Source organism: Sylvia atricapilla, chromosome 4 (genome assembly GCF_009819655.1).
Source record: "Sylvia atricapilla isolate bSylAtr1 chromosome 4, bSylAtr1.pri, whole genome shotgun sequence".
Lineage (NCBI taxonomy): Eukaryota > Metazoa > Chordata > Aves > Passeriformes > Sylviidae > Sylvia > Sylvia atricapilla.
Window position 1 is genome coordinate 28,223,488 of NC_089143.1, and position 144,179 is coordinate 28,367,666.

General features: G+C 42.6%; 2 protein-coding genes across 3 annotated transcripts; both read left to right on the forward strand.

Annotated features, from left to right (window-relative positions):
* Window positions 1–21,617: 21,617 nt before the first annotated feature.
* Window positions 21,618–31,405, forward strand: LOC136360263 (NELL2-interacting cell ontogeny regulator 1-like). Of its 2 annotated transcripts, none has more exons than XM_066317369.1 (4): window positions 21,618–21,700; window positions 23,789–23,931; window positions 25,704–25,792; window positions 30,882–31,405. In XM_066317369.1, the coding sequence occupies exons 2-4, from the start codon at window positions 23,808–23,810 to the stop codon at window positions 30,951–30,953; spliced, it is 285 nt and encodes a 94-aa protein (XP_066173466.1). In that variant the 5' UTR covers window positions 21,618–21,700; window positions 23,789–23,807; the 3' UTR covers window positions 30,954–31,405. The 2 variants fall into 2 exon arrangements, with proteins under 2 accessions (XP_066173466.1, XP_066173467.1); XM_066317370.1 differs by having other exon boundaries at window positions 21,619–21,700; window positions 23,786–23,931.
* A 10,528-nt stretch (window positions 31,406–41,933) lies between these two features.
* On the forward strand, window positions 41,934–56,426 carry LOC136360264 (NELL2-interacting cell ontogeny regulator 1-like). Its single transcript, XM_066317371.1, has 4 exons — window positions 41,934–42,115; window positions 42,290–42,447; window positions 50,287–50,375; window positions 54,180–56,426. Exons 2-4 carry the CDS (start codon window positions 42,315–42,317, stop codon window positions 54,243–54,245), a joined length of 288 nt encoding a protein of 95 aa, XP_066173468.1. The 5' UTR covers window positions 41,934–42,115; window positions 42,290–42,314; the 3' UTR covers window positions 54,246–56,426.
* The last annotated feature ends 87,753 nt before the right edge of the window (window positions 56,427–144,179 follow it).

A 144,179-nucleotide genomic window follows, 5' to 3' on the forward strand; every position in this document is an offset into this window, starting at 1 on the left:
ATGTGCATTAAACACAGTGCTGGCATGAGCAGTGGCACTAAGTTCTTACTGGCACCTCATCCTGCAATGGCAAGTATGGCAGTGTCTGAGCCAACAAGGCTTTAGGCTGTGATTCATGCCATGCTGACAGGGGGCAGCCCAGGAAGGCAGACAAAACAGTAGATTGTGTATTATCATATAATTTATACTCCTGCTTCCCCAACATTGCCATCAGGACTGAATAACAGCTTTTCTGTGAACTTTTGTGTTTGTATCTTGAGTTCTAAATACCACATATTTTCAATATTCTTTTAAAGAGCATCTTCCTAGGTTTTCAAAGCAGAAAAGATAAATTTTATCCTTTGATATCAGGCTGTCATATAAGTTTTCTGTGGGGTTAAGGGTTTAGAGCTGTCAGGGGCACTAATGGAATAACTGGTAGTAGTACAAGTCTAATATCCTTTATGGTAAATGACAACAGAGGTTTGTCTGGGTCTAAGGTGCACATTAAATGTTATTAAGCCATAGTTGATTTTATAAAATAGTATTTAATGTCAGTTTGAAGACCCGTAAATACATTGTACATTTTTATAGTAATTCAGCTTGTAAAATGCTGCTTATTATGGGTTAATGCAATTGTGTGGGTCCATCAATTTGTGTGGGGGTTTTATTTGACCCGTTTTAATACTGCTGTAGCAGTGTGGTCTGAAAGGACACACTGGCTGAGAATTTACTCAAATAAAGCTAGATTATCTGACTTCCTCAAGTCTAAGGCAAAGCTTCTTTGTGGGAACCTCCTGTGTCAGCTGTGACATAGCCAGCTCCCTTCCCTGGCAGGCAAAGCCTCTGGCAAAAATAAGATAAATAAAGATAAAAGCTATGAAAAATGTCCTGATACATCTTGTCCTGTGAATTGGCATGGCGTGATAGGCAGTAATTGTTTCAATGGTGCTCCATCCAGCTGCCTGTGTCCAGGATTATGCTTACATTGCTGTCATACCCTCTTGCAACTTCAGCCACATGATTTTCTGATTATTTTCCCTCTCAAATAAACTTCAAAATGATGCAGTGATTTAAGACCTATGATGAAAAAGGCCCATGGAGAGGGAGAAGTTGACAGTAATTTCTCTTCTATCTTGCTCTAGAGGAGTTTAACTTGATACACTCCCACTCTGGGCTCTGATATGTGGCTAATGGGGCCTGAACACTGGAGGTCAGCAGTGGTGAAACAATTTCGTTGAGGTCTCTGTAGAGCAGCACATCTACCTGAAAAGTCCCATCCTTGAGGAAACATCCATCTGTTTGGAAACAGATCTGTTTGGTTGCGTTTGCCACCTCTTCTATTGTCTTTCTTTTATTCTTGATTTCAGTAAGATTTTTAATATATTAATGTAACAAAAGGAAGAATTAAAATTGTTGTTTAAAACATGAAACTATGAATGCAGAGTTCAATTGACTTCTCAATTTCTTCTAAGAACATCATCACTATGAGCAGTCCAAATACCATTAATCAGACCTAACAATGTGCAAAATTAAAATTAAAGACCATTAAAGGTTTTGAAAAACCCCTAGGACCTAAAACAAAGTGTTGCACACAAATAAATTTCTTGTTTTAAAGTCATGTATTTGCCCATGCACTGTGCTTCAAATTGTCTCTACTTATGATGATATGGCCAAATGGTAGAAAGGCCTTCCATTGGATCATCTGTTACTTGACATCTTGTGGCATACAGTGTATAAAACATCCTATTGTTATTTTGCTGGAGACATAATGCTTTCAGCAGCTGTCACAATGAAATTGTGCTGTGAAGTGAGAGGTATTAAAGGTTGTGACATCAGGGCACGTTGAGACAATGTTTTGATCTTCCACAAGGTAGTAATGAAGTTTTCAAGGAAGAATGCTTCCCTCTTCATTACCCCCTGGGACCTTGTTTGCCAACACCCATAAGTTTCTTTCCTTTATTCTCTCCCTTTTTATTATGTTTCAGAAACTTTTCTTTATCGGATTTCAATTTTTATCACTCTCCATGCATGTAGAATTCAGGAATGTAGGACTGGATGAGATGTCCTACATGACCACTTGCTGTCATGTGCCACATTATTATATCTTTTTATCAGCTATTAAACTCCATGTTGCAACTGGCTTGACTGTTTTATCCTGCTGCTGAAGGCAGAAGAGTGAAACTCACTGCTCTGGCAAGGATTGCTATATTCTCATTTCTAAGCTAGACTACACTCATTTTTATGAACAGCTTCTTCTTTCTTTGCAAAGCGGATGAACTTTGAATTAAAGTAGAATTTTTCAGCATCTGTAACAATTTTTTGCTCCTTATTTCTCTGTTTTAATGACTATGGGGTAACACTTTTCTTGCCACACCTCTCAATGGAGTCCAGGTGCAGTTTGCATTATTTGCAGTGAGAATGCACTTTTGGCCTAAATGGGCTTACGCTCAGCCTGGCATGAGTGTGATTCCTTGGTCCTTCTCCTGGGCTCATGCTCAGCCAGTTTCCCACCTGTCCTCATGCCTGGGTTTTTCCATCCAGCCTGAGGTCTCTTGGCCTAGTCCTCAAATTTATCAAGATCTCTCTGGATTAAGTTCTGCAAGTCCTCATGTCAGCACTCCTTAATTTGGTGTCCATAAATTTGCTGGGGGTGCATTCTGTGTCATCATCTGACACACACTGTATTCTTCACTAGCTGCATGTCAGCCATTCCTTGAGCCTGGCCATCCAGCCAGTTTTCAAACCAAACTGGCTCCCCAGCCCTTGCTTTCTCAAAAAAGACTATTTTTTGTGTGTGTCACTGTATAAAGTAGAAGATAAATTATCTGATTTTGGTGGTGGTTTCTTTTTGTTCTGTTGTTTGTTTGAGTTTTTAATAGGTTTTGTTGGTTTGGGTTTTTTGGTTGCTGTTTGTTTGTTGAGGGTTTTTTTTTTGGTCATAGATCCCACACTGAACACATGAAGAGAGTTTAAAAGCTCAGGGGGCACAGAAAAGACACACCAAAATATCTGGATAGGAGTTACAGCATCTAAGTCTTAACCAGACAGCACTGTGTTACATGTGCCCTTTTCCACTGTTTGAGATATTCCATGTGTGCTACAGCTGGATGTTCCAGGGGTGATTTGGGAGATGTAGGTATCTGGGCCTGAAACTCTATGAGTCAGTGGAGAACTTGGATTTCACAGCCCATCTCTGCCTGCTCTGAATCCTGGTCAACAGTGATAGCAACACAAGATAGAAGTACTCAAATTTAAAAGTTGATAACTCTCACAGACAAAATTTCCTGCTTTTAGTGGTAGCTGCTGATCCAGTGAGCTTTCCAGAGTTACTGCTGATGTATTTTTTACTCTTATAATTATCAGAGAGATTCCTTAATGCAGTATTGCCTTGAGTTCCAAGCATAAAGTCAAAGAATTCTCTCTCTCTCATGCACACAATACACACAAAATTTGATGAAAATCATTAATTAAAAAATTATAAAAATTCACCCATCTCTCCAGCTTGCCTGAATAAACCATAAACACCAGTTAGTGCCTGACAGTAAAGATCTCTGGTTTTAGTTCAGATTCTGGTATGAGAAGTGGAATCTTTTTTGAAAAACACAGATAACAGTAGCAAAAAAAATGCACACACCTCCAAATACCACGACAAGATAAACACATCTGAGGAATCCAGCTGAAATGAAAACATCTCTCATAGTTTAAGGGATGCTATGATCTTGAACTATAGTCCTTTAAAGATAAAATGAACTGAAAGCCTTTCAAGGATTTTTATGCCAGTGAATTTTCTCCACCTATTTTTGTTTTTGAAATAACACTTAAAAGTGTTTTATTTTTGCTCTTCTCATTGCTATGAGAAAAATTCAAAATAGAAGGGGAAGATTACTAGCTGACTCCACAACTTTAGAGCTATGTATAGAACAATATAAATTATTACAAATCTTTTAATATTTTCTCACTTGTAAGTTATCTTAAGCTTTATTTGCTTTATTGTACAAGTGTTTCTTGCAAATGCTTTACTTTTAAAGTAGTACTTCTGTAATCTGTAAGAAAGGCTAGGTTTGTAGCAAAACATAATTATATTTTATCAGATATAGTTGGAAAAATAAACAACCTTTCAGGCTTACAATCCTGGTCTGATTTCATCCAATAAAATATACAGCCTCTTCTTCCAAACTCTTTTTTAGCACAGAATTTCTCAGCATGGCTGGATTTCCTCCAGAACTGTAATAATAGATTACAAAGTTGCAGCTTTTGCAGGCAGACTTAGAATATTTGTATGTGATTGTTCATTAATTATATATTAATGACATATCTATTCTCAGAACAAATTGATATTGCATATCCATTATAGAACCAGTAAATTAACGCAGACTAGTATAATGTGCTGAGAATTTTCTTGCTTTTCAAAAAAAGTTGTTATTATTATGATTTCAGCAAGGCTTTTGTTATATTCTAGTAACTGAGGTGATATCCTTGTGAACACATTCACAGGGAGCTTCAGATGGCATAAATCTGGTTTACATGTACTATTGGTACCTATTGGTGTGGTTCTGCTTGCCAGTGGATTGTACTGATTCAATCCCTGCTAAAAAGAATTCTCACCATTTTACGAGATTTGTACATATGTTAGTTACCCTGTTTACAAAGAGGCAGCAAAGGACTGGGATAGATGCAATTCTATGCTTAGGGCCAGATAAGAAAACTAGATGAGGCAGGTCTTTAATAATTTCTCCAGCATCTCATTGGTTTTTACTGGATGTTTTTCCCCCTTGAAGAATCACAGAATGGTCTGGGTTGGAAGGGACATTCCAGATCATCTTGTTCCAACCCACTGCCATGGGCAGCCTTCCACTAGACCAGGGTGATCAGGGCCCCATCCAGCCTGGCCTTGAACAATGACAGGGACAGGACATCCCCAAATTCCCGGGAAAACCTGTCCCAGTGCCTCATCACCCTCTGGAATTTAACTCATCTGAAAGAGAGAGATAAACTGGGTAAACCAAGGAGAAAGCTGGAGATAAAAATAATGTTGCACTCTTCCCAATTTACAGTTTTGTTAGTGAGGAGGATGTTTAAATCGAGCTTAGTCTGTTAATCCATTTTTTAGTGTTGGGTGATGTGAAGTAGCTTGCAGGAAAGTGTTCTGGCAGCTCTTAACACCCTTTTCAAAGGCAAAATCATGGACTTGACTTTTCAAACCGATGGAGGAGGGAAGTGAGAAGAGCAAAAGAGGAAAGAGAAAATGAGAAAAAATAAAATCCTTAGTAATTAAAAAAATCAGTAAATATTTTGGAAAAAATAATGATATAAATTTTTCATATTATTTCTTAAAGTGTCTTCAAATCCTACTCAGGAGACCCTCATTAGGAGGTCAGGCATAATAGGGAGACACTAAACAGCAATCTAATTGTCAGGTACAACAGACTCACTGGCACTGAGCTGTGTCATAGGGTGACAAAAATAATATGAAAGCTTTTAAGACTGAAAAGTCAAGCATTCTGCAGCTAAAGAATGCCAGGATTTGTGTTGTTTTCAGAACTTTGATTTACCTTCTGTTGTATTTGATTGCAAGGCAGTCATTAATGACAGGAGCTCATTAGTGGCCAGAGAGGACAGTGGTCACTTAAGGAGCCACTGTTCAATATTTTGTTCTCTTTTTGGTGCTTGATATGGGACTCCATGCTTTACTACTTACTGTTCAAATTCTGCTGTGAAGGCAGAGTTACCAGTTTTGTTATGCATTTTTCAGTTATATACAGCAGGATAGGAGCTGAGAGCTTCACAAATGGAATTCAGTGTATTTTGATAACATCCTCATAAATTAAGGAGAAAATAGCATTACAGCTAATTACATTACATTGCAGCTACATTTTTAGCCATAAAAGCACAAGATTAGAATTTAGACTTTCAGCAAAACCCTGTACCCAGTTCATGGCCAGCCATGAAAAATGGGTTTTTAAGTGGCTAATTCAGTAGTCTGTGAGAAGGACAAAAATAGAACCCAGTCCTTCTGAGCTGCATACAAATGTCTTAGCCTGGAACCACTTTTTTTCCTCCTGCAGTCATTGTGTTCACTCTCTGCAACAAACGAACCAGGATTCTCTGGACAAGATCTGATTCATCACACAATCCTGACTCATCTTCATACCATGGTCCATCCTGTTCACTGAGTTGCTATATACAGCTCTATACCAACAAGCTAGATATGCTTCCCTAAAAATTATGGGAAAGTGGTGGAGGGAGAAAAAAAAAGAAAAGGAAAAAAAAAGGAAAAAAAAAAGAGAAAAAAAAGACCATTTCTTGAAATATTTCTAGCAGGCCCAGTGGTCCTGGTATTCCTCTGCCTCTCTACCATGATATGGCTTCAGTTTATGTTGATGCTGGTGTTGAACAAGTAGGTTAAATGTATAAAAACCCCTTAATTTGAAAGATGGGTGAAAAATGTCTCATGAGGTGTGTGAAAGACAAGTGCTGAGATGGAGAGGAGGAATTCTGGTTGCCAAGAGGCTTACGGGAATTTGCTGGTTGGAAAAGAAGACCCCATTTAGCTCTGGAAGGATGTGTTATGCTGTTTCCCACTACTGGCCCAGATGGTTAATGTGATCCTGACCTGTGAAAGATAACAAGATGCCCCTCACCCTGAGAGATTAAGCACTGTAATTAATTGCACCGCTTCCCTCCTTAAAAAGAGCAAGATAAAATCAGTTCCTCTCATCCTTTTCCTGATGGGTGATGGAGCTAAACCCCTTGAAGAAGTGATAACATGTAGGGGAGGGATTGTTTTGCCTCAAAATTCCTACCAACAGGCTTCTTGTGGGTCTCCTTCAGGTTCTTGATCTCTGTATGACAGTGTCTGGAAGCTGTTAAGTGCTTTTTTGCTGGGACTGTCAGTGAGTGATGAGTGCATAAACAAGATAATTCCTAGTGATTTTCTCATGTCTATAGTCCTCTGGATACTCTTCCAAATGGCAGGAGAGCCTAGAACTCCTCAAGATGATCTTGGAATTCCTCAAGGTGCAGCAGGACAGTGGGGTGTGTGCCACAGACAGTGTAGGGTGGCACCGTTAGTGTACTACAGCTCTGCAGGTCTCTCCTGAGATGGAGACATCTTGCATGAGCACCTGTGTGTGAAGCGTAACAACGGCCTGAGGTGGCAGCAGGGCCAGGTTTGGGTCTGCTGCACAGCTCTGCTCTGCTTGAGTGGCTGCAGCTGCTCCAGGTGGGCATTACAGGCCCAGCAACACAGCTTTGGTAGTGGTTAGAGAAATCCTCTTCCTTCTGCAATATAGGCAGACAGGCTCCACCTTTACATTACCCTTATGTCAGGAGAAGAGATTGAGAACTCAGTGCCAGCATTGAGAATGAAGAAGTCAAGTGTTTGATGGATTTTTGTGCATGAGGATGCAGCATGCTTACTAAATCTGTACGTGCAGTAAATGTAAAAAAAGAGCCTCTGGCTCATGGGAGCAGAAAGTAATAGAACATTCATGGACTTAAACTCACAAGCCCCCATAAGTTTTTACAGGACATTTTAAAACTGAGGCTTTCACTTGGCCTGAATTTGTACAATGATTCATAGGAGCAGTGAGAAGCACATCCCTGATACAGAGAGTTTCTCTCTTAAAGTTTGAGGCTCTGCATCAAATTAGGAGGCACACAAATATTTTAACAGAGAAACCTTGCATTCCTTTTATTAAGATGACCATTCTTCAATGTTTTATTCTTATAAACAGCTGAACCATTCTTTTAATAAACAAGGAAGCAAAATACTCTCCAGGTTCTCAACAGTCAGCCAGCACAGAAAATCTCATTCAAACAGTTAAAGCTGAATTTGTAAAGTACTCATGACAAACCTAGTAATGAAAGTGTCAAAAGTCATGACATACCGTCACTTACTTTTACAAGCTACTAATTCATGAGGTCTTGTACCTTCTATTTCTTGCAGCTGTGTTCCTCAAATCAGTTTAGTGATGCAAACATGATCAGTTAGTTTCAGGTGAGAGAAGTCAAGCCTTCATGTTTTAAATTAGATAAATTATTAATTATTGCTTGACAATTATTAATTAGTTCAAGCAAGACTTTAAAAAATGTGAAATAGCTGAGCTAAGCTTATAGCAACAGTTTAGAACATGAAGGGATGCATCTTGCAGCATCTGGGCTTTCAGGTTGTTTTATTGCAGAAGATAAGCAGAGATGTCTTAATTTCACTTGAGAGATCTGCCCAGATTTGTTCTCATTTCTATAACCAAAAGGTGGCAGCATATTGTCTCCTTTCCCTTTCCATCCTTACCGGCTCTAAGCTCCTGAATAACCTTACTTGCTCAGTTTGTCGGAATGCCAGGAAGTCCAGAACAATCATGCTGACTCAGGAACACTGATGAGATCTTATGTAAAATCAACTCTTTATCACCTTTAAATAGAAACAGGAACAGATCAAGGTCTGGTGATTTTATTCCATTGTTTCAATGACAACCTGATTGACTTTTGGAAATGCGAAGAAGGGTTAAATTTCAGCTCAGTGGCAGTAACTTCAGAAGGGACATCTACCTATAGAGATTAACACTTTTGTTAACATTAATGATTGTTAAAAAGCCCGAGGCAGATAGTATTGGTATCAGCCAGATACTATTGCTGTGCCAGACTTTAACTTGGCTTTGTTCCTACTTAGGTATTTCCTGCTTTGGTAAATAGACAGAAGGTCAGTGGGCATCCAAAGGAGCGGCAAAGGTGAGGCAAATACGTCACATAGTGCAAGTACCAACGTGAAAACGACAAGGTCAATGTACCCATTCAGTTTTGCTGTATGAAGGCATCAGTTCAGAGGCTTCTGGAAAGATGGTCACAGGCACCCATTTCCCATTTGGCTGGTAGAGTGATCTGGAGGTGGAGGAAACCATTCTGAAACACAGGCTGCTCTCAGATCTGCGCTGGTTCTGTGTACTTGGCACAATGCCCAAAGTCCTCAGGAAACAACTGTTACAGAGCACTGCAGTGTCTGTCCTTAACAATTCAAGCATCCACATGCATATCAAACTCACTCCTGCTTTCTGCACTGCTTTCCCGTGCTCAGACTCCAGGTCTCAGTTATTATTTCGCTGCTGCTCTGTGGCATGTCCAGAGAACTGTAAGTGACAATCTCTGGTGGGTGGGGTGGAGTTAACAATGCTGATCCTAAGGCACTGGGAAGCTTTTTACCACAAGGGTAAACAAAGCCCTTCGGCTTGAGAGGGTTTGAACTTCTCTTAGCCCCAGCTGGAGGACAGGTGTGCAGGAAGGATAAGAAAATATCTGGTAATTACAGAAAACTTTAGGGTCACTTTCAATCTCCAAATCTGTAGATGCTATAAAAAAACTCCCATAAATACAAGCCTCAGCAGCCATTCAGTCTGAGCCCAGAAGCTTTTCTGAAGTTATATGATACACTTAGTCCATCAGGTTACTGCAGCTGGCCAGTATGGGTTGTGGTGAACAGCAATCCCACATGGCATTGTTCTTCCTGTCTTTGCTGTCCTCATCTACAGATCAGAGCTGAATGGAGGTTTGAGGAGAATGATGTGGAAGCTGGTGCTGACAAGCAAGATGCAGATGCTGGGAGGGTTGTTTAGGTGGCTGAGAACAAGGGATCTTTTGTCTCAGTCATAACTGCTAGGGCAGATGCATTTTGGGGAGTAGCTCAGAATGAGGGCACTACTCTTGCAGAAGTTAAGGGTCATTTTAAATTATTACTCATTCCTCCAAATGGAACATAGTTTTTGGTCTGATATGCCTGACACAGAAACATCATTTAACTAAAAAAGCTCTCCAAATGTCACATTCTAAGAGTAGAAGAGGAATAACAATGCTTATATGAAAATTTTATGTGATGTTAGCCCAGCACATGAATGCAAAGTACTAAAATATACTTAGCAATGAGGCCATGTAAAAGCACATATGGAGGAGAATTTCCAGGCAGTAGTCTGGCTCTGTCATAGGTAGAGGTGCCTTTGAGGGAGGCTGGATTTTGATGTAGTGGTTATATCCAGGTGCTCCTCAGCAGCACAGCTCTGGGTGGGTGGTTTGGTGTGTGGTATTTCTTGTTGTTGGCATTTGTGTGAGTGGCTGCTCCTGGCTGGACAGTGCCTGGAACTTGCCTTCCTATTTAATCTATCCTCAGTTCAGCCACCTTTCTACAGTGTCAGCATTGACTCTGGAAGGAGATGACAACCAGCAAAAAGTGGGACACATTGTCCTGCCCACAGCAGGGAGGTTGGAACTAAATCATTTCCAAGGTCCCTTCCAACCCAACCCATTCTGTAATTCTGTGGTGAGCCCCAGCCACTGCAAGCCTGTTACTCAGATGAAGGATGCTTCCCACCAGTCACACTTGGTTTTATGTCTATCATCAGAGAGACAGGAAAAGGATAATATAATTAATATTCTTGTATGTATTTAGATATGCACAGGTGGGAAAATCCTCTGTGAATTATCTTGTACTTTACATACTGTCAGCCAGGTGATGTGTTAATACAATTCAGCCATGCCAATACGAGCGGATTTCAAAGCTGCTTGTCCTTTGCTCCTTCATTTCCCACCTCTTGTTGAACAGCTGGTCTCTAGAAACAGAGGAATTATTTCTATTTGGAGGTTTCAAAACCAGCTTGAAAGATAAAGAACAGAGCACCTCAGTATCTTCTCTCTTTCTCTTGTTAGCACAGCTGGAAAATTGTTTGTATGACTGTAAATCTCAGTCCTTTTTGACCTGGAATAGACATTCAGCACAGGTTCTATTTTCTTCTGTCCTGTACTTTAAAAACATCTGTAGTTCATGGCTATGATCAAAAACTGACAAGTTTGCATGTCAAATGGAAATGCCAACGTAGTATGGTGTGACATGAACAGCATCCAAACATTTTCTTATAAGCCATATTTTTGCTCGTGTTATAAATGTATTTTTTAACATTTGTCTGTCTTATGGGTCATAAAATGGTATTTTCTTTATTCTGAAGAGTTACCATTTCTGCTAACTTTATACCCTTCTCCTCTTCTCCAATGACATTTGCAATTTAACACTGGTTAGAAGAGTGTTGGGGAAGATGAATCAGGGAAACCTTATAAATATGATTGCTTAGCAAAAGATTCTGAAAGTATGAAACCTATAATCGAAATAGAAATGAAAGCTTACTTTGAGTTGTAGGATACTGAGTCTTAGTTACTATATAACCTGAAAACAATGGTCTAGCTAGCTGAAGGAGAATCCCTTTTGATTGAACAATACCTTTCTGCTGGCTAAGGGATCCAAAGGTCAATGTAGCAAAACAGAAGTCTAAAGAGTAGTTTTTAGAGTTTAAAATATAACACAGTATGGTAATATAGTAGTTCTTATAGGCTGTATGTAGATTCTATAAGATTCTGTGTCTTGTGTTGGTTGGTCACTGAAAATTAGAATATTCATCACAAAAGGAGATATAATGTATTGTAACAGGGACCTCGCTCTCTCTTACCCTTCCTCTTCCCCCTATTCTTGCTCTCTCCTGCTATCTTCCCCCTGCCACCTTGCTCTCTCTCTCCCTTCTCTCTCAGCTCTCACCCTGCTGTTCTTTCTCCCTCTCTCTTTGGGACTTCCCTTCAGCCGAGGCTGGTGGCTGAAGGCAAGGCCCTTTTACCCACGACCCTTGCAATAAACCCACATGTTCTAGAATATACAGGTCAGCAGAATTCCTTATCCCAGCCGTCCGCGGATTCGCCTACAGAAGAGCCATAATTCATGGGTTGAGAAACATCCTCTACCACAATATCCAGCCTCTTTTTCACCTAGATAGAAAATGCTAGCAAAAAAAGTGCAACCTGCATCAAATTTAAATAGCTGATCTCAAGATAAAAGGTGACTCATGGCATAATCAATCTTCAAGGGCCATTTTTATGGAAAAGGTGACAGTTTAATCCTCTGGTAATTTCGGTGTTTGGAAAGTGGCAATTTTCAACTCCATCTTGGAAGAAATTAATTGCCAATTAAGGCATTCTATAGCATGAAGATGAGATGTCTAAGTACAGTATGTGCCTCTGCTTTCCAATATACTTTTACACTTACATCTAAACCTGGTCTATAAAAATACCCTTGTTTTGGTAGTTGCTATTAGTTAATGAGAAGCAGAAGGCTTTTTGAATAATCTAATGACTCCTGACTTGCTTAATTACAGCCTTTAAAAAACATACATCTGACATTTCCTCCAATAAATAAAATAGTTGACTAAGTAGAAACAACTAATAAAATAATTGATAGTAAAACAGCAAATATTTTCTTCTCTTTCAGAATTTTAAAATTCCAGAATATGCACATGCTTTGATTTTTTTTTTTTTTCTAGCAGACCTGGAGCAGAAAAGCAGCTTGCCAGGTCTAAGTGAGGGGAATGAGGAGAATAATGACAAGAAGCACTCCTGAGGTTCAGAGTAAGGAGGGCTATACTGCTAGTCTGGAAGTGAAAATTTTTTTCTCTCTTTAGAAAGGAAACCTGTCCAGAACCAGGCAGTCCTGCCTCCCAAGGAAGCAAGGTCCTGCAGCTGTTTGTCTGATGGGAGGTACTTTGCCTTTCTGGAAGGCAACAGCTCTTGCTGTGCTCAGAACTCAATTTAAGCCAGGAGCTGACAGCTACAGCCTGTCACAAATGTCTCTGTAAGGGGGCTGTGGCTCCTGGCCCTGCCACAGCCTAACAGCACTCTTGGCTGCTATGGGCCATCCCGGGTGTCCCATGCCACCAATCTGTTTTCTAAACCATGCATAAAGCCCCTCCAGTAGCATCAGTGCAACGGGGCAGTGAATCAAATTGTGCACATCAAGGGGAAAATGTTAAATACTTCTAGCTTTAAAACTGCCAAACAGATGTTCTTTGGTTTTGACTCAAAACCATTCAAATTTAAATACAAAAGCAGCTGAGCTGAGTGGGAGCATTTCAGGCTCAAAAAACCCACTGGAGCCAACAGGGAATGGTAAGCTTGTTTTGTTCTCACACCAGTACATAAATCCTGTTTCAAGTGCTTTCTCTGAATTAATTTCTGTTCCAGGACAGTGTATGAAAAAAATAGCAATTGGAGAGGTTAAACAGGGATCACAATAAAAGTTGTAATTTAGCTTTAACAGTCCAGGACACTGCAGCCACGTTTATCTGCCTGAATAGTGCATGCTTTTTGAAACACTCTAGAAAGCCTTGGTACCTCTTTGTCAAAACGATACTTCATCTAATGTCACTAGAAAGCCTTTCTTTGCCTCAACTATATTGTAAAGATGATACAAATCCATGAGATTTTTTTCTTTTGTAATCTTGAAAAGCTATTTAGTTCAAATTGCGTGTTAAAAAATCTCCTCATATGACAGCCCCATTCCCTAGATGTGAACCCATTGCCCCACAGTGATTCAGGGTCAGTAACTCTGGAGAGGTGACTGCCCATATTAGCAAAATCAGCCTATCACAAGTGCTTTGTTAGCACAGATAAGAACTTATGCTTTGAAAAATTGGGTCTTCTAGCTCTCACATAATCTTCTTTTTCTTCCTCCTGATGCAATTTCCAGAATGTAGTGGGAAATGAACTTAAAGATACTTGTTTTCTGAGGAGAGGACGCTGCTCTCAGGGATAAAAATGCAGGATGGTGGCCCAGAGAAACTTCCTTAGCAAGAGAAAAATATTTATGCAACCAAGAACCAGGAGCTCTCCCTTGCTCTTTCCATTTTTGGGATGTGGACATGAAAAGTAGCTTGTGCATTATCACAAATTCAAACACAGCATCTAAATTAATGTGGGAGGCTACTGTGGACTGCTCACATTCCTGGGGTCTTCCTGTTGCAGACTCCTCACCCAGAAGAAATGAAGAGAAATAGCCAGGTTGTTGCTACCTTGTCTTTCCTATATCCCTAAAATTAAGTTGAAAGTTCTAGAAAAGGCAAGATAGGATTATTTGTGAAACAGATGGAGAACCTCTAGAGAGGGCCTTTCCAGCACTTCCAGCCTCTTGTTCACCTTGGAGCCAGCTGTTATTTTTGGGAGATGGATTGGGCAGGTTTTTCTCTCAGCCCTCCCCTGCCTATAGCATTATTCTTTTAAAAAAATGCATGTTTGTGTCTTGCTGATAGCAAACAGCTGATGTACACTGACTCAGCACAGGCCCAGCACCCATACTGAATTACTGACTGATCTCAGGGAACCTGTGCCACTCACTAGCTCCACAGTCTTTTGAGGGGTTCCCAGGTGTGTTTGGAGTTCTCAGGGTGGTTATGTGACTTTTAAGACTTTGTTCTTTGTTCTACATTCACCTCAGTCCTTGCTGCAGTCTGTTTGGCTGTAGCTGTGTTAGGAGCAGTGAGGCAGCTGAGCTGATGATGTTGGCAGATGGGACAAGGGAAGGGTCATTCTGTGACGCTCCGTGGTGCCCTTTACAATGCACTCTGTGGTCCACTGTGCCAGACTATCCACTACAGGAGTTAATGTGCTTCGTCCAGCCATCTTTCTACAGAACAACAGCATTTTGGCAGAGGGATAAGGCAGGGGAGATGTGCAGAAACAACTGTTTCGTTGGAGGGTTGATAAAATGCACTCAGAAAGCTGAGTGCCCAAACAAGGGTCAGCATTCAAACACTGCAGCTGAGCATTGGAGAATATTAAAAGATGTCAAATGGGGACAAAGAACTAAAAGCTAGAGAGAATGAGTAATTACAGCAGGAGTTATCTGAGAGACAGGAGCAGTACATGAAAGGAACATAGACTAAGCAAGAAAAGGAAGTGCTTAGCTGAGACACTTCTTTTCTCTCAACTGCCACGCTGTCCTGTGCACATCTCTAAGGACCTGGTAAAATATCTTTTGTGAGTTCTCTTCCTCCTCACCTTGAAAATTTAGCTGCACTCTAAATAACCCATTGCTGATTTTAAGCATAAGCACTGTTTCAAACTATTAAAATTGTATAAGCTCCTGTCCAACTCCCACGCAGGCAGTGCTGAATTTTGGAAGAGGTGTTTGGCTGCTTTGGCAGGCAGATTCACCTATCAGACAGACCTGCTTACAGTGTCCTGACAGCTCTGGTTTCCACCACAACAGTAAAAATCACCTTTTTCTTGATTTGCAGACGTCTAAATTTCTAAAACCAGTAATCCACAGAAATCGTGGTAATGGGACATGACAAAGTGAGCAAGACTTTGTAGTTCATGGAATCAAAGAATCCAAGGGTTCAAAGGTACCTTTAAAGGCCATCTAGCTCAATCCCCCTGCAGTGAGCAGGGATGTTTTCCAATAGATCACTCTGCTCAGAGCTCTGTCCAACCTGACCTTGACTGTTAACAGGGATGAGGCATCTACCACCTCCCTGGAAAACTTTTTACAGTGTTTCACCATCCACATAGAAAACGTTCTTCTTTTTTATCTAAGTGAAATCTACCTTTTTTTAGTTTTAAACCATTACCCCTTGTCCTATCACAACAGACCCTGCTAAAAAGTTTGTCCCCCTCTTTCTTTTAAGCCCCCTTTACGTAATGAAATGCCATCTGTTTTAGAGATTTTTAATGCACCTCTCACCATGGCATATTTGTTTTCCTTCTGCATCCTCAACTCCTTAGGATACACTTTTTTCCCCCCCATGGTAGGGACTTCTATTGCTTTTTAAGTGAGCAGATGTGAAGATGAGATATTCAAGAGAAAAAGAAGCATTTCAGTGGAAAATTTCAGCATTTCAACCTGCCAGGAGGTTGCCAAATATTGAAAGGCTTTTATTGAGAGGAAGATTTTGCAGCATTTTCTAATTCTGGTCAGACTCTGCATTCACCATATTTCTTCTGAAGCTACTCGTGCAGACAAATGTCCTGAACAGGATTGATTTGTTCTCAGCTCTCCTAAGTTACATTCTGCATAATCTCACAGCTGCAGGATTGTTTTCTATAAAATGAATTTGATACTGCTGGGGCATGAGATATTTAAGTTCCACTCTTTCTGCATACACTCATGTGCAGTGAAACCCAGTAATAACAAAACCAAGAGCATGAGTCTGGAAGAAAGCTGAGATATTTCCCTGGGTGATAGGAATGAAAGGACACATTGCTTAGAAATTGAGACCGGATGTCAGAGCACAGGAAGCTGTGTGGGACATGCCCTACAGGCCATTCAGACACCATGGGGAATACTAACCCAGGTTGACAGAAGTTGCTACTACAAACTGTAGCTTAGTAAATAAGAAGACTGACATAGGATTCTTCATAGTCTGAGCATAATTTGTTGTTTTGAGGGTTGTAGACCTATACTTTTTTTTTGCCAACAAACAGAGAAACAAAGTTCTCCAAGAAACAAGTAAACCATCCTGCCCTGATGGTCACTGTGTATCCCTGTGGAGTGTAGAGTTTGTGGATTTGGGGATTGTAATGTGTTAGTGAATGTGTGTCAGAACTTGATCCCTGTCTAGATCAAGTTCTGGTCCACCTAAAGATGGGAATCTGTCCCAGCTCTGATCACTGATTCTTGACTTAGTTACTTAGACTCCAACTAGCCGTGTTTTTAACAGTGGTGATTCTCGTCTGTTTTCCTGGATTTCAGCCAACATTATATATCTATATATAATATCAACACTATATCACTATAGTGATACTTATGAAATTTTAATTGCTTATTTGCCTTTGGCCTCAGTCTAAAAATGTCCCACGATCACAAATGAGGAATAAATTTACAAGGTATTTTAAAGGCAGACATGAGTAAGCTTTTAGCTGAAAACTGGGCAGGTCACAGCTAGTGCAACATCAGGATAGTGCTGCACTATCCAGCTCGCAATTTGTAGCACTGTCATTGTAGAAAGGAGAAAAATAATACATGAAGGAGAAACTACATCCATCATCAGCTTGCAAATACCTTGTTAACATAAAATCAAGTTAGAGATGCAGTTTTCAAACATGAATGTGTGAATGTACATCCATCCTTAAACTATTAAATCACAGAGATTGTAATGTCAGAATTATTGACTCTCAATGAGATCCAAGTATTGGTGTCATAAAAATCATCCTGGATTAGTCTCTTGGCTGGGAAGGGACTGATTCATAAAGCTGAGAATGGATCTGGAGCCCCCTGAATGTGAGTCTTCTGATTTCTGTAGTTTGAGAGCCCTAATGCAGACTTTGGATAATAACCATCTTCTTGAAGGAATAAAAGGTCATCACTAAACTTCCAGTTTTAGCAATCTTGCTTTCTTTAGTTTCCTCGGTTGCTCTTTCTCAAAGCAGCCTTTGCAGGGAAACTGGCTAACAGTGCACTGTTTTTCAGCTGAGAGATCTCTCCAGAGTTAGAAGAGGCCCCTGGACTCTGAAGTCTGGTTCCAGACTGCAAAGCTTGGGAGGTAAGAGGTTTGTTCCCCTCTAGTTCAAAGCCCATTCAAGTGCCTGCATATTTAATTGCTGCAGTGTACTCAAGACATCCCTGTGGAATTCACAAACAAGTTAAAGTTGCAACTCTTATGTACCTGAAATAGCTCGAGCACAGCTTTGTTCCCCAGAGATGTGTGCGCAGGAGGGTGCACAGGGAGAATGCAAGCCAAGGATGTCTCAGTTAATGATAATCCTTCCTGAATATTGCCATGGGGTTTTTAGATGCTTCTCAGCTCCCAGGGAGATGCAGGAAGATATGACCCCAATTTAGCATCTCATCCTAAAAGCAGTAAGTAGTTCTGACAATGCAGGTCTCCCTAAGATCTGTATGGAAAAGTCAGACTTGGATGTGAGCCCAGTCTTAGCATTGTGCTGAAACTCAAGATTGTTGGGTCCTAGAATGACTTCAGGTGTACCATACTCTGACAGATAGGGACTGTGGGATTCAGAGTTAGTGACAAGGAAATTGTTCCTAAAATTACTGGTGGGGAGAGTGGAAGGAGGAACAATTGCAATTATTTGCTGTTACCAAAATAGCAAGACCTGTTCAGGCAACAAAGGCAGCTTTGCTTCTTGATCTGGTCACTCTGACACATCCCAAGAGCTTTACATTGAAGGGAAAAAAATAAGAGGCTTGCTCTAGGAATAGCTCATATATCAGAGCGTGGGAGAATGATACCAGCTTTAGGTAGTTTGACTTTATTATATATCACATGTGCCCAGAGCCCTCTATCAACACTCCAGCCTTGTGGTGCTATGCCAGCAAGAGAGCAAACACAGCCCCTGCTCTCAAGATATCACAGCCCAAGATTACAGGGGTGACAGTGGGGACAGCCAGAGGTGGGAGGCAGGGATATACTGGTATGACAAATGCAGTTGCCTGGCATCCACAGCCCCAGCAAGATTCATCCCCAGGCTTTGCTTTGTGGGGTTTGTGGCAGAGGTAAAGCATAAAAGTAGTTGATAGAAGACAAGATGGTACCTTGTGGGGAGATTCTTACCATGATTTAGGGGGCAGGCTATGAGAAAACATAAAAATGTCTCCAGTAGAAATGACAGAATCTGTTATCTTTAGTGAGGGAAGGAAGTTTTCTGTAGTGACAGGATATTAGATTTAAGAGCCAAGGAGAGACCAAGCAGTGAAGAGGCTTAAAGGTAAAGGCTCCAGCTTTTCTTCCAATCCCAAAGAAATATTTATAGTATCAAGACATGTGCTATCAAGATGAATAAATGAAATCTCATAACAGTACTTTGATGTTTCTTAGCTGGTGGGGATCTTGAAAACAAATTCTATTGTGTTTGACTTCATTATAGAAAAGAAGCTATAAATTCTCTCTGCTTTCCTCACAAATGATCCCCAAGGGGAGCTGGGAAGTCAAGTTGTTCAAGCTTTCATGCAAATGTCACTTCTTCACAGTCAGTCCATGGTGCCTCATGAGCACCACTGCAGCTTTGGACACACCAGAGAAATCACCACTGAGGATGTTGTGCTGGTGCTGTATAGTTCCAGCCCTGGTGTGTACTTCCAATTTTCAGGTGCCCTTGAGCTAGCATCTCTGTGACCTGTGCTTTGTGCATGAGGGATATAAGACAAGGAAAGTTTTTGTTGGGGTTGTGCCTCAGTGTCTTTAAATGAGAGCTGTTCCCACTCTGCAATTCCATGAACACGCTATGTAATATATTTTTATTGTGTTAAGCTTAATTTAAAAAAACAAATAATTCTGAATCAGAAACCCAGAAATTATTAAAATTTGAAAAATAGTCAGGATAATATTTTTCAAAATATTTTCCAAATAAAAATTTCAAAACTTTTTAAAGTTCAAAAATTTTCAGTGTGTCCTGGCAGCCAGGAGAGCTAACGATGTCCTGGGCACATCAGGCCCAACATCTCCAGCAAGGCAAGGGAGAGAATTGCCCCTCTCTGCCCTGCTCTGGGGTGGCCTCACCTCAAGTGCTGGGAGCAGCTTTGGTCACCACAATGTAAGAAAGACATTAGAGAGTGTCCAAGGGAGGCCACAAGGATGGTGAAGGTCTGGAGGGGCCATACAGGGAGCAGGTGATGGCACTTGGTCTTTTCATCTTGGATAAGAGGAGATCTCATTGAAGTTACAGCTTCCTCTTGAGAGGAAGAGGAGGGGCATACACTGATCTCTGCTCTGTGGTGACAGGGACAGGACCCGAGGGAATGGCCTGAAGTTGAGTCAGGAGAGGTTTAGGTTGGACATTAGGAAAATGTTTTTCACCCAGAGGATGATTGGGCACTGGAACAGGCTCCTTATGGAAATGGTCACCAGCCTGACAGAGTTCAACAAGTGTTTGGACAATGCTCTCAGGCCCATGGTGTGACTCTTGGATGGTTCTGTGCAGGGACAGGAGTTCAACTTTGATGATCATTGTGGGTCTCTTTCGAATCAGGACATTCTATGATTCTATGAAAAATATCCTGAAATGGAATGTCTACCTCCTGTATGGAAGACCTCCTTGGTGAATCAGTATTTTCCACTTGAGAAAATTTTAGCTTCAGTGAAGAGAAAAACTGGTGCTTAAGGGAGTGCAGAGTGGAGAGAAGTGAATAGAGAGAAAATTTATTTAAAACACTGAAATGGAAGTTGTTCCTGAAGGATAAATAGATCTAAGACAAGATTAAAGAAGAGACGTTGTAATACTTGGAATGGGATGCTTAGAGCAAGCAATTTAGTATCTGAATGGCAGAAATAAATTTTTAAAAGTTTATTTAGTGGAATTGGAAGCCCATTGCATGGGTCTAGAGGAAGGAATCAGTGATAACATCCAATGTACCAGGACTGGCTGCTTGATGTTATCATTGTGATGGAGAAAGGACAGGATTCAGGAGAAAAAATTTACTGGGAATGATCAGGTTAAGAAAAGGCATATATAGAGAGAGGGGGGTGGGTAGTGTGTGTGTGTCTATATGAGTATCTATGTTATTTATTAGGAACACAGGCCAAGGCATGAGATTAGAGGGTGGAGAGTGATCATGAATAAAGCTTTGCATTTGTAACTTATGTATAGGCAGATACTAAATCAAACCAAATGGTTATCTCTGCAGTGCTAAATCTTGTTTTCCCAAAAGAACAGTCTCTAAAAATTATTTTCCCCTGCTTTCTGTTTTTGTGCTGTATAAGGATGGCAGTACTATAATTAATCCCCTCTTGACTGCTCATGGATGCTGTAACTTCATACAGCAGCATAGTTACACGCCGAACACACTGAAATTTTAGCTTTTTACTTACTTACCTAAATTAATGGGAGCAAACCCTTCCTCTAGGGCTGTACAGGAGAGATTGGTTATAGAGCAGGTTGAAAAGAGAAATGGTAGCTGGCAATTCAGTCATAATTCTGAGGAGTTTCTGCTCTTGGGGAAAAAAAAAAAAAAAAAAAAGTAGTATGCCTGGCCTTCCTGGGCACAGAATGACCCCAACTTTCACCATGAAATCATTGAAGATTGAGTCTCCTCTGAATCAGCTAAAGCAAACACAGTGCACAATCCTTTTGAAGGTCTGTGCATGCTCCTCAGTGCAGTGCCTGCCCTCAGCTGGGCTCATTCTCTCTTAAACAAGCACTGCTAGTGTCCAATTTATGATAGGAAATATGGGTTTTGGGGAGTGATGTAATCCCTGAACTTAGCTTTCATTTGACAAAATCACTTTTATGAGTGCAGCTCATAGGGGACTGAGAGAGAGATAGAAGTGCAGGCTGGAAAAGAGGGGTTCTGAGTTTGGGTTCAAGCTCCCACTCAGAGTTTTAGTGGCTGCATCTACTCCTGGAAGCCCTGGAACTGGAATCAAAGAAGCACCTGGGAAAGCAGGAACGAGTGCTTATGACCCCTGTAACTCAGAACCATTCAAATGGCAGGCAGTGCACTGGGCAATTCCTGAGTGCAATCCCTGGTCTGTCCTCATTTCCCATAAAGCAGCTGTAGTTTGTTATGGGTATTTTCAGGCTCTAGGGAAGCAAGTTGCTTCAACCAGGCACCACATCCAGCTGCTCAGACTTCAGGAAAATCATTCAGCAGACTTGAAGAGAGATTAATCAAATGGCCTGGCTTTAAAAACCTTACCCAGAGCAAGTGAGTCACTGCTGGATCTCACATGTCAGAGCAGAAACATCCTTCCCCAGACCTGGGAGACACAGCCTGTGCCGCTTTAAATCTGCGCTGCGTGCTGCAGTGCTCTGCATTGTTGCCATGGCAGAAATCTCCCCATAGTAATAACCTCTTTCAGAGGAGGTTAAAAAGAGACAGCGCACATGCTCAGAAATGCTGCACTTGTTCTCTTAGCAGTTTGCAGCGGCCATTTCAAAGAAACCATCACAAAGACAAGAGAAAGATCAGGTACTGATATTTTTTCCTTTGTTAGAGGGGGTGACTTTTCTCTTTCATAGAAGTCCATGCACAGATCTGTCTCTGTTCCCAGTTGCATTGCTGAGAGAAACCACCCTTGAAGCCTGTCATGATTATTCCTTGCAAATTCCCATGCAATAACTAAGAGGCAGGAGTTAGGTGTGATTTAAGATGATTGCTGCACTAGAGAAGCTGTTGTTTTGCAATGGAGCTTGCATACAAAGCTGAGCTGACTCCGGGGTGGGTGATGGGTAAGGTACCCACAATAAGTTTAACAGTGTGTCTGTTTTGTGTCGTTGAACCTTTGTAGTACTCATAGCCAACTATGAGAATAGCCTCTGCTCCTACTGACCAGGAGGCTTCTCCATCGGGTACTTCCAAAAGAGGCTGGTGTTGTCCTAATTTACTATTACTTGGAGACACTCTGCTGCATCCTACTGCAAAGACTGGTATTTTTTATTGTACTTGTTTTGATTGCAGATCACCATTAATTAAAACAAAACCCCAAGCCACTTGTAGTGATTTTAATCCTTTATTTTAGGAACTGTAGAGATAAGAAAAAGGATTACATCAGATCTAAATAGTGGGTGGGACAGGAAACCCAATATGAGGGTATAGAAATTAAGCTCTCTTTTTGTTGCCCATGGGCTCAAGTGTATCTGTGACTCTACTTGTACATGTTTGTCTCTTGCTTCTGAACCATTCCCTCCTCTTGTGTTTAGGTTAAGGTGCACAGGGAGGAGGATGTGTATAATGCTGCTCCTTTCCTGGGCAAATTGCTGGTTTGCACATGCTGCAAGTGTTCGTGCAGAATTTGCAGCTTCACTTTAGCTGTATCTGAAAAGGTAGATTGCACATAGTGAAGAGCAGTTTTAGTCTGTTCTGTGTTTGTGGCAAAATGGGAAAAACCCTTCCCTCTCCTGCCTCCCTGTACTGCCTTTCTAAATGTGAAATACAATCTGTTCTGAGTGCTGTACTCTTGCATTCAGTACATGCAGATCTAATGCTCTTACGCAACATCTTTTGCTCAGTAACACCAACTTGAAAATCAGAAAGAGCTGAATGTAGCTCTGCTTTCCTACAGTTAGCTGAATGGATTTTTTATGTGGATTTTATTATATTGCCATAACTTAGCCTTATTTAAGTCTTTCTTTCTTCCATTTTGATGTACAGGAATGAAAGGTAAACTTGGCTGAGCTAAGGACCTCCCTAGCAGTGTGCCAGAATCCTTGGGGCTTGCACTGAGATTTCTAGCAAGCAGATGCAACTTGAACCAGTCTCTTTCACTCTGAACAGTTTACCTGTTGGGTCAAGAAAATTCTTAATTTGAAACTTATTAAAAAAACTTCCTCTGTGTGAAGGGAAACTGTTGCTGGACCAGGTTGTACCAACCTCAGGGCATGGTGTGGCCTGGCTGTGGTGTTCAGGAGCAAATGGATGGCTGCAAATAATGGCTTGAAGCCCAGATTAGGAGGGGAAACAGAAGGCCAAAGGGTTTTGATGTGTTTACTATTAGAAAATCTACCTATGAATTTGTGGAGGTTTAACAAAAGTATTTTCCTTCAAATACTTTCATAAAGGAGGTTTTAGAATTAGCATGCTGTGTAATGCTAGTGGTTACCTTTAGTTATTATACTTGTGAAAAGGTGATACAGTAAAGCAAGCCAAAGGCCAAAGACCTTGTTTCCAGATTTTGTTTCAGCCAGCTCTGTAATCCCTACAATTTTGATCTCAAAGTCTAACAGTAAATCAGGTCTCTAGATTCATGTCTGTGACCGTGTAGTTTGAAAAAATTCACAGGTCAGGCAAAGCTGCCGGCATCCTGGCTTTCAAATGAAACCAAGGACACTCTAGGGACTACTTATCTTGTGTAGGCATGTTCTCTCCCAGCTGAGTTTTGTGTACACTCTGGAAAGGTACAGAGAACTTTTCCCCATGCTCTAGATTTTCTAGTATTTTGTTTTCTTTCAGAGGACGACTGACAATGCTTTAGCCATCAGGAACATGAACTTCTTTGTAACAAAACCCTTGTGTACCTGTAGTATTCTCACTAACTTGTTTGTGTCTCTTGACTAGCAGAGAAGCACCCATTCCCAAGATGCTGGCACCCTGCCTTCTGAGAAGAGCCATCCTTACAGTTCCTTTAGTTTTTGTGGTTGCACTACTTGTCACGGAGCCTGTTAGAGCTGACCAAGAAGCAGGGACAGCCATTCCAGCTGAAAGTATGTACTACCTACCCTGCAGTCCTCTCCTACAGCCACCACTGCAGTTCTCATGTTGCAGGACTCTCAAGTTTGTCCAGATAATTCAAACTATTTTGGATATGTCTTGCCTACATTGTTTTAAAACCGCAACATGACAACCTACCAGTACTGTTTTGCTCCTTCATCCAAAGCTCTTCGCTCTCTTATCCTTGTCTCCTGCCTGTTGCTGTCTTGCTTGTAGCTGAAATCTGCCAGTGTTCTGCACCTTTTCTTTTGTCCATTGTATTAGCCCTTTCTTTGCCAGCAATTACCGTGTTTTCTTTTCAGAGACATTACTGAGACTTGTTCTTTTTCAACTGATATTGACTGTTCTTTATATCTTGTTCTTGAGAATGTTTGCTCTTTTAAAGTCATGAATTTTATTTTATAAATTCTCAGTGAAGATGTCAAGAAAGCATTTTGTCAACCCCTAGTCTTGGGGACTTCAAGCACCTAATTCTCCTTTGCTGATCTGTGTTGAGTTTATTTTCGTTTATAAGCATAACGACAGGTCTATGCATCAAGTTGTTGATGTGAAAAACTGCTGTCCTCTCCTGTTGTCCAGTGTAAATACAGTAACACTGAAGTTCAGTGACAGTACAACAATGATGGAGCAGGTCTTTAATACTGTTTAATGCAGGGGTTTTACCTGGTTTTTTTTCTTAGCCAGTTAAAGAATTTGGCAGACTCCCTTTCTTCAGCAGGCAGAATTTCTGGTTGCTGGTTAGGACTCAGATTGTGAGCTGGAAGCTCTGTCTCCAGCCTGCCTGAGACATGTACAGTCCAACATCAAGTTTTTGCAAAATGGGTGAACAAGACAGACAAGCCACAGACACAGCAGAATTTCCCAACATTAGTCTAGATTTCATCCTTTTATTCACACCAGACCCCAAAGAGCAAACTAAACCCGGACTCAGAATTTCTCACTTGTGCAGTATTTCTGGTGAAGTTGTTAGCCAGGCACAGGCACCAAGAGGCCAAATTGAGAGCAGATGTAGGGCCTGATGAGTTAAAGATGTTTTGTCCTGACTGTATTTGCTCTGTCTCAGTACTGCTGTCTGTTAGGGCACAGATCTGTGTTACATGGTGATCAAGGCAAAGCAAGCCTTGTGGCCTTCAGTCTGAGTGTCTCAATCTGGGAACACTCTCTTAAACACTCCAGTAAATCCAGATTGCAGCAGTTCTGCTTATCAGCAATGCTCACTAATAATAGGACATTTGTTTGGGCAAAAGCTGTATCATATTTGAAGTTAGAGGCTGAAGTGATCTGTCTTTATGATATTGTTGTCAGTTTTATTCCATTAGTTTTCTATTTAGAGCTCACATCTCCTAATCACATTAGATTAGGAGACAAGATTTTTCTAGGGAGCAGGTTCATGTTTTCAGACATCTGAAAAATCTGAAGATAAGGTTGAAAATGTGCCCAGGGTTAGTGGAGCAAAATGAAAGGCTCAAGTTAAGGGTTTAATGTTTCCATACAATGAGGTGTGGAAGGAAAAGTGGAGCAGCAATATAGCACGAAGAAAAATATTATTGTAAATTTGAAATAATTCTATTTATAATTGAGAGACTGGGTGGACCATCATAGTGAGCCAATTTCAATTACCTGGGTTGCTCAGTATTACCTACATCAATACTCACTTTATGGACTCTTTTCTGTAGCTCTTTCTGATACTCCAAATCACTGTTGAATCCTTCTAGTTAATTCATCATGCCATACAGTCATGACTCTCTCCTAAATGCTCTCTTAGGCCGCCCCTGTGTTGATTGCCATGCCTTTGAGTTCATGCAGAGAGCTCTGCAGGATTTAAAGAAGACAGCGTATAATCTAGACACGAGGGTAAGGAAACATGAAATGTCTTTTTTTTTTTTTTTTTTTTTTTTTTCCAATATAAAAGAAAATTGTGTGGATAAAAGTAAATGAGGTGGATGGGTTTTGCACACTCAGTGAACTGCACTGTCCTGTGTTCCAAGGTGAGGCTGGTTAATTACATTTCACCTTTCTATGCAATAATATGTGGAATTCTTCTGCTTTGGGGTATCAGGGACAATAAGAAGTATAAGAAAGTGTGAACTGACTATCCTTCTCTTGCCAAATTATAGCCATTAGTGCTACTCTTCTCACTCTAAATGCTGAGCCCACAACTTTTTTTTTATGTGAGGGGGAGTAGGGTGAGAGCATAATTTATTTTTATTACCCAAAAGGAAAGAGCCAGCTCAAACAAAAAGCTTACTAAAAAAAAATATTCCCCTGCACATGCTTTTATCCTGGGGGAGAAGCAAAGGGAGAAAATATCATCTATAGAGAGTTTTTACATTTCTCTGATTTCATAATGATGAAAAATGCCACAAAGTAGAACAGCATTGGGGATTAAACTTTTTTGGCTTGCAGTCAGTATGCAGAATCTGCCACGGTTGGTACCTTCCTTCTGTGGGGGATGTTGTGAATCTGTCTCTTGCTGCTGCAACCTGCAATCTGTGCCTACCTGTGTCCCAGCTGCTGTCAGATGGTAGTGTCCCAGGAGGGTGGCTTTGTCCCCACCTCCTGTGTACCCTTTAGCTTAAGTGCTATAGATACACTCCTGCACAGATTGTTCAACAGAAGGCACTGAAACTTCTCTGCTTTTCTATGGTCAAGGTTGTTCACAGCTCAAAGCTGGTGAACTGTTGTCTTTGAGAAGTGGTTTGAGGTTACTTCAAGCAGGGTCCTTGATGTTTAGGTGAAAATACAAGTGTATGAACGAAGATGCCTTGAATTGTGACAGACTACAAAAAATAAACAAACATTTCAGCAGAACCAGATTGGTATGTAGCACATTTACAGCTAAACAAAATCTGTTCAATAATTACAGGTCAAATATATTTTGGACTTCATGAAGAAATCTTGCTAATGAATCTGCTGAGCACTTTATACAGCCCAAACAAGATGTTCATATTGTGCTGTAAAGTGATTCTAGCATACCTCTTCCTTCTACAAACCTTTGAATTTTTAATCAGACTTTCTCCACCTTGATGCAGAACAGCTTAAACTTTTGTCTGGGTGTGTGGCTATGTCAGTGACCTTTATGAAACCTTCAGCTTGCAGACCCAGAGAAAAACTATATGAAACACAGATATCCGAAGCAGAAGTAGCAATAAGAACCTCAAAGATAGCAACTGTGTTTTAATATTAAAAAAAATAAAATAAAAGACAGCCAAGAAATAAAATGAGGATAAAAAAAAGTCAGTTGAGATGAATGTGCTATTATTGGCTTTCACACTTGTAGATTTGATAGCAAGACTGAAAATGTGATATATTCCCATAAAACAAACTTATTACTTCCTTATCACTTTAAAATATAAATAATTGAATTCATATTGAAATACTTCAGTTCCCCATGACTAGAACAGGTCTACTCCAGTCATTAAGCTAGGAATTCTGCCTACACCCTCAAAAGACATGGAAATATTTAATAGTTGAGGACTTTTTGGAACTGTCTTCCAGGATATTTTCATTCTTACTTTTATTATTCAGCTGTAGCACAATTTAATGCAAACTGAAGGGTTTAAGACCACTGTTTTCAGCCACGTATATATTTCACACTTGACTATTTTAGTCTGTTTTGCTGCTTTGTGGGGCAAATATTCCTGCCCCTGAAAATACAATTCCCTTTGTTAATATTCCCACTGGAGACATTAATTTCCTTGAAAAACTCTCCTTTGCTTGCAGTTGCAGTCAAGATTGTTAGATGATGACTAAGCAGCTCCTAACTGTGTCAGAGGGGGAGGGATTCCCAAAAGCTTAGAGAGGAAATTCTCATTTAATTCCTCCTGCACATCTTACCCTGCAGTTCTGTACAGGGGAAGCTTGTATATCATTTTATTGCACAAGAATATTGCTCAAGAGCTTTCACACTTCATTTGGCCCTGGATTGATTTACATGCTGCCTCAAAGTAAACTGACTTTAGCATAGGTCACAGACCCTTTTATGAAGGCCATAGACTGGATCTCCTTCCTTTTCCAACAATAGCTGTTTTTGTAGCCTACACTGGTGTGATGATCCCTCACCAGATTGGCAGGCTGGCTACATGAGAAGAGTCACAGACCACTTCTGATGGGCTGATTTCTACACATATCAGATCTGTTTGCTCCTCTACTGTTTTTTGTTGCTGCTGGTCCCTCAGAGCAGGCTGCAGGCTGGAGTAGTGTTTTTGGTAGTGAGACCTAACTCTGGGCAATATTTTCTGGGGATATCTGTGGTTCATCACTCAGCCAAAGTGCCATATGTGATCATTAACTGGGAAGAGGGATCTTGTGCTGCTGGGAGGGAGCTGCTCCCACCACAACCACTGAACCAGTTCACAGTCAGCTCTCTGGGGCATCTAAAAGCCCCCCAAGACAGAGCCCAGCAGGGAGTCAACCATAAAACAAATCCTGGAAAAGAAATCCAGTCCACAGGATATACAGTTCACTCTAAGTCTGTGCTTGTTTTCAGAACTCCAGCCCATTTTTCAGAGTTAAGCAGTGGACATTGCATTACAACATTAAAGAGATCGATAACTGCTTTTTTAGTTGAAACTTAACATCTTTTTTTGTAGGGTCAAAATCTGATTTCTTTTCATGGTGTTTGTTTGGGTTTGTTGTTTTGGGGTTTTTTTTCCCTAGGTTTGGTTTGGTTGGTTGGGTATTGCTCTTTTGATTTGGTTTTTTTTTAAACAGGTTTTAACCTACCAGGCAGTAATAACAAATCTATGTGCAAATAGTTTTGTGATCATGCTCACAGAACAGTCAGCAAAGCTGTATTTACTGACATTCATTTTGGTTTTTATTGCTTTATAAACAGTCAGTGGTTATTTAGAATGTTTAAAGCACAGTAAGCTAGATGTGTCCCTGAAAATAAAAATAAAGGCTTGAAAATATTATTAAAGACATATAAGATGGTAAGCAGCCCTGGGGCTCAGCTCTAAAGATATTGGCATGTTGTCAACCTCTCTTATTCAAACCATTGCAAATGATATCAGTGAGGTGGTGAGAAGGTGGTGATTGAGTGTCCTTTCAGTGATTAGCAAAGCCTGATCAGATCTTTTCAGTTTTGCAGGGCATCTGAAATAATCAAAAGTGATATCTAATTTCATATAAAACCACAGGGCTGTGGTTTTTCTTGAGATTTATCATCTGGGGAAAAAAGCCTGAGCAGCAGATGTCTTTTCCTGCACTAAGAAGGCAAGTGGAGAGCAGGATGCTTCAGCCCAGCTCTGCTCTCAGTGACTTTAGCTGATGTGGGTCAATGGATAACACAGCTTTTAAAACACAGCCTTTAATCCCATGGCAACTCCATCTCATACAAAAATTGCAAGTCAGGCTGATATAAGGATGGGTTTGATTGGCATTTAGAGCTGGTAGTCTTCAAAATGCCTTTTTTGTGTGTAGCTGGTTGCACCAGTAAGGACTAAATTGGTGGCTGGATTTCCCACAGCTACTGTGTCCCATGAATAGGGGGCAGTTCTCTCTTGGATCAGGCTGATTTTCAGGTACAGCTTTAGCTCGTGATAGACAAATTGAGATGAAGATATGATGTTGATGTCAAACAACATGATGTCTCTGCTGCATCAAGCATCTACTGAAGCAACAAGTGTTCCAGACAGCCAGGAAAACCCAAGTGTGTGTGTGTGTGTGTGTGTGTGTGCGTGCCCACTAGAGTGGAAGGATTCCCTAGTTTTCTTACATAGCCCTGCTGTCCCCTCCCTGGTCCTCAAGCCTTTCTCACACAGGTAGGCTGGGAGTAATGCCTTAGGAAGGCTGACCTGGAACAGGGACTAGGCAGAGCTAAGAGAATAAAGTAGATATTTATTAAAAAGCATTAAAGGATACATCTTGGGCAGTGCAAGAGCCTGGCCAGGGCTACACTCAGGGTGGACCCAAAATGGATGACCAGTCACAAGGTGTCACACTTTTATAAGTTTTGGTCCATTTCCATTTTGGAGTTTAATTGTCTAATTACATTTTCAGATTATGAAGTCCCATCCTTCTTGTTTTCTCTCTTCATTCCACTGTTGTTTATGCTCTTGATCCTGAAAACTTGTACCCATTGTCCTTCATCTCCAGCAGGAAAGGATTTGTTTTGTCTACCTATGAAGAGACCAAACTGACACTTAATATGAGGCTCAGAACTACATCCCTAGGCAGCACAGAATCTGAAAAGCATGAAAGCTAAAACTTAAGGCATCAAAAGGATGCAGGCCTTTCTCGCCATGCCCAGCTCTTAGAAGTTCCCAATCCACCCTCATTGCTTCAGAAATAGGGATCTGTGGGCAACAGAGATCTCCTGATATTGATGAACCTCTGTTCAACCCAGAGACCTCTTCTTTCACCAGTTTGGGACCCTTTTCCTTAGAGAAGACAGAATCCCATCATGTGTTTGAATTGTGATGGCTCCATGCCAGCTCAGCACCTGTCATCTCTTTTAGGCTCCAAAGCATACATTCAGTAACTACTGAATTTTCATATTAGTGAAACAGGAAAATTTAAAGAAGTTAATGGCTCCACTGAGAATGGGTTCAGACTGTAATAGTTTAAATTTAAATTCTGAGTCTGTTTTTAAGTAAAATAAAATTTCTGACATGATTTGGGAGGAGTGGGGTGGGAGGTTAAGCCTCTAATGAACTTCTGAGCTTATGCTCCAGTTTGTGCTGTTGAAATAAGATTGTAAGAAAAATAATTTTCTCCATGTCACAGGAAGTAGTGCTGTGTTGGTATGCCAATTAATCCCACAAAAGCGAAATCATTTTGCGGAGCAGTAAAGAATAATTCTGATTTTTACCCCAAAATTCACCTCATACTACTAGTTCCAAATTGTAGAATAAAAATAAAATGGATTTTTCTTTGAGAGTTAATTAGTTTTACAGTGATGACACTTTTTTCTTTTTTATGTTGTTCCTCCCTCTTATAGACAGAAACTCTGCTTCTTCAGGTGGAAAAGAGAAATCTGTGTGACTGTGTAGCTGCCAATCTACTGAACTGAATCCTGGAGACACCTGAGGAGAGTCACCGGTCCAGTGGTTTTTAAAATGCAGCTGTATAAAATACAGCTTTATGGAGTTCATGTTGCAAGCATGTATGCCCCAATGTACTGATGAGATTGGGAGCCTGTGTCTGATGTATTTGTCTGTTCTGTATCTTTTTAAAAAGTACCCTCTTTTCCCATCTGCTGGATTGCCAGTAAGGGCTCAATTCAGTAAATCTGTTTCTCGATATTAGGGTGGGGGAAGAAAATGTACCTGCTTTGATTTTAAAATCAGAATTTGCCAAGTGTAACCCCCAAGATAATTTTGGAGAACAGTGCCCTAGAGACATGTACAGCTGGTTTTTTGTCTCTAATATGAGCATATGTCTGTGGCAGCTTACCCAGTTACATTGAGACATGACATTGTGGTCTCTGTAGGCTTTGCCTGTGTATTAAAGATGATGAAGTCCTTTCTGTTTGTTGTCTGTGCTGTGACCACCTTCAGGTATGTTGTAGTTCTGTCAGCTGTAATGGGGTGTGTGTCATGAGGACTTACACATCTGCTGTTGTTGGACCAAAGCAGTTTATGTCTCAATGCTGAGCTTTCTGTTATCTTGCAGAAGACTATTATTTTCTCTAACCAAAATGTTCTAAATCAAAATGTTTGGTTTCTTCCCTTCCTTCCCTGGACACCCCATTCTTAACCTACTGAATTTCTGAGTAGCTTTATTTTAGAACGTCAAATGGAGGGAGTAAAAAGGAGAATCAGACTAGGACTAGGCATCATAGCCTGTTCCTGCTGTACCAAATGCTGCCACCAGCAACTGCTCAGCATCACAATGAAGGACAGCTCTGCGCAGTGCCAAGAGGTTTCTTTCTGAGACTGTGCCTTATTTTGCTTCAAGTGAAACACAGTGATTGGGTCACACACATTTGGTCCATCCTGTGATGGACTGAACTCCAAATGTTTTGGTTTTCCCTTGTAGTTGCCTTTGAAAACTGTTCCTTTTGTTTCAGGCATGAAGAAAGACCTTTGTACCTGAAAGCTAAGATTGTTTCATCCTCATCTCTCCCCCTTTATTTGTAAGATACATGTCCACTCACAAGTCTGAAATAGGCTGAGCACTATGAGTAGGTGCTTGGAGATTGTCTGATGTGATTTAGAGCTGTCTTAAATGATTCCAACATTGAGACCTGGCTTGGGAAGTGGATGGGCCATCTGAAGGTAAAAATCTCTTCAGCTGAATTCGGAAGAAAGTTCCTGCCTGTGGCCTTGCTTCTTCAAATAAATTGGTGTGACTTTCCTGGAAGTGGATGAGAGGAAACAAACTACTGCTCTGCCACTGGAGCTGTAGGTATGGTAACAAGAGCTGGGGAGCATAGGAACACCATAGGGAGCCTGAGTGGCTTCCCAAACCTGTCCAGAGCTGGGAAAACCAATCCCTGTACATTGAGAAGTGCAGCATGCCCTTCTGTGTGTGATCAGGACACAGGCCAGCATCTAGCCCAGTGTGAATGGGAGAGAGGGTTCTGATGTTATTCTTCCAAATTCCCTCAATGAGCGGCTGTGCTGTGTGTTTTTCACTAAGTCCATTCTCACAGCATGGGAGCACTGGCACTGCTCATTTCAGACTGCTTGACAAAGTCAGTCAGTGCAAGCCTCACCTGCAGCTCCTTCCAAGAAAGTGGCAAGGGGCAGCAGTCCTTATCCATGGCAGAGCACTCTTAGAATTTCTGGGAGCAAAGCCTGTTTTGGAGGGCTGCAGCTGGTCCTGGCTGCAGTACAATGCCTTCTCAGAGCTCCTTGGCTTTTGCTGCACTTGGCTCGTTCCCATCTTGTTCCAGCTTGGCTTTGTTCCCCTGCTTTGCTCTGAACCTGTCTTCTCTCTCCTCTCCATTTCAACCTCCATTCTCCCTTCTATTCTAGCACTGCCCCCTGTAGTCCCAGGGATTTCTTAGTGCATTCCAGGCCCCTCAATCTGGTGACACTGTAGTCACTGCAGGTGTGGGTGGTGGGGCTGATACCCCTCAGGTCAGCAGCCCCTTTAGTCCAGCTGGCAGCACTGCCAGAGCAATGAGTGACACACCAATTTACCATGGAGTAGTGACAATGGAGTGAGCAACATCAGCATCTCATTCCCAGGGAAGAGGATTTCACCTGTCCAGGGAAGACATTGTGTGAACAGACCTCTTTTTACCTAAGAATGAACATTCCTATTGCAGAACTTGGAGGAGGTCCCAGAGCAGCTCATTTTCAGAAGAAAGCTCTGCTCCTGAAGCTGAATTATTCTGTGGACTGTCCCTCAGGCTGATGTAATCTCACTGGCTTGTTACAGGTGTGGACAGGAACCCAGCCATGTTTGCCAGATGGAAACACCTACAGGTCTTCACGAATATTCCCCTTGGTGATTGCACAGACACTTGCTTGAACAGAAGAAAATCTGACCATTTGGAATTCCTTCAGTCATTTTGCTGCACCTCTGCTTTTCACTTTGTTTGCTCATTCACTTCCTCAGAATCTGAAAAATTTAAGATTCTTTTCAGTCTGCAGAAGCCCCAGTAGGAGGAGGATTTTCCTAGTGGAGATTTTTGCATGCTCTTTAAAAGTCCACCTTACTTATTCTCTTTTCATTCAATTATTGATCTGTATTAATTATTGTTTAAAACCATCCAAATGACAGGGGAGCAGCTAATACATCACCAGTTTTGAGAAAGGATTGGCAGGGACGTGTGGGAATTGCACCCAGCATCTAGAATATTTGTTCTGGGCAAGTGAAAAGAAACTTTTGAAGAATTTGAATATGTGAAATCAGGTTTAGTATGAGAGAGTGTCAAGACTCAAGACCATTTTCAGAAGACAGAAAATGAGAATACAGCAGAACCATGTAAAGTGCTGACAAAGGAGCTGGGATAAACAGAAGCAATATACAAACTGGGAACCTTCAGTCTAGTCAAGAGATGGCTGAAGAGGATGCCAGAAGTTTATGAAACCATAAGTGACCAGAGAATGGCTGTTTGCTGCCCCTTTGCAAACAAGCAGTGGGGATGCACTGAATAAAACCTGCTGGAGGCAGGGCCAGAGCAGACATGAGGATGATGCTCTTGATCTGCCATGTGTTCCAGGTGTTGGAAATCTGCTGCTGTGCCTCCTTCAAGATGGGCAATTTTTCTTCTCAAAATCCAAAGGTTCCTATTAAATCCAAACTGTTGTTATACACAAATATAATGGGGTCATCAGAACATTCATGCATCCTTCTCGCTGTCCACTTTGTCCTGTTTTGTTCCCTGTTCTGCATTATGGGGTGCTTCTTGCTTTGTGACTGCACTGAAAGCCATCTGGAGCAGAGGAATTATGTCAATTGCACTGTCAGGTAGCCATCACACCTTTAGGTATTCTCAACTTATTAAATAAAAATCACAATGTAAAATATTTTGGCCTGTTGCTCTAGTTTCAAGCATGCTATTCATTTATATGGGTTTGCAGTTTAATCTCCATGCAGATATTCCTTAACCTTCCAACTCCATCTTGCTGCTCCAGTTGTGACTTCATAGAGTTGGGAAGAGGCAGTGATTATATTTTCAAGACCTCTAAACATCTGAAGTTTAAAAAGTGACTTAAAGCATAAGAAGAAGAGTTCCAGGCATGGATGCCATGAGAAAGGGAATGCAAATATCTGCAGATACTCTATTTTTACAGTGATCTGCCTACACTTTTTCTTTCTCACTGCCAGGGCTGTCATCATTTGATTCCTGCTCTGAACCTTGAACTTTCTGAAAATCTGCTAACACATCAGCTTGCTTCATTAGCCTTGAGCACCTTTTGCTGTTTAAATCAAAGTAAGTTACACCACACTTTTCGGTAATTTAAGTGACAAAACTATAGATTGTTCTCTTTGTTAAGAGAAAATGGGGCAGGACTGGCAACTCTCCCATAAATTCTTCATATCTTCACTTTTCTTTGAGAGTCCAAATCAGCTGGAAAGACTGCTGACTGGTGATGCAAGTTAGACCCTTCCACAGAGTAAGCAGGATGCAGATTTCAAGGGAGAACAATTGTTCAATTGTTCAATTATTGTTGAATAATTGTTCAATTATTCAATTTCTTGTTTAGATATGGGGGGATCTGAATATTCTCTGTCTATGTGTTAATAGCTGCACTTAATGTTCATGCTCAGGCAAACAGAATGGTAGTGTCAGCTCAAGCCTACATCTAATTGTTAAAAGTTTTCTAAGAATTGATGCGTTTCTTTTAAAACTTTATTTTTACCCAATTCTTTTATTTTATTCCTAAAGTCCATAAAGTATTTGGCTATGCAAAAGCAACATAGGTAGACAAAGCTGGCAACACAGAGAGAAAAATGGAGTCCCATCACTGGGATTTTTGTGCAGTTAGGAACCCATATGACTTGTTAGAGAAAGAGAAAAACACAACTTCTATTTAGCTTTAAGTGCTAAAAGTGATTATAACATGACATTTTGATGTGCATGAGGATATTCATCTATGGGAGTTTTCTACAAAATAGAAAGCGTAGGAGCTTTTCTTTATAAGAGAGTTTCATCTTGTCCAAATTAATAGACAGATCTGCTAACAGAAAGTACCTTTTAATACTAAATCTGTACTAACTTTTGTTAAGTTAATTTAGGCAACCAATGCTGACAAAATCTGTTGTTTTCTGTGTGGCTTCTGCAGATGAAACTTAGCATCTTCCTTTGCATAAATCCCAACCTGTGGGCTTTAAAGTCCACAGATTTAGTGAGGTTGTATCTTTAATCTTTTGACTGCAACCTATAAAGATGACCATGCAGTTTCAGCTGACTTTTCAGTTTAATAGGGAGTCTGGGGAGAGACACAAACTTCAAGACAAAGCCAAGAGTTACCAATGTTTGTGACTGCTTAAAGTCCAGGCTTTCATAGAGGCCACCTGCAGTGCTAAAACTTGTCTCTTAAAGTTCTGTGCATTGTGGGCTAATTCTTTTTCCTTGGTTAAAGAGCAGAACTTCATCCATGCACTAAATTTGTTACACAAGGCTTCTTGCCTAAGCAGCACTTGCATTGGTCCTGGACTATATGTACACTGTAACACAGCATCCAGCCTGTGAACTGTGTCTGGTTTCAGCCAACAGCACTAAATTTAACTAACACACAATTTGGGCTCACACCTAAGCAGGACTTGAACAATGTTTAAATGCCTTTTGACAGCTGGTATGTTGCACATTTGTTTTATATACAATTTTACAGATGGAAGGTTGAACCACATCCTGGAAGCTAATAGCTTTCCTAAACTAGAATGAGATCTCTCCGCCTGCCCTTTCTGTAAGCACAGACAGCCTGTGCAGAGGACTGCCTGTGTCTTTAGTCACTCTGGTTTTGGTAGCCACAGAATAACCTACCCAAATCCCAGCCCCTAAAATATCTAACAGTTTCTTCCCAAACACATGAATTTGAGAAAGGATTTTTACACACAAGCCAAGCAAGTAAATAAGGACATGCCTGTGTCTTCCTAGACAGCGATAAGATTGGCAGTAGCAAGGCAAATAGCTCAGGTTTGTCTCCAGTGGCACTCAGAGCACACAAACAGCACACAACCCTTGCCTGTGCTGTAAACTGATGAGATGTCCAGCACAGTGATGCCTGCTGGATTTCCAGCAGTCTAGTGCAAACTTTATAAATAAACTAGGAAAACTGGTATTTTGCCAGTGGTTCTTACTTTTTCTTGGAACCAAAAGTCTGAACTGACCTTCATTTCACAACAGCTTGACACAGCCCCTCCTGCATAGCTGAAAGCTTTCCAAGCTTTTGAAAGTGTTTAAAGATTCTTGTCACACTTGGCTTCAGCTGGTTTCTGGAGAACTGATCAAGCCTGGGTGCTTTCCCACATCTTACACTGTGGTGAAAGAGGCCTCTTGGAGCTGAATTTTTCCTACACTACAGGATCTTAGTGCTAAATTTCTATCATACTCCCTACTTGCAGCCACATCCCTGTTTTGCAGTGTCATGTGGACTTTGTTGGGACAGCTTCAGTGTCTCAAAGCCTCGCAGTCTGACCAAGGTTCAGCTTGTGGTCAGACTCTTGAAGGGTTTTCCAGGAAGCTCTAAGACAGGGAACTTGTCAAGCAATGATGCCAAGAGCAAATTGGTCATTTCATGAGGGAGATTTTTCCCCTCACCAAACCTCTGACTTAGTGTTTAAAGAAAATTCTGAGCCATCAAGCAAAGGTGAATCATTATCTCATAGCATGAGGGACAAGGTAAGTATAAGGTGATTATATTTTCAGTCCTTCTCAGGCCTGAAATGGCTGTCAGAAAAAGAGACAATAAAATTTATTCTGTTTATGGGCTAAAATGTCAAACATTGCACCAGCTCCTCACATCTCAATTCATTGGCAAGGTTGTGGTTTACTTGTTTAAAGGCAAATTAAGAAACTGTGGGCCCTGCCAACTGCCCTGCAGCCAGATATCTCTGAATTGCCTTATCAGTGACCCACCCCAGAAGGGGAATGTTCTGACATCATACTTGCTTAAACTAGAAAAAACATTTCTTTTGCCCTGATAACTGAGGGAGGAGAAGTAATTAGTCCGAATTTCAGATGCTGCACAAGGGCAATGAATTTCTCCCAGGGGTATCTGTGTTTGTGCTGGAATTACAACACAGAGGGCTGGAGTGACTGCCTGGGGAACAAAATTATTCTTAATCCGAGAATTAGGAGAGACAGGAAGGGAAAAGTATCAATAAGAAATCACTCAGTTCTTCCCTTTTCTTTATGCAGGGCTACTATCCCAATGCCATTCCCAAATGATGTCTGATTTATACCTGTTGGCCTAAATATTCCTCTGTCTTCTGCAGGAAATTCATCCCAGTGCCATCGTCATTATTAAGAAGTTTTCCAGGGACTTTGGTTGTGCCTCCTGGATGCCATTGAAACCTGTTGTTATTTGTGCTGCTGTTGGTGTCTCTGATAGTTCCTAGTGCTGCAGTGACCAGACACAGCACTGCAGCTCAGGCCTTGTGATGAAGGCAGGCTAAGCTCTTGCACTTCTTTTTTTTATGTCCCAGTAGAATTGTATTGTTGGGGGAAATGATAGAACATTATAAACCAATTTCAACTTGTGACTCCTTAGCTTCCCCATAGAAATGCCACTTCATGGGCTGCTCCCCATTCCAAATATAAGCTGTTGATTAATCCTGATGAAGTGTAGCACCTTGTTCTCATTTTTATAGAATTTCATTTGGTTTTTGGACCCTTTTTTCTAGCTTGTCTGCCTGACTTAGAATTCTAGTCCTCTCCCCTAGCATTGCTTATGACCTCCAGGCTGATGTTATAACATAAATGACCACTTTGCTTATTCATTATCCAGTTGTCTAATGAAATGCTGAATAACTCCTGAACTGACTCTTTGCAGTCCTGATGTGATACATCTTCCCATGCGGATGGTGGCCCACTGCTATCTCTCAGCAGTGAGCCAGCCAGTTTTCCTGGTCACAGAGAGGTTTCCTTAGTTTGCTTCTGACAATGCTGCATGACACAGCAGTCACTCTGAAAATTGATTAAATTTGGCTTTCCTTATCTGCAAGGCCGGTTACCCTGTCACAGAAGGATACCAAACTAGTTTGACTTGATTCTTATTTGCAATTCCAGCTCTTGTTTTTCAAACACTTATAAAATGTTGGTGGGATTATTGCTTCAAAAACATTCTCAGGGATGGATGGTGAATTGGCTTGTTCATTGTTTTCCAGCTCTCTTCCTCATTTTAAACAGTGACTGCACTTACCCTTTTCCAAGACTGGCATAAGTCACATCTTCCCTGAGCTCTCAGCAGTAATTGTCAATGGTGGTTATTCCATGTTCTTTCAATCCCCTGTAGTAGGTCTAGTGATACCCCCGAGTAAAAAGAGAGCTCCAGGCAGATCAAAACATAGAAAAGGGACCTATCACAAACCTACAAGCATCAGTAACCAAAGTAAATTTCTGCTAAACGTTTTTACCTAAAATAGGTTCACTGATATTACTTGTGTGAGCCTTCTGCTCACTAGCTTGCCTTATTTTCATTGGTAGATAAAAGAGATGCTTAGTTCTGTATCACTTTTCAAGGCATCAACTTAGTTAACTTTCCCCTTTTGCTGAACAGAGAATAAACTCTTCCTTTGGGTTTTATCTGCCTTATTTTACTCCCCTTGTGTTTAAAGGATGCTTTCTTGCTGTTCTTCATGTTTCATGCTGCTTGAATCTGGTTTTGCATCTTGGCCTCTCTCAGGTTATGTCTGGGGTTATTCTCCTGCCATTTTGTTATTCAGGTAATAGTGACCAGGCACAGATTCTTCTGTGCTTGTGTTTTTTCTTCTGTTTGAGTCCAACAAAGGGCTGATGATGGCCATGTGAGTGGGCAATGATGTAGTACTTCATATTAAGCTGGGATTACCTGCCCTGTTTGCCATGTGTACACATGACATAATGGAGTTAGTTCTAAAACCAGAACCTTTGCCTGTATCTTCCATTTATGCATGAATATTCAACTCAGGCCTTTAATGTAAGCCATTTTAACTGGATGTAGAAATTTTCTTCCCCCACTTCAAAGATGTACCTTTCAACATCTCTAACACTTAGGAATCAACAAGAAATTTTCCAAGGAAGCTACCAGATGTCTATCCTCACTAATCATCTTCCCTTTAAATGCCTGATCATTCTGATTGGTTGTGATCACTTTTCTCTTTTAGCAAACAATTATTAGGTGTATATTCTCTGTAGAAAAAGAAAATTTAGTAAAAGTATTTCTGAGAGCTCTCTGGGATTCACTATGATATTCTTCAGACACTAAATGGATTTCTGCGAGTGTCTTGGAATTTTCTCCTCTTCCAAAGTTAATTTAGTACTGGTATCCCTTAGCTATAGTGATAGCCAATAGTGAATGTACTAGCTAAGCAAGTCATGCAAATGTTTTCATGTGTCTCTCCTCTTCAGCTTTGTTGGAGGTGAGAAAATAGCACAGATTTCTGGAACTTTTCCATGCAGACTGGCTCCTGTTCTCTGTGAATTGAGAACCACATCTTGGATCACATGGTTATGTTATCAGGGGGAGTTGCAAACTTTTTTCATATTTCTTAAAGATCCTGGCATTTGACACAAAAACTGGCCAGACTCTGTAAGTGTAATGTCTGTTTGTTTTGTGTTGGCACCAAAAAAAATACAAAACCAAAAAGGACATTATTTTAAGCTTAGTAGTGTAAGTGACAGGGAAATAACGCCTTGTACCCCTTTAGGTGGTAGATACAGAATGCCCTACTGCAGATATCACAATAGTTAGAATTTTAGAAAAGACTACATTGATACCTTGAAAAAATAGTAGCACAAACAGTGCTTTCTACCTTATCAAATGTTATTGAACCTATATGCAATTCCTTCCTGTCCCTTTCCTGAAACTCATGTATGAAAAGTAGGTTATAGCTATGGGACCATAATGAGGGTACAGGCAAGAAACTCATATGCTAGGGTGAATGGAAGTGCGAAGATTTTCGATTTCGTGCCAGAATTTCCATTTGATGTTATTTAAAACTGAAGATCAGGGCTAGACTGTGTGACCAGCTCTAGATGAGTGTACAGTCAAGCTATATAATGTTTGTTTATATCCTTCTGGAGCTGCTCCTTTAACAGGAGGGCTATGAGCCCTGTTATGTGATGAGACAAACGATGTAAAACTGGTCCATCTCACACAACCTCACTTCAGGCATCCAGCATCAAAGCTTGGATTAGGAGTCTCAGCTTCTTATAAAGCCAGTGGAGACATTTTAGTGCATATATGTGCCCAGACTCACCTCATGAAGATCCCAGTGGCTGAGACCTTCAGGTGGACCTTCCACACAAGGGAATTTGAGTTTCAGTTGCACTGTGGGCTAAACATTTGGCAGTGCATCATTCTTGTAAGAATTGCTTCCATAACTCTGGGCTGTCCCCTGCAAAATCCTCTCTTGCAAGAGAGGCACATCCACTTCGGCAGAAAGTCCTGTGAGAGGACTCATAAACTAACCTGGTCCAAAAGCAGAAGCATTGAAGGGAGGGCTGTAAGAGGTAATTCTGAAGAAGCCAGAGGAACAAGTTAAATAGAAGCACAGCACAGTGCTGGTGAGAGTCTCTAGGGCTGAAGAAAGCCAAGAATAAACTATATCTATGTCTGGGAACACTGATACCTCCACAGCCTGGCAGGGTGGTTATTCTGTACAGACCAGGAAGACTGAAGCCTCTCCTTGCTGAGAGGAGATGGAGTGTCCTTCTATAAGAGAACAGTAAGGACATGAATTGAACAGTTATGTTGTAAAATGAGCCTTTAATTGTGCTATGGGACAAGCAGGTAGGTGCCAGCTCTTTATCTCTTTCCCAAAAGGTATCACCTCCTCTGTCTGAATGCTTGGTTTCAGCCAAGTGCTTGTGGCAGATTCCCTGTCCAGGAAGCTTCCTACTTAAACTTTGTCAGGACACAACCTATTAGCAGATGGGCTGATCCCAAATGAAAAGTTGAGCTTGAAGAGACCATCCTTAAACTTTTGCAGTATGTATGTTTTGGCTGGGCTCTTATCATGGTTACCCTAATGTGATGCTGTGCAGGATCTGTTTCCCTCCTGGCACCACATGGTGCCAGGGGTGCTGTTGTCCACAAGGTCTCATTTTCAGTGTAGTTAAATGAAGACCATAATGGATTATTCCCCAAGTAATTATTCCCCAGCAGGCCTGAAACTTCATTTATCCAAGCAAACTTCTGAGTTTTCCTCTCATTTGATACCTCGCAGAACGAAATCTCACTTTAAGTGAGTTACAGCTAAAGCAAGGGATGGGAGCTGTGTATTTCAGTGCAGTCTTTTTGGGAATCACAGCAACAAACACAAAAATTGCCCAAGACTCTCTTATGTGGGTGGCAGCAGCCAGAGTCTGCCAAGGACAGGGCATGGTCTTTGGGAGCAGAGGAGGAGTACAGAGTAGTGAGCATCCATCACATTGTGGTCCCTTTAAATCTTCTTCTCCACTTGGCAGCTCCGATATTTCAGTGTTGCTATAGCAAATCTCCATGGCAATGACCCTAATCAGGGAAGGGGGGATGCAGAAGGGGCGCATGCTCAGAGTGGCTGCTGGAGACTTGCCTGCTCACCACAGCTGCTCCAAGGGTCTGGCATACAGGTGAGGACAAAGATCAGGTACTGGGCAAGCTGGTCCTTGGGATGCATCTGGAGCCCATGGCATGTCACGGCAATGGGGTGTGTGAGTGAGTTTGTGTGTGCATGGGGTCTGTGCTTATCTCTCATCCCCTTCTTTGTGAGGAGAGTGCAGGGAGCAAACTGCTGATTTTTCACTGCTCCTCCTCGTTCCAGGCAGGGAAGACAGCTTGAATTATTGATGAAAGCAATGGCGCTGCCGTCCGTCTGGAGCGAGATGCGTGTGGGAATCCTGCTCCTCTCGGCGCTCAGCCTGCTCAGCGCCAGGCTCGTGGGGGCTGGCCAGGACTCCGGGAATGTCATTCCTGCAGAAAGTAGGTACCTGCTGTACCCTGTCCTGCCTGCCTTCCTCCACTGCACCCACAGCGGCCACACTGGCATTCAGCTCCACAGGAACTTTCTGTTGCCTTGATTAATGGGGGAGTAATGATGAGTTTGTGCCATGTCAGCAAAGCACGTGAAAAAAACTGTCATAGAAACAGCAAGCAAACAAAGGATTAGTAGTTATTTTGGAAAAAAATGTTACTGCATACTCTTAATTTTCATTTGAACTTGTACACAAGCTCTTTGTTTGTAGGTCTTTCTGGATCTGCTTCTTGAGAGTTTTGGTTTGTTAGATAGTTTCAATTGATATACACAGATTTGCCACAATACATCTGATGTCCTTACTAGTCTGAGTACTTTTAGAAGAAAATGTGAGTATTTCTGCTGGGACTTTGCATCTTGCTTATTTTAGTATTTGGTTGGAAAAATAGGTCAAGTTCAACTTTCTTGTAGCTACTACAAATCAACACAAGGGATGTTTACCCAAACAGTGCATTTCTAAAGCAAATATAAATTTCTGAAACCCTTCAAATCTAAAAAATAAATAAACATGACAGACAGGCTTGAGCACACTATGGAGCTGGGAGCTTTTGAATTTGGATCACAGCTTCCTCTGTCATTTTGAGTAAGTCTTGAAAACTTTCTCCGCTCCAAAATGAGGCAATAGTTCAAAGTTATTAGGGGACGGAGTCAATGTTCGCAGGGTGTTTTGGTGACAGCAAGTGGGAAGTAGCCACTCATTAGAAACATAAAATGTCCTCTGGAAAAAAATCCAAAAAGCAAAGAAAGATAATTGCATAAAAACAGATACCTAGTTCTTAGTCATGCTTACTTTGTATCAGCTATCTTTTTATATGACTATCAGAATATTTAATACAAGGTCTGATTTAGTCTCTACATTGTATTCTAAATTAATTCCATTAGATGGAACTAATGGAACTTAGATGTTGAATTTCCCTCTTCTTCTATTCTCTGATTTTTTTTAATTAGGGCTGAGTTTTGTTCTATTCTAAACCAGACCTCACTACTATTTTGTGTGTCTGTTTCCCAGGAATTTGTTAATTCTAAGAAGTTTTGTGATGAGTAGCCCATTTTATCTTTTTAAAGAGAAAATCAGGTTTGGAAAATAAATTGTATGTACCCTTTGTGTGTCAGTGTTAGCAGAGGCAAATCAACACATTTAGGAAAATGTGTACAGTGGTTTCTTTTTCTACTTGCGTAGCGAAAACTCCCAATTGAACTGTAGAACAAAACTCTAGGCCAGGGTTTCTGACTGTCGTGGTTTGATATTTGTCAAATTTCATTTATCAGCTGGGAGATAGGATTTTTGGGAGAAAAAGGCAAAACAGGCACAACTTAAAAGTAAGAAAAAAAAAAAAGGAAAGACAAAAAATGAGACCTGCTGAGACATTCAAACACCTCCTCCCCCTCCACCCCCCTAGTTGTTTACTTTTTCACACACTATAGAGAGAAAACTACGATTTTCAGTCAGTTTCCACTATTTAAACACGATTCTACATCACTTTGGGAGAGGAACCTCTCTAGGGTTATGGGGAACACGCCACAAGAAAAAAAAATCGAGTGGCTTTCAGAGATCTACAATCTGCAGAATTTTTGCAGATTCTGTGCAGTCTCACCCATATAACAGCTTTCCACGCTGTTCATGGGCTTCCACGTGTTTGGGGTATCATTTTAAGAATGCTTTTCTAGTACAAAACAGGGATTCTTTTCAATTTCTAAATTCACTTCTCTCTCAAAAGAAATAGAGACCTCCTTATTCTTTCCCAGGAGCTGGGGATATATTCTAATCAAAATTCTTAATTAAAACCCATGTATATCAATTCACACAACCCTTTGGCTAGAACTTGCATTCCCCCAAGCAACATTAGGATACTACAAAACCAGTCCATTCCCTCATACTTCACATCTAGAAAAGTCTGGTCAGAAATGTCCACTTCCTCTATCCCATCTTCAAAATAGTCTTTCTCAGTTCTTTTACTGACTATTTCTCAATGCTCTCTCTCTCTCCATTTCAAATGTCTTCCATGGAGAGGGAAAATAGTTAAAGTCTTTGCTCAGAGTTTTTCTTCTTCAGCAGACTCAAGCCCACAGATGATGTCAGGAGAGAGGAAGGGAAAGCACAGGCTCAAGAACATTAATAGACCAAATCTTCTCCACCCCTGGTCAGACTTCAAGTGATTTAAACTCAGATCAGCTTCCTGGGGCACCAGAGAAAAGTTCTCAAAAGTCTCTCCTCCTTCGGCCCAGCGGCTCTGGCAACCCAGAGCATGACCACCGTGGTCCTGGCGCAGGGCCAGACTCTGGTCTGCAGTCCTCCTCCTCCTCTCCCCATCGGAGGGGCCGGGAGGGGACAGAGGGGACATGGCCAGCCTCACCCACTGTCCCACAGGCAGGGCCCCCTCTGAGGGCCGGGGGGACCAGCCCAACCCCGACCCACGAGGTGATGTTACCTTCTCGATGACCGGAAAAGGAAAGAGCCTGACGCACCTGAAAAGTTCGGATTTAAGGCTGTGTTTCCAGAGGCGTAGAACACCATTCATCAGCCAACTTTTCAATCACAATCCATTCTAAACCACCACACTGACCCAAGTCTCACAGGATTATAAAACCATAGAAAGGCAGGAAGAGTACTTTAGAGCTCATCTAGTCCAACCCCTGACATAGGCAGAGACATCTTCAAATTGATCAGGTTCCTCAGAGTTGAGTTCAAGCTGACCTTGAACATTTGCTGAGATGGGGCATCTATCACCTCTCTGGGCAACCTGTGCCAGTGCCTCACCACTCTCACAGCAAAAAACTTCTTCCTTAACTAATTTAAATTGACCCTCTTTGACCTATCACAACAGGTCCCACCAAAAAGTCTGTCCCATCCTGTAGGAGTATCTGCACTTCTTACAGTATCAAGGAGTCTTTTTACCATCTTATTACCATCCTCTAGCCAGGCTGTGGAATACCTTGAACAGCCTTTGAGGAAAATTCCTTATCTTGTCTTACTCCTGAACGTAAGAGTGTGGAATGAAGAGCAGGTCAGAGTGTTTCTGTGGCAGTGTTCCTGCACAGACACACTGCCCCATCCCAAGGAACAGAAGCTGTGAGCATTGCTACAAAAGCATGATGCTGTTTGTGTCTGAGACCACACCAGGAGCAAGGCTGTCAGCTGATTGTGAATTGTAAATTGTTTGGGGCTGCTGCAGGGACAGAGTTTTAAAACCACAAGAAACTCCTGATGCTCCTTGTCAGCCACTTGTTGGGAGAGTGTTACATAGCTGCTAAATGATCCAGATACTTTCCTTTGCCTGTTAGGTCTCTTCCTGATGGTTAACCTGTGAAACTCTTCCCTTAGGACGTTGTGGATGCTAAACGTTTGCATGAGATTGCAGAACCTATTGGTTAAATTCAAGGGAAAATAATCCTAGAAAAGGTCACTAGATACAGGGCCATTTCTTCTGGCTCAGGAGGTACCGTAGCATATTCCTGAGACGTGGGTCTTTGAGACTGCATCCCTCCAGACTTGCCCTGTTCTCATGCTCTTCCAAGGTACCCAGTGCTGGCCACAAAGGTCTCATCTATAACAGTGCCCAAGGATGCACCCTGGCATGGGGACATGACTGTACCAGTAACCTGCTAGGATAGACCCTGGCACATTTGTGTCCATGATAGGAGGCCAGTTGTCTATCAGGAAGACAGAGCTGACTGTTCCAGAGTGGAGCTATCCCATGCTCTCGAGGCATGCTCCCAGACTTTGAACACTCCTCAAGAGATGTAGATCGTGGGAGACTGGACACTGGGTCACTTTGATGTGATCTAATACAGACACTCCTGGATCTTTCCCTTCTTGATGCTCCACTGTCTACGTCTCATCAAGGAGCTGATCCCAAATGGGCACTGACTCATTTAGGGGGCACTGTCTCTGCAGCACGAGCACACACTTTCCCTATTGCTGGCACTTAAGTCCATACTGTCAGCCCAGGCAAACTGCTGGTTTTGGGACCCTGGATGGCCCACACCGGGCCATCTGGTGCACCTTCTTTACAGGGTGGACACGGACCATATTTAGTGTCCTTCTGCAGGGAAGAGCAGTGTGGTGTTGAATGCTTTTCTCTGTTCCCAGGTGTGTGACACGGCACTGGCAGCACACCCTTAGCAGAACATTCCTGCATGGACTGCACAGTGTCTCTCTTCCACCTGGTGGGAGGAATGTGTCCCTCCTGCAGCATCATGAGCAGGACAGGGGCAGAATGCTCAGTACAAGTGTGGGAGGTGCAGGAGTCACAGGAGTGGAGCATGAGAGTGAGTCACAGATCTCTTTAGCGTTGCAGAGAATTCCTGTCCTGTGTGTGACACTGAGATCGTCTCGGAGCACCATCCCCTGTTCTCTGCCCATCACACAGCCAGGCACAGCTTTTTGTCTAATTCTAATTAGCAATTATTAATTGTGTCCTTATACTTTATTCACAGCACTTAGCGTATGCAAAAGACTGTTCAAGTTTGAAGTGGTGCTACTAATAATCACAAATTATTATCTTTAAAATTCTCTGCAATCCACTAGAAAAAAATTATTTCCCCAACCTCCCCTTGCATTTATAGCTCAGATCACCCACTGTAAAAGCTAAAATATGGAATACGAAGACAAGAAGCTGGTGAGTCTGTTTTCATTAGCCAAGGTGCATCAAATACAAAGAATACACACCGAGTGTATGCAAGGGAAAGTAAATTAGACTTACACAGTGCTTTCAGTTCCATTTCTTCACCAAGACGAAGCCAAGAAACATATTTTTTCTCTTCCCCTACTTCTCCCAAAACACACAAAGACACATACAGTCTTCGTGCTGACAGGACCCATTTAAAGAGTTAGAGCTGACTCTTGATAATACTCATTATGTTAATCCACAGACCTGTTAAGTCTCCCTATGAATGATAGTCTGTTTCCAGCTGTCAGCAAGGAATTAATAGCACTCTGCTACACTTTGCTATGGTGTGACTTAAGATTTGTTTTCATGACTGCTTTAAGGTGATGTAAGCCTGTGCTATCTTTGCCCTTCTCTCCATAACCTGGCCTCCTCCCCTTGCACTATTTCTTGTCCTGGCCCCAGAACTTGGGCATTCAGGATCTGCTCTGGGGAAAAAAAAATCAGTGATCCAGCTGATGGAGGAGCTGCATTGTCGCTGCTGCTGTGAGCAAGTGGAAGTGTGAGATGCCATAGCCAAGGACAGAAAGCACATTGGGATTGCTCCTATTGGCAACAGCAATATTTATATTTGTTTGGCAAAACAGATACTTAGACATATTTCTGTTGGGGAAATGTCCATGGCCATGTTGCTGAAAATACTGTGGACATAAAGAGAGATCAAATCCACCTAGGTAGGCCAGCTTAGCAGCTCAACTCATTCTGGAAAGCAGACCAAGACAGAGAGTGTTGGAGAACACCAAAGTCAGAAGTGGAACAAAGTTGGTGAATATTTAATAAACGTCTCTTCCACTGCAAAAATTAGAGGCAGGAAATGAAAGCAGCAGATGTCAACTTCAGAGCAGACAGGAATGGTATTTTGTTCACTCAGTGAATAGCTGAGCTGTGGAACTCATTGTCACAGGATGTTGCAATGCCAAAAGTTTACATGGATTCAGGAAGCAACAGTGCAAATTAATGTGAGAAAAATTCATGGAGGGCTTATCAGATGTAGAAACACCAGCCAGACACAGGATATCCTCCAGCCCCCTGGAAGGCTAGAAGAACATTGCTAGACACTTATTCTTATATCTTCCTCAAATATCTGCCATTGGCTACTGGCTCCCAGCAGGCAGGGATGCTGACCTGACCCAGAGACAGCAGTGCCTGGAGAAGGACCCTCCACCATAGAGCACAGCCCAAGAAATGACATTAAAAAGTTAATATCCTGTTATGTGGTGAAGCTGGCTGCATGTGCACTCTGACTTTGGAGGGCCATGCTGTGTTAGGAGCTTTGCAGGTGCTGATTCAGGACACCCAGAGCTGCACAGGCGGGTGTCCTCTGTGCCACCACTCTTCTCCTGCAGAAGATGCTTTGATAACAGGGCAGCTGCTTTCCCAGGGCTGGCAGAACTGAAATAACCACTTGGCAAGGTTGTGCCATTCCACTAGTACCTCCCTGTCCACACAGGAACACTTGGCTGTCATAAATAACCAGTGAATGATCCCACACAACCATCCCATCACAGCTCTCACATAGGCCTGGGAAGACTTGCTACATGAAAAGCAATGACAGTTTATGGAATTCATGACTCTCCTCAAAAGTGCTTTCTCCCCATGGCAGAAGCAGGAGACATTAATTTATCACCTGAATATTCTTTTCTCCTTCAGGTTCTGATTTTGACAACACTTTGGTGCTCGTCAGCACTTCAGGGCATGCAGCACCTCCCTGAGGTGGAGCCAGGGCAGGTTGTTTCTGAGCAGAGCAGAGTGAGGGGAGGGAGCAGGGCATGACACCGAGCAAATGATGGATTTGCTGACAGCAGTCTGAGCATGCAGGTTCTTTCTAAGGGCTCTGTTTCATGATCTGAAGTGGAAACAATTAAATTACTGAAATACTGAAAGCAGGAGGGGGCTGAGTGCCTTTAAAGTGTGCTCAAAACCATCCTGTCACTACTCCTGTGCCTGGAGAGGCAGAGTCTTTGTGAGCAATGCTGTTCTGATAGAGGTGGGGACTTTGCATCTCCTCACAGCTTGAGAATTAAATCCCTTGCTTGATCCCCAGGTCTCCCTGAGATGTCACTTGCATGGAGGGGAGATGGAGAAGGACAGGTGGGAGAGAAACTCCTCCTGAATAGATCAAAACCCCTAGGAGACGTGCTGAGGAGTGACAAGCACTCTGGCTGCTCTCTTCCTTCAGGTACAACTCAGAAGGCAGTGCTGGCAGCAGTGTGCCATGCACAGATGGGTACTGCAGTGCTGCTCAGCAGGTCCCTGGCTCCAGACAACTCCCCAGCCATCTCAGCTGCAGCTTTGCACCCTCTTTGCTTTGGTAGAGCAGCACAGGTGGCTGCATGTGGACAAGGATTTCGGCACTCTCCCCAACATGGGAGCTCTGTGATCAGTGTGAAATGTTGTCTTTCTTCCTGCATCTCCTCCAGTGTCTGCAATTTCTTCTTCTGAAAACTCACACATTATTAACTTCACACAGTCAGAGATCGGTGCAGGGTGAGATTGGTGCAACTGGCAGAGCAGAAATGCCCAGGTTCAAAAGTGAGCCATTTTAGTTGTTGTCAAGTCCCCTCCTCCTCCACTCTCTGCCTTTTCCCTGCCCTGCCCCTCTGTGCACACACACTGGCGGCAGCTGCAGACCCAGTGGGATGCTTTGCATTCCTGGCAGAGAAAAAATACAGCAGCAGGCGAAAGGAAGCAAATACAGATCTGGCACTGTCCCTTGCCAAGTTGCTCTGTAAGAGCTCCTGTAAAAACAGACTTGCTTGTCTGGTCCCTGAACCACTGCAAACTGCTATTTTCAGTGTATCTGGTGAGAATTAACCCGTGTCTGAGAAGGGGTAAGGATTTCAGTTTTAAGGGGAGAGGCTGGGGGCTGAAGCAGCAGGCAGAGTCAAGTCTGGGCCGCGTTCAGAAAAGCATACACAACAAAGTACTCTTTGTGGGTTTTGCTGATCCTCTCACATTTGCACAAGGTAAGATAGAGGCAGCCCTAATTTTGCACACATGCAGGTGTGGGTGCCCGGTAAGATGAGTTTCTCCTGGCAAAGTGTCTGAATATTCCTCCTCTGTACTGCTGAACTCCAGATTCCCTGCCGTGACAGTGATGTGTTCTGCCTCTCTCGGCAGGCCGTCCCTGTGTTGACTGCCATGCGTTCGAGTTCATGCAGAGGGCGTTGCAGGATCTAAAGAAGACGGCGTACAACCTCGACACGCGGGTATGTGTTTCTGCTGGAATGCTTCCCCTTAGCCTTTATCTCCCAGCGGCCAGGTTTGCCTGTCTGGGTACAGCAGACGTGACATCTCTGCTGACTCACTCCCATCCCAGCAAATAGGTTTATCCCAAGCACAGATGATTTTTTCACAGTCTGCAGAGGTTCATTAATGATCATCTAGTCTGACTTCTTGCATAACAGCCTAAGGAATTACCTCAGTCTCTGCACCAAACGGAGAAGGAAAGAAGATGTACAAAGGAGAGGAAAAACAAGACAGATGATCTACTCTCTCACACACAACATTGCTTTCCAAGCTGTGGGCTGACTATTTACTGGGCAGGAGCAGAAATGAGCAGGAGAGGGAGAAGGTGGCAGGCAGGGCTGGCAGAGGAAAGGGAAGCACACACACCCCCTTTGCTCATGGATTGATACTTGGTGAAAAAGGGAGAAGTACATTTTTTCATGCATTTGTCAGCGCACAGGGGATTCTGCCACTTCACATGCCAGTCTCCAGAAGTCTCAGTCAACAAAACGAGGGTGTGTTAAATGCTCCGACTTTAGTAAATTTTATTGTGGGTTCATAAATATGTGCAAACTGGCTAGGGTAGGATTTACCACAGTGGTTCTGCTGCTGTCTGAAGTTTGCAAGAGGCAGGATAAAGCCTGATCTATCCTCTGATCTATCTATCCTCTGATAAAGCCCCTCCATGCATGTGTTGTCCTACCTCTCCTCCCTTTGAGCAGGGCCATCTCTCTTGGCAGGTGAGAAGGGCTCCTTGCTCCTCTACAGTCACACTCAGCTCAAACTGTCATTCCCAGCAAAGCCAACCAAAGGGACATAAATCATGTGTCTCAAACCATGAGGCAATTACGTAGCTTTGGTTTCTTGTGACCTTGGGGAGCCATGTCAGGCCCTATACAATAAAGTTGGAGTGACTTCAGCTTTCTCGAGCTATCAATAGCAGAGTGATTAGGACAAAGTTCTGAGCATGGGTTACATTCCAAAAGTTTCCCATGCACTGGAGTAATAATAAATAACTCTAAAGTGGTAAAGTGTCAGCAGAGGGGCTTTACCTCCAGCAGCTGTGCTGGGCTCTTCTGGTGCATAGCAGAGTTCCACCTGTTTGGATTAGGGTCAGCTGAAATGTTTTGTACCTACACATGATATATCAAGACCAGGTGAAATTGCAGCTGTGCTGGTTCTTATACTGTCAACAGGCTTTATGTGGGAAGTTATGGATTGTTTTATAATGCAAGGGTGGCAGCACAATTCCTTGATCCCACCCACAGAGATATTCAGATGGGTCTGTGATGTCTGTTCTATCTGGAGAGTGGACTGAGGATGCAGCCCACCAGAGAGCAGGGCTGTCTTGGAAGAGGTGAGGCAGAATATAAAGGGAGAAGCTGGTCCCAGGCTGACACAAGATAAATTTCTGTTTCTGTGAGGACGTGGACCGGCCTGACATGCCAAGGCACTGACTGAGACAGCTCCCAGTGTTACAGAGCAAGGGGCATAGGAACAGTGCATCACAAAATCAAACAGAAACAGTTGTTTGAAAGATCACCCAGCCTTAGACAACTGGGCTTAATACTACTAGTAAATAAAGGCTGTATTACTGTACACCTTTCCCAGCCTTTGGATTGATACTCCAAAGGGCTTTCTAACAGAGATGCTTTGGTTAAACACAAATTATTGAGTGATGCAGAGATACTAAAGTGAAAATACAGCAGTCAAGGCCCTACAAATGGCACACTGTGGCCTTCTACACTCTCAAAGGTAGATCTCCCATACCCTTACTCCACTACTGATGCTTGGCTCATGCTGACCAGCTATATTTTCTCAAGTTTGACACACAAATAACTTCATTGAATAACTCCTAAACCTTGGAAATTGTTGTTACAAGGGAACAAGCCCCATCCAGGATTGCTCCTGCATATCAGGGACTTTCTAAGCCAGTGCTATCAAGGCCACAATTAATTTTTGTAATTGATACCTTTCTTTCACAGTCTTTCAGTTTGCAGTTGAGTGCTCCCAGAGCTGCTCTTCCTGCCTGTAAATAGTCCTGAGTGACGCCCAGGCAGAGTTTGTGGTAGCAGTGACAGCTTGTTGGCATTACTGTGAAATCCAATAAGCCTGTTTGATGTTAAGATGATTCTATGATTTCTCCTGGGCTCCCAACAATGGGAGCATTCACTCATCCAAGATTTCATTGTGCAAGCGGGCAGCAGTGTTTAACAGTGCCTGCCATTGCACTAAGCTGATAAGTGAAAGCAGGCAAGGAATGTGAACAAGCCCACTTTAATGCAAAGGTGGATGTCAAAAGTTTGAGCTGAGGAGGATATAGGGCTGGGGAGGGGAGGGAAAACCGTTCTGAAACAGCCTGTCCTGCACAAGCTTGCAGTCTGAGAACAAGAAAGGAATAACAGAATGGGCACTACTGGGGGACAGAGGTACTGCTGCCCAAGCAAGGCAGGAGGGGAGCAGGACCCACACAGAAGTACCCAGCTATTCCTTTGGGCACTGCCTTTGTTAATCAGCCCTTTGCTGTGCCTAATGTGTCAGGAGGTACCAGGTCAGAGGAACATCAGCAGAGTGAGGACCTTGTTGTTTCACAGAGCTTTGAGATAATTTCTTACCAAGTGGGTTTCAACCGCTAATGGGTTTTTGCAGTGCAGATGGGAAATGCATTCACAGATTTTAAGATTCACAGAATTTAAGCCCAGAATTTAAGTTTTAAATTCACAGAATTTAAGCCCACGAAGTTATTTTGTTCTCCCCTCAAGAAACTCTTCAAAGTCAGTCTGCAAACTACTTGAGGGACCGCAGACCACAGGGTGAAAACCACAAGATATGGTCAGGAAGAGGTTTCTCTTCAGTCACAATTGTACTTGCTGATATGAATTCCTTGCACCAACAATTTTGAGTCTCATGAGAAACCGGCTTCTGAAATGATGGTGCCGTGCAAAAGATTCAGCCTTTGTTTCTCCAAAAGTGTGACAAGAATCTACAAAATATTTAAGTTACTTGACCACAACTAAATAAATGATACTTGAATATCTTTATAGATCTAAAATTAATTTCCCCCCTATATACAGAGAAAAAAAGAGCTTGGAAATGCTATTCCACAAAGGAGCTCCAAATACAAGAGCAAGAAATTTTAAATTATGTATATTGGGAATGGTTTTTAAGCTTTTGCTCGAGTACTGATAACAAAGCAATTGCCAGTAATTTAACTCAGATTGATATAGGAACCACACACTCAGACCTAGATCTGCCCTGAAAGATTATGAGTTTCAGACAACAGGGTTAGATTGACAGCTGTATTCAACTCAGAGTTGTCCTAGAGAAACAGCAGTGTAACTGAGAGCACAACTGGCTCTTCAGCACTTGCTATCTGGTGCAATTAAATTATACAGGACTGAAGGCATCGTCAACAGGAAGCCATCAATCACCACAAAGGAATTAAGAGCAGTGCAGAAGAAAATGGAATTTGTCACAGCGCTTATAAAGGACACTTTAATAATTTTGACAGCCTACTCCCTAGAAGTTAACTGTGAAAATGAAAACATTCAAACTATAAAAATACTCTTCCTGCATCTCAGTTCTGAATATACTCATTTCATCACTCCTTCTGGATGAAAACCAGCAATAATAACTATGATTTTTCACTCAGCAGAGCACCTTGGCTACAGCTGTGCAGAGGGATTATATCTAATCAATTATATACTCTTTTAAAGCAATATATTCAGTTCTTTGATTTCATGGGTTTTTGTTCATTTTGTTTTTTGTTTTTGTTTTTTTTTCAGACAGAAGCCCTCCTCCTGAGAGCAGAAAAGAGAGGCCTGTGTGATTGCTTTCATGCAATACACTGAAATAAGCACTGGGATTTGGCCAATGGACATTTACTCATTTTTAAAACTCTGTTCAGTAAATTACAGGAAGATACAGAGTGCAAGTTGTGCCCCATCATAAGGAAAAGGATTTTTATCAAAAAAGGTATAGCTCAGTTAGATTATTTTTGCTTTGTTGTGGTTTGTCATTACTCTATGTGATATTGCATCTAATGAAATGTCAAGAGAAGAAATAGTGCCAAAGTCTTGCTTATGGGTTTTATGCAAGGATAGCATCCTGCTTTTTTGGTATTTCAAGCCAAAAATTGTCCTTGGACTCTCACGCCAACCTCTTGGTTTATGTGAAATGCCATAGATCCGTGAAAGTCAGTGAAGTCAATTTTTTAACGTATTTATAGAATAATAACATGAAAAAACCCCATAAAATAATAACATGAAGCAACTTTCCCATGATGCATAGATAAACATTTACAGACAAGCAGACTTAGCATTATATAGAAATTAATAGTTATCACTGACTGCTTGGCAGTTCAAGGAAGGGATTTATTCTCCTGTTGTATCAATAGTCCAGTGCAACGCAAACACGGTAGTCTGTCTCACAATTTTAATTTCTTCAGAGCCACACAGTAGCTGTGATCTTTTTGGAGAGATTTATTAAGTATCTAATGTGATCAGTAACATTTGTAATCACATGAACACTGCCTGGCAGTTGAACTGATTGCGTTTGCCAAAATCTTCTGGAGAAGTGTCTTTCATTAAGCAAATCACATGCTGGATTGAACCACTCAAACTGGCCACTACAGAGAGCTTTGGCAGAGAGCCTACACAATGCTTGCCTGCCCAGGAGTCTCTTGTAAGCTGTATTTGGGAAATACTTAAATTCTACCAAAATGGTTCTTAGCTCTTGCATGGACTCTGCACTCCGTCAGGGTGGGTTACAGTGCTGATGTCATTTGTATTCCGGCTGCAGCGTGACAAGAGAGAACATTTTAAGCAGTGTAGTAGTTGTAGACAAAAAGATAGTGCCTTGTTACTCTTTAAAAGAGAATAGCAAATCCTTTCTCATTGTTTGCATTTTTTCCTTTATTTTGGGAAGGAGAACAGAAAATGACCCCAGTGGAAAGTTCCTGTTGGTAATAATAGATTTTTCAATGCACTTAAAACATAATCCCCAAAGTAGAGATTTGTGTATCAGCTCGAGCATCTATGTACAGGCTAAAAACTTTTATACAAACAAAAATATTGGAGCAGGATGAACAAAAATGAGGTTTTCAAAGTAATTTTACTAATTCTTATCAGTATGTCTGTCTTTCCAGAAGTGGCTGGTGGCTTTAGTATTTTGCTCTCAGCCTGGCCAGTAAATTAGGATGGAAGCTATCTGTATGTTTCCAAACTGCTTCTCTCCCATTTTGTCTACAACATCAAACACGGGGAAATAAGGACCACTGCCAACTCATTATTTCATGTGCAGTCATACTCAGTAACACAAAGAAGTGTGCTGCCATATATTTTGCCAAAGTTGTTTGAAAAGTTTGTGGTTTTCAGCAAGAAAAAGCTCCCTTGCACCTGCATTTCAAATAAGAAATCTGCTTTGTCCTTTGTAGTACTCTAGCAAACCCCTTTATAGGTCCTTGGGACCTGTTTTGTGTACAAGAGAAGCAGCATGACACAGCAACAGCTCCCTTCTGATAGCATCACACTGCACTGTGGCACTGGTCAATAGAGCAAAAGAGGTTTCCTCACACACCACATTTTATTGTACAAAGAAAACAGTAGGATTAACGCAGCTTCCTTGCAAAATACCAGCTTTTGAGCCTGTTTTTTGCAGGAGATGGCGTCCCAGCACTGAACCTGTGTATTTTCCAACATAGCTCGCCTTTCCAGGGGGCAGCATGTCTATGGTTTGGTATTGCTATTGTGCATGCTTATTCTGCGGGTGCCCTAAAGAATCTTGCAAAATCCTGTTGCAAAGGACTGGGGGGTTTTGTTCATGTTTTAATTAAGAAAAATGGTTGCTCACAGCTGAGTTTTGATATACGCAGCTTGTTACGATGGAAAGGTGGAAGGAATGACAAGTGGATGTTGTCTGACTCCCAAAGGGATCAGAGTGACACTGCAACTTTATGGCTGTAACAGAGTGATTATTCTGTACTTCTCTTTGTCTAGAATACAACACAATAAAGGGCAAGATACATTATAGTATTTGGTGTGCTTTGTTTCTAATTTGACAAATTGATGGTGCTTATGCATTAATTAATGTCTGTTCTTTAATTAGGTGGAAAATATGCAGAGAAAAAAATGCTATTTTTAATACAAAATTTAAAATATCTTGCATTTGGGCTAAATATATTAATATCTAATATTAATATTCTTGTTTGCTGAGGTAGAAAATCCCAGTCACTCTTATTTGAAATAAAGTTACAGCAATGATTTTGTGGGCCTTTTTAAGGACCCCTTACTCTATACTTGGTGGTTTTGATGAAGTTCCTTATAATTGAAGGATAGCTTGATGAAAAAAAAAATGTTGCTAGTTAGTTTTAATTTATTTTTGCTGGTGAAGTTAATTTAAATTCAGAACCCCTGGAGTCACCACTTTACTAGAAGAAACTATGTATTTTGCAGCAGGATTTAACTGCAGGAGTGCTTAAAGCAGAAATTTTGTTTCTCCCACCCAACACTTCTAGTACTTTTTTTGCTGCAGAGCCAAGGCAGTTCTTGTGACCTTTTGAAGCCAAGCTGTGTCTTCTCTTCTCTTGGTGCAGTGCTGCTGCTGATAGCCCTGGGCACATGGCATTTGTACACAGGGTGGAATGCAGGTGGTAGCATGTGAAATTCACAGCCAAGTCCTTCCTGGAAAAGAAATGGCATAATCACGTTAGTGTGGTGCTGTCTCTGGACAGGCAAGGTGACAGAGAAATCCAGGTAATGATCCCCACAATTCCAGAGCTTCCCATACCTGATAAGTGCCTTCTTTGGGTGTAAACTCTGTGTATATTCTAAGTCAGTAGTTTTGAAACTCAGTCTCAAAACAACTCTCTGAAGACATGTCTGGATTTCATTGTGGAAATGGAAACACAGTTTACCTTGCTTGTAGTGTAGAATCCTATTAGGTAACATCAAAGCTCAAATTTCAAATTCAGATAGCTGAATCTAGCTGATGAATGGACTCCCTGGAATACTCTGAAAATCCTGTGGAATGCCCGCTCCAGATGGAAACCTCATATTTAGAAACCAGTTATGTCTCTTTACCCAGAATTAGTCTGTAGGTAACTCCTGGGTGATCTGAGTAGCCAATATACATTCTCCATTATCACAGAAATAGTTATAAAGTGTGGAAGTATTTCCTTTAAGAGTGACAATATGGTTTCTGTGCCCCCCTCTGCACATGTCCCAGGCTGGAACCCAAGGAACAGAGCTCCTCCTGTAGCAGTGGGGCTCGTTTGCACACAGATCTCACCTTGATGAGGTGAACACAAAGCACTTGCTGAGCTGAAGGAGGCTAACATGAATCCCAGCTCAGTTCAAAGTTTAGTTCAAAGGTAACTTAAAAGCAGGAAGGCTCTGAGGCTGATGAGCCTTTTGTGAGGCAGAGAACCATAAAGGATCTTTTCTCTTTGGAAGGCACAAGGCATGAAATTTGCCCTTGCCCCTCTTGGCCTACAGATGGAGACCTCCTTACTTAAAACAATGTTCTGTTCAGTCCTTCCCTGGCCAGGACTCAGTGCATAAGAGAAGAGGGGAGCAAGTGTGGAGGGGAAAAGACACCTGCCCTCTGTATCCTGGCTGAGTTCCTGGCAAATCAGGGCTCCTGACAGAGAAGCCAGAGCTGCAGCCTCCCAGGGATTTATGTGCTGAGCGTGGTAAGCAGGGGCTGCAATCACTCTGGCTGAGGGCAGTGCTGCAGACAAAGTGTCACAGCAGTGTCGGAGGCAGGATTTGAAAAGGGGACACATAGACATGTGTGCACTGGTGCAAAAGAAGGGATCATTCTCCACACTCATCAAGCACGGCATGTGAAATTTCTAAACTTTCCAGAACTTGCTTTTGGGAGCTGTGCAATGAAATGCAGATGGAAAAGGTGGTTGTGAATAATCCTTGTGTTCCTCAGCTGAAGCTGTGCATAAGATGGGAGTCTCAGGGAGGCTGTGTGCTGTGCTTGTTCCCAAAGAAGATATGGAAGGGACGGAAGCATCTTTTGCAAACTGGTACTTTCTGATTTAAAGAATTAGAGGAAATTAATTTGCAAAAATTTGCTTTTGCTATCTAAGGAGAAAGAGAACACTTAAAGAGTGCTCTTTGCAGCAAACATTAAATAAAGGTGGAGAACTAATATCAATTGCAAATATGTATATATATGTCTGTGTGTGTGTATATAATACATATAAAATATTTAGTCTCGCTTTTACTGTATTAAACATTTTGAATAAATAATTCCTAGCTGTAGTGGATGAAGCAGATGGGTCTGCTAAAATTCTGAAAAGTCACAGTGATTTTCCAATGTCTGATTCTGTTTCTGCCTTGAACAGGCCTTGGGGTTCTGTTCAGAACATGCACCTCCACACAGGCAAAGGAAGGAATACCCCATATGCTCATGATAATTTGTTGACTGCTGAAGAAGGATCCCACAAAAGACGGGCCTTTGGTCCAACGTGGACAAGCTTCTGTGCTCTTGCTGTGTTTTCTAGGTATGTGGCTAGAAACAAGTTGAAGTTATTAACTTGCTGAATTTCAGAGAGGAGGAATGAAAACCACCAGGAGGCTTTTAAAAAGTCACTTAATTATACTTATGATTCTTGAGGAGACTGAAGCACACGTTAGACTTTGCAGGAGTCCAGTTGCCTCAAGCCTGTCATTCCCTCCATCACTGAGCTGGGTGGCAAAGTGGAGACAACTGGATCCTTGGATCATGTCATTCCAGTTGGCCATTGAGCTCAAAGATGTGTGAGCGGAAAAGCAAAAGGCCCAGTGGCAGCACAGAGCAGCTGTGGATGGAACTTCATACACTGAGGAACCCCAGGTATCTGCTTGCCCTGTCTGTGTTCCTAGCAGATAAAAAAGCCCTGTCCCTAGCAGATAAAAAAGTATTAACACTGATGGCATTAATAAATGCCCATTATTAAATCTCCAGTTCACTGCCATCCATCATTATCTTCCCCATGCCATAGCTCCTTTCAGAGAAGTCTCCAGTAAATGATGGACCATTTGTTCAGCCTGGCTTATCTCAATACATTCTTTAGACTCCGTATCATGGTTTTGTTCATGCTGAAATCATCAGAGCTGTTTTCTCAACACTGTGGCCTGAAGTCCACTCTTACATGCTCACATGGGATTCTCCATGATCTCACTGAAAACCGCAAGAGGTGACCCAGGCCTGTTTCACAGAACACAGCACTTTGTTTCCTCCCTGTGCCTAAAACAGCTGCCTTTTGCATCCCCTACAGCTCCCTTGGAGTGCTGTGAAAGGTTTTCCTGGACAGAGCAAAGCTCCTGTGCCCCATTCCTAGAAATACAGAACAGGACACTGAGGGCTAAATGAATTTGATCCTATAAATTATGTTTCTCAAGCTGATCACGAGCTCAAGGATAAATACTATCCATAGTTCAAGTACTGACCATGTGAAATAGCAAACAGAAGCTCAGACTTTTTATAGTGGTGCAGAAGGTATTTCATCATCTTAAAAGCATTAAGATACTAAAGATAGATGGTGTCTGCAGCACAGATTACTGAATATATCTGTTTTTTCTAACTGTTGGTACACCGACCTGCTTTTACCACTTTGTACATTATAGATGGGGACAGAATGACACATCTCAATGGGACAGATTCTCTTTACATCAGATTTCATTCCATAATAAATGAAAAAGGAGTGGTAAAACTGGATCTACAATTTTTTCTACCCGCAGAAACACAATAATGGTAACAAGTCCATCTTCCATGATGTTTAATTCCTTTTCTTTTTAATTGCTTAAGAAAGTGTGCCTGTACCTCACTACTGAAGAAGGTGTGTGTGGGAGTTGAATGTAAAGCAGACTGTAAAGCATGTAAAGTTCATCAGTAGCAGTTTAGTACAAGCCTGAAGAGGAATTTGGAAGCCAGGAATTCTTGAGCTCTGATACAGCTTTGCCACTTGAATGCTTTCAGGTACTGCCCATGTTTTTTTTGCCATCTCTGGCCTCCAAATTCATCAAAGGAGAAATATTCTTTCCCTAAGAAGACTGCAAGCCACTGTGCCCCAAATGTGGACATATTAAAGGTAAATATTATTGTGTACGAAAATAACAAATTCTTCAAGTCACAACTGTTTTAAGGTGAAATCAGTAGACATCATAACTCTGTCTGACTTCTGGCATTAAAGATACAAAAAATTATTGTCTAACTATTGGCTGTTTAGCTAACACTTGGGTAATATATACAGGCAATAAAGAGGTAAGTATTATACATTTAAGCCATTTAACAAATCATCAATTTTCCTCCTTAGAAATGAATGAAAAACTTTATTTCAAACTCTGGTCGACATTTCTAATGCCTCTTCCTGAGCTGTAGTTTTCATATTTCCTTCCCCCATATAATCACATCAGTACGTTTCAATACCAAGATGTGCAACAGCAAGGAAATACCAAGGTTATTTTGTGAGCATTCATGAAGAAGGACAAAGGAGAAGGTTATAAATTTATGTTCAGAGGCTCAAGGTAAGATGTGATGTGCAAGACCCATCATAACATGGCCTTCTCTCTCAAAACAGACTGCTGGATATTACCTGCAAAAGAAAAGTAGTCCATGCCAAATAATGCATTGAATAATTGGGATTTTGAATTTGTGAAGCAATTCTGAAGAATGGATTGTAAGGACTGCAGAATACTTAATTGCTGTGCCAAAAAAAACCCCAGACAACAAAAGCCAAGGAGAAGTGACAAAATTTAAAACCTTCTTCATTGCAAATAATCAATTATTTCCCATATGTAGTTATATAACAGAAGTAAACAACTTCATTGTGATGTAGTTTGCATTGGATCTGGATGTAAATGAATTCCCTCATTGGATTTAATAAGTGTTGGACCTTGGTCAGTTCTCTAGCAGCAAGCGCAAAGATGCAACCCTTGAGGGAAGAAAACCCAAACAAAGTCATAGCAAACGTTTGGGAAGACAAATATGATAAACTTGGAAAAATGCATTTAATTGCTTTCCATTTGACATGAGGACTGATTTATACCATGCCTATTTAAAACTTTAATTGCACATGGCATGTGGGCAAGTTTTTTGTGTTGCCTCCCCAAAATTAATGCTCTGAGCAGAAAGAAGCTTTGGACTAAGTTTATTAGAGAAGTTCTCCTGTTGAGTCAAGAGGTGCAGAAAGGACTGCCTGCCCTAAACTCCTTTTCTGAGAGAAGTAAGGATGTGGCTGAGTCCAATGCTAGTCCCCAGACTTAGTCAAAGGGTTTTATAGATGCAAACAAATCTTTTTATGACTTTTTTCTGTGGGATTAAGGATGGCAACACAGATATATTAATAAGATTAATTATTTATTTTATTGATGATTCTAATCATAATTATTAGAATAAACGACTCTAATCAGAATTATTTACTGCACAGTATAGATAGTTATAGTTACTAGCATACTGCACTATTTTCTGAAGCAATATTGAAGCAATGACACTAAAGACAGTAAAATAATTATTAAGTAGATACTGGATATTACTCTCCCATACCAACAACTGTGGGCAAGTCTCTTTCAATTGGCCTTGAGGAGCATGCCCACTAATGAGAGAATATCACAAATGCTCTTAGAAAAGGTTTGTTAGAAGTCCCTGCCATTAAAAAGTGGGATTTTATAGTGTAAAATTATTGACTCTCGCTTTCTGTGCCAGTTGTGTCAGCTCAGCAGCTTTTAGCTCAGCAGCTTTAGATAAGTTACCAGTACAATCACTTGTTGGTTCCTTTATCAGTAATTTGCCTGCTACATCCTCACTGGTGCCAGTTTCTAACAAAACTTTGTTCTTCACATCCTCAGAATATTTAAGTTTGGGATTGGTAAGTCAGGCTTGTCCCGGCATTCTTCCACCTATCCACCACTGATAACTTTTGCAAAAAGGGCAAAGTTCCAGCTGTTTTAACCCCACGTAGTCAAAGCAACCTGATACAATCAGTTGCCATTTAGACCCACAGTTTATTCATTTAAGGTCACCTGATGGCTCATGTACACCAGGACACGAACTTTATCATCAAATTCAGTCTGCAATTAGCCAGTGTGAGGTTTTCTGTCTGAGACTGGCACATAGTTGGTCATCTGGATGCCCATATACTCCTGCCAGTCACTGACAGCCTGGAGAAAGCATCCAGGCCCTTCTGCCTGAGTCACTGACTGGCTCTGTGGGGAACAGTCCTCCTGGCAAAGTGTTCTGGCACATGGAGCCTGAGAGGGTGAGCCATTTCCCTGCACTTGCAACTTCCCTGGGGTGTTCAGCAGGCTATGCCTGGGCACTAGAACTGCCCTTGGGCCCATCCTTGCTAAAGAGAAAGGGACAGAAACACCTCTGCCTTTCTGCTGGGTCTGTGAGCCAAGTGTTAATAGGGACAAAGGTTCATATTCTGTAGGAATGGAGACCTCATATATAGTTTTGCATGAGGCATTTGGGCTTGGCCCCTTAGGAAGGGTGTTCCCCTGCCCTGAACTGGCTCCCAGCAGCCATTAATAAAATCCCACTCTTGTACTGTCTGACATTCATTGCTCACAGCCACCCCTTCACCTTGAGACAGCCATACTACAGGATTTGGGATGTTCCGAGCATAATCCTGGTGTTTTGTTTCCTTGCAAGGAAGGAGCAGATCTAAAATACAGTTTGCTACTGTGTTACTTCAATACCACCACTGTGATGAAATTACATGGGAACCAAGGTGTGAAAGCCTCAAGGTCAGTCACAGAATCTTCCAGGTTATTTGTGCTGACAAATCCAGCAGTCCAGAAGGAGAAATCATGGGATTTACACAAAAAGCATAAGATGAAATTAATACATCCAAATTGGTTCTCTTAATTTTGTGCCAATTTTCATGCTTCAAGTAATGCTAGCTGCAAATTACAGCAGGAAATAGTGCAGAAATTGTATTAAATCTGAAAATCTGATAACTCCAGAGAGCTGAGGCTTTTAATGAATTGCCTTTCATTGTTTCAGTAGATAAAACATGAAGAGCCTTACCACAAAGACCCCAGCAGCCTGTAGTCAAAAACTCCACCAACCTCCTCAGAGTTCAGCTACTGACGAATTTACTCTGATGAATCAAAGGTTGCTTCTACATCACGCCATTCATTACATTTTGATGTAGATGTGGGTGAGTTTGATGTGCCTCATTAAGCAAATCAGATACTGGGCTTACACACACAGATGGCTTCTCAAACACTTCCTGAGGAAGTGACTGTGGAGCTCAAGGGCCCTAGGTGTGATCGCAGTATCAAATCAATTTTGAGATGTTTTGCGAAATTTTGCTTGGAAATCAAGGCAGAAGAGATGTGGAAGGATATCTACTAATGAACAGAGGGAGAGAGACTGAGTGGATGAACCGGCTGGAGCAGTGAGCCAAGATACAGTGCTCCAGATCTAATGCTCTAGAGGTTCTTTCTGTAACAACTCTTTCAGCTCTGCACATCCCAGGAATCAATAAGTGCCACCAAAGTGCAGACAATAAATCTTGCAAGGTGCTACAATAGCAGCTTGCTTAAAACAACATACACCCATGCTTAACAGCTTTGGAAAATTGGACCTTGAGGGCTCAGCATGCTTTGGGATTCATTGCTTTTAGTGAGTTTTGCTCTCTGTTCGATGGAGCCATTACTCAAGCCATGACAGTATTTTCCATTATGTATCCATGTGTTTGGAACCACTAAGAAAAGATCTCCTCCAGATGGAAACGTAGTGTGCAAACTAACCAAATGCTATTTTTGGAAACAGCATGTGCAGAACAATTGTTTGGGACTTTACAATAGGCCCTGCTGAAAAAGTGACACTCTGGCTGGGAAAGGTTGATGGAAACAGAAGGGCTCCCATTCCTTGAGGACAAATATTTCAAAAAGACATTTAGAAAAGCAAATTGGGAGTTTAACTTGAAGAACTTTGGGGTGAAACATTCAAAGATGAATTTTAATAAATGAAGATATAAGCAGGTGCTGCTATACTCAGCAGCTATCAGGTCTATCCACCAGGAATCTCTGAGGAAGTGGGAAGGGGCAAGGCTTCAGGCTGACTCCTGTCAAACCTGGCATGAAGTGCTGGGAACTGGAGCTGGGAAAGTTGTGGAAAAGGGTTGAACAAACCAACAGCTTCCTCAGCCGGCAGATTTCATAGACAGGGAGAGCATTCCTTAGGGTGTCCTTAAAAGGGTCTCCTAGGGACTGAAAATATTGTGGACGAGACAAAAACAGTCTAGGCAGATCACAGCGGGATTTAACCTGTGTTAAGCTGATACATTTTCTTGGAAAACAAGTGCTCTTTGTATCATTTTAAGTTAAAATGTTGGCATTTGCACAGCTTAGCTAGAATATAAACAATTTATTTTCTTTATTTTCTGGAAAAGCATGACTAGACTATTGCCATTTTAGGCTCTGTTTTGGGAGTGGTCTTCTGGAATGGATTAACCTATACTATGAAACAATTCCTTCACCATGCTTTTAAGCTCCTTAGTGGAACCAGATATCTGAAATATTAGGAGCTTCCAGACAAAGCATAGATAGTTGTGACTGCCCCACAATAAAGCACATGCAAGATCCCTCAAGAATTTGAACTGTATGAGAGGGTCTCGAGGTTGTCAGTGTATAAATCTGGTTGTCAGTCAGTCTGGTTTCTTTTTGTTTTAGAGTGATTTGTTTTGTCAGTGTCTTAAGTACATTTGAACCTCTGAGTCTTTCCTGTGCCTGCTGGCTCTTTGGCTGCCACATTTGTGTAGACAACCAGGCTGAAACACTTGCTGATGATTATTTTGTTTCCGTGCATTTGTTAGCTTGGTGCAATTTCACATTGCCTCCTGAGTTTTTACTATGTTTAAGTTTGAACTTGCTTCTCTCAGAGTTTGAAACCATATTCTTACAAATTTTGAATGGAAAATAGGCAACCAAATCTTTTACCTGTCTTTCCTTTTCCATGTCATCTAACTTTATACAGGGGCTCATCACTGTGTGGAACCTGTGAATCTTTGTCTTTCATTGATTTCAGCTTCTTGATCGGCTCTCATCACCAGATTGCAACAGAAATGTAAGTGCTGAGTCTGGAAGTCTGTCACAGTTGTTCAAGGCTGGCTCATTTCTCCCTTTGGGTATTTTCTAGAATATCTTCTTATACATAATGTATCTCTTTCTCCGTAGGCTTCTGTTTCACAGTTCTCCAAAGCCTTGGCACTTCCTTGTCAATAAAGGTTGGCACGCTTTCAATCACAGTGCTTTGGAGCTTTATTCTTTTTTTGCTGAAAGAGTCACTGCTAGAAAATGCCTGAGGAAAGCACAGCTATATGTGATAAGGAAGGTTTATGTCATTAGAAAGAGAAGCTTATCTTAAGTAGTGTTCTAATAATTAGGTTTTATTGGGTTTTGTTGATCCTGCCCAAGAAGAGTCTAACAGTGGTGGTAAGGACTGAACTGGAAAATACAAATTGAAGTGCAGAAAGAAAATGGCATAGGTTTGCTCAGCTTTCTGGCAAGGGCATCAAAAAGTTGAAAAAGAAAATTTGGTCAATGTTTTCAGCTTTAGCAACGACTTATGTTTTCATTGAGGAACATGATTTTTCAAATTGACAGTGTTATATTGAGTTTCTGCATAAATAATAGTTAATGATCCAAGTTACAGATCATTAATGATCCACTGTGCTTGAGGGGGAATAGAAATGCCAGTGGAGGAATGTGCTGCAAGCAATTGCATCCAAGTAACCCAGGTACCCACCTGCTCCTGGGATAGATGGGGAGAACTCAGTGTTCAGGCAACAAAATACCAGGAGGCAGTGGAAGTGATTGAAATTCCTGAGAACTTGTGCTGTTGCTGGGGAACAGAATAGCAACAGTGGGACAAGTGGAGTCCTGTCCTTCAAGACATTAAGTGGGCATGACTCATCAACCACACTGTTTGTGTATGAATGGTGCTGTCTTAGAAGCTTCAGCTAAACTGGGATATCCACCCAAGAGGGGCAGTCTGGAACATACTAAAATCCAGGGGAATGGAGGTAGAAAAGAAAGAATACAGAGATCACTGGTGAGTTGTCCCCATGCTGGCAGTACTCCCAGCGCTGGGAGGTGGGGGACACAAGGGGATACTCCAAGTTCTGTCAGGATTCCACCAGGGTGGAAGCAGCCAGTCAGTGCCATTCTGGGCTCTCCATCCTATCCCCTGAATGGCCAACACTGACTGTACAAAAGCTGAAGAAAGGAAAAGGAAGAGCTCAGCAATCCTGTGCATCTCTGTCCCTGCGCTTTGCAATATCTTGAAAAAGAGAAGGGACCAGCTTCTATAGTTTTAGAAGAGGGAGTTGTCCCCATTGATGGTGGGGAAGGACAGCATTTTATGTGCTAATAGGTTGAGTTGTTACAGTGCTTCCCCACTACTTATTACCATTTCAGAAAATGCACATCTTTTAAGAGCTACTCCATTTATTGCCATCTGAGAATTGAACTAATTTTATTAGTTCCATTATTTTATTAGACACTGGCATCCAAAAATATGGGGCCTTATAGACACCTAAGGCAAACTGCAGGGCTCAGTTCAGATCTTGGTGTGTCAGTTCCTCTGAGGCAAGTGTGGTCAACAATCAGGTTCAGCCTCTCAAAGAAGAGTATGTGGTCAGAAGAGAAAAAAGTGTATTCCTTTGGCCAGCAGTGACCTCTGTGGACATTTAGGAAGCCAAGTGCATTGTTTGACCTTAGTGCTCAGCCTCAGAAAGTCAACAGGACCAAACTGATGGGCAGGAGGGAATGACAGTAAGTACATCTGTGTGCTTTTGGATCTGCAGGCATCTTTATATAAATATCATTCAGCTGGTGGAGGCTTCCAGGGCATTATTTTTGATGGTATTATCTCCTTTGCTTTTCAGATCTGTTTGATTTCCTACACAGGACATGAGGGGCTGTGTCATGCACTTAGTCCCTGCTTCAGAGCCATTAACATGCTTGGTATAATTATAAATGCACTGAGCCACAGTTCAGACCTTATGATGTTATTTCTTTCACTCTGGCAACCTTTCAGACATGGAAGTACAAAATTCAGCCCCACATCTGAACTCCTGAAGCGATCACTTTTCTTTTCCTGGCTGGAATGACACTTTCAGCAGGATCTGTGTCTCTTCAAGCAAAACAAACAGATTATTGGGTCAATAGCTCTTCAATTTGCAAATCTCAAACTTTTGCATTCGTTTTAAGTGTAAAAGCTGCACAAACATGTATCTCAGCCCATTGCTCACACACCACTGTACTGATATATATGTGCCATCTTGAAGTCAGCCATCAGTGGTAAGTAGATTTTGGCTTACAGGAAAATGTCTGATTTGATCTTTGAACTTCTACTTCTGGCTCACCAGCATCTGAAACCTTTGGAATTTTTTCCACCTGAAGTGATAAAAAGGATGGTCAAGGTCAGTTTTGTCTTGGATACACTCTTGTTTGTTTTACAAAAACTGTATTTATTGTCCTTTCTCATGATCTGTATTTAATGTCCTTTCTCACCGAGCACTGCAGCACTGTTATAATTCAAGGCCTTTTCTCTACTGCCATCTAAGCACTAGCTCCACATCTTTCTGTTCCCTGGATAAGGAGCTCTGCTCATCTGTGAAGTCAGTGAGTAGAAAGATCTATTCAATGGATGGGTTGCTGAACCCCTATAAAAATCACACTTGAAATCTGCTGTTTACATTACTTTAATTCTAAGAGGGTTACAGGAAGGCTGCAGCAGAAGACAGGAAAGGGAAAGTTAACACAGTTGATGATTCAGAAGCAAAATTCACCAGTACAAAAGATGTGTATGCATTATTTATAGGGCAGGCTGGCACTGCTTCTTAAAATCACTCTGCCCTCACGTCTTGGCTGCTCTTCTGTAAGTCTGCAGAGAAGTGGGAGACAAGATGATGCAGCAGAGGGGATATGTGAGAGTCCGAGCAGAAGGCCATTTAGATGGGCTACATGCATCAAAAGGAATAAACCCTGGATGTTTCCTGTGCATTTCACTCAGTGGTTTCTCAAGGTTTACCTGAGGTTAGCTAAAAACCTGGTCCCTGCACAACAGAAATACAGCAGAGCTGGAGAGGTACATTTCTCTTTAAGCAGGAAGGAGCTATGCCTGCTCTCATGGGATAGGTGTGTCCATAAATTCTTTATACAAGAAGGCAAAGGCTTCTCATTTCTTAACCCAACTATGTAAGACTCACTTTCTGTGCCTTGAGTTCAACAGCTGCCAAACTCCCTGCTCATCAGCATTTTCACTGAGGTCAGTCCCCTTCCTACTGGAGGTTCTGTGCATGTGTTTTTAGGGACTTGCTTTGCTGCTCACTTGCTGTGAAAGGCACAGCCTCTGGCTCTCCTAGAAGTAGGTACCTGCTATGTACAGTCCATTTAATTTGCCCCTCTGTTTGATTTCTGTGTTGAACTCTTGGTATTGTTGACTTGTAGCAATTACAGAGTTTTCTGCCAATTAGGCAGTGGAGATGAGCAGCTATGGGCTCCCAAACTGCCCTTCTGATACTCTGGCTGCTCAGTGTACTGCTGAGCTGCCGCAGGCTATTGCAGAGCTGTTGGCACTAGCATTTCTCTTCTGCTTGCTGAGGGCTTTTGGGTCAGCCTGCAGCCTCACAAAATCTATTCAAGGAAAAATTAGAGTTGAAGCTAGTTCTTGCATAAAAGCAACAGAGAGAAAAGAGCCAAAAACTACCCGTTCTTCTCTAGCAATTGTCAGGAAAGAGGAATTTTCTCTCTACATTAAAAACACCATTATAGTTCACTGGGGAACATGATGTGGTGTTCTTCACTTATGTAGGGCTCACAGATACAGCTTCTGAGCTCATCAGAAGCCAACTCAGTCTCCAGAGCAGTTTTGGCAACACCTGTAATTCCCGTGTGCCCCACTTCCCAATCAGTTGACTGAAACTCAGATTCCTTTTTCTAATGCCTGCCCAGTTTCTCTTGGAAGCAATTTGGGTTAATAGCTGCCCTATCAGTTTGCAGTGGCCTGTAGGAGGAGGGCACCAGATTTCAGGTGGTAGCAGAAATTTCTGGTTTTCAGTAATAATGCTAAAAATCACTCTGCTGCAAAACCCAGTATAGACCAGTTTCCTCTGCTTAAATGCCAGAAGTGCTCACACACAGCAGAATAGAGTACAGGAGGTACCAGCATCTCTCACAGGTAGCAGCAGAGCCCTGCACCATCCTGCCTGCTCTAAAAAGTGGATGTGAGTGTTGCATATTTATGCTGCCTTCTTTTGATCTGTAGTTCTGTAGAGTCATCTCTGTTACCTGATTTGGCCGTGACTTTTTTTTTTTTTCCTTCTTTTTCTTAATTTTGGCCACTGTTAACCAAAGTTCTGGTAAAGCACAAGTTTCACAGTTCTTCATGCTGTTTTGCCATGTCCTGCTGGAGGTATCTCTCCTAGATATTAACTGGGTTTTGTGTAGCAAAATACACACTTTACCCACACTTTGTTACCTGCAATTAAATCTGCATATAAGCTTTCTTTTATCTACTGATAACTTCTGTCTTGAGACTTGCCTGAAGAAATCTTTGAACTATGAGCACAAATGAGGGCTGGATTTACTAAGACATGGCCCCTCTCTTGTAGCTGGCCTTGTATTTTTACAGTTATGATCATGATGTCTTTTATTTAAACATACCTAAATAAACTGATGTGTCAGTCACCACATACCAAGACTGCCAACTTCCCAACAAGGCAGATAAAACAAATTCTCCCCAGTACCAGGATGTGGAAAGAGGAATAGAAGCCACAGAGCAGAAGGAAGTGTGGTGACCACTACACACCTTGTGATGCATAACCAAAGTTGACACATATTACAGAACAATCCAACAGCTAAACTCCTTCTGGAGAGGTTAGGCATAGACTAGATAGATAAGGTTGTGGTGGTATGGAACCTCACTGTGCACATCCTGCACTCAGACCAGAGCTCAGACTTCCTGCTGACACTGCCAGGGCTGTGGAACTGTGCCCTCAGACAGTAAACTCTAGCAACAAAAGGCTGAGCTGAAAATCACCCCAAATGCACCTTCTGGATGCTTTTTCTAGCCAGTCCGTACCACTCCAGTCTCATCAGGTGCCATATCAGCCACCCTGCTTTCTCTGATCAGGCTCTGATGCCCTGATAACCCAAAGAGCCAAGCCAGGGAGGCCAGAGAAAATGGAGAAGTACAACTGTGAGCACTGTGAAAAATGGCTTCTCAAAAATACCTCAGGTGTGTGCTTAACACAGGAAAACCTTCTAACACTGCTAGAACTGGTTATGCAAGGGTTCAAGGAAGAGGAACATGTAGTTGGCATCATCCTCCATGAGGTAAGTGATGTCAAAATTAAAATAAATTAAAAAATGTCTCTCTAACTTTGTGGCTTCCTCTAGTTTCCTTCTAGAAAGACCCTCACTAAATTTCCTGTCATCTAATAGGCCATTTTCTGATCTATTACGAACAAGAAGTAAATGTAAAGACCTTCTTGATTTCAGTGCTCCCTTGTGGAGTTTTAGCACTGACATGAATTTCAGTGGCATTGCATCTTCCGAGGACATGAGCCTTTTCCAGGCTCCATGATTCAGGTTGGAGCTGCTCTGATCAAGGCTGGTCCTTCATCTCACTTATCTCCATAACAGTTCACACTAGTTAAGGCAAAAGTCAGGAAAGCTGACAGGCAACTTATCCCCATCTAATGACACTCCTATGATTTTTTTTTTTTTTCTGGTTTAGCTGGCACTTTTCTAACCTGTGCCAAAGCCTGCCAAAAGGTGAGTATACTCTGCAGGCAAGCTTGTACCTGCACACATACTTAAATCCAGCACAGTGGAAGTGTTTGTTCCTCACTCCATGCTTAAATAATGTCTGAGCTCTCCTGGACCCAAACAGGATAAATTATCAAGGATAAAGCACATTTGTTAGATGTAAACACTCCATGCAAATAGATATTCCTGCTTACAAGGGCTCTTGGCTTTCTCCCCCACATAGGTAGTTTAATTTCACTCCTTAGAAGACAACAGTGAAACATGATACTAGATTTTTAAGCTTTTATTCATTTTAATTTTCCACAAATGGTTTTCACAGTAACAATCTCAACAGGAACCAATAACACACATAATCACAGGGCCCTTGGTAATGATGAAAGTAGAGTCACTGCCAGCAGCTATTATGCTCATTTGGGGACTGTGAAAAACACTACACACGCTTTTGTTTGGGTGAGATAAAGGGCAGTTTTACCTTGAAAAGGGGATGTTAGGATGCGATTTTCTTATTCAGGGGCTTTGCTCCTTGTTCATGTCAGATGTGCTGATGTTTAGGGAGACAAGTAAAATCGTACTACCTCAGGGTTTTAACTGCTCTCTACCTTGCCGTGTCAGATACACTCCGTGGTTCATTATCATCCAAACTGATTCATTACCACTCTCTGCATGCTCCTCAGACCGGCACCTCAGCCCTCAGGAGAAGTCCAGTGGATCAGAGGAGCTGGGAAACTTGGAGTGAATTGTGTCCAGCCAGGCAGCTCCCCCCTGCAGCCAGCAGCCCCCAAGGGTTAGAGGGGCTGTGGCTTCTCTGCACTGTCACCAGAAATAGTGACCGTCCCCACACATGTCAGGGACAGCCAGGAAAAGGAAGGGCAGTAGTGCTTCCCTGAGAAGCAGAAAAAATGTGACCTCCTGCACCCTAATGTGCCATTTGGACAGAGTAATGCCTTGGGGGTAGATTAAGGTGATCAGCTGCTGTTTTTCAATATGTACCTAAGAACTAGCGTGGCCTTGGTCATCTCCATTACACAGCTCTCTGAGCCACCTGCTGACTTTCCTCCTAAAACACTGACAGTGAGGGAAGTGCTGCTACTTAAGTGAGGAGATTCATCAAAAGTGCTTGACAGGAGAATTGAAAAGTGATCATAGTCCAAATTTTCTGTCTTCATCATCAAGTTCATCCTTGAAGACCTTTAAAATTAATCTGGAATGTAAACACAATTATACAATATTTACTTGTCTGTAGTGCTCATGGGCCAAAGACATTTTAGGAATGAGTTAGAAATGGAATGTCAAAGCATTAAAAATCATCCTTTCAAAGAAGTTTTTCATATCTTTATTAATACATCCAAAACCCCATTAATTTTATCATCAGCCAAAAGCAAATTTATTTAATAGCCATAAACTCTTCCTTAGTCATTAATGATCTGGTTTATTACATTTGCAATTTCCATTTTATTCAGTAGGAATTTTAAAAACTCAGATATTCAGAAAGCTTGGAATATCAAATAGTAAACAACTTTACATGTATTTATTTTATTCTGGCTTTCATTACATAAGGAACAAAGCCTATTAATTTAACAGTCTTTGAGGATTGAAACATCAGAAATATAGTAAGGACAAACTTACATTTAAACTGTCACTTGAAGAGACTGCTTATTTGAAAATTAAAACTTAAATGAATATACAGTTCTCAACATTGTGCAATTTCAATCACAAAGAGACAAAATACCACTGTATTTTTGATGTGGAGAAATTCCATAAAACTAAGAAAGAAAATAAAAGGAACAAAGGATGAATGAAAACCAGATATTTGCTTGAAATATATAACCTTGAATGATGGTACAGCCAAAGATAGCCAGCTTATCAAAACAAGTTTGGATCAGGAAAGTCCCAAAAAAGGTTTGGGTTTTGCCTGAAGTCCTGCAGCTTCTGATATTATACCTCTTGTAGCAACATCTTGTCTGAGCTCCTACAGATGTGGCCATTCACTCTGGTGTCTAAAGGAGCCCTGGATACACATGTGGCAGCAGAGATAGGGCTAAGCAAGCCTAGAGCAAGTTCCTGGGTGTGAGGAGTTGCTGTGACCCACTCTGATAAGGTGCAAGAACAGAAGCAGGCAGCAGTCCCTGTAGAGGCAAAGCCTGCTGCTCCTGTGCAAAGATAAGCAGTCCTTGGAGGTCAGGTTTGGTGATGAAGGATGAAAATCTAATTTCATTTACCCCACATTCTCCTAATTTTGTACACATCTCCAAGTCAGGGCAGCAGACCCAGCATGTTGGCTTTGCAACCTCGTGTCCCACAGTTCTGGAATTTACCCTTCACTGTGCATGCTGTTCAGCAGCAACTGCACATCATTACTGACAGCTGTGGTAGACAAACAAACCAGCCTGGTAGTGTCAGGGAAATCCGTCTGTACAACTCACAAATTCTATTTGGTATTGAGGACTTGCTATATGTTGCTTGAATTACAAGCTCTCTTTTGAATGTAGGGCAGATCTTACTTTTCTCTCTCTTTGCATCTCTTTATAGAGATATAATAAAAGTGTCCAGAGGGCATGACACAGTGCCAGAATTTGGCAGTCACTGAATCTTGACAATCTTCTGATGGTAGGGCAGTATCCTTCCTACAATAATGAGTGATCTCTGAGCAGTCTGAGTGTTACTTGTATTTTCATGCCATCCTCCTAAAAAAGCCTAAAATCTCAACCAGAATGCCACAGGGTGCTTGTGATCACCAGGACCCCTCTGAGCTCCTGTGCCCACACAACATTAGGTATCACTTTCTCCTGATGGCTGAAAATTGCCATGAATGCCAAGCTAGTACACCCATGCACAGGGCTCAGTGCAGCACAGACACTCTCTCTTCTTGCTATAATTCAAAGCAAAAACAAAAACCAGCTGCTTTGCTTCAGAGGTGGCTCCAAGTAGCCAGCTTTAGACAGTTCCAGAAATGTAAGATGATTTGGGTTCAGCTTCCCAGTGTGAACATCCCTGGCTCAGTGATGCCAAGAATCAAACCAGCATGTCTGCAATAAAACAAACCTAACAAAGACTGCTCCTGGCGATGCTCTGCTGTCACACCAGCACCAAATATCTTTTCCATTATGTTTGAATCAGTCTCATTAATTTAGTCAGACTTCATTTTTTCAGTGCATGGGGTCTTCTTGATGTAAGACACATTAACTTCATCCTGATTTATTGCCCATGGGTTGGTTTCACTGGTTTGTAAACTGAACTCCTACACATTTTTCCTTCCTTATGGCTGTATTTTCTGTCTTCTTCCCTCCAAGAGCTGCCTGTCTGATCAACCCATGTGCTGTGTAGGCTAGTTAAAGATTAACACAGCCAAACTGTGGCAGTGTAAATCTTGAGCATGCATGGAAACATAGAAAACAGCTTTGCAAAGCAAGTTACACAAGCACTTCATGGAAAAGGTTTGCTCATAATATCTCTCTTTCTTTGTTTCTATTATCAGTCAATGAACAGAGGTGTGGGCTGTTGGCAGTTTTACCTTCTTGTAATTCAGTGTTAAACCTAAAACCCACATTGAGAAACTAGAATATGCTCTCTCCAGTTATGCCCTGGAAGGAAGCAGGGTGGGGGATGGAGGAATGTCTGTAAGAATTTGCCCAACAGTAAATCCCAACACCGGCCACTTAAACAGCCCTAGAACATGTTTTCCCTGAAGAGGAGGGTCAATCTTTATTCTTTGGGTTAGAGCATATCCTAAATGGTTAGAGAAAAATCCTTTGGGAAAAGCCTATGCTGAGATAAGACACTTGAGAAGGCTGCCACATGTTTAGTGAGGTACAAGCCTGTAAGGACTGTTAACCATGGCACTTGGGCAGCACTTTTGCATAGCCTTGGATAATCCAATTCTTCTCTGTGTTACATCTGTGCAGCAGCATACTCACATCTTCCTCAGCAGGAATCCCTCTACAGATGTTAGAAAACTTGGGTGGAAATGAAAAAATCTGATTTTTTAAAATCTTTTCTGTGTTTTACCATCCAGCCACAGTAAGATGTCAGTTTTGACTTTGTGCTTGGTAACCTCCGAGCAAACATGGCCTGATAGGGTGTCATGGAGTTGTTTTCAAGACAGCCTCACACATATTCAGTCATTATTTGTTTTACTTCTGTTTGCCTGTTCAATGTGCATCAAGAATTCCCAATGATACCAGCATCTAAATCCACATTTTTTCCTCCACTGGTGAATTGTCTAAAGTGCACCTGCACTTCTGTGGGGCTGGGTGTTCTTAGTAACCCACTGGGATAAAATCTTCCCCACAGAGAGAGACTGGGGCATATGGATTTATGTCCTACAACAGCACTGCCAAACTGGGAGGAGCATCCATGAGAGGGAAATTGGCTGATGCAGGGACAAGTCTGGGTTGGACTGTTTGCACTGGGTTTGCACTGTGGTGTTACTGAGCTTCAGCTGCTCCAATAAAGGTAGGAAAATTCCATAACTACAGATCCAACATAAGAGAACCTGCAGTTTCTGCGTTTCTGGAGATTGTCATGTGCAGGACAGGACAGTGAACCACAGCATCTCCAGCAGTGCTTCATCCTCCTTGGCAGAAGTTGTGGTGGGCATGGATAATAAAAAGATGGCAGGAAAACAGAACCAACCAATCTCTTACTGTTGCCTCAAGTTTGCCTGCTTTTCACTGTTTGCATTTTGTTCTCACACAGCTTCAAGAAAACTATGTATGTTTCTAAAAAATTTTCTTTGTTTACATTCTTCTCCTCTGGGAGGAGAAAGATGATTGATGGTGATGTTCACCAATGAGGTCAAAGAGGTGGCTATCTCTGTAGCCAATCTTGGCCTGTTTGTAAAACTGTATACATATGGAGTCAGAAAAATAAAGTAGAGAGCTTTCCTGCTTGACCTCCTGCTGCCTGCTTCGTCCTTTCATGCTCCTAAAAGCAGCCACATCTTACCTCTCCTGGGTCTGGTGCTGCTTACCCTGGAGGTACTTGTCCTTCTGGCCATTTTTCCCCTCCACGGGATTTTCACCACAGTCTCCATGACCCCATCAGGATGGATATCTGCTGCAGAACCAGGCAGTTTTACCAGTGTTGTAAGTTCAACTAAAGAATCTTCTGCAAATTTCCAGCCTATTATACCAAAAAGGAGAATGCCAGAAGATCTCGTTTTCATGGCAGTGGGGATGAGCTGTGCACTACAGAGTACACTGCAGAAAAGGAGACAGGAATTGTACAGGGATTTCAGTTCCCAAGGGCACAGACTGCCATGAGGCAAGGATAAAATAGCAGTGTAGAGAGATGCTAACTCTCTTCAGCACCCAGTTGGGGACGAGGTGAATTGATTTTTCACCATTTTGGGCCCTGTCAGCAAACAAAACAGCATAAATGTCAAAATCTTAGTGGAAACCTGCAGCTTTCCAAAAGAAGCCCACAGCCATTTCTCTGACAGTGGCAGAACAAATATGAGTAGTTTTACTGCATGCCAATTTCTTCTTAAATCTCTTCCCTCAGGGAGCTGAGTGCTTAGAAAATATTTAGGAGTTCTGGAAGCTTGCTGGATACTCAGCTAATGTAGGTCTCAAAATCTCTGATGATGCTCCAAAGAATGTTGGGCTGCATAGATGGGCCGAATTCCTTTAGATTAGGCAGAAGATGATGTTTTGGCAAGGAAAATAGAGCTCCAACCAGGTGCCTCTGGAGAAGGAGGATTTTATATTCATGCTGTTTGTCACACAAATCCAGATAGGGTCATGTCCAGAGCTGTGTAAATATTAAATTCAGCCTAAAAGCTGACAGAAGCAGTAAGTGCCTGCAGAGTGGGCAGCTCTCCAGGAGGAGACAATGGCTGGCTTTTAGCACATCCCGCTTTTTTATTTCCTTAAACAACTTGACTTGTGTGTGCTGCCAGTTGCTTGTACTCAAACCCCTCTTTAGATCCCTGCATCCACTGAGACTCTCCATTCTTATGGCTGGGATGTAGCCAAGGTAGTTTTCTTTTCTCTCCTGCTCTCTGCATATGAGGTAAACTGAGACAGTTAATGATGTTGAACTTCTCAGTTGATGCTTAGGGCCTTTCCCCTCACAAAGGTACTCAGATGCTTTTCAGTGCAAAGTTTAAGCAGGGTTGGTTTGATTTTTACATTACAGCTTGCTTGAGTGAGCTGCAGCAAGCAAGTGAAGCTGTGGTGTGAGTGGTGAGAAGTAAGTATTTCCAGTGTTTCGTACTGGAAAAAATGTGCTGTCCCCCTCATATGCAGGTTGACATCCTTTGACCTCACAGGGTTTTTACATAGGAATTTTGCTCCTGACTTGTAAATATAAGAGATTGTTTCCAGGGTCATTGCTGACAACTCCATCCAAAATATTCTCTGGCTGTTTCACGGAAGCAATAGAAACTTGGTGGTTTCTAGACCTGATCCAATTGCCACTGCCCTGAGAAAAGAGCTGCTCTGATGACAGGAAGAAAGAGGTATTTAGATTTGAGTGGATTTCTGTCTTTGTGTCAGGGTATTTGTCATTTTCACTGCTGAGTGCTGTGGTGGTCACAGGTGACAAGCAGCTTCTAGAGTGAAATTCAGTATTTTCAGTAAGGAAAACATGAGATTTTGGTGCCATCCAGGAAAACTAAAGAGCTGCCTGTCTGTTAGCACTCACCTGCAGAACAAGATGGATTTTTTCAGACTGAGAAGACTTTTACTCATCTGACTGATGACAGATAAATCAACCCCCCGGTGATAAACTACTTTGTGGACTTCCTTTGCAGGTATGGCCCCTGCGTCTGTGTTATCTGTCAACATTTTTCTGCTTCCAGCAGGCAAATTGCATTGTTTGTCTCTTTTTGGAGTTAGAAAATCAAAGCACAAAGACCTCAGAGTTTAAATCCACTAAGTCACTGAGAGGTCTGATTTTTTTTTCTGTGGCTGAAGCTCTGAGTGCTTTACCTCAGTTAAAAAAGAAATATTCTGTACATGGAGCAACAGCAAGAACAGTGTTTTCTCTTCTGAGCATCCCTCTTCCCTAGACATGAAGGTTCCCATTCCTTTCTCATCCCCGAGAAAATATGGAGTCACTGTAATAAAAAGACAATTAAATCCAAGCATTTTCTGAGTGGGGTTTTACTCTTTCCACTGCTTCTTATAGCTCTGAGGTTCAAGGACACCTTGTAGTTTATGCATCAATACTCATTTTAAACTACCTTCTCTTTTGACACACTTTGTACTGAGCACAGTCAGCCTGCAATCCTTGCTTGTCACTCCCTCTCCTCGTTGCCACCTTTGATAAGGGAAACCATTTCCAGTGTTTCAGCACTGCTGCGCGTCTCTAAAAGGACAGTGTCGCTTAAATTGAAAAGTACTTCATAACCACAATGATTTCTACAGCTAACAGTAAAGCAGGGAAATACTTGTTTTCAAATCAATGCCCTTGGGCGTTGCTGGGATGCGGTGTTGAGGGCCTGAAAGTGAGGTGAGCGAGAATCAAAAATGGACCTGACTCATTGATTTTTATTCTTCAAATAAAGAGAAAACCAAACCAGAATGGAAACATCCGCCTTCGTTACGTGTTTGGGTATTTAAATGGGGCTGTAGAAAACCTGGGCTGGGAAGTGCTTTCGGTGGCCATAGGTACGGGTTAAGGGGCAATCGAGGTCCCTGTAGGCCCGGGGGTCCCTGCAGGCCCGGAGTGCCTTCAGGGCCCGGAGTGCCTTCAGGGCCGGGGGTCCCTGTAGGCCCGGAGTCCCTGCAGGCCCGGAGTGCCTTCAGGCCCGGGGGTCCCTGCAGGCCCGGAGTGCCTTCAGGCCCGGGGGTCCCTGCAGGCCCGGAGTGCCTTCAGGCCCGGGGGTCCCTGCCGGTCCCGCTCCCTGTCGCCATCCCGGATTCGCCCGGCCCGCGGATCCGTGCCCGCCCGCCGCCGGCCCGGGAGCCCCCGCCGCCTGCTGGCAGCGGTCGGTACCGAGCACGGCCCGCCGGGCCCACGGCGCGGCTATCCGCCTCCGCTCACCCTTCTGAGGGCATTTCTTCTGGCTCTTAGGCGGCGTTTCCCTTTCGACGCGGCCCTCAATTGCCCTCTGCAAGGGCATCCCCTCCACAAAGACTTGCTGGGCTTCAGTTATCGACCTTACATGGAATTTTTGATCTCGTGGCCGTTCTGCGGAAAGTCAGCTTAATTAGTCCTAGTTAGTCAATCTCATCTCTAGGCTGCGGATGTCATATTAGTGAGAGTCCTGGATCACTTAGTCAGCGCTTCCTGATGTCATCCAAAGTCTTCGCTTCATACATTTCAGATGAGGCTCGAAGCCTGCTGGCTTCTCTCTCTTCTGATCTATTTTTAATTAGCAGTTCGGGGGCTCTGCTGTTACAGCCACAGAAGGTGATCTCGGTGGCACAGTCTCATTTCTCCGTGGATGTGGATGCTGATGCCTGTGCTGAGGGCTGTGACATGTTGTCCAGGCAACAGTGAGCTGGAGAGCAAGGAGTGGGAGCCTACGGACAGCACTTGGGAAGAGACCTGCTGGATGCTCCAGCACGAGATGCCAGGATATCTAACTAGAATGGCAGAATGCCTACAGAAAGAGGACAGGGAGCCAGTAATGGAAAACTTGTTACTTTTTGATGAATTAGCTCCAGATCATGCCAGAAGGACAGTTGTTTTCACTGTCCACAAAATCTGTGTAAAGCATTCAAAAGAACTGCAAGCTGTCAGTACAAGCCCTCCCAAAATGAACTGCTTCATGGCATGGTATGTATAATTAACCATTTTTCTTACTACAGGAAGGATTTAGTGCCCATGCCTTGGTAACAGATTTCATCTGCCTTGACTATGATACAGTTGCAATGCATAAGGGCCACATCCTGCAAGGAACTGAGTGTCTTTTGAAACACGCTGAGTGCCTTTGGCTCTACCCTTGTCATTAAGAGTAGACAGAAAGGCTCAGCACTTCCCACCAGCATTTTAGCAAGGGCTGGGACAAAGTCATGGAGTCCTTTGGCACTGTGCAGCCCAGAAGGGCACAGAAGAGGACTATGGGGACTGCTCTACCCAGCCAAAACTTGTGCAAAGTCTGGCACTTTTGCTTGCTGTCTTTACAAGACATATTGTCATTATTTATCGATTTTTTTTTTTTTTTTTAATATTGCAGCAGCATCTTGGACAGGAACGCTTAGGCCAGGAGCCATACGAAATCAAAATAGAAAGACAGTCCTTGCTCCAAAAGAGCTCACAGTGAGACAAGAGATAACAAATGGCTACTACACACAGTGGCAAGGTAAGGGAACAAGGGACTATTAAGTGGGAAAAAGAATTAATCCACAGTTGGATACTGTTGCAAAAAAAAATCACAAAAATCATCTCATCTCTCGCCTGATTTCCCTCCCTAGCTAGATCTTCTGCAAAGCTGGAAACGTGCCTGTTGCTTTCAATGTGCTGGATTTGTTACACATCTTCCTCAGAAAGTTCCTGACCTAAAACACATGGAAAAAGATGGGAGTGTTTTTGCTGGCTTCAGTGGACCTTGGATGAGCCAAAAGTCTTAAATGCAGAATACTTTAGTGGAAATGAGATATTATGTTTGCAGCTGAACTTTTGTCAGCCTAAAGCCCTATGCCTCAAAAGATTTATTCAGGGACTTCCTTGTTTACTAGCACTACTAGTTTAGTAGTTCCTCCCATTTTTCCCTTTAAATGAATATGTTCCAAAACCAACCCCTGCCACCTAATATTTGGATTGTTTTCTGCTTGGATCAAAATATTTTGGTCTCAGGTCCAGCTTGTGCAGATTCACACACTTTAGGTAAAATGCAAATGATTTTGTCTTAATAATGCCACCAGTCTGACAAATATTTCACTTGACAAGTTTTGAAGAATTTTCTTCTCCAGCAACTGTACAGTCTGAAAAAGTATCTGGATACTTCCATAGATGACATGGGTTTGTGTATCAGCCATAGCAGAGGATACAGCAGTTATCTGGGGACCTGTACCTTATTTCTGTTTACAGCTGTAGGGGTAGAAATGGAAAAATGTGTGGATCTTATATATTTTCTTTTTTTTTCTTTTCCAGAATCTGTCCTCTCATATTTTGTTGTAGAACTACACTGTGCTCTGAGATTAAAAACAGAGCTTCACTGCACAGGTTCTTCCCTTTCTTTGTTCTAGCCAACCCAGAAGTCTGAAGGAAAGGTGACTTTAATTGAAAGAGCAGGTGCCCCACTGGTAAGTACCTCTGCTTGCCTATCCCCTCTGTTGCTTACTCAAGTTCATGCCCATCACAGCTAGAAAAGCAGCTTTGATGGTGATAAGAAGTAGCAGTAATCCTGCTCACTGAGCATGCAGGGAGTGAGAACAGACCAGGAACCTGGGAGCAAGGCTGTGATTGTGCCATCAAAAGGAAAAAAAGGTGGCACAAACCCCACTCCTTTAGAGGAAAAGGCTCATCTTCAAAAACCACTTAGAAGGGGAATAACCTGTAAAAGAAAGTGATGACTCTAACAGGCACTTTCAAGGAGTATCAGGCCAGTTGAGGGCAAGAAGATAAATAAGCAAAATGAGAAAAATGAAACTCAGAGCAGTATAAACCTTTAGTAAGTGCTGCATTTCTGTGGAAGAAGATAATATCTCTTTTCAGGTTACCACAAAGAGGCAGAAAGTCACTCTGGCAGCACTATGGTACTGCCATGTCCAGCAGTTGATTGTAATCACTGAAGACAAGATTTCAAATCACATGGGAGTTTTTATTTAATACTTTACTAGCTCCAGCAAAAGGTCTGATTTACCTTGCTCACTGAGTCATTTTTGGAAAAATCATCTTTCCAGGCACTCAGCATTCAGTAAACTCTGCAAAGAAGAGTTCAAAATAGTGCTAAACCTAGAAGACTGTGACAATTGGCAGGAGAGGCCGTTTAAGTAATTGATAGGAGTATCTGGAGACAGAGAACAGGACAAGAAATGAAATTTGTGATCCAGAGAGAGGGACAACACCTTCCTGAACTGGGAGGAGCTATACCTATTTCAAAATGAGGCACTGGCCATGACAATGAGAGGGCAGTAGGCACAGGTCTGTCCCAGCAGGATTGGTTTTGTATTCCTCAGGTGGGATCTGTGAAGATAACTTGATTTAGGAATCCAGGAGTACATTAGTGGAACTCAGCTCCATTGGTGAGTGGAGTTCAAAGCACCATTCAAGCCATCTGTCAGCTGAGAGGGAAATTAATCTCCACAGGTTGAAGTTGGGAATTGGATGCACACCTGTAGATCGGTAAATGTGGGTGTCATTCTGTGAGCTGAATGTCAACAGTGGAAGGAAACCACCAGAGCTATACCGGTTGGCAGTAGCTATAAATCTGAGCCTATTATTTTTCTGATTTCCAGCATATCTATGTCCTTATTTACATTAACCAAAGTTAGTAGACACAGTTTGCTTACGAATTCGCTACTGGCAGCAGGATAGAAATGAAGGTATTTTACAGAACCTCATGAAATAGATTGCTAACTGTTCATGAAATATTAAATTCAGGGGCTTATGCCTGGAATATTTAGTGCAGTTAATTATTAATCTTTGACCTCCTTTGTATTTTTGTGGTTTGGCCAAAGTATTCATACATCTGGAATTTGGCTTCTTCATAAAATGTTAAATAAATGCAAAGTTGTCATCACATACATGAGAAATTACAGAGCTTTGCTTTAGAAATTTCACCTTCACTGCACTTTTGAATAAAATGTCCCATTTTAAGTATCTCTTTGGATGTAACAGAACACTTGCTGGTCTCAAGGAATGTAATACTTTTCTTGCTTCAAGCTGAGGCAAGACTTTTCCTCTGGCTCTGTAGTGCAATGCACACACCCCTTAAATGAGCTTGGTTTGCCTGCTCCTGCAGAGCTGTGCAATGGCATGGCAAGTAATAGCTTAAACCTGCCTAGAGCAGCATCTTTTAAGAAATAATTTCCAGCCAGTGTCACATTTAGTCAGCACAGGAGATGCTGTCAGCGCTCTAATTGAGACTGCCAAATTTTAACCTTGAAAATGGTAAGTCAGCCTTGCTCTTGTGTCCTGCTCTTCCCACTTCTTGGGGCCAACAGCTGGATTCACACAAAACCTGTGTCGGGACATGCTGAGAAATGGTGAACTGCAGTCAGTGCTTCCTCTGAGGAAGAGGACCTCTGGCAGGGAAAAATATGCTAAAAATGTGCTAAGACCTGCCATTCGAAGAAGATACTCCAGAGTCTGAAGAAATAAGGAAAACTTGCAATTATTTATCATAACTGTTTTTCTCTCTTCCTACAACAAAACAAACAGAATGTTTCAAGTAATCTCCTGAGGTAATGATCTGCTTTTACAAAAGGGGTTTTATGGTTCTTTTCCTGTTTTCTCTGGAGCACGGTTATATTAATTGAAAGTTTATTCACCTGGGCTTTAACACAATTTGTTTAAGAGTTCACCTCTGCATCCTTGAATGGATTTTCCTCCTTCCCTGATTCATTATAAGGTATGGGTTTGAGTTCCTTATGCAAGATTTGCTAATGGCTATTTTCTCTTTCCATCTCTTCTTTTCATCAGAGACTTTGCTCAGTGACTCAGGATTTGTATCAGCTATAAGAGTTCATTTCAGTTCTTGGAGGAATTTTGGGGGGAATTAAGCTTGGCATTTTGTAGGTTAGTTGCTTAGCTACCTGGTGTGGTCTAGGAACATCTCTCTTTTTTCCCCCTCTATATTTAGCATGTCCACTGTAGTCTGAACTTTCTTCTGTGTCTCCTTTCATCTTATACATTAGCAGGCTTTTATAAAGTTTTGCTGGCTAGTTCTGTGAGAGACTGACAGCACATTTTGTAAGCTCTGTGTTCTTCCTGTTGTTGGTCTTCAGCTGTCATCCATTTGGAATGGACTTTTGTGAGTTTGTGATATCATTGTGTGGTTAAATTTCCTTAAGGAGCTGTCAGAATTTCTACTTATACTGGCCAATTTAGACTTGGTAAGTCATTTCAAATCTGGCCTGAGTACAAACAACTCCATTGACTCCACACGGAGCAAGCGTCTAAAGTAGCTGATCTTCTGTATTTGTCACTTAATTCTACATTGTTTTAGGAAGCAACTATAATCATTCAAAAGGCACAAACTTGTGAACATATTCACACATCACAGTATCCTGGGCTCACCGTGTAACCTCTCACCAAACTAGGAGCAAATCAAAAGGGATGGTGCCTTTGAAAGTTACCAGATCAAAAATAGCTGGGCTGCCTTCAGCCTGCACGTTCCCCAGTCCTGCTCCTAAGGCTCCTTCATACTGACAAAGTTTAGGCTCCAACACAGCAGCCCCCTCACTGGAGAGGACAAGCAGTGAATTGACTTTGTTGCCTCGAAAGAACTGAGGCTTTCCAGGCTTCTCCACCCATTCCAGGGCTGGCTGTGAGACAGAGATGCCTTACCAATCCCACTGGCTTTTTGTAGAGCCACCTACTCAGGGGTCACTCCTTCCCTAGCCAGGTCTGCTGGACATTTTCTTCTTGCTGCTCCCTCTGGCTTTCCCTTTCCACTGCTGGCTGCTCCTACTTGTCATCATTTATAGGTAAGTATCTGAAGGGAGGATGCCAAGACGGTGGAGCCAGGCTCTTCTAGGAGCAATAGGACAAGAGGCCGTGGGCAGAAACTGATTCACAGGAAATTTCACACAAATATGAGGAAGAACTTTACTGTTCTGAGCACTGGGATAGGCTGCACAGAGAGGGTGTGGGGTCTCCCTCACTGGAGATATTCAAGAACCATCTGGACACAATCCTGTGCCATGTGCCCTGGGATGACCTTGCCTGAGCAGGGCATTTGGACCAGATGATCCATCTGTGCTCCCTTCCAACCTTTCCTATTCTGTGATTCTCTGATTCTGTGATTTAGTGATTTCAACTCCACCTTCCACCACATAGGACCATGTCTCCTTTGCCATGCTTGCCTGTGCTGGTACCTCCAGCAGTGCTCTTTTCAACCTTCCTCATCCAAGATGTCCCTCTGGTTTCAGGCAGCCTAGCTCTCTGAAAGGCCAGCAGAAGAAAACTCATTTTTCTTGTCCCAAAAAAGCAGAAATGTAGTTGAAGTCCAGACAGTCAAAAAGTCTGTTTCTTGCCTCATTCTTTCAGCCTGATGAGGTTTCAGATCAAAGATGTGACAGCCAATGTGGACACTGCAGATTCTCAAAAATCAAAAGGGAAGGGGTGGGAATTGATCCAAACTGATGGACATAACAATAGTTAGTGACAAAAAATACCACAACCTCACCAGCTGCAGCTGGCCAGCCTCATTCCCTCCACTAGGTCTATCCCTCAGTTGGATTCATTCTAACCAGATTTGTGTCTGTCATAGTTCTGGCTACAAATCTGGATGTGTGAGTGATGGCTACACCAGGAAAATTGGAGTGGGAGGAAGAACACTGTGAAGTGTCTTGAGGCTGTGCCCGATGTTAGATCTCACTCAGAGGTGGTTTCTGGTATTAGCTCATGAATAAAAAAATGCAATGCACAGTCAACTGCCAGCCACTGGGAGCTGTGGGGACAAGACAAACCAGTTTTAATGAGGAAAAGATTCCTCTCGTATAATTCCTAGCTGTTCCATAGCGTGAAATGTTTCTGTTTCTCAGGTCCCCATGCAGTGAACAGTTCTACAGCAGCTGAGGTTCTTCTCTGAGACTCAGACTTTCAAAAAACAAAGGAAAAAAATATAAAATGTCTAGCCTTCATTACTGTGAATAAAACCTTCCAAGCATAAAAAGAAAGTCAAGTCTTGCCTGTGCATGGAAGCTGATTGATTTAACCACTTTAAAAGGCAGAATGGAAGGCATTTACCTGGTATAAAGCTATTTTATACCAGTGTAACTAATCTCATGTGGCAGGGAAACATATGGCACAGCTCTTAGACACTTCTGTCCTAGTAGAGGACCAAGCATACTAGAGGAGGCATTTTGGCTCATGTTGGCAATCAGGAACAACCTAATTTAGCCCAAGTGATGCAGCTCCTGCACCTGATGCACGAATGCCACAGCCACTCAGCACTTGGTTCATACAGAGCCTCCTCTTGCACAGCAATTACATCAACCCAAAACCCAGCTGTAACCTTGCTCTGAGCAAGGCTGCTGTGCTTATATCAGAAGGGATAAGTTCCAGAAATGTCTGACCACATCACAGCACTGTTAGGGCTCTGCTTTTCCTTTTTAATAACAGAAGCCTGCACGCAGACATAACTTGGGTTGCAGGCAAGTCATCTTGCTGGCAGAGCTCACTGTGCCTGGGAACTGTTCTGACCTTTCAGCAAAAGAAGGATCATTATGTCTGTAGAAACTGAGTTTCCCCTATAAAGGATGGCTGTGAGAGCAGCAAGTACATCATTGCAACAGAACACAAGTCTAAATTTGCAGCTTTCCTGAAATGTTTGTTCTGAGACAAGTGGGTGCAGTCATCATCTTTCTAGGGGGCGTGGACTCTAATGAATGAATCATCCGCTTGATGAGCTCTTTCTGAGGAGTGTATCTTCAAGGGGCTTTTTCCAATGCTTTTTCCTGGTTTTCCTGTGACCCTAAAAAATACTTTGTCTGCTTTTCAAACACCTGAAGAAAAAAAAAAAAAAAAAAAAAGCTTCAAATGGTTTCTGCAGCTTATGTGAGCTCCCTGGGGCCTGCAAAAGAAAGTCATTCTGGTCTCTTCCTCCCTTGTCCTCCAACTCAGCTCTGCAGCTCGCTGTGGCAGATGGCAGAGCCTGATTTGTCCCAGGTAACTGATCTGTGCCAGCACCTGGAACTGTGCCTGAAGACTCTGGGCCCTCAGGACTCTGCCCTTGGACCTGTGCTTCCTTTGCATAGTCATCTTCTCAAATGGTCTCAGGCTACAAGAAGAGCTTGTGTCAGTGCTCCAGCAGCCAAGCATGGGCATGGGCTATGGTATAGATTGTCCATACTGTTACCAGTACAGTTTAATAGAGGTGTCATTACAAAACCCAGATTTCTTTCCAGAGCTTTTAGGTTCTGAATTTGCCTTAGTCTGCCTCCAGTGCAACACCAACATTTTTAAGAGAGCTGGAAGGCAGAAGTACATTTGTGAGGACTCTCAAAAAGTTCATTACCACTTCCAAACTGGGAATGTTAGTTTTACAATGGACTTTTTCATGTAAAATATCTATCTCTATCATACCTTGTTTCAGTAAAGTGTTTCCTCTTGTACCACCCTGCACGGGGTTTCAAAGAAAGAAAACCTCTGGGCTGCCTGATGGAAAATTCTCACTATCTCTTCACTGCCTGAAAGGAAATCCCAAAATCTGTGGTTAGGTATTTAGTGGTGTTTCCATTCCATCTTTATGCCTGTGGGTTGTGTCTGTGATTACTTGCACAGCTAAAGCTCGTTTTACCATGTGCCAGTCTCTGGAGACCAAATTTTTCTACATTGTTGAAGTAGTATTGTCTGGAGCCACACTGCCTTCAAGATGTGAAAGGGATCCTTTTACCCAATGCTCAGAGATGTCTCTGGCTGTGTTTCTGGCAGATACAGGTCTAAAGACAGTTGTGAAAAGTCACTTCTTGGGGATAAGAGAAATTTATACTCCTGAATAACATCCTATGGTCTTCTCAGTACCCAGGACACAGGCAAAGGCAGTCAGGGGAGTGAAAGACAAGAAAGCAGGGAAAAATTGCCTTCCTCAGAGGTTTTTTTCTTGACTGTTTGCTACCTGAATGCAAACAGACCAGTATTTCCTAGCTCTTAACAGATTCACCAGAAGCTTCTCCTGTTTTTCCCTACTGTGCTGCAAAGCAGAGTCTGCAGGCTTTGCTGTGAGGCACACTGTTGGCACATTGCTCAGGAAAACCACCTCCTCATACTCAGGCACATTTCCCAGGTGTCACACTTCACCTGCAACAGCAGACAGGCCTTTCCCAATTACCTCAACCTGGGCCAGGCAGGAGTGGCCTCCCTTCTCCCAGTCCCTCCACCTGCAAAACCTCATACATCTAGGGCTGAAACCTATCAGCTGCCCCAGCCCTGTGCCTGTGGCAAATTCTAAGGCAGAGCATGGGGCTGGGTATGACAGCAGCAAGGGATTTCCCTTGCCATGGCAAACCTCAGCAAGATGAACAGGCACCTTACTGCTTCTTTCTAGCATTCTCCATCCCTGAAAATCTTCAAGGTCAGATTGGATGGAGCCCTGAACAACCTGATCTAGTGGGAGTCATCCCTATCCATGGCAGAAGGGTTGGAACTAGATGATCTGTAAGGTCCTTTCCAACCCAAGCCATTCTATGATTCTCTGACCAACCCCTCAAGCCCAGGGCATTCAGCAGCACAGCTGGGGGCATGGTCAGTCCTTGCTTTCTCAGGGCTTGTTAAACCCATACAGTGTGTTTGCTCAGCAGCAGGTGAGAAGCACAGAGGCGAATGCTGGCAAAAACAGACCCAAAGGGACCAATTTCTATAGAATATGCCAAAAGACTAGAGTGTATGAAGAATAGTTCATGAACTTTGGTGGGACAGGCAGCAATACCTTGCCAGGTGTAGGATTTTGGAGAGATTTCACACTCAGAAATGACAGTGGAAATATGCAGGGCAGATTCCAAAGAAGAATTAGGGGTAAGCTTAGTTTGTCGAATATGGAAGTGAGCTTGGAGCACAGCACTAAGGCAGCTGGAGGATCAGCCTGTCCAGGGAAAATTGAGCTGCTGAGAGGGCTTGAGGTGTCGAAAGCCTGGCAGTGCCTTGGAGAGAGGCCTGGTAGCTTGGCAGCCATGCTATTCTGCTGAGTTCCAGAAGGACTGAGAGGTTTAATTCAGAGCTGGTATTTGCTCTGTGGCATTGCTCCTAAAAGCTTTAAAAAATGCTTTCCTGTTTCATTTGGCTGATTTATTGTTTTTCCTCTCTTTTCCTTCTCAGCCCTGTGGTAGTGGCTAGCCTTTGTTCTCACATCCAGGCCTGTATGCTAGGCAGGAGACCTGTCAGGTGGGATGTGAGCCCAGAGCAGGGACAGCCACTTTCCAGTTTGTTCCAGGTATAGAGACTTTTGTGCCTGGGATCCTTGGAATGTCTCTCTGTAACTGCTTTCAAATTAATCCAGGTGTTATGCTGTTCCATGAAAAATGCCATTAAACACAAGCAAGGAAACCCCCACAGATCCACACATTTGCCTTTGAACAAATGATGACTCCAAAGAGTTGGAAATGTAAGGGATGTGCTGCATGCGGACAGTGGGAAGCATTAGAAACACTGGGATTACTTTGTGAATCCTTTTTCAAAGCAGAAGCAGTAGGGTACAGCCACATCAGACACATATCATTTTTCTGTTCACAAATGCTTTTAGACACTTAATCATAGCCTGTGGCATGTTCACAAGAGGATGTGCATTGGAGCAAATCCTTGGTCCATATGCTCTGGAGCAATCCCCAGTTCCTCCTCAGTTACAGCCAAAAGTGGCATGAGTTTTGGGAAAATCATCTGTCTTGTTATCATTAGGAGGATGGATGTATTCCCTGCCATATATTATAACCAATGATTTTTTATTATTAATGTTTAAATGAGACTGTTACTCCCCAATGCAACATCTTCCTTTAGTAATGTCAGATTTTCAGAGCTTCTAATCTCTGCACCCAGACAGTATTTTGTTTCAGTCCGTTCTTATCTGCAGCACAATTTTTGTCTTCTATTTCTCCTGCTTGGTAAATCAATTTTTTTTCATATGCTGCCACAGATGATCAGCATGGCCAGACTTCATTCTCTTAATTTTCACCTTCAGCCAAGCACTGCTTGCATGAGAATTTTGGCTCATATTTGGTATGGGGACTTAGCAAGGAGAGGCATATGTCTGCCACTGCCTCATGCCCCCTCTTTTGGAACTTTAAATTTTCCTCTGTACACTTTTTTTTTTAATTATTTGAATTTTTTTTGTTTGATTTTTGGTTTTTTGGGGGGTTGGTTTGTTTTTTGGGATTTTTTTTGTTTGTTTATTTGTTTGTGGGTTTGGTTTGGGGTTTTGTAAAGCATTATTTAGTAAGAGCCTGGCAGGTCTCTGCATTGTGCTTGAGTACCTGGGAGCACAGACCAAATTTCTCCCACACAAGTGATCCCACCAGAATCCAGCTCTGCTACCCAAGACAAAGGGAAGGAAAAATCAAGGGGTCAGTGGAAAAGAGTAATTTCTTCCTTATCAAGGGATAGATCACTGAACAACAAACTTTCAAGTCCAGCAAGCTACTAAGCAAACTTGAACTATGCCAGAGAGCGAGCTGCAAAGGGGAGGAGGAAAAGCCTCTGGAGACGGGATAACACATCTGACGTCCTCACCTGACTTTTTAACAGAAGGCTAGAGGAACACTGCAGCAGCTTGCTTGGGGATGATGCCTTCTCCCCAGCACAGGTTATTTGGAGCAAAAGCCATCAATTAGTAGCAGTTGAAGGTACTGCCATACAGTACCTGTGCACAGGTATGACTGCAGGATCTTTCAAGGGCTTTCTTGTATTGTCTTTTCACTCTCCAGCTCTTTCCCACAGAGGGCACTGACAAAATATTTGCCCTCCGTAGGGGCAGGTAGCCAGAATTTGAGTCTGATACTTACTCAAAAGTTATTGCTGTCCTCTTGGTTATCAGCCATGGCTCTTCTAACCAGTTTTACATTGTGTCTTGTAATGCACACACCACCTTACCTCTGCCAACAGAGGAAGAAGCTAACTTGGAGCCAAGACAAATTAAATGTTCTCCTCATTGCCCAAGCTGAGTAAAGCACTGAAAATAAACAAATGTGTGCCTAGAACTGCTTGGATTTACTGTTTTTATATCCCAGCTCAGCTTGGTTCAGTGAAGGATTCTTAGGGACATTTTTAACCTTGGCAACCTAAAAGGGGAAGGCTCATGGTGCTTAGCATCCTTCCCAGGGGAAGGGAAATCTTAAAAGCTGTCTATGATCAACAGCCCAGCTTCTCAAACAGCACTACATCTGCTTCCGCCAACAGTGGCTGAAGAAGTTGAGGTCCAACCTCTGCCTGCTGGGCCCAGGTGCAGATAAAGCTACCTTTACCCACCTTATATGCGGCAGCTGTTTTGCAGGCAGGTAGTGGAGGGCAAAGCCTGTATTTGGGGAAAAGCTCTTGACGGCTCTAAGTCATTTGTATGTTTGGTAGCACACAAAGCTGTTTATGTCTTTATGATGTTGCACAGCACTCAAGCAGGAAAGTGCTTAAAATTATAAAATTTCTTGTAAAGAAATTCATAACCTTCCTCATCAGAGCTCATCAGAGTATGGCTCTCAACAAAGGCTTCCCCTAAAGAGAAACTTGCAAGCCAAGGTGATCTTGCTGCTGTCTAGGAGGAGATCCTATTGACTGAGGCAAGAACTAAGATCTCCTCGGTGTGCAGACTTGTCTGGTAAGATATTGTGGGTTGACCCTAACTGCATGCCAAGTTCTCACCAAAGCCACTTCATCACTCCCCCTGCTCAAGTGGATGGATGAGAGAAATCCTAACAAAAAGTTTGTGGGTCAGGACAGGACAGGAAGGCTCATTCACCTCTTGGTGTCATGGAAGAAACAGACTCAGCTTGGGAAGAATTATTATATTATCAATTAGATCAGAGTAGCATAATAAGAAATAAAAACTACATCTTAAGACCCCTTCCTCTCATCCTGCCCTTCTTGCTGGGCTTAACTTCACCCCTGATCTTCCCTATCTCCTCCATCCAGCTTGGAGCTGGCTGGCATTGGCTCTGTCAGACATGGGAGAAGCTTCTGGCAGCTTCTCACAAAAGCCACCCCTGTATCCTCCCCACTATCAGCACCTTGCCCCATAAACCTACTCTGCCAGGCAAATGAGGGAAGCAGAGCTCAGTCCTGGTGGAACATGTGAGCAGTGAGAGGGTTTGGTGCACTGTGGTGCACTGTGATGGGCACTGGTGGGAGCCAGACTTTAATGCAGAGCAATGTGACGCTGTGTGGAGCTGAAACAACCACTGGTACAGTGGTACCTAAAGTGCCCTTTCAGGATCAGTCAGCATCACAGCTTCATCCAGGTAGGAGGGACAGCATGGAACAAGGCTGGTGAGGAAACACAAGAGGGAGCAGAGGACAGTGTTTAATAATGAACATCTGGCTCTCAAAGCACAGGCTGAGAGGCTGATTTATCGACACCGAGACAATAGACTATTGTGCTGTGTCACAGGGACCATTCGACTGGCTCTATTCATTCCTACAGATATATGAACTGCCCATCTCTTATAAATGATCTCCTCCTGTCTTAGGTTGTTGCCTTCTCACTTCTTTTCTCTCCTGCTCTTCCTGGAGGGCATTTTTGAGCTGTGATATATATATATTTGACAGCACTGCATTTTGTTTTTTCCTTGGCTGGGGTCAATGGCAGCATGTAAGAGTTGTCTAAGCGGGATTTTGCTACTTGTAGCAAAACCAGATCCTCTCACTATGATTTGTTCTACCCTTTCATATTCTGGCATATAATGTGACCAGGCAATCAGTGCTAATTACTACTGTCTGAGGACTAAGACATCAGGTGCTCTGCTGCAAACTGCAGACCTGCTCTTCCCAGGTTCTTTATGAATGGTGCCACCAAATATTAGTGAGGCCTTGAAAATCCCTCAGGAAAATGGGTCTGCATTGTTTTTGTGTAAATAGGAAAACAAAGGCACAGTCAAGTCCCAACACAAATTATGAACTGTGATTCTGGGACACCCCCGTTCTTGGCTTCCCAGTGTTGATGCCAAGGGCCCCATTTTCTTGTGTTATGAGATCTGTATTTCCCACCAATGTAGAGTGGAAGAGAATTGCTGTTAGAGAATAGAAAGAAGCATTTGCTATCTCTGTTCTGTTTCCATTTCCTATGGCCCAAATAATGCTGTGAAATACAAGACTAGAAGAGGGAAAAGTATGTTATAAAAGCAGTCAGCACTAATAGTGTTTGTGCTGTCTTAATTCAGACCCCTCCATGCCTTTGCATTTGAAGACAGATTATGTTTCCTCTAGTCCTCCTTGTTTCCTCTAGCCCCTCACCTCATTTAGTGCTCAGAAAGGATGATGCCCAGTTAGTCAATAGTCTCTTCTATCCTTACTGTTGTAGAAGGGTCTGATGTCTTATTTAATGCCCATCTTTAAGTCCTGCTCTGAATGCAGCATTACTCACTTTCTCCTGGAACTCGTTGGTGTTTGGGTACTTGAGAAACACAAGCACTTGTTGTCACAGCCTGCAAGTTAATTAACGAAACCAAACCCCTTGTACCACTGAGGGAACCAAGACACAGACTTGGCTGGAAAACATTTTTAAATTGGAAGGTTCAGTGGAAAGAGATTGAGATGCTGGGGTATAACAAGAAAAGGAGAAGAGAGCTGAGGGAGGGTTTGGAGCACAAGTCTGATAAGGAGCACCTGAGGAAGCTTGAGGGTGTTTTATCTGGAGCAAAGGAGGCTCAGGGGAGACCTTATCACCCTCTGTGACTACCTGAAAGGAGGTTGTAGCCAGGTTGGGGTCAGCCTATTGTCCTAGGCAACAAGTAATAGGACAAGAGGAAAAAGCTTTTATTTGCACCAGGAGTGATTAAGATAAGATATTAGGAAAAAAATTCTTCACTCAAAGAGTGGTGAAGCCTTGGAACAGACTGCCCAGGGAGGTAGTGTAACCACCATCCCTAGAACTGTTCAAAGTAAGTGTAGATTTGGTGTTTAGGGACATGGTTTAATGGTAGACTTGGCAATGCTGGGTTAGCGGATTGGTTTTGATTGGATTTGATGATATTTTAGGGTGCTTTTCCAACCTTAACTATTCTATGATACCAATGACTGTTTCCTTTGTTTTTAACTGCTTGATCCAAGTGTATGGCAGAATGACTTCAATTTAGTATTACCACTGTTCAGGTCTTTCCCTACAAAACAGCCATGCAGGCCTCCCTGCTGTTGTCTGTGTATGAGCTGGGGAGATGCTGTGCTGGATCTCTGAGCCTTGGCACTCAGCAGTGACAGGTAGATCAGGCTAGTTAAACATGGAGTAAACCCAACAGATCTGCTCTGGCAGGTCCGGGCAGACAGAGCAGGAGAATGTGTAAACCCTGCTGGCAGAGCTGCCCAGGCAGGCTGTGAGCCAGCAGCCTGGGCTTGGACACAAGGACTGTGGTGGGCAGCAGACTGGACACACAGTGCCGGAGCCTGCTCTGAAGGCTGATCTTTCAAAGCACTACAGGCAAAGCTAATATTGCCTTGGCCTCAGGTTTTCAGGATTAAAGGCAGCATCAGTGCTGCTGGAGCCAAGAGGAAGCATCAGTCTTCAGAAAAATGTCACCCAAAAACTGCAGGCCAGTCTTAGAAATAATCTGCAAACAATTTGTCCACAGTCATATGGGAAATCTGTGGCAGGCTGGAAATATGATGTGGACATCCATCTCCCGGCCCAGTGTTTTAATAACAAAGCTGTACTTCCCAGATACTCAGCTACTTTGTTATTTTTTCCTCTATCAGAAACATTCTTTATACATGTCTGTTTATTTTCCTGCAACAGCTTTACAAGGGTGTATCTCTGTTACAGACCATTTTTTTTCCACTGAATACTGAGGATATTCTAATTAATTTAGTTTGTAGAGCCCTGTGAAAATATTTTTGACAATTAACATTCAAACACTCCAACTACATTTTCTAGCCTGCAGGAACATAAAGCAGTGAGAATTCAATTCACCAGTGAGACGCAATGTAGAGGGACCTGCAACTAAAAGGTATTAGCATTTTTGGAACCACAGTCCAAGGGGAAAAATTCTATAGTGTGTTGCATTCAAAAATATGAGTGAGTTGGGGTAAACAGAAATGCTGTTCTGTGAAGTGATGCTTAGGGAATAGCTAGTCAAGCCTTTCTGCTTTGTGGAATTAATACTTCCAGGCACAAAACTGATCCCCTTGAAACTTTTTAGTCTTTTAAATCTTTTTGTTAGTGTTCTGTGCAAGTTTAGACAAGGCTTAAGCAGCTAATTTCAACTGGTATTTAATTTTTGCAGAAACTCTGGATACCTGGTGGCTCGGGGTGAGATCAGTGAAAAGATCAGTCCAAGCCATTGTCCAGGAGATGGGAAAGCCAGAGCATTGTGGTTGCTCTTAACCAAGTTAGTCAAAGCTTGATATGTATATATCAAAGAAGATTGCACTTCCCTCCACACTTCAATAAGCAAACATAGAAATGCAGTTAGCTGAAAAGGTTGCTGTGAGAAGCCCTGTTTGGATACTCGTTACTGTGTTTCTTTACCTGCATGCCACGGAGATAGTTTAAGAGCAAAGTCATCCTCTCCACAGGGTGCAGAGCTCTATTGGCTATTTTAAGACATAGAGGCAGCAGGAGAGGAAGGACTACTGATGATTTGAGAAATGATAATCACTGTGCAAGGGCAAGATGCACAAGTGCCAGTGACTCAGAAAATTGTGTGCCAGCCGGAGGGAGGACTGCAGGGTGAAGGGGTGGTGGAGGAATAACCTCTGCACAGCCCAGGCTCGGGAAGCTGCTGTTCCTTTCAGGTGCAAGTATGCTGTTGTGACTCAGTTCAAAGCCACATCAGCCAATTGTGAGATATTTCTGAGCAGTGAATTGTGAACAACTTATTTCTTCCAAAGCCTGCATCTACCTCTTTGAAATCACATTGCAGAGATTTTTCTGGTGTCAGAGTTATGATTTAAGGACAGGTTCTATTTCCATGGCAAGGGATAAGAAGGGTCATTTCTGGAGAGCTGTTTTTGTAAGCTACAGCAGTGAATTAAGGATTAGATAGGGGAAAGCAAGATGAAAAACCAAATAGTTAAACCTGTGGATATATTTTGGACCCCAGATTCTTCCTGAATAAAATTTGGTTACAAGCACCTGAAGTAGCAGAAGACAAATCTGATTAAATAACTACACATGGGGAGTCTCCAAGACCATAGAGGGAATAAAGCCAGGGTGCCTAACTTGGACATCTAAGGTTTGGTGTGATGCCATGAGATAGAGAATGTGAGAGCAAGAGGACCCAGGTATCATCCCCTGATGAGGTGAAGGTGGGTGTCTGTGTTGTACAGAACACAGAAGCCTTTGCAGAAAATGTTAGAGAAAGTATTCAGGAATTCAGATAACTGCAGAGATGTTTGGGAAGTGCAATAATACTTACAATAAGTCACGAAAAGGCTATTGCTAAAATATAGAGGCAGAGACAAAGATGATGAGAAACAAACCCACAGGCTGAAAAATGTTTTCTAGCACTATGAAACACATGGTGTCCTTACAGCAGCAGAATGTGGACCACTTCAATACTACCCAAAAAAGTCAATTGCCTAACTGTCCTGTATAATTCCTCATCTCAGTGGGGGCCTTGCCCTAGGTTCTTCACATCTCACAAATTCTGTCATTATTAGCAGTATGTGTGGCTTCTGGATCTCAGGATGAATTTGAAGGCTAGTGAGACCCCGTGGCTTCTTCATCATTCTTTCAGCCAGACAGGGACCAACTGGCCTTGGTATGAACCTGTATCATTGCACACAGCAAAACACAACACTAAAACACGAAGGGCTTTCAAAAAGAATACTTGGGGATTTTACTGACATATTGTCCACAGGGAATTGGGAGAGAGATTTGGAAGAAATGTTAGAGAAGTGTTAAGAACCTGTCAGTGTAATGCTGTCATGTGTTAATTAATGCAGGGGAGAAGATGATTATACTGAAATTATGCAAATAGCCTTATCTCAGGTTAGCAGCAATTGACTGGAGTTTAAATCATTCACCGGAATTAATTAAACATTGTATCCAAATGCCTCAGAAATTATCGTGGTGCAAATCATCCCAGAAGAGTAGCAAGCCTCACCATTAGTTGGTATGAGTTGGTTTACTCCACTGACTTCAAAATTCCTTATCAAACCAGCCAAACAATAGGAAACAATAATCAAAGGACTTATTTCAACCACTGAACAATTCTAGCAGCAGCTCAGAAGAAGAGAGGATATTGTTATCAATTTTCCCAGCACAATGTCTCAGAGCTAGCTCATGTTATCAGACCAAAAGCCATTACAAAGAAAGAAAATACATCACAACCTGAGAGGCTGCTTCTCTGCTCCTGGAGAGATACTTAGAAACAGACCAAATTTACCACTTTATTCTGAGGCAAACTTAGCCACCATCTCCCCATCCACAGTAGGCCTGTGAACATTTCCCTATGTGCTCACAGAAGCCAGGGAAAATCAATATCATCTACTCCAAGAGCAGGTGGGGGGACTTACGTTCTCTTAGTGATCTGAAGACAGCCTCACCTCAAGTTAAGTCACAAAGTTTTTGGAGACATCTGGACTTCAGTGAGCTTTGGAATTCCCTCAGCTTCATAAAAGGTTCTCCAAAGTTGGTGGGATTGCTCAGGGTGAAGAGCTGTATGTGTGGGAATGTGAATAGTCCAGGAAAGGAGCATTTCTTCCAGCCTGCTGCCTGCTTCCCTTCTTAAACCCCAGGAAGATACGTGAGCAGAAAAGTCTTAATCTTACAAGTTAATCTGAAAAGCCTCCTGTAGTTGTAAAAGTAATTCCAAACTGCAGATGTTCACAGCTTGTAAATCTTATAACTGCATGCAAACCCAAGTAAAAACACGGGAAACCCATGCACCCATCACCAGTGAACAAATTAAATTAACATCTAGCTTGTTACTAGAGTCTTTGTGCTGCAAACTTGTCAAACACTCATCCCAGCAGAGGCAGAGGTGCCTTTTGAAGTGGCCCTGTGAGCCACCAGCCAAGCTTGTCAGCTCAAATAAGCAAAGCCTTCAATCTTCTGCCCTCCACATCACAAGCATGCCCTTCTCAGCTCATTTGATTGCTCTTGCTGGACTTTTTGACATAAGCTGCCTCTCTCCAGCTACATTTTCTTCAGCAGTGCCTAGGGACTCTCCCGTGACAACTGATGATAAGGTGAATTTGTTCTACACAAATTACAGTTGCTGTTTCTCCGTTCCCCAGGGAGAGGAGTGATTATTTCCCTCTCAGGAGTTGTGCTGGGCTTCTGGCATTTGCACTGTGGCATGTCACTAGGAGATGGTGCGAACCCACGTGACTTGCAGTGCATCCCTCAGCTGCTGGACTCCCAGGCACAGGTCCCCAGTCCTGTGGGTCTGGTCCTCAGCATGTTGCAGGGTAAGCAACAGCCATCAGTCATCTAATGCCTCTTAATTTTTTTTTAATTCTTACTGTGCAAACAGGGTATTAAAGACAATTTGAGTCAAGGGGGAAAGTCAGGATCACAGTGACTCATTTTTTGATACAGGGCATATCCATGGCTGCCATCTGTCTGGGTTCTCTCTGAAGGTGCTTTTGTTTCTCTCTCCTACTGCACAATGCTTGTGCTGGGCAGCATTTTAGCATCATAGTTTGCTCCCTGTAAAGGACTGTTTGCAAGCTGAGAAACTTTCCTCCAGCTGCAGCGGGGTTCCCCAGGCAGTCCCACTGCAAGTCACCCTGTTGGGGGCTACCTGGGGAAACCAGGCCCTTTTGCAGTGTTACAGGTGTCTGCAATGCAACAGGGGACACTGTAAGGCCAGGGACTGTCACCTCCTACCACTGACATCTCTGATGTGCCGTTACTCATATCACAGCTCTCCAGTGTACTCAGAACAGGAGTCACAGCCCCAGGGTCTGCCTTACAGGCAGTCAGGAGAGCACCAGGGCAGCTGCTGCCACACCACTACATTTCAAAGAGGCACAGGGAGCAGCCAGACCTCAGTCATCCCATGTGTGCATGTCCAAGTCAACACAGGAAGGCAGCCCTAGGGGAAAAATAACCTTCCTCTTCACCATTCACCTTTGTCACCTCTTCTGCAAGTGATCAAATTCCAAGCTTTGCTCTGGAAACGTTCCAAAACTCCCCTAATCTCTGCAAGTTTTCTGTCTGCCTTTTCCTATCCTTGTAGTTGTTGGCAATTTTCTCATCCAGTTATTAAAAATTATCCTAATATGCAAGAGGCACCTACAGAAACAACAGCAATAAAAATGATGCTTTATGCATAAAGAAATTACTACCATAATCTGGTTGGAAGAAAATGTGAAGTTTTAATTGCTGTGTGACTGGGACACAGAGAAGGACATGGTTTCCATGTGTGTTCAAGGAACCAACACGTTTCTGATGTAATTACAGAATTAGGCATAAACAGCAGCAGTCAGCAGTGTCAGCATATTTAGAAAAAGAAGTGTGATATCTAGATGGCTACAGTTCAGAATAATGCACCAGACAACAGATTATTAAAAAAAACCAAACCCATATGTACCCAAAAATGGAATAGAGAAAGGAGTAGACAAAGCCACAAGATCATCTGAAATGGAACCAGGTAGGAAAACTGATGAGATCAAGTCCCTCTGAAAATACTTTTGTTTTGGTGCATGCAACTTACTTACCAAGAGAACAAAATTTTTGCAGCAGCCAGCTGATGCAGGATACCCAGGAGCATTTCTAACATCCTAAAATACAGCAGAGCACAGGCCCTCATCCCTACACAATGGGTATGATGCAAGTCTGGGTGCAAGCCTTGGTCTGGCCTGTCATTTCTCTATCCATAAGGTGAGCAGTGCCTCTTGGTTTGCTTACACTGTGGAGTGCTGTAATTTCTTTCATCAGATGCCAGCCTTTGGCATATCTCATTTTGGTTTGGGGGCTTCTTTTTGTAGCTGAAATACTGGAATTAAATTGGATTTTGTGTTTGCTCTGAAAGCTCCCCAAATTTTCATGTAAATCTTTGTCCTCTACACTCCTCTGGCAAATAAAATTTGATATTTTTTTAATTTATGGTAGGACAAAGGAGTAGAGCAACAGTAAATCTTGTTTCAAATGGTACTGGTTAGAAAGAGATGGTGTGATGCCAATTGTATTTCTTCTGCCCTTCAAGGCCCTCTAGTCTGCTGTAATGTGAAGGGCTGTGGGGAGTCCTGCATGAAGCTTGAATATCTGAGTTTCATTTACAACTGTCCTAAGCTACACAAAGGGCAAAGACAAGGTCTGTTTTCAGCTTTGGTCTTTCTTCTGACCCAGATTTGGTAGTGGGATCAGGCATCTCTCCTTGACAGGAAAGTGCTGTGGTGAGTTTGCCAGCAGTCAGTGGTGAGCAGCAGTAAAGGTTTCCATGCTTATGAGGTTCAAGTCTCTCTCAGTAGGATGGATGCCACATCTGTAAATGAAAGAGGATTACATTGAAAACACTTCTTTGCTGCTGACTCATTTTTATCTCTTTCACAAAATACTTCACTTACCATACTGCCTCCATCAATTTATACAGAAACAATTATTTAGCAAGAAATACTGACTTTTCAAACTACGGGGAGAGGGAAAAGAGAGTCTCTGCATTCAGAATTTCCAGCAATTTTCCACCTGTCTGCTCAAGCACTGTATGGAGCTGTACAAAGTCCTCACTATGTTGGTCATGGGCAGACTCTTTGGACCAGGCTTTGCTGAAGTTTCTCCTGCAAGTCACCCCAGGGGATGCCACTATGGACATGTACAACAAAGGTTGTTTAAGTTCCCATCTCTGCCTCTGGATGTTTGTTTCATGTCTCAGGAGTGGAGATGAAGTAAGCTTACATCAGTTTCTCTTCACCAAACATGGAAGCAGCCCTGAATGTAGAGTGCAAATATCCCTCTTCACATGACTTCTGCTATCAGAAGAAAAAAGGCAGCACTCGTGACATCTTGTCAGGTTCCATAATATTGCTCAACCTTTCACTTCAAGAACCCTTTCAGATTTTTAAGACCGTGTGAGAAACGTTTCATTCATCAAGGTACTTGGAAATTGTTAAGTATTGAAATCATTGGAAGTCTTTTGTTGGCTTAAGAGGAATGCTGGTGAGCCACTTGTGATCCTGCACCTGTGGGACAGTTCCTCCATCAGGCATCACAGGCTTAGCTGCTATCAAAACGATTCCTAAGTCTTCAGGAGCAACCAGCAGGTGAACAGCCAGCTTTTTGACCTGGCAGACATTTGAGTGGCTCTATGTCCCTGAGAAGCTTTGGGCAATGGCTTTGTTTCAGTTCTGTGATGTGCTATCAGGCAGGGGAAGGCCCAGGATGGATGCATCCGCTGATATAGATCAGTGTGTTGACAGGTAGAGGAGTTCCTGCTTTCCAAAATGCAGGGAAGAGTGCACAAAGCCTTGTTCATATCTCCAGCTTTTTTTGATCCATCTGAAAAGAGACTGAAAGTCGCCTTCTCTGGGATTTACTTCTGTTGTGGTTTGAAAACAAACCAAGTGAGAGGCTCTAAGTCAGAAATAAAATTTAATGAGAAGGAAAAAAATAAATAAATGCAACAATACAAAAAGAAAAACCACTGACAGAGTCAGAATAAACCTAATCACGGTGATGGAAGCAGTCCAGATGAGGTGGTCTTCCTGAAGCAGTGATCTCATAGAAAGGTCTGGTAGCTCCAATCCCCTGGGAAACCGGTAGGTAAAAACTGCTTCTTCTGTCCCAAATCCCAGCTTATATCCAGGTGAGAATGCTTGGCTCCTCCCCGTGGGCGGGGCATCTCACAATGGGATGATGAGTGATACAGGAGGTCCTTGATGGCCCATTAAAGAGAGATAGCTCCCGGAGGGAGTTATCTATGCATCATGGGCAAGGCATTGATGGGCCATTAACAGAAGATGGTGATAGAATACATGCTAAACTACAACCCAGGACAACTTCCAACAACCATTAATGGCACTTTGGATTCAGTCTTCCTTGGTTTCCCTTCCACAGACCTTTCCAATGTGCTGCCCAACACATCTTGCATTTTCTATAGTTTTAGGCAGAGACATGCCTTGGAGGAAGATGTTTTAAGAACAGCTTCCCTGTTTTTTTACATCCATAGCAATAAATCCTGTTCACAGGATAATATGGTGCCCACTAAGTGCAGCTCATTCTGGAACAGCAGTTTGCTGCAGCGTACAAATAAAATTGATTACTTCAGCTATTTTAAGGTATTTCCAGTCACAGTTATTCCTCAACAACATGGATGGATATTTTTCCAAACTAGGACACAGCTGGTTTATATTATAGCTGCACTCACAGCATCTGAGAAGGAGTCAGATGAGTCATCTCAAGAACCTTTCAGATGTGGGGTGGGAAATCTATTCATGCATTGTCAGAAGCTGATCCAATATCCAACGGTCTGTTACACAGACCAGATAAGCAATGGATCTGGTGAGAAGAGCTCTGCAGGAGATATTTGGTATATTGCAGGGAGGAACATAGCACAAAGTTTAATCAAACTTCCAGCAACAACAGGCTTCCAAATCATGTCTGTGGGGGTTGGAAATGTTAGTGTGGGTGCTGGCAGAGCCAGGTACTTTTGGGATGTCTGTGTCACACCCTGCAGGGACCTGCCAGGCCACCTGCCTGGCTTTGGGCACCAGGAGCCTGCTGGGCAGGAGGAGGAACAAGGCCACCCTGACCAGCACTGGACTCAGCCTCCAGGGAAGAGGGAGATGCAATGGCCACAAATGAGCACTGGAAACCTGGCTGGTGACTTTGGCCCTCAGCTGAAGGCCATCAGAGAATGTCACTATCATGGTTATTCATGCACCTAACTTGTAAGTAAGAAATTCCCTGCGGCTGCCTTATCCTTCACCTAGGGAGGGGATTTTTGCAGACCTGGGCCTGTCACTGACTGCAGACCCTTGGAGGAAGAGCTGTGGAGAACTTGTTAGTGGGCAGTGCCTCCTTCAGGAACTGAATGAGAACCTGAGTGGGACATTGTCGCAATCAGGACACAAAAAGAGCCACTCTCCCGTCAAGTTGAGAAGTGAGGAGAGAAAGAGAGAGTTTATTATGATTTGGGCTTTATACAGGGTTTGGAAATTGTTCAGGGATTGGGGGAACAAGAAGAACACCTCTCTGACCCCAGTGGTCAACTTGGAAGTCCATCAATCTGTCCTTCCCCCTGGAAAGAATGTATATTTACAAAGTATCAGTCTTTATTTATGTTACATGTGTGAGAAAGCTCCAGTCCAAGAATGAAAACACATCAGAAGGCTGAAAAATCAGGGCAACAGGACATAATGTAAAGGCAACCATGCAGATGAAAGTGTTGATGCTGCTCATGTCTTACAGCTACTGTCCACTGCGTGTATGAATGTGGCTGGTAAAAAAAGGGCAGAGTAACAAGAGAAATGCCATGTTGTAAAAACACAGTCAAGATCTCAGCTTTTCTGTGTTCAAAGGAGAACAGGTCTCTTGTGGAAGATGCAAATGGCAAGCTCCCATCCCTCAAAGGAATCATATATGCCCCTCTGTGCAAAAATCTCTTGTTCACTGCTGGCCTAGGTGAAAGCAGCAGAAGTTCAGCAGGGACCAGAGCAAAGGAAGCCTCCATGGTTCATGTGTACAGCCAAGCCAGAGGATGGAAACTCCTCTGCAAGATGTTGCAGCATGACAAAAGTGAAGGTAGTCTAGCACATCTTCTCTTCCAGCTCCCCTGGAGATTGACTGGGAAAAGGCCTTCTGCATTATGGGATCTGTATCCTCTGGTCCCATGGAAGGAGGTCTTCGTTCTTGGTATATTATTGAAAAATCTTTATTTTCCCAGATATTTTTATCACACATTACCAATTTTCTAGGCTTCAGAACTTGCATTTTTATCAGTTCTGATCTGCTTCCCCTCTCTTTCTCTGTCATATGGTGCTTTTCTATTTCTGATTGGAGCTTCACTTTGTCACAGAAACTGGAAGGGATTTTAGCCAATATTGTCTTCTTTATTGATTGTGGGAATGTGATTATTTTGATTTGAAAAATTGTTGTTTTCCATTAGCCTTCTGTCTTTGCCTTTCCTCCTGTTTGCTTATAATTTGCTTATAATTTTTTTTTAGTCTGGAGGAATTAGCCCTTCTGAGTCATCACACTTGTGTGTCATTTATTAAGCAGGATTGTGATTGTCCTCTTTCCCCTATTAAGCAGTAAGACTGTCACTCAGTGCCTGAAGTTTGCAGTGTGCAATGTGCACAAAACCCCAGGGCATGAATCTCTCCCTGGATGTCAGCAGCACCTTTCTGCTCCCCTTAATTGCAATCAGACCTTGTAACTGAAATCCCATGGTTTTCATATCTGAGGACGTGAGCTAAGGTGAAGGCCTGCACTGTTGGGCAAACATTTCTTAGCTTGAAATTACCTAAGAGATGTCATAACCATGGGGGAAATGTATATTTACTAATTTCAGCCCTAGGGAACTGCTCAGCCCATGGTACTAGCTCCCAGGTGGGGATATCCACGGGATGCTGCAGCTCCTGAGGAACATTTGGGCCCTGCTCAGGTGCATGAGCAGAGGCCACCCCATTTCACAGCCACTGTTTTCCAAACCTCCTGTACCCTCAGGGGCAGAGTTTCTCAGTGTTAGAAATTGTTATATGGTCTGTGGGCAGAGCGATTATGCCAAGGCAGAACTGTGTAGTCAGAGCAAAGAAGCTTTATCAGGAATCTGCAGAGCTTCTCCCTTGACCTTGTGCCCAGGGATGTGGTGCTATCCCCACCCTTCTCATCCAAGACAGCTGAGGGTCAGACAAAGGTTCTAAATGTATCTGCAGTTTACACATAAGAAAACCTCAAATGCATCTGCAGACAGCCAACACTGAAGGTCAAGCATAGAACAAAGGGGGCCTTGCTCAGAGCTGGCTCTGTGGGCACTGAAGGAGGATTGGGAGTTCAGAAGGCCCTCCACGAGACCAATTGGACATGAAGGGGGCACAGACCCTGCAAACAGACTGAAACTTGTGCAGCAAGCAGCCAGGTCTAAGCTTGACCCAAGGCTGCTGGAAGTGGGAAGGGTTCCACAGCATCTGCTCATGGCACCTCTGGCAGCACACTGGAGTTGGCAAAGGTATCACAATCTTCCCCTCTACTGTAAATAAGAGAGGCAGGGATGCTGGGCATAGCAGGAGCAGGAGAACAGGAACAAACCAGGACTCACTAGCTCTTATTATCCTCAGAAAGCATTATGTGAAGCTGTGATTTGCAGTCAGCTTTGGCTGTAGGGCCACAGTGCCAGTGGCACACAGGTGAAGAGGGTCTGTGCATCCAGAAGTTTAGGAAAGATAGTGGCTGAAGGCCAATCACATCCTGGCAGTGAGTGCTTGGCTAGACTTTCAGACATGCTGCAAATATTTCAGTCAGGCCAAAGTTACAAAGAATAAACTGAGGGGGAAAATCCTGGCATATTGTGAATGTCTTGACATATAATGTCTGCAAGCTCTTGATACAATCCCAACTAAGGAGATGATGAGGAGTGGAAACAGCATGGACACTGCTGTTTAGCTCATTATTTAGACATATAAATGCCTCATGGTGCCATTGACTGTGCTTATACAGCCTCATTTTTGAGGTAATTAGTTGTTGGATTAAATGCAAATCAAGTGCGATCTCTCTCAATAGGAGAGGAAGGGAAGATCTTTGTACTGGTCACAGAGAAAGAAGGACTGAACAGGAACAAAGGAGTTGTGCTGTCAGCAGAGCAGACCTGCTGGAAAAATTAATATTTCAGAGAGAATAAATTTTTTTTCTTTTGGGAAGATATGAAACATACCAAAGTTAGCAAGAACCTTGAACTACTTCTGTGGATACTTTTATCAAAAAAATTATTGCAAAGTCTGATTTACTAAATGCTTAATGTGTCAAAGACAATTTTGTGGCTAAATAAACATGTTTTTCTGGGAAAAGGAAAAAAAAAATCTTAATAACTCTTCATTTTTTGTTACGACTCTTTTGTTTCCCCAAGAAAAATAATGGAATTCCCTGAATGTTGGGCAGGACTGTGGGAGACTGAGACTGGAAGCTGCAGAAATAAGTCACCTGCTAAGTCACACTGCTAGGCAAGTGTCACTGCCAGGAGAGGGTGAGCAGGGTCATATGGATAAATGCCATTAAATACTGAGTAGCAAAGCAAAGGAGACACTGCAAGGAGAACAGGAAAGTGTTTATTTTGGAAGGTATGTGAATTTTCTGTTACAGAAGCAAAGAACACAGAAAATTTAGTCAAATGCCTGATATATGAATTACCATTGCATTTTAGTACTTTTTGTACATTGTCTCTGGAGTGGAACAAAACTGAGCTAGATCCAAGAATGAAAAAAGAGTATGTAAGGTCCTGTGCCATTTCCCACAGAGAATCATAGAATCACAGAATGATTTGGGTTGGAAGACATCTAAAAGATCACCTTGTTCCAACCATCCTGCTGTGGGCAGGGACACCTTCCACTAGACCAGGTTCTCAGAGCCCCATTGAGCCTGGGCTTGAACACTTCCAGAGATGGGACTTCCAGAGATGCAACTTCTTTGGGCAACCTGTTCCAGTGCCTCGCCACCCTCACAGTAAAGTATTTCTTCTTCATACTCAATCTAAACCTTCCTTCTTTCATTTTAAAGCCATTTCCCCTTTTCTTATCACTACATGCCCCTTTGGAAAGTTCTTCTCCATCTCTCTCGTAGCTCACTGATAGTGATCATATCTCAGCTTATCTCTGATGATAACTCTGTTATAGCAAATTCACCATCCCTGCTGTAAACCTACCTGCATCTGTCAAGTGGAAGATGCTTGTGCCCTCTCACCCCACAGACTTAGGTAAGGAAGTTTGGTGAGTAAAGAAATAAGTGATTTATAGATGTTTGGGTTGTGTTATTTTTTTCAACACAGTATCTAGGCAAGGGAGTTTGTCTATCTTTGAAGGTCAGTTCTGAGGATCAACCTGCTAATTAGATGGAAATACTACTTCATCATTATTCCAGCAACCAAGGGTTTCTGCTTCATTTTTTCCTTCATGGAGCTACATTGCAGATATAAAAGGTAATATTCCCAGCCTGTGAATTGATATGTGGCTATGTGAGAGTGAAAGCTCTGTGGTTGCAACCTGGGTCTTCTAAAAGGTAATTAAATCAAGTTATTTGAGCTCCACTACATTGCACAAAAGCATGACAAGCAAAGGGAAAGTTGAACAGTCAGAGCAGCTAGAGACATAATGAGATTTGAAAGCTAAATTTGAATAGAACAATGGATCAGAAAGGTGCCTTGAAATGTAAAGAATTAGTTTGCTTTCTTGGTTCACTTAAAATAAAGTAAAAAAATGTGTTCTTTCCCCCAGAAAGATTATTTAAATCCAGTATAATGCCAAATGGCATTAGCAACATGCTGTTTCATTTAATTTCATTTCATTCTGATGCCCTAAATATCTTATTTCAGTCACTGAAAAGGTGATGGAATGGCTCATCCTGGAATCCTGTTCAGCCTTGAGAAGAGATGACTGAGAGAGGATCCTATCCATGTCTATAAGCATCTGAAGGGAAGGTGTCAAGAGGATGGAACCAGGTTCTTCTTTGTGATTCCAAACAATAGGATGAGAAGCAATGGGTAGAAACTGGAACGGAGGAAGTTCCTCCTGAATGTGAGGAAGATATTCTTTACTGTGAGGGTGGCTAAGCACTAGAACAGGTTTCCCAGAGGCACTGTGGAGTTTCCATCTCTGGTGATCTTCTAAAGCTGCCTGGATACAATTGTGAATAATCTGCTCTCAGGAACCCTGCTTGAGCAGGCAGGTTGGACTAGAGGGCCTCCAGTGGTCCATTCCAAGCCCAAACACTCCTTGACTCTGTGACTCTCTTAATCTGTGAGCCTACACAGGAAGGGGCCCTTTTCCCAGCACATATTTCTACAATGCTCTAATCTGACACATCTGGCCCAAAACCCATCACGCTGTGACAGAGGAGTGCTGGTGTGCCCAGGTTATTTTCAAGGATGTGGCATGGTGGCAGTATCAGGTTTCATAATGGCAACAAACATTACCTACTAGTTGATATGTTTATCATCATCTGGAACAAGATACTGAAACACAAGAATTCTGCCATGGTGCACCATTGCCTGGACAAGACCAAAGAGACTGATGGAAGATGTAGTTCAGCTGATTTTCCAATCCTCCAGATTTTCTCATATGCCAATACAAGCTGGATGGATGAGATCAGTAAAGACATTTAAGACACAAGAAGAGAAAACTTGGAAACACAGACAATCAACAGAACTTGATTTTCAGTCAATCACATTTTGGGGTAGGATATAAGCCAAGAAAATTATTACAAGAGCATTACAGGGGGAGGACGGTGACATGTACAGAGGATTTGGATGTCAGCCCTCAAATAGTCAGAGAAGCTTACAGTCTGCACTGTCTACAAATGACAAGACCTAAGTGTGGGATCAATACAAGACTGACATGCTAAATCAATGTAAAAGAGTATACCTAAACCAAGTGTCACAAATCACATCTAAGTACAGACACTGAAAAATAGAGAGGCAAGTCACAGTGGTTGCACAATTACATTTAAATCTGATCTGTGTTTGCTTATAAAAACATTTGTGCATGTTCCTACCTGCTGTCTCAAGTGACAAGTGTGAAGATGAGTTATTTGAAGGCACAGAAAATGAAGCAGAGCAATAGAAGTGTGACATGGGCTAACACAGTAAGTCTGTGACCTCTTTGTGGCCAGCATGGCAATTGCAGCAGACTCACATGCCCCATCTTCTACAGATTGAATGGGGCAGGAATTCACTGAAAAGAGTAAGACAAGAGCAGGGGTTTTTCTTAGTAAAAAATCAGAGGTTATGTAGAAGTGCACGGCCCTGGGCACTAAGGGCCAGGCTGAGGGATCTCAGTACTGTGGATAACTGGATTGTGGGAAAAACCTTGGTGAGAAAAGGCCAGAATTTGCTAATTTATCCCTCTGAGGAAGGTTTTTGAAGCAAGGATATGGCAACCACGTCCTTGGTATTGGGGCAGCTGAATGCTTGAGACAGCACCAAGCATTGGCCCATCAGCTCAGCACAGTGTATGAACACAAACAGCTTTCTAACATCAGCCTGAAATTATTGTCCCCCATGATGGCTTCCTGCTCTGTCCAAGCAAGGATGCAGCTCTTCATTAGCAATTCCTGTCCAGTGGCTAAAAACATGCTGAATGAAGAGTTTAGCTTAACGGCATGTTGGTCCAACAATATAAACATAAAAAATTATAATAATTAGAAAGGGAAAGCTAGGTCACGAAAATACGTATGGCCTCAACTGCACCCAAAGACATTTTCTGCACTTCTGTTATGGTCTTCTGCTTCTAATTCTACAGAGTTTTGGTCTCTTAAATACTGTCATTAACTGTTATCTAATCTCCCCTGAGTGCATGGTTCATGGCCTGAGCTTCTCCTGAAGCTGTGATATCTCAGGGAGAGCCATGCCATGGAGAGCTACTCTGAAGATATTCATAGGGCAAATAAATTCCTATCTGAGAGACAGAGTAACAAGAATAAGACATTTATTGTCTCACTCACCAAGGGAGGCCAGGCCAGCTGCTCTGCACAAAACCTTCAGCATCCAAGGGGGATAAACACTGTCACTTCCCAACAAACACCCACACTTTGCATCCTCTCCATTTTGCATAACATCTGCTGAAATCAGTGTTTGCTGCTTCAGACAGGAAAATGTGCACCCATAAAGAAGAGAGTTAGAACAGAAATTATTTGCAAGCGGGCAAGAAGGGTTTGCATCCACTTTCCTTTAGCAAAGGTGGGCAAATACCCCTCCAGCTCTGCTCCAGAGCTTAGTGGTACTGTCAAGCTTGCTCAGTCTGGTGATGCTGTTTCCATTGGGTATGCTTCCCTGTCAGCTGTAATTGATAGAAGCCTGTGAAATAGTGCACCATTTATTTCAAGATCAATTTTGAAAGGAATTGTTGGCTCAGTGTTATTGGCTCAAAGAAATATCTTCTCCAAAGAATGCACTTCCTCAAACGAGGCATCTTGGCACATGACCACTGTGAGACTGGCGCTTCATTTTGTGGTAACTGAACACTCGAAAGAAGCCATAACTGGGGATCTGAATGATTTCTTTATTCATTTTACAGCAGAACCTGGCCATGTTCAGGCTTCTAAGGAGCTCTAGTTCTGCACGTGCACTGTGCATTTTAGGAGTATTTCAGCTGCATGCTGTGAGGACAGCAGTGTGCCTCAGTGCCAAAGATCAGCAAATGGAAATACAGTCCTATGGAGGCACGTATCCAAAGGCATGTACCTTGTGGAACAGTGCTTTCAGAGGAGCAGATAGCCCACAATATCAAGCTTCACCACAGCAGAAACAGGAAGCCTCCGAGAGACTCCCCAGAGCAGCAAGGTAACAATGAAGTATTTAGGAGCATAAAGACCTTTACAGCAGAGTTAAAGGATTTATTAATATCAGTCTGCACCACAGAGAATGCTGGGAAATATTGGCTCCAGATGTATTTTTTCAGGCTCAAATCGTAGACAGTGAGATGTTAAAACATGAGGTGTTGAAGAAGCTAAAGAGCCACAAGCTGCTAGGAATGAAAGGTATATACCCCAGGAGAACTGGAGGAATTTAAGGAAAGAGGAGCTGAGTTGCTAACAAAAATACACTGTCTCTCATTTGTGTCATATCCATGTTTTAGAAAGAGCTGATCCTAGGATGTGGGACCAGCAAGCCCTTCTCCAGTGCCAGCTGCATTGGCTGAAACTAATCAAAACCAGAAGTTTAGTTGGATGAACATGACAGAATGGGGACGACTCAGTCTGGATTCACTGAAGGGAAATTGTCTCTAATCTACTAGTTTTTTTTTAATACATTGCCAGAAGAGTGGATGTGACTTTCTTAGACTTCCAAGAGACGTAGGACAAAGTCCTCCACAGGAGGCAATCTGGGAAACAAATACCCTGTTTGGTATATGAGACCAAATACTGTCACGGACTAGAAATTGCCTAAGAGAAAAGAAAACATCAGTTACAACAGGCCAAAGAATGTACATGAACCTTGTCCTGCAATATTCTTAATAGGACTGATGCTTAGTATTTTTAATAAGGAATTAAAGAATTGACAGAACTGTGAGATGTGTTGGATGTGCTGAAGGCTGTGAGGATGGTCACACCATTGGGGTGTGCTCTGTCTCCTGCTTAGTGGGGTTTGGAAATGCTCGACACAGAACAGTGCCACTAAGCAGCTACTTGCAGGTTTATGTGACACCTGTGTTGCAGAGACAAAATGCCAGCACAACAGGTTTTGAATCCTTGTTTTCTGTTGATTTGTAGCTGAAGCTGGTTTTAAATAGTTTTTGTCACTTTTCTTGCAGCCCTTTCTCAAAACCAGTCTGTCAAAATCTGTCTTTTTCTCTGTTAAAATCTCCACACAGAATTATCTCCACGCAGATTCACCTTTCTTGCAATCCCATCTACGTATGTGCAATTATTCCATAAAGGATTGCAGCCCAGTGGGACAGCAGGATCAAGCTGTGATTCAGCTCTTACCCCTTCTGAGCTGCTGTGCAGTATAGTTAGCATTACAATTCCTCAAGCTCACTGTGTGGTGCTGGACATTGCATGATTCCTCAGCAGCAGCAAAGTGGTCCTTCATCTGACGTTTTTTGTACTTCTTGCATCTGAAAGATCTTGAGAACCAAGCATTAACAGAGCTGTTGTTTAGGAAGAGGAACCATAATTTAAAAGGACTGGAAAACCTCCAAGATATGTATCTCCTTATTCAAGATTGCTTATTTTCCCATTAAGTCATCTTCGAGTTGCATATCAAGTTCAATTTTTTGATAAGGAAGGATTCTGCAGACATCATATCTCCTGTTCCGAGACACTTTTCTCTACACCATGTTATGTGTCTAAAGGCTGATTTCCAGAAAGTATCTTGCTTATAGTACAGAAACAGCCACAATAAGGGTTTTTCAGGTACTGATTCAGTTATCAGTTAACTTTGCCAGTTCTTACAGTCTTCTACTGTTCAGACATACTTTATTATTCCTTGTGTGATATCTCCATCTCATCAAGAGATACTGTAAATTTTTTAAATGGCAGAGAAGTGGAGTAATGAAACAGATTATTACTTTTATCATGGTTATAAATACATTTTTTTAGCAGCTAAACTGCTCCGGAAACTTTTCCTGTGAAGGAAATCTAAGCTTACTGAGCCATTAAGCAAGCAGAAGAGAAAAGTGTATCTTTGGGAAAAAAGTAGCCAGATTCCACCAAGTGTTTTATTTGTGATCTTTGACAGGTCAAAGCCCTCAACCTTGTAACCACCCTAGTTCTTTGGGCCAAGTAACTCATTTTGTGTCTAAAGTACAACTTTACTGACCAACAGCATACAAAGAGAGATCATAGAATCATAAAATATTTTGGGTTGGATGTGACTTTTAAGGATCATCTAATCCTTAAATGAGCAGGAGCATCTTCCACTAGATCAGCTGGCTGAGAGTTCAGTCTGATTTTTCAATATAAAATGCCTCTGATGAATGTTTTGAAATGGACCCATGAATGCATTCTCAGCACCTCATTAGTACCAGCACTGTGACTAGCCAGAAAAGACCTTAATATTTTAAAGATACTTTTGTTTTCCCTGGAGATCTTCAGTGATCTCTGATATGCACCACTCACCAGGTGTCTTCTCACAAATATTTAAATCAAGTAGATAAAAGAAGAGATTTGGTTTTATTTTACCTAATGCTCAGAAACACACACACATACATACACACACGTTTACAAGTCTTAGGCTCATATAGTTAAATTGAGTATGGCCAGATCAATTTCTGTTGTTGTCCTTCCCCATTAATTTCTCACTCTGTGTCAGTTTGCAAGGTACCTTCTCTCTCTCTCTCTTCTTTTTTTTTTTTTTTTTTTTTTTTTTTTTTTTTAAGACTGAATCATTGATAAAACAACAAACTTGATGAACTCAAGTATTGTTATCAGTATTCATAGGCTTAGGGCACTACCCCTATATTTTTGCACCTCCTGCAAAAACCTGGACAGTTTTGGGCAATGGAAACAATACTCATTACAGACAGAACCCTACACAGCTGGATTTTCAGTTCTCTTTTTTTTATTCTCAATAGCAGGATTGTACAGGAGCCTCGTGCTCTGATCCCATAACGAGTGGAAATGAGTGGTAGGGTTGTAGTTTTTAAATGTATTTATCTCATTATAAAGGGTCACTTATGGTGCAGGAGTGCAAAGGTTTGCTCTTCAACCATCACTCTTGAGTTAGCCGAAAGAGCACGTTCTCTCTAACGCTGTCAAACACAAATCATCATGAGAGGGCACTAAAGAGCTGTCAATAGCGACAGTCTTTGAGACAAGGGTTGTGGTGAGAGGTAATTGTCAAGTATGAAGTCATCAAATATTTCCACTGAGATCTGAGATTGTGTGATTTCAAAATGTCCTCAAAATACAGGGAAGCTGAAGTTTCCTAAGCCTTTTAAGATCCTGTTCTAAAACCTGAGCCTATGAAATATCTGGTCTGTCAAGATGAGAGGGGATTATTGAAAAGTGGACAAGCTCTTTCAATGATGAATTTCAAATACTTCCTGTTTCAAAAAATATTCTGCTTGGGAGATTAGAGATATCACGAGGCCTTAGAACACCTGGCAGCACACATGGAAAATGAATGAATTAAATGCAAATTGGACATTTTGACTAGTAAAGATGGACTATTTTCCTTCAAACACTGGGTTGTGAATTGAGTGCTAAAGCTGGTGCAGTTAGATTCAGCAGAGTCAACCCTGACTAATTGTAAAGAAAATCCCCTATCTCATAGACAAAGCAGAGGATTTTCAAAATTAAAATGGACTGTTTCACAGTGACTTGTAAGCATTCCTATGGGACAGCACTGCTAACAGATGTCCTCAAAATTCTCCCAGGCCCCCTTGAAATGGAATGCACATATGGCATAAACTGCAACCAGACACTTGCAGCACTCTGATCACTAGGCTGATCACTAATTTTGCAATCCTGGTTTAAATCTGAGCAATTGATTCAATGGAACAAGGTCACCTGACATCTCTCAAACCCCAGGAATGCCAATAAGAATGTATTTGGGATTTAGACAAAGCATAGCAAAACCAATATCTGCTTACTTGCAACTAATTTTCCTTCTTAGACATTTTTACAGGGAACATTTGGAACATTTGAGGGAATAATATGAAAATGGTTCCAAGACAGGGGCATATAAAGACATGTTTGATTAAAATCTAGACTCCAAATTTGTGTCTCATAAGGCCAGAACATTGTGACCCTAGGCTTCTAGTCTAACACCTTCCAAAGGTGAGATATGAGTCTTCTCAGAGTTCTCTTCCAGCAAGACTCTCTCCTTGAAAAAGAAAAACAAAAACCTTTGTCTTGATCAAAGACTTTAAAGACAAGAAGCAATAATATGCAAAATATTTTTTTTTAAACCTTTCCTGTTGCCTGTTTCCATCATTGGTAGAAGCCTCTATTCTGAAGCTACATGGCCTAAGCTCCTCATAGTTGGACTCCTGCACCTTTGTCCATAAAAAATTAAGTACTTTGGTGTCAGATTTCTGCTAGACAGTGATCAAAAACTCCTTCCATTTTTTCATAGGTCACAGAGATGTTTTTTCTTGTGATTGCTTTTCCAAGTCACATCCTGAGTCAAATTTATTGACACTTTCTTGTATTCTGGACCCCAAAAAGAAGGACACCAAAGCAAGAGACATCCAGCATGGACATTCAGTCCCATTTGCCTTTCTAATCACTGCATCAAGCTGTAGGCCACGGCTGGCTAAACAGCTACTGCTGCTTTTTAGTGCTTTCCCAAGCCAGTTTTCCAGAGAACAGTTCTCGGGCTGTAAAAATTTCTTAGAATCTCTCACTCTAAATACAGTATTTGCATTCAGTCATGGTAAAAGTCATCTTGTTCACCCAGTTTTACTTTTGCTCCATACCTCCACTCTGTGGAGATGCTTTTCTGGGCAGCCTGGGCCAGTGCCTCACCACCCAATGAGCAATAGAAACACATCGTAGCATGGTGACAAGCCCTGTGCAGCCTTGATAAAAGTTTACTTCATTAATTATGATTTTTATAATTCTGAGATTGTCTAGTTTAGCCAGTTTGCCTCCCTTTTAGTGTATGTTGATTGGATTTTTTTGAATATCTTCCTCAAAACTTTTAAAACGATCTTTTGTTTCTATTGTCAATTGAAACCGTGTTTATTCAAAATGAGCTTGATTTCGCTTCTGACTAAGGTTTTCAGAAGTTCTGATTCTTGACTGCAGCGTTATGAATATTTTTTTCACCATTTGAAGACAAATCTTTAAAAAGCTTGAGCTAGCAATCATATTTTAACATGCTTCTTTCCATGTTATTTGGATTATCACTGTTTCTATTTGTAAAACACTTCTCTAAGGGATTGAATATATGTATCACTTCACTACAATAATATTCTGGGCTTCATTTTGCCTGTAAACAAGAAATCCAATTAAGTATAACCATTTGTATCAAAGCCATCACTAAAATTAATTCTGTGGTCAGTTCTTCTGAGACTGTCAAGATGAGGTTTAATACTGAATTTCCTGGATTAGATGTAACAGTTTGAGTAAGGAGATTAACTTCTGCAATTTTTAGAAATTCTAAGGCTGTTTAGTTCTGCCAGAAAAATGCCTCCAGCATGTATTAGAATAAGGATCTCCTCTCTTTCCTTCCAGCTACATTTGATACTTGTGAATTCTCTGTATCTACAAGCAGATAACTGAAGTGTGAATTGTTGATGTGTAGAAGACACCAACTGTTATGCTCTTTACTTATTAGGACACAAATCACTGACTGTTGAGGACTTGTTTCTGAGTTGTCAGATCCCAGCAGTTCTGATCACGTCATTGCATCTCTTTCTTTTGGCCACTTAATCCTTTTTCAATATAATTCTTTCCCTTTGTATCTCTGATAATTTGACTAATTCAATTCTCCATATTTTGATTTTCTATTAAATGATTGCTGACTTTTTTCTCACTTCACCCTCTGTTTTTGGGTAATGAGTTTATCAGTTAGTGCAGTCAGACCAGTTCTTGGAAAACTGCATGTCTTCCTTCAGTCTGTTCTTCGGATGAGGGATTTGCTGCTACAGCCACGTACAGTCAGTACAGATTTCTAACACTGGCTTGGCTGCTGACTCACTGCCAAATCTTTTCCATCTTGTATTGTTTACAGGAGAGAGAGGCTTTATGATATCTCCAGGTGTTCCTGTCCATTAAGACCCTTTTAAGGTCCCTGAAGTATTGAGAAAATTTTCTCCCTGTTCCATTCTGAGGATCTGGAAATTTGGGGGAGTTTTGAAACCTCACTGCTGCCTCCTTTCTGTAGGCTAGAGGGAGTCCAAAACACAGGTGGGAAATGAGTGTGATCTACCACAAGATGCCTGTCCCTGTAACCACATCATAGAGACACAAAGTTCAGTTCTACATTTTCCTGTCCTCAGGAGTGCCCTCACATTCATGACATTCCCTCAGCAGCACACCCATTCACTGATATGAGCTTAGCACCAAACCACCAAGGGCTTTTTTCTTTGTCTCCAGTCTTTTCATTCACAGAGCTAAAATTATAGTTTTGTAACTGTAAAAAGTCCCATGAGGCAGATTTTGCATGATTTACAGGCATCAAATGAGAGAGTTCAAACGTCTTCACTAGAGTAGCCATATCAGGTGTGGTTCTGAAGATATAATTCTGATTTCTCTGAGTTTTTAAACCTGCTTCCACACGGCCATGATCCATGCATACTTCACCCATCTGTCTTTGTCTGCTGCCATATCTTTAGTACCTATTATGACCTCACTTTTCCTTATTCAGTCTTCCTGCTATTTCATAGGGATATAACTCAGAGCAGTCACTGCCAAGGACATTCTGATTTTTATCTATCTCATTATAAAATTGTATTTGTCCTATTTTTTTTTCTTCTTCTGCACACTTAATATAGAAACTAGTAGAAGAACCTTACAATTAGCAAGGTGAGATGACTAGGTTGGTTAAGGCTACAATAGCCTATTATTTTGCTGAGAGTTGAATGAAGCTTTATTGTAGATGAAGAATATAGTATTTGTTCAAGCCAGGTGGAAGAAGTAGTCAAGCTCTTTTTAAAAAGCAAATTATACAGCCTTTGGATAGTCAACCCCTACAGCTAAAGTCATCTGTCATCAAATGTTGTGTTGTATGGTTACAAGCCTTTGACTCAAGATTGAATCTAAATGCAGGGAGCTTGGCATTTTTTCAGATATTTGAGTGAATGAGGAAGAGAACTAGAAGTGTAAGTCACAGAAGCTGATAGAAAAGGCAGAAAAACTAGTTATTTTAGAAAAGAACAGTCAGAGAGGCTTTAGAAGGAAATCTAAGAGATGTTAGTGGCAGACTTAAAATCATAGCTTGGAATACTGGCAGCTGGTGTATGTCCTGGGTATTTTGTGTGTTCATGTGCATTAGCAAGATTATCCCAAAGAAGGCCTATGTTACCTCATGGAGAATAGCGCTTAGGATCCCATTTGTAAGATATCTGTTTGGATCAACAGAGTCATATTCAAGGAAGAATGTACTTTAAAATATTACTTGTATTTTTGTCTGGATAATTATTTTCCCCTCTAATCCTACATAGTTTCAGTTGTGGTTATAGAGTTGCTGTTTTTCAACCCAAATTACTCCAGCATCATGGTGAATAATTCCCCTGAGTGTTGGAAGTGTGTTGGAAGCTTTCCAGACAATGCTGCCCCAGCTCTTCCCAGGCATTCACCACTCCCAAATGTCAGAGTAAGGTGCAGCAATGACTGAATGTGTGCATACTGCTCTCACAGAAAAGTAACCCAAAGTGTACATTTGTTTAGGTGTATAGGTGATTGATGTTCCAACTTATGTTTTCACTACACATTTCAAACTGCTTCATGAACCCTGTGCAGGTCATGGACCTTGGGTGATTCTCACCTGCTCCAGATTAAAGAAACCAACACTGTAAACCAGAGATTACTATTATTAGCAACACGATTAATTAGTAATGTATGTCATTTCCTTAGTGAGCCTTTCCAAGGGGGTTATAAATGTCCATAGAAAATGGCACACTATCAATCTTCACGGCTTCACATATTTTGTCTATGCATATATGATTATCACCATGCCTTTGGCATGATGTTGATTCTAAAGTTAGACAGGCATTAAGGGGTGTAAGGTACAGCAAGATGGAATCAGAGGGAGCAGAACCGGGGTAGTGGGAGAAGAGGCCAGGAAAGAGAGCAGGGAGCATATTTCACATATCAGCATTCACTTGATCCAATTTAGGAATGAGCATCACCCCTCTGTGGTCGTGGTCATACAGTATTTATAGAATGCCATCTCCTGCCTCACAGACATCTAATGGCAACTAAGCATTTGCTCCAAGAGTAAATTTGAACCAGCTGGCCTTTGGGACCAACGAGATATTTTAGAGAAAATCAAAACAAATTGTTTACTTGTGTGATTACCCCCAAAACCTAGTGTTTAATCTTTTAGAGTCATTAACGGAAAGCTCATAAAAATCAATATTATTCCCTGGCCCAGGTCCAAAAAGGTACTTAAGTGAAAGCCAGACTTCATGGATGAAAATAATCCCACTCATGAGTGTTCCTGATGAATTGGGACTTTCATTTTAAAATACTTACCACTTTTTCACTCTGTGGTGCTTGTCATAGCATTATTTAAGTCTCAACTTAATTTAGCATATACATTAAAAATACTGCTCTCTATTGCATCTACTCTGTATGATCTTTAGACGAAAAGAGAATTGTGATTGCATGTAGGTTTTTGTGAAAAGCAACTAGATGTGCATGTTAAAAATTAATCTTCATCAGCACTTGGAAACATATGCCCATCAGATCTGCTAGGCAGGCTCACAGTCCGAGGAGTACATTTCATTGTCAAGCATCACATCGCATTGTTTCTGAACTGCCATTTTCCAAGAATTTACAGTCTGTGAGAAGCTTCAGACAGCTATAGGTTCAGCACTACAGCTTCAAACCACAAACTAATTTCAAGTAAGAACATCGAGACCATTTATCATATGCTAGAAATTCTGCTTTCACATCTGTCTGTTATTCCAGGAGCAGCCCAAGGTCTCTGCTAGGGTCAAAGAGACACTCAGTGTGGGACTAGGCATCTTTTACACCTTCTACAGCTAAGTTTAGCTTTTGGGATCATATTTGAGGGACACCTGAGGTGGAATTAACCAAGCAGTCTTCACCAGCATTGTTCTGCTTCCTTAGGAGGTGAATACCCAGCGCTGTGCCATTGGACGGGGTGACTCACCTGGCCACTGCTGCCAGGACAGTGGCCTTTGCCTGCCAGCTGCTCAATTCTGTGCCCTGCAGAGAGAACTGAACACCACCTTATAAGGGTGCTGAGCATGCAGTTCTTGTATTTTAGTATTACCTTTTCATAGGGACACATCTTGCCTAACATTTTTGTCCTATTGTTCACCTCCTGTGCTGCTGAGCCACACCTGTGTTGGTCTCCACACCCCTCCTGTAAGGCATGAGGACTGGCTGAAACACAGTCCTCATCCTGGCCTTCTCTTGAATTGGATATCCACCTGGCTTTGAGCACACCCCAGGAGTGGCTGCATGAATCAACACCAGTGCAGATCTGAAAAAAATCTTTATTTTGCTAGAGTGCTCTGTTTTCCAGCAGTGGCACTTCCTTGAAAAAAGTTCTGGGACTTGCAGCATAGTCTGGAGCCTGTATGGAGACACAGGCAACAAAGAGCACATTTAGACAAATGCTGTTGGAGAGACTGTGGTTTTGGTCTGCAAAGGAAAGCAGGAACTAAAGTCTATGCACTTCACAGAAGTTATCTCTGTCTTCTATTAATATCTGTTCTGTAGCTGCTGGATAAAAATATATTGCACTCTGAATATTAAGTGTACCCTCAACCAAACCCACAAATTTACAGGATAGTCATTGTGGATACAGATATGAGATTTTGTGGAGAGGGATTCTACAGAGAGGAAATTAACAAAGCTACAAAACATAAAATACTAGAAATGCTTGTGATCCAATGCAAAATCCAATGCAAAGCAGGATGCCACGTAATGCCTTTAACTGAAAGAGGTAATCAATATGATGGAGGTTTTTTTTTAATCTTGTGGAATTACACTGTTGATGCAATATCTGTGTCTTTAGGAAGCTGGCTGGAGGGAGTATAAATATATGCACAGGCTAAACGTTTCATACCATCACGTAAAATGTGCAGTATCTAATGTGGGAGACACAAGCACCAAAATATTCATGGTTACAGATTTCAAATTGTGGTGGCACCAAATTTAAATATTACAAAATCATGAATCAGACTTCTCTAAAGCTTGTCTCAATGTGACACTGAACAGTTTCTATAGAGGAAATCACCTATAATTGCCATTTTACAAGATTTACAAGAGTCTTTTATTTTAAGACTGGCTTCAAAATAATGAGATACAGAAAGAGGCACTCTTCCAATTTATCTTACAGTTCGCAAGCTATTGGGATATTTCAGATCTGTGTTTTAAATTCACTTTCTAACCCAGAGAACTAGAAACTTACTCTTTTGAATAAAATGTGACTTTCCTATGTAATCAGCTGCCCTTGGAACAAGATCTTTAAGATAAATGCTGAATTTTTTGAAGCTTCTGATATGCTCCTAAGAATTGGAGTCACTAAATCAAAGAATAAAAATATAATCACAGGATCATACTATAGGGCCTGTTAGAATTAATTGAATGATGTTAGAAAATCAAAGAAACAACTTCATCTTGCAAAATGACAATATGAGTGCTTTCATCCCTACAAATTGTTCAAATGTCACAACGTTGCAACAAGCTTTGGAGGTGTTAAACTGATGCCTTAAGTTTTAGCTTTTATATTTTCCAGATTCTGTACTGCAGTAGTATAGAACTCTGAATTTTATATAAAGCGTTAGCAAGTTCTCTTCACAGTTTAGTTAAACAAAACAATCCTTTTCCAACCCGAGAACCATTGAGGACACTTCAGGCCCAAAAAAGTATAAACAACAGTGAATTGAGGAGAGCAAACTGGGAGGATGGGACTTCATAACCTGAGGCTGTAATTGGAAAATTAACCGCAATATGTAAATGGACCAACACTTATAAAAGTGTGAAAACGTGTGACCGGTTGTCCATTTTGGGTGTAGCCTCAGCCAGGCTCTTGTACTGCCCAAGGTGTATCTTTAGAAGGCCTTTTAAATAAATACCTACTTTATTCCTTTAACACTGTCAGGCCTCTGCTCTAGGTAGCCCCTCAAGGCATCAAAACAAGTACCTCAGAATGTCCGTCTCTAAAAATATTCCAGTGGAGCAATTCTCCCTTGGAAAGAGTGGGTTCAAGTGATCAGTGACAGACTTTTCAAGCCATTTGGGTGATTAAATTATGAATAATCATCATCCATCCATTTATACTGAGAATGTCCTACAGTACAAGCATAAGAGTCTCTCTGCTGTGTTGTGTTATACACCTTTTCTGAGAACGGCACCAGAACTGCTGGTGGTTCAGGCTGCAAGCCTGGTGACTGTGTCATTCTCTGTTATTTTGCCCAAGAATGAAAAACTGAGGTGGCACAATAATTGGTGAGGTTTTCAGCAAACATTCCTGAAAGTTGAGAGACTGGCATGAAAGGTAACTGGATGTTTTAGTGTTTTGGTGCCATGCAGAGAGGAGTGCTGACTATTTCAATTTGCACTGGACAGTCTACTCTTCCTCTCAATGTATTTTCCAGTCTTGAAGTTTAGCATGTCTGAGAGGCTAAATTCAAGCAGGCATTACTGAGTAGAAAATACATTCTGCTCAGGTACCACTTTCTTTCCCAGTTAGTTCCACACATACTTAGCTGTTTTCATCATTCTAGTGTGCTGACAGCTCCTCACAGGAGCAAAATTATTTGTCTGATCTAGTGCCTGGGCTGATTAATTGGTTCACTATGCAAAATGGCCCTACTGAGGTCTGGCTTTATTGAGAAAGAACAGGAGGCTCATTTTGTTCCTGTTTCTGCAGCAACAGATTTCTACAAACCCTATTTGTGGTGTTGGTAGAGAGATTCAGAATGGTATTTGCATAATTCTTGTTGGAACTATTTCCCTGGATGTTTCCTGCACCAAAGTGAGTCCATGCAGCATCCTTCTAGGGCCAGCAACTCTGTTGTCCTGGGTTGTAGTATAGGATGTGCACAAAGTACTCTATCACCATCTTCATGAACTGATGAATTCAATTGTTGGAGCAGTGTTTTCCCAGGACCCCCTCCCTCTGGGGTGCCTTCTGTTAATGGCCCATCAATGCCTTGTCCATGACTCATAGATAACTCCCTCTTTAATGGGCCATCAAGGCCCTCTGTATGACTCATCATCCCATTGTGAGATGCTCCACCCATGGGGAGGAGCCAAGCATTCTCACCTGGATTTGGCACAAGCATTCTCAATCTGGGATTTGGGACAGTACAAGCAGCCTTTACTCACTGGATTCCCAGGGGACCGGAGCTACCTGACCTTTCTACAAGATCACTCCTTCAGGAAGACCACTTCACCTGGACTGCTTCCATCACCCTGCTCAGGTTGTATTCTGATTCTGTCAGTGGTCTTTTTGTATTATTGCATTTATTTTATTTTTCCTTTTTTTCTCTTTTCTTCTCATTAAATTGTATTTCTGACTTGGAGCCTCTCACTCAGTTTGCTTTCAAACCATTATATCTGTGTTTGGGTACTTCACTGCCTCTCACATTATCTTCCTGCCTGGAATGACAGAAATCGATCACAGCCTAATGTAGGCACTGCCTCAGTGAGGTTGTAGACACAGCCTTGGAGCGCAAATCCACCTAATACTGAATTTCTCTTTGCTATCAGTTGAGTTTGGTGCTTCAGATAACCTGTGAGGAGAGGCTGGTCTTCCCTAAAATAATCTTTTACCTTTTTATATTTATTCAATAGGAAATTAGGCACCTCCAGAACATAATTTGGTCCACATATATTAGACATACACATCTAAAAGCAGTAGCTTTGAAAGTGCTCCCCTGTGGATGTACCAGGGTGGATTTGAGCTGCAGATTCCCAGCAATGTGCTGTTGAGAGTTTCTGGTGCCATATCTTCTGGCTATCATTTCCCAAGGAGGTCTTGGAGAGTCTGAGAAGGCCAAAACCCTGCTGGTCTTCACAGGGTGCGCCCATCACACAGAGCTGGTGGACGAGGGGCTGTCTCTGTGAGATGAGTTGAATGCACTCAAGATTGAAGGTAATTCAGTCTGAAAGGGACCCCAGGAGGTCTCTAGTCCAACCTTCTGCTCGAAGCAGGGCCAGCTATGAGGTCAACCTGTTCATCTGCTGTCCTCATGATGAAAGAATTTCCCCTTTTTCCTGGTCTGAACCTCCCTCATATCAGCTTGTACCTGCTGCATCATATCCTCCTTACAAGCATGGCAAAAAGCATGGATGTAGTTGTTAAGCTAAAAGCTGGCTTTGAAATGTAAACAGAGTACAAGCAGAACAAGTAAATGTAATGTTTAAGGAAGACATTCAGATATTCAGCATTTCTTTCTCTGTTTGCACCACTATTAATTGTTTTGTTGGCTAAGGAATGATAAGGTGTTCTCTGTCAGCAACTCATAACAGGCTGAGGTGCAAACACTGAACAAAACCAGCATTTTCAAAAATCTGAACCTATTTGCCAAATACAGAAATATACAAAAGTCATAACTGACATTTTAGAACTAATTGTAGTTTGGAAGCAAAATATGACTTCTAGAATTTGAAATATATAAGTGCTTTTCCTAAGCATATAACTTTTTTCATACTTGAATAACATGTAGTCACTACAACAATTATTCCTAGGAGGATCTCTGACATAGCTCATTACTTTGCCATGTCTGATGGTCAGTGAGCTCCTAACAGGACCTCTCTCTCTCTCTCTGTCTCTCTCTCTCACCAAACTTTCCTGGTGAGTGGTTGCTCACTACCCCTTGTGGCAGCCCCGCTCTTGCTGCTACCTAAAACAATCTGAATTGACAAAGTCTGATTTTCATATGCAAACATCTTATTTCTTTAAAATGTCACCTGTTTGTATCTAGTGAACCCAACCTGAGCAAATGCTGAGCAAATGACATGGCTCGAAGATTTTGTTCATAGCTGTTGGGCAAGAAATCTTAGATTGAACTCAAAGAGACAGACGGGATGTTTGAAAAACAATTTGTTTTATAAAAAATTTAGATCTGAGGATGAAATCTCCATCACTAAAGGGTTTTGGGAGTAGGTTTGACAGCTAACTGTCAGGAATGCATTAAGTTGCTTTCGTCCTGGGTTTGGATGAGGGGATGGACCCTTCCAGTACATTTCCTTTTGGTTATTCCATTACCATGAGTGAGGTAGTGTCTACCTCTCATTTTTGCTATAAACAGAGACAAGGAGTGAGACTCCAAACTTGGGACCACAGTTCAGTGCCTGGAGCTAGATGAGTGCTGAGCTCAGATTTTAGTTGTTCATCCTGAGCTCATTAGTTAGTGAGTGACTAAATCTGTCACTTGAATAATTTCTGATAGGAACAAAAGAAATGGTGTCTGGTGATGGCCATTCATATGTAGCTCATGCTTGAACTTTTCTGTTTTATGGACGCCGATCTTGCTCATTGGGGTGCCCACATGGACCCCAGGCTGTAATTATTCATCTCTATTACATGAACGTATTGGACAGTAAGTGAAGGCAAGGGAGGAAGAGGACATGATCATCAGCCTTAGTTTCTGTTTTAACTTCATTCTCTGCTAATTCAGTAGCTTTCCAATTGATCCCAGAGAGGGCAGACAGAGATCATGTTTAAGAAAAAGTCCTCTTGCTGATGTTTATGACAAAGTGGAACCTCTGGTGGTTAGCTGTACCCAACCTAAGTAGTCCATCTCTCCACTTCAGAGCAAATCTCAGCTATTTGCAGAGGACATTTTCACCATTCCCTTATGACACAGAAAGGACAGGAAGATTCCTGATATGTGTGTCAGAAAGCAAACCTAGCTCCTCAGACAACACTTGATCAATCCTCAGAACACCATATTGATGCTACTTGAATAAGTGTCATTGCTATGTATCAAATTTCTGTAGCCTGCATAACACAAATTGCTGGAAGACTTTAATACATGAGGAAACCCATCTGATCCTATGGGCAAGCAATTTGTCTGAGATTTCTAACAGCAGGGAAGCTCTCAACTTTTGCCTCTTTGCACTCACCTAATTACCTGACTTTGTGCACCTAATTAACTTGCAATGCTTTCATCAAGGGAATCCATGATATTTCCAAACAATTTTGTGGCAGCTGCAGATGAGCTCTCTGTAGAAAAGACACAATCTGCTTTTTAATTGCTGTGTCCATTTTTCTCTATTCCCCTTCTCTTTCAAAATAATCAGAAGTGGGGAGAAACACACTGAATGAAGGGCAGAAGAAATGCCATGTACTCCTGAGACACAATTGTGTAACACTGAATCCTAAAGAGATCATATGTACAAGAAATGTAGGTTAAATTCCCTTCCCCTTTCATTGCAACAAACAGCTTTTGATTATTTAGCATCCTTTTACATCTGATGGATTTAACCAGGGCGTATGAATTTCCACATCCTTTTTCCATCCATGCAAGGGTGGTTCTTGAGATGATGCTTTCTTGCCTGGCCAAAACATTTCAAAAACAAACTCCACTTGACACCTTCCAGGACATTTATGGACTGTTGTACATGAGTATAACATTGGGAGTCAGGAGTTTTGGGAACTATTTCTGTCTTTGGCACTAAACACTGGAGGAGGGACTCAACAAAAGACTCTGGCCTTTTAAAAGAGAAAGTTAAACTCAAGTTTTCACCTAGACCTCCTCTGCTGAGAGAAGGAAGATAAATATGCTTGTGGAATTATCATTCCACATGAAATAAACAGGTTTAAGTTTAATGACTCATCTTCAGGGTAAACACTGACTATAGTAGTGCCTGTGTACTGCAGTGATATTCTATGTGAAATGAAAACAATAAGGTTTATTAGGTATGATATGAGGGCAACCATGAAATTTTAGCTACTAATTTATGTCATATATTTTTAAAACTCTGTTCAGGAAGATGAATTGAATTTATTGCCATATTTATCCAATAAAAGAAAAAGCAACAACCTGTACAAAACTTTTCTCCATTGAGAGAGATTTCCAGAGGAAAACTACAAGTACCTCTTCTGAGTCCAGACAGTCATTATTCATTTAAACAGGGAGCAGGAGGATGGAGAGCTCTTGTACTTTATGCACAGCTGTGTAGGCTGTTCATATTCACTTAAAGGCCTCAGTCTTGGCTTGCTCCCATTCATTGGTGTGCATCAGGTGATGTGGTCGGCAGTGTAGTTAATACAAGTGCAATGCCATGCCGTGGTCTCAGAACTTCCCTTTTCCTATTTTCACTTTTTTAGCATTTTAATTCTGGTGCACTGTTTTTGCTGCCCATGACAATGGCTTAATAAGTGTTTGTTCTGTCTTCTCAGCATTAGCCTGTATTTTTCTGTCTCTGTCACCTCTTTGCCTCTCATACCAATTTGCCTTTTTATTCTCATCATACCATCTTACGACAAGCTGAGCGATAATAATAATTCCTGGCAGAACTGGACTCTTAAGTTAATTTTTCTGTGGGTTTGTATTAAATCTCCCAGTCCTGGCTATCCTGAACATTTTGAGCCAAGAGGGCATTTTAGCTCCTGGCTGGGCAGTGGTAAGTAAACACAGCAGCAGTCTGCAATACTGTCCTTGCAGCTACCCATGATTAATCTCTTTCCACACTAAGAATTGGCCATTTGTTCCTACTCTTTGCTCCTTATCTCTTCTCCAGTTTTTAATCCATGACAAGACTTTACCTTTCACCCCTGGCCAAGTTTCTCAATAGGCTCTTGTGCCGGACTTTATCAAAAGCCTTTTGAGAGCCCTCTGAGCCCTCCCTGCGCTGCAGCTTTGTTAACCCTTTCAAGGGATTCAAGCTGTAAAACAAGAACATGAGAGAAAGAAGATTATGGCTCACAGGCAGTTTGCTGGTTGGCACATCTATCATCATTTTTGTGTTTTCTTGGCCAAATGGGTTCCAGTTGCAGGAGGCATATGATTTATATGAACCTGCTTTTCTTGGAGGCAGTCTAGCTGCTCCTTCACCACATTTTGGGAGGGAGCAGGGGATGGCCACTTAAAGAGTTTATTTTAAATCATGGACTTATTTTGGTCTCTAGGTGTTCATGTCAAACTCTGAATTGACTGTTCCAGGTCCCCAGCCTTGGGAACAAGGATCTGATGCTGACTGTGTATCCAGTTTAAAGGCACAATTTGGCTGCTTGCATGTGACCCAGCACCATTTAAGATGGCCATGAGTAAGTGGTTATGTTCTTCATGGAACAGCTCTGTAGGTAGGTACCAAATGGCACTGTGGGAGATCTGGGCAGTGCTGGACAGACAGCTGGAAATGGGCATTTCTCCAGAGCCAGAGTGCACAACTTGCAGCCTGAGGTCCCTTACAACTTCACTTTCTTGCCCATGCTCTGATGCCGTCTTAGCAACACTTGACACCCTCTGGCTCCTTGCCTTCCCTCCAAACCCTTCTGCAGAGGGTGGCAGCAGCTCCCAGGCCTGCAGGGCACTTCCCATTGTGCAGCCTCAGCGGGTGACTGGAGGGGCTGGCAGAAACCAGGCCCTTTTCTCTGTTCAGAAGCTTCTGTTTGCAGTGACTTGCCATTTTGCATAATCTTACCAAGCCCCTCCTGTACCCTATTTCACCACTGCAGTGGATGTCCTTTACTGTCACCATGAAGATATTCCACTGATAATGTCCCATTTACTGTCATGTCTCTGCTTCCACTGAAGCAGGTCCCTGGTGAAATGTTCCCAACCCTACATGAACTAAGCCTGATCACATTACTGTCCAGTCTTCAGCCAGCCCTGAATAGGCTTCCCCTCCTGCATGTTTATTCTGCCTCTGTCTGGGCCTTTTGAAGCTTCATCTGGCAAGATGTCTATTAATAAATGCTGAAAACTCTCAAATCTACAGCATCTCTACTTTGAAGCAAGATGGGTGCATTCAGTATCTCTCAGGGCATAACTGACTGACATCTTCAGCTTTTGCTCTCCTTTTTACCTTCCATTTTGTCTGGATTAACATCATCATGGCTGGACTTCTGTTTGTCATATCACTTGATATTTTTATCACCATAAAACTGGCAGACAGAAGAGAATATAGGCAGTAAGAGACTCTCAGTAGGTCTCGCTTTGCTTGTGAGAACCATTACCATTTCCTTTTTCCCCTGCAGCCTTGATTCTGCTGCTCTTGCTTCCTGAGTCCATGCTCCTGGAGGTTCAGTCATACATGCTCCAGAATTATTCCTATTGTAAAGAAAACACTGAAATTTCAAGTGTATCTAGAGAGGAGCTCCCTGGATCCTTGGGACAGGCAATGGGAATTTCACCATTTGCTTCCTTGGTTTCTTACCTTATTAATTTTTTAATATCTACTCCTGCCTGTAATACGGCTGTAATATGCCTGTACATAGGATAATAACAGTAATACAAAAAGTACTTTGACTATAAGAAAATATACAGGTTTGCTTTGTGTAGTACTGTCACCTTACAATGAATATAGCAGGAGTTGCAGAGCATGTACTGAAATCTCTGGCTTTCACAAGGCATCCCACAATTCCCAGAAGTAAAAAAGCTTAAAAAAAAAGGAAAAATACAATACTATTTTTCAGTCACTATCTGTAATCTTTAGGGACATCAAAAGACTCTGGAGGGATCTGCTATATAAACTGAAGAGTCTGAAGAAATACTGTCATCAAGAAATCAATTCCCAGCTCATAAACAAGCAGATAAAAATTTACAAATGAACACCTTCAACACAGATATATGACAGTCCTACAAAGACAGCTGCCTTTTCTGAGACAGCTGCATTAAGGAGCTTTAACCTTTCAGGCAGTGATCAGCAAACCCAGCCAGTCTTTGGACATGTTTTTGTTGACCATTTTGCCTCCTTAGGAAGTGAACACTATAAACGTGTTTCTTGGGAGAGACCAAGGGCTTGCTGAGGACAATGGTTTTATCCCAGAGCTCTTGTTCAGGACTCAAAGAAACACTGATGTTGTAAACACCATTTAAAGTTGCCACAACAAGAACCCTGACAACAATAGATGATATAATATAATGCAATGCAATGTAATATAAATGCAATGTAATGTAATATAACTGTTTGAAAGGAGGTAAGATGTTCAAATCAGTGATGTCACTCCTCATGCCAAGTTGATTCCCTGAAGAAGAGCAAATCTATTATTACCAGAGCACAGGGAAGTACCCTCTACTATGTGACCTCCTTGTTCCTTCACCTTTGGTCAGAGTTTGACAGCTTTTTATTAAATTTTGGCACTTAGCTATATTCATGTTACAGCTGCCTTGCCTTTCTGAAACACTGCTGCTGACCAGGGGTACAGCAGGTCATCAATTCCGCAAAATACCTGTATTTTTGGTAGGATTTCTTTACAGGAAGTTTTCTGACAGTTGTAAAAACAAATTGTTCTGATTATGTTCTGTTTTAATTTTTCTAACAGAATCAAAAGGGTTAATACGAAGGAGAAGATTTGAAAGACTGGAAATTCACTTGCATACCTCAGTTTCTTGAATCCAGGAAAGATTTAAACAAGGTATGAAACCTATAATGCTGTACTTACTGTGGCCAGTGAAGGATTAGAGAAAAGTAGTTAACATTTGCTGGAAGGAGAGATGTTTTAAACACAATGGGGAAACCAACCATCATTTCCTTAAATGTCAGCAGAGTGAATAATCACATAAAATAAAACTAAAAAACCCCAAACTTATCTGCACCTGAAAAAATAGAATACTGCTGTAGGATTCCTGCAGGAACCATGTGACTTAGGGTTAAATCTGAGTAAATCAGATTTTGCTCAGCTTCAGAGCATCCAAAGAAAAAATGTGCTGCTTTCTTTTCCATAAAAACACAGCTTTTCTTCTATTTAATTCTCAGACTAACAAAAAAAGGAAGACTGTATGAGTCAGAAGTAAGTTGCTAGAATATGAAATAATTTTTGCTAATTTCCCTCACTTCAACTGTTTTCATTTGGCTTTCTTAAGTGTAGTACAGAGAAACCTTATCCAACCTTGATGCTCTGGTGTCTCAGGAACTGTATCTCAAGTTCATTTTAAATCACAGATTTAACACATCATGTGTTAGCTTTCAGCACCTGATGAATGTTATGGGTTTCCTAATGAACTTGCAGAATTGGAACCACCAATCCGTCGGTTCTCCAACTGTTGTTTCACTATGTGGCATTAAAGGCTGCACATTTTATTCACAAAAGGAAAACCACCCTTAAATTAAAATAAAATACTCTGTCCTAGAGCCCAGCCACATAATGCTCAACCACAAATCCAATTTGTTCTCCTAGCTGGCTTCAGAATACACAAACTGTGTAATTTTAACAACCAGAAAGGTTTTCTAGTAACATACCAAAGATGGATCAGATTCAATCATCTGCTACAATCTAAGGATGTCTTTTTAAAGGAAAATAATCATAATAAGAGAGTTTCAGAAGCTAAAATAAAAAAATGCTGAAACTGAGTGGAAATAACTCTAGAACTGTGCACACAATGGTTGGAAGGGAGTTCTGGAGCCCTCTTGCCCAGCCTCCTGCTCAAAAACAGACAACTGACAGCTCTAGGTTACGTCAGATGTAGCTTTGCTACCCAGATTTTGAAAACCTGCAAAGACAGAGGCTGAGCTCCCTCTCTGCGACCTGTTTCAGTGCTGCACGATATTCCTCATGAAATTATGTTTTTCCTGCTGTCCTTCCCAAGCTGCACACCACCCTCTCTTGCTGCCCTGTGATTCTGAGAAGGGTTTGTTTCCATCATTTTTATCACTGTCTATCAAGGAGTTGTGGACAGCTGCTGAATTTCTCCTTTCTTTTTCCAGACGAAATGAGCTCAAAAGGGCAGGAGGTCCCTGACCATGTAACTAGAAATGTGTTTTGATATTGGGGACCTAAAGAAGTACCCATTTGGAATGCAGCAAGCAATACTGGTTTAATGCATGGGAAGAAGAAGGTCCCATAGTCCTTTGGAGACCTGCCCAGGATGGAAACTTCCAACAGACCAAAAATATTGCAGAGCCTTTTCTGCAGAGCAGGGATGAGGTTGCTTAACGGAGAAGGGGAAGAGGAGGGTTTGACAGGGCCATCTCCTCTGGAGAAATTGCCTCTTGCCAAAACTTTCATTCCCCTGAAAGCATCTCAGCCCAATTAGCTTGTAATTTAATCTTCTATGTTTCATCTCAGGTTGTTTTCAGCTGCTGTGGGTTTTATTTGCACATACGTGGTTTGTAGTTAGAGGGATGCCAGCTCTCTCTCTGAGAGGACTAAGAGAACCAGCTGAACATTAGTCTGGTGTGGGCAAGCACCTGCAGCACAATAAATGCATCCCCTGATTTTCTAAAACTCCCTCTTTCATTCCCTGCTCTTTCCTCTTCCCTCACTGATTTTTCTGCATTTCTTTTTTTCCTTTTTTTTCCCCAGCTCTATGCTCCTCTTTTACAAACAAACACCTCTTTTTCTGCATTCTTGGTTCCTTTCCTCATCCTCTCTGCTCCCTTCCTCCACAGCTGTGCATTAAGTCTTGGTGCCAACATTTGAGTACAGCATGCAAACCTGTGCAGCTTCACATCCCAACTGCACTAGTGAACCAAAGGAAAAACTCCCACTTTCTGCAGCAAGCCTGCTAAGCTGAGGTGTATTTATAAGGAAGATCTATGAGAGCTAATGACAGAAAGCACTTTGCTACATGTGCACAAAACATCACAACACGGGGAGGGCAGCCAGCTTTCTGTGTTCCTGGGGATGTGCTCTCTGTCTCTGCCATGGTGGTATTTGTAGATTGCAGCACATTTGTCCATAATTTACACATGTCAGGCAGCCTGACTGGGACAGCTGATCTTACCAGGCAAGCAGATGTCCAGAAATCCTGACATAGCCACGGAGCATGGGAACATCTGTGCTGTAGGGTTGGAGCACTCAGATGGAGACTCCCGGGAAACCACGTGGGACCCTTGGCTGTGGAAGTAACATCAGCTACTGTGTGACCCTAACATGGAGGGTCTGGAGGGCACATCCCAGTGCTCCGACAGCCTTTTGCAGCAATAACAAGCAGACAGAGTCAGGGCAAAAGAGGAGACTGAGGTGATTTTGTCTGTGCCAGAGGCTTGTCTTGCTGCTGTGGATGTCACTGCATTTTTCGTGCCTACTTTCAGCATGGAGATTGTGTTCCTTTTCTGCTTTTCTATTCAGATGAACAGCAGTGATGCTGAGAATCTTTTGATGTCCCTCAGGCCCAGCAGAGACACAATCATCAATTGCACATCCCCTGAGTGATGAGGGAAACCTGCAGCACAGTACGGAAGTACATAGCATTCCTTATTTTTTTGGACTGAAAATAAGCAGGTTTATTCATATAGATCTAAGGCTTTTTTAACCATTGTGGAGGAAGAAACAATTCTAATTTAGGCTTAAATCCTAAGCCTAAATTTCACTAAGTCCCAAGTAATTGACAATGAACAAAGACAACATGATACCAAAGCCTCAGGACTGCTGTCAGTCTGTGGCACTTGCTCTTCCTGCACCAGCAGCTCCTGTGCAGCAGGATCCTCACTGCCCTCCCAGTCTTTGCAAAAAGCACTCTCCCATCTCTAAAACCAGAAGGTCAGAATGGAGTTCTCATTCCAATCCTGTTCTCAGTTTTGACTGAAACTTTCAGATATGGGGGTTAGGATAAGAAAACCACAGCATTGACACTGACACCACATTTACAGGATCTAAGCCAGGGCCAGTCTTCATGGCACTGTGACATATTTACCCAACAGGGACAGCAAAGCAGGGGAGTGGATGCATTACCCTGTAGCTTCCTGAGAAGAGTCATGGTAATAATGGTGACATCCTTACAACAACATATATCTGTTTCCCTGGGGATCCAGGCATCTAGGAGTAAAACTTCACCATATAGCTGACAACAGACAGGGAGCTATCCCTAACCTAAACTCCCTAAATCCAGCAGCTTTCGTCACAATGGCTGCCACTGGAGAAGGTGGAAGACAGACTATGACAAGGGCTAGGGGACACTGTTTCAGCCTTGCCAAGTGTTGCCACAGGCCATGTGTATCTCATGCTGTCAACAGATCACAAACCCAGTGCATTACAAAGTAGAGGCTCTGGGTTAGACACATGTCCAGGACAAAGAGAGACTGATCATCTGATGCTGATGCCTCTTCCATGATCTCATTACTGTCAGCACCATACTCTGGGAAGTCCCTCACTCATTAAAGATCTCCACTCCAATCATCCTTCCCAGGCCAGCCTGGGGAATCCAGCCTCCTCAGATTGGTTTCCATGTTTAGTCTTCTACTGCAGTAGAAGAGGCTTTGTCTCCACAAGGGAATGTGGAAGGGAGCCTGGGTGGCTCTCTCCAGGTTGAGAAGCTCCCCAGCAACTCCTAAACCAGTGAGAGCAAAAAAAAAAAAAAAAAGGCATCTCCAGTTGGAGACAAGCATGCTTCTGTTTTCTTACCTGGGCCTCACAGACAGGCAGGATGCTTTCCTACTGACATTAGGGTCCAAGTCTGATGCAGCTAAAACTCTTTTAACTGGCTTAGAGAAAAGGTTGTATTTATTACAGATATAGCTAATTTTATTGTAGATAAAAAGTTATATGTAACTTTGCCAATGTGGAAAAGTAAATATGACTTTGCCCATTTTTTTTCTCACTGATTTTAATATTCTGCATTTTTATTCTCTCAGACTCTCCGAAGAAGAGAGAGTGGTTGTCCTGCATTGTTTCTTCAGCTTTTTGTAATGATTTCTTCTGCAGCATATTTGGGGCTCCTTGGAGGAAAAGTGTCACATGAGGGAAACCACCTCAGACAGGGCTTTGAAAGATAGATGTGCCACTCTTGACAATGTTATATTAATAAATAGTCCCTTCCCTTCCTAATCCCAGGGAAGAGCTCTTTCCTAGATGGGAATGCAGCTTTCCATGTCACAAGCAGAACATCCGAAATTAGCTGAGGGGTTTGAAGTCTTTGCCAGCAGTGCTCAAACAGCATTACCTCCTGGCAGGGTGCCTGGGCCCTCTCTGTCCCTACTGGAGAGCCACAAGGCTGGCCAGGGCTGTTAACCCTTGAGGCCATTCCCTGATCCCCCAGCCAGCACAGAAAGTGATGGGGAGCTTTGGCTCAAGAGCCGGTCCAGTGTAAACCTCCTCAAGTTCAACAAAGTGAATGGGAATTCCAGGTTGGTAAAAGGACTAGAGCACCTCCCCTGCAAAGACAGGCTGAGAAAGTTGGGGCTGTTCAGCTTGAGAGGAGGAGACTGCATTGAGAACTCATAGGAACCTTCCAGTACCTGAACAAGGCCTACAGAGAAGCCAGAGAGGGAATTTTCATCAGAAACTGTAGTGATAAGACAAGGAGTAATGGATAAAAATTGAAAGAGGGGAAATTTAGGTTAGATATTAGGAAGAAACTGCTTAACATTCTATGGTTCTGTGTCCTCAGTCATAGCCAAACCTGCCCAATGAGCCCTGTGGAACAGCCAGCAGCTATTGACATCTTGGAGAGGAGCCCACAGACACACCAGGTCCCAGGAGGCCACACCAGAACTACACATTCCTGCTGCAGTCAGAGAGACCCCAGAGGAGAAGTGCGTCTGTGCTGCGTTATGTGCTTTAGAGATGCAGTCCAGGGAATTTGCCATCCCAAAGAGTTTAGCATCCAGGAGGAACTTATAAGTACTGTTGAGATCTCAGCTTCACTTTTCTTTTTTTTAAGGATGAGGATTGTCTGCAAGATGCATAACTTGAGTCATTGAGTACGTCCTCAACAACAACTAGAGACTGAAGGAGCAGTGGAATACCTTTGATTCTCTCCTTGCAGGGATATGGTTGGGATCTCTGCTCTCCAGCTGCCTTGGCTCAGTCACTGTTCCTGTCCCATCTGGGACACTCCATGACTCTTGTGCCTGGCAGGACACAAGGCCTGACTGCCATGCGCAGACTCCCTCCCTGCCATGTCTCCTGTTCACTGTTCAATAATGCTAAATATTAACTCATCCCAGGAACTGATTTAATTCCATGCTTGACTTCACACCTCAGACCCAGGAGAAGCTCTGCAGGTCTCAGAGCTCATCAGAAATCCATGATCCTTTCAGATGCCTAAAAACAAAATTACAGCCTCTGCCTTGTTCCCCGACCAGACATTTCCCTTATGCAGCAAAGTTAAATCCTCCCTCTGGATTTAATACATCTTTATAAAATAAACTTCCAACTGCCACTAGCTCCTAACTCCTCTGTGCTTCTGGTTCCCCCAGCCTTGCTGTCTTCCTCTGATGTCTTCTCCTTTTGCTGCCACAGTCAGTGCAGGCTGGTGGAGGCGTTGGCCCAACACTGGTGGGCAGGCAGTCGGGCTGACATAGACATTTCTTAGCCTCACTCCTGGCTCCTTTTTCCATGCTCATCTGTTGTGGGTGGGCTGGAAGAGAGCAGCACAGATAGGAGACCCAGACAGTCCATTCAGGAGCACAGCAGTAGGGTGAGATGCAAGAATATTCCTGAAGAGTGTTGAAGCTGCAGGGGAACAGCAACCACAACTGGGAAACACAAGTGAACTTGCATAAATCACTCCACATGCCACATTTATTCCTCTAGTGCTCACAGAAATGGCAAAGCCCAGCTACCCTTTTGAGTTTATTGGATTGCTACTGGGCTAACAAGATTCATGGGAAAATTAAAAATTGATCAGATGAGCTAAAAACATTGTGTTCTGCTAGAAAAAAAAGTTGGCTTCAAGTAATTTTGCAAGTTGGAAAAGCGTTTTTTGAACCACACTTGACACTGCTGAACACATTGTTTTGCAGCTAGAGTAGGGTGATGGGCAATTGCTGCATTCTTGAAATGGAAGTGAAACATTTCAGTTGCACACACTGGAATCTTTCTTCAGGTTTACAGCTGGAAAACACTTTGGTGATTGTGGCTTTTCATGGCAACTCATAACAGATTTATTGTTCTTTTCTTTTACACCCTAACAAATTTCACAGGGAGAGAAAACCACAGTCTGCTGAGCTCTGGCTACACACAACTTGGGGGCCAGGCATTGTTCTGCAGGGAAGGCTGTAGTGCATGCAGCTAAAACAAGGGCTACCCAAAGCCCAGTTGTGCAGCTGCCTGTTTAACCCAAACAGTCACAGTAACAGTCAATAATCAGATCAACCAGAGCTGCTCCAGTCTCAAACAATGACATCTTGGAGTCTGGGTGCAAGTGGCCCCACAGGCACTGCCTACCTGCACCAGAGTCTGGTTTTGCAAAGCAGAGCCAACAAGGTCCCTGTTCAGCTGCCCATGCACAGGCAAAGAGCGGGCACTGGACCATCTCTAGGAGTCTGATGGCTGTGACAGGGGGCCCAGGGCAGGTTCCTGCCCATGCAGAGCAGCTGGAAACCAGGTAGGCTGTGAAATGGCATCACCTTCCTCTGTTCAGGCAAGAAAACTATACTGTTCTTTTCTGCTTAAACAGAAAACATTCCCTACCCAAATGTTGCTGGAAGAGTGAGATTATGGCTGTGTTCATACCACTTCCTGCAGAGCTTCTCCCCACTGCTGAGGCAGGTCTGGTAGGTGGATCCCATCCCTTTCCTGACATTAAACACCATGATTAAACTGGACCCTTAATGTAAGACCTCTAAATTCAGACCAAAGTTCTTGCAGGGCCCCAGCACCTCAACATTCTAACAGGGAGAGTTCAGTGGCTGACAACTTGATCTTTTCTACACAATGAGCCAAGGCTGGCTCAGGAGTAGAAGCAAACATTTGCAAAGTTTCTTGGGGCGAGAAGCACTAGCAGTCTTGGAATGTCCCCTGCAATTGTCACCTGCCCCTGGGCTGAGGAGGTGGATGTCCCTGGAGGAAGCTGTATCCAGCATGATATTTACAAGGATTTACAGTCAGAATTTACAACAGAGATTGTCTTTGGTAGAAAAAACAGAGCATTATTAGCAGTACAGTAAAATATCCTGAGAGTCTCTGAGGATCAGAGCAGCGCATAAGGGAAGCAGGGTGCTGGGTCCTTCAAACAGATCCTTCTCTGTCAGCAAAGTGCATTTGCTCTCATCTGACTGACTTTCTGGAGTAGCTCAGTTTTGGTTTGATCTGCTGGAAGGGACAGGCAAGCTGGGACAAGCTCTGTTCAGTCTTACTCATCTGGCATCTCGCTATCGCACTTCTCTGCTGGCCAGACCAGCTGTTCCCTAAAATCAGTCCCTCTAAGATAGCAAAACGAGCTAAACGTGCTGTTCCCAGTGTGTCCCTCCAGCCTACAAACAGCCTCATGCCTGCTACAAGTGATGGAGGGAAGTCCTTGAGCAGGATGCAGATTCCCCTTGGGGCCTCTGAGACATGCAGGGAATTATGGAAAGCAGAAACGAAGTGAAACATTTCAAAACTTGTCCTCAGCACTGGGGACCCAGTGGGGCTTCAGTGTACACCCAACCATAAGGAACCCAAACCTCACCATAGTATGGATATGGTGTCTGGGGGCTGACCTGCCTTTTGTCCCTCTCTTTTCCTCCTTTTCCCAGAAAGTGTAGGACATCTGGCCCAGGTGGCCTTCTGTGACAGCACACCAATTACATAAGCTTCCACCTACAGAGAGGAAAGGTAACCTGTGGGAAAAGTCCAAGGGGAGCAGATTTCCACCTTCTCCCTACAGGAAGGGAAGGAAAAGCATATCCAGGCATGTCCCCTCAGAAAAGGTGTACTACCAGCCCAGGCTGCCTTGCTTCAGGAATGTTGCACAGGATTTTTCACTGAGCAAAGACAAAGCAAAAGGCCTGAAGGACAGATTCTGTTCCATTTCTTTCCCTGTACACAGCACCAGAAACAGCCAAAACCATCAGGAAGCTCAAAGCCAAAGACACAGGTTGTGTCCTCTCCTGGACAGCCTTCTGAAGAAGTCAGGCCATGACAATGCCACAGGGAACCAAGGCAGAAACACGCTGCAAATCAAAATGGTTGCAACAAAGAGATCAATCTCTGGGTTTCAGATGGGTGTTGGTTTGTTTAGTCTAGAAAAGGAAACTAAAACACCAAAAGTGGATAATCGTCCCACATGTAAAAGGCTGCTACAGAGCTGGAGATGGTCAGTCATTGTCCCTCAGCTCCTGACAGGAGAACAACAGAAAATTAGAGGAATATCCAGCAAAAGTGGCTCAAGTTAGACAAGTAACTAAAGGGAGACTTAAACACCTGACAACAAAACCAGATCAAATTACTGAAGAAAGCTTCAGACTCCCCATCTATAAAGATTTCTAATTAAAGATCAGACTAATTTTGCCCTAGAATAGTATGGAAATACTCTGTACTTGATGAAGGAAATCTTCATAAACTCTTCATAAACTTCATTAACCAGAAATGCTGTTTTAGAGGCTGAACATGGGCAAACAGATGAGAGAAAAAAAAAAAAAAAAAAAAAAAAAAAAAAGCTACTCTGAGAAATCACTGTCCACAAGATCAAGTCACTCTATGAAATACATCCCAACATTTTTTTCTTTGCTTATTTCCCATCTCCAGTATTGCAGTTATGTGTATTGGTCAGTCAATCACCCTGTCTTTCTATTCCTCCCCTGCTTTTTCCAAGCCCTGGCCATGCTTTCCCCCAGGGCTGCTACATATTTAATAGGTATTTTTAGTACATGCATCACCATGGCATCTCCTCCCACCTAACAAAGCTGAAGTCAGTACCTGGTCATGCTGTGATGTGAACCTGTGGTTCCCAAGAGTGTGGGCATGAGCTGCTGAGCTGCACTTTCCAGATGACACAATTTACTGAAACTTCAGGGATAGGCCGATTTATGGATGCTTCCTGAAGCCTGCAGGTACGGCAGTGACCTTGTGCTGGTAGCAAAGGCCAGCTGATCTGTCAAGGTGTTCACACTCAAAACAGGTGGATGAAATCCATCCTCATCCCAGCAGAATAGCTGTAAGCACAGAGCCTGTTTCAAAGTGGCACCCAGTGACCTCCTGGTACCCAAGTGCTGAACCAGCTGAAGAGGTCAATAGCATATCAGCCAGAACAGCTGAATCTAATAGAAAATGAGTCAAGATGATACATAGCTGGCATTGTAGAAATAACAGATGTCATCTGGGCCAGTTGTACCAGCGTGTTGATGTGCTAAAACAACTGAAAAGAGACTCACTCACGTGACCACAGCAAATCACCCTCTTCGCAGCCACTGAAACTGAGATGACCCACAGATATTACACACAGAGTCTCTGGAGACCAGGCTTCTGCACATGGCAAATACAAAGCAGACCTCATGGCAAAGCACAGTCTTGAGAAGGGCTGTTGGCTATGAGGGACACAGAGAGGGGGCAGATTGTAAGGCAATAGAAATCACTTGCAGTTTTGATTTACATTAGGACTCCAAAGTTTTCAGTCCCAAGCAACATTGCTGCCATCCTGGATCAGGCATACCCAGACCCCACATTTTCTATTTCACCTTCTCTGCTGTAGTTGAAGAGATGGTGATGCCTGCACATTTAAAAATAATAATAGTAATAAAAAAGCAGCTGCTTAGCTCAGAGCATCTTTTATTGTCCAAATTAAAGGGGGCTCATGGGGGCAAGGTGAGGAAAGCAGGTTGCAGGGAGTGAGGCTGAGAAGCCAGTAAGTCTTTCTGGGGGCCCTGCGATGCTGCACCTCACTCCCAGAGCTGTAAAAAGGATTAACTTAACAAATTTAGAAAGAAAAAGAAGGCTAAAATAGGAGTCTAAAATAAGAATCAGAATCCCTCTGGTAAATTGCTGAGTTTGCTCCCTGCTGTAGAGAGCCAGTGGTGTCGGGGGGAGTGAGCTATTTTCTGGAGATGTACTGGAAATAGCACGGGGTAGTCAGGGAACAGCAGAGGGTGAGCAGCAGCAAAGGAACTTGTGGGCCCTCGGAAGTTTTCCCACCAAGTAGGGCACCCCAGAGTACAGTGGGAGGATACAGCAGGGATGAGGTAGATGTGGTATGGGATGGGATAGGGAAGGCTGTTGGCTACGTGCTGCTGATTCAAGGCTCCAACCCTCAGCAAATGCAAGGCACTGAGCCCCAAGCCCTGGTATGCCACTCATGGAATGAGTGCACAGCTGAGTGCAGGGGGTGCTGACCCAAAAGCATGGGGCTTCTTGCAGTCCTGTGACTGATGGCACTATCCCAGCACCACATCCCAGCCACTCTGGCCCCCCAGCATGCAGGCAGTGATGAGCAGAGAGTTGTCTGGCAAAGCAATTACTGCCAGGCCCAACATGCCACTGCAAGTGCAGAAATTGAATTTTGAAGCAATCAGCAGCACACCCCCAGGGAGCACCAGCAGGTAGACAGGGGACAGCAAGGAAGGAGGTTTTCCTTACCGGGCTTCAATCCTCATTTGGACATGCTGAAATCAGACACTAAGCCTTGAACTCAAATCCTCTGATCTTCCCTTTTGTGTCCAGCACAGCTCTTGGTTTTTCCCTTATAAAACCTGTTTGTTGTAGCCACACCAGACACCTCACTGGTACCTAAATCATTTGTCCTGAATTTTGAAATGACTTCGCCTCTTGCAGAGGACATGATGGGAAGGTGATGGACATCAGGAAAGTCAGAAAAAGCCATGAAGGAGACTGGGGCTAAGAAATTAGGTTAAGTAAAACCAGCCATGTGGTACAAAGGGATCACAAAACAAAAAAAAGCCTCAAACCTAATTCCTTGGTCATTGTTAAACCTAGGAAATCATCACCAAACCCTAGGGGTTTACATTGCTACTTTTTTTTTTTCTTGCAGGAGCAGCTGACTGGCACGTAGAGCACTACCTTGTAAATGAGTAACCATTCCTTATGGAGGTGTTTACAATAGAGACACATGAAGAAGTGGTGGTTGTTAGAAGGGTTTTGATGAAATCACATGAAGCTAACGAGTTCAAGCCTTGTCCCTGTCTGGATGAGAACACCAGGAGGGAGGATATCCATGGGAAAGGCCCTCTGCATATCAAAGATGGAGGGAGTAAAGGGAAGGGAGGGAGGCACAGAGTTTCTGTACTGCAACCATTCCTGTAGGTGGGAGGTTATGTGTGATGCTTACCCCAGTGATTCACTGTAAAAGTCCTTAGGACAAACCTTCTCTGGACCTTCAGTGTTTCCCACTGAGATTTCCTGAGCACTGGTCCCTCGTTGTAAGAAAGCATACTGTCAAGTATGGGAAATGAAATCCCTGACTGCCTCACTTGCTCTCAGGTTCTGTGTTTCCAGCACACAGCAGGGGCTGTAAGCAGTTGAGCCCATGCCAGGTCCCAGACCCATATTAGGAGTGTGCAGGTTTATCTGCACTTCCAGATACCTGTGCCTGAGAGCACCTTCCCAGAGAAGCTGCAGGCTCTGGGCCTCAGAAGTGAGACAGAGCCCAGGGCTGCCACAGGGCAGTGTAACACAGTGCTATGCTGCATGGGCACTGTCCTGTCTTCTCCCTGAGACCTGAAGCACAGCCTGCAGCCTCAAAAGGCTATTACTACTACTACTACTACTACTACTATTATTATTATTATTATTATTATCATTATCATTATCATTATTATTTATGCTTGAGGCACTGGCCACTGAAGCAGGAAGGAGAGGAGTAACTCTACCACGTCTCTTTGCTTTCCTACAGGACCCCTCACTGTGTACATGAGCTCTTGTTCACTCGCCGTGCCAGGGGGAGGAAAGGCGCCCCAGGCTCTGTCCCCGTCCCCAGGGTGGCAGTGACAGTGACAGTACCGTGTAGTACTCGGGAGGGCCACTGGAGGTCTGCGTGCATTTGCTTTCTCCTGCTCCCTGCACGGCGCTGCACAGCGCGCAATGAGCCCCGCTCGTCCTCCCTTAGCCCGGCCAGGACAGTGCGCTCAGCTCCCCAGGCCAGCCAGGGCGGCTTCGCTCCCCTCCAAGCATCCCAGGGCAGCCTTGGGCTGCCTTGCGTCCTCCGGCTCTGTGGTGGGGCAAAAATCCAAGAGCAAAACTCGAACGTGTTTGCTCCTGGCTCCTCTGCAGCTGAAGCTGCACAGGCTCTCTGTTTCCCAAGGAACTACTTGCACCTTTCCCAAGTTGGGAATGAACTCATCCTCGGGCCAGACCAGCATGAAGCTGTCTACCTTCAGGATGTGAAAACCTCCTCCCTTTCCCTGGCTGGCTGGCACCATTGACTGGGTGATGTTAGTATTGTCACAGTAAGACTACTTCTTTTCAGGGTCACAGGTTGCTATTTTCTGAAGACAGCTGCTGTCATCCAGCCCCTGCAGCTCCAGCCCTGCACCTCTTGCCTGCATCTATCATTGCTTCCCTGCCCCCTGCTGCATCAGTTGCCCTGATTTTGTTTTTAATCAAGTTCAAATTCATTTGTGAGCTGCAGGATAATGACATGAGTGTGTGTTTGCACAGTGGTTTCATTCTAGGAAGGTGTTCACCCACTTTCCCGGCTGGACAAACAGACAGGCGCAGCAGTTCAGCACCAAAACTGAGAATGTAGGATCACAAGTGACTCAAGGCTGGCTCACTTTGGCTGTTTCAGCCCAATCTTACCCACTCACAACGGCAGGATGGCCTCTTCCCTGCCCTGGCCTCTGCAGGGTGCCAGGCTGTGCTCATTGCTCTGGACTGTGATGCCATGGGAAGGCACCGTGTTTTTTGGATTTGCCCAGTATAATCAACATAGCAACCTCACCACTATGAAAATGCCACCGGATCTTTCAAACTTCACAAGCTTTTAGGACTTCAGTTTTAAAGGAAATAGGGCACACAAGGATCAAAACTACAGCAAAATCAGAGCAACACACACAGAAAACCAAACTGGACTTCTCAGGAGAGCCTAGGCTGAAGCTGCTCTAGTTATGTCTACACAAGGAAAATGGGGACTCCTGGTTTTCTGGGCAGGTCTGCATCTAACACTGGAAACCAGTCTGTGAAACAGACGTGTGGCTGTGTCCTGCTCCAGCAGGTCTATCCTCCTGCCCCACCAGTGAACTTTGGGGTGGAACTTTCCTTGAGCAGATGTCCAGAATGCTCTTTGCAGGGGGCACACGTGACCACTGCTGTCTGTGGCCAGCTCAGAGCCTGCCCAGGGCTCCCCAAAAACCTCCTTGTGTTCCCCAACTGATGATGCCCAACACCCGTCCCTATGCTCAAACTGTCCCCGAGGAGGATGCTGGACTCCTGGATCCCTGTAGAGAGGAGGACCAAGCATCAGGAAGCTGTGGGAAGTGTGATTTTAAGAACTTGAGGTCCCCCAGACAGAGAAGGAAGGATCAGTCAGATGCCTCTCTCTATGATAGGTGTTGCTTCTCCAGAAGGAGCCCAGGTCTCTGTGTCATCTGGAGTGAGTGTCCCCCCACCCCATGTACAGGGGGAAGGGGATCTGTGGTCCATGTCTTGCAGCAGTGTGGCCTGGGGGCATCACTGAGCAGCAAAACTGGAAATACCTGAAAATTTGCTTCAGCTCCTTGCTGAGAGGCATTATGAAAGGAAAATCCCAGCCTAGATGAAGTGCTGGAAAAACCAGTGTAAAGTCAGTTTCTGACATGAGCCCAACGCATATAGGGGATGATCTGTATTGCCTCCCCCGAAGCTACATACCCATTGCTGTTGGAGGAGTTGGAGCATTTGCTGGACCTTGCAAGCAGTTACAGGGCAGCCTTGAAGGCCAAGCTGAAAATGTGACTTTCCTTTGCTCAGAAGCAGAGCTGACTCTCAAATGTAGCTAGAAAAACTTCAAGTAACCTTGCCACATCTTTTCTGCTTCATCATTGCAGAGCTCATCTTGAACCAGGGCATTTAGTAGTAGTATTTTGAGATTTTTCTACCTGTGGTTGGTCTGACATCTAATTTTCCTGTCCTTGCTACAGAATATCCTCATACCTTCTCTGCTCCAATTTTCATCCTGTTTTCCTTTTACCTCCCCTTGGTTCTTTTCAAACTCCTTCTCCTCTGCCTGCTGTCAGGCTGCACTGCCTGCCATGTGGAGAGTTAATAGGATGCTCCTCATCCAAGTCCCATCATAAAGCTACAGTTCTACTTTGGTGTTCATAAGTTAAAACAATCATTGTTTAAAACACCAGCTGTCGGTCAAAAGTGCATTCATTAACCTCAT

Excerpts from the sequence above, each read along its gene's own strand:
- LOC136360264 (XM_066317371.1), top strand. The coding sequence starts at position 42,315 with ATGAAAGCAATGGCGCTGCCGTCCGTCTGGAGCGAGATGCGTGTGGGA. Across the intron at positions 42,448-50,286 it reads GAATGTCATTCCTGCAGAAA|GCCGTCCCTGTGTTGACTGC; the intron begins GTAGGTACCTGC and ends CTCTCTCGGCAG. Across the intron at positions 50,376-54,179 it reads CGTACAACCTCGACACGCGG|ACAGAAGCCCTCCTCCTGAG; the intron begins GTATGTGTTTCT and ends TTTTTTTTTCAG.
- LOC136360263 (XM_066317369.1), top strand. The coding sequence starts at position 23,808 with ATGCTGGCACCCTGCCTTCTGAGAAGAGCCATCCTTACAGTTCCTTTA. Across the intron at positions 23,932-25,703 it reads GACAGCCATTCCAGCTGAAA|GCCGCCCCTGTGTTGATTGC; the intron begins GTATGTACTACC and ends ATGCTCTCTTAG. Across the intron at positions 25,793-30,881 it reads CGTATAATCTAGACACGAGG|ACAGAAACTCTGCTTCTTCA; the intron begins GTAAGGAAACAT and ends TCCCTCTTATAG.